This window comes from Mauremys reevesii, linkage group 15 (genome assembly GCF_016161935.1).
Source record: "Mauremys reevesii isolate NIE-2019 linkage group 15, ASM1616193v1, whole genome shotgun sequence".
NCBI lineage: Eukaryota > Metazoa > Chordata > Testudines > Geoemydidae > Mauremys > Mauremys reevesii.
In genome coordinates, this window is record NC_052637.1 from 4,307,771 (window position 1) to 4,412,850 (window position 105,080).

Genomic DNA, 105,080 nt, shown 5'->3' on the forward strand with positions numbered 1-105,080 from the left:
GTCCCGCGGCGGGTCCCCTCTTCCCGCGGCTCCGGCATCCTGGGAGGGCGGCATTTGGCTCGGTGGAGCTCCGCCGGCATGCCTGCGGCAGGTCCACCGAGCCCGGGACGAGCGGACCTGCCGCAGTCATGCCTGCGGGAGCTCAACCGAGCCGCGGGAAGACGGGACCCGGCCGCAGGCATGACTGCGGCAGGTCCGCTCGCCCCGGCTCCGTGACCTGCCGCAGGCATGCCGCGGAGCTCCACCGGGCCAAATGCCGCCCCAGGATGCCGCCCAAGCGGGCGCTGCCGCTGGTGCCTAGAGCCGCCTGGTCCCAGACACCTTGTCTACCTGGGAGCTGTTCTGATCTTCCAGCTGTTTAAACAGCCCATTCATCCCACAAGCATTCCAGGAGGGAGGGGTGGGGCGAAAGCCACTTCACAGGTATTCAAAGAGGGAGAGGAGACACAGCAGGGGGGATGTCATGTAACAGACTTTTTGAGCATACAGGTGTACATAACGCACAGATCACTGCTGCTCCTACAACTCTCTGCCCCTTGATCTATGATCATTACAGTAGTTGTCCTTGTAGGGCACAGGTGATTTGTTGCAAACAAACCAAACAATCATAACCAGGTGAATATAACTAAAACCATTACAATTGACTAAACATCAGATATAAGATAAACATAAATGCAAACAATCATAATCAAGAGTAGAAAAACAATAAAACCATCACCATTACAGTAACTGGGTACACTGAGAAATAAAACGAGGCCCAAGTTTGATGCTGCAATAATCATCAAACAATAAAAGTCAACCCTAGCCCTTAAGTCCACACAACAAATAGGATCTGTAGGAGCACCACAGTTGTCAAGCAAGGTTAAACTGATTTGGACGATACATAGGAACAGAGAACTGGGTGAAATCACTGATACTTAAACTGACATTTAGTTGTACAGGTTATGGGGGCCCAGGAGCTACCCTTCAGGGCTTGGGGAAGTAGAACCAGGGTGCATAGAGGAAAGTGTGGAATTAACAATACAAGAAAATCTAATACAAATGTATCAATAACAAAAATCAACAATAAAAAGAATCTAAGAAAAAATTAAACTTGGGGATCAAAGTCTTTTGGATAGAGGTGGAAGCGATTGATAATTTGGTTGGCAATGGGGGAAGTAGAGAGAGGGGAAAAGGCATTTACCTTGTCTAGTGTAGCATCTCCTCTCTCTGCATCCAGTGCTAGCACAGGACACCCACCAGAGACAGGCACAGAACACAGACTTTGTCGTGACACTATAACCATGGTGTATTATAACTCTTCAGCTGATACCAGCTCTCCTGATGTTCTGGTTCAGAGGCTGGAAGATAGAAGCTTAGAAACAAATTAGCATAGTGCTCCCACCGTGGCGGACCCTGCTCGTTTGAGTTGTCCGCGGTGTACCCATTTTCCCTCCGGGGTTTTATCTATCAGATACACTGTTGCTCCTGCCCTGTTCACCACAGTATAGGGTCCCTCCTACTTCACCTGCAGAGGACGAGCGGTGAATTTACAATACATTACCTGAGTCCCGATGTTCCATGGTTCCACTGCTGACCGCCCCTGGTCCATGTTGACTCTGGCCTTACTCATGGCTTCGTGCAATTGCCGTGCCAGAGCTGGCATTTCTTCAGTGAGAGTTTTATGCCAGAGAATCCAGTCTTCTGGCCGATCTTGTGTGTGTGTGGGGCGGGGTTGTCCCTGGGGCTGATCAAGGAGTACCATGGGGGTTCCGAATAACAGCTGATCCGGGGTAAGGTGGGAATTGAGGCATTCTCAGCTGTGGACAGTGGCCAATACAAGAGTTAATTTCTCCACCCATGACCCGCCTTGATGTTCCAGAACCTTACCTAGTGACTCCTTCATGGTCCTGTTCATACCCCCTACATGTGTTAAATACAATTGCACCAGATGGGCAGTCACCCACTGGTGCCCAGTCTGCCAATCTTCCGCGTGAGCTAATGCCTTCCCAACTGCAATTTACCATTGTTCTCGAGCCCATTGCCATATCCAGTTCCTGGTACCTCCACTTCATATTTTGAGTTACTAAACACCACTCTGGGTCCCAGGTTTTCAGTCCACAGGCTCAGGCACTCAATTATAGCTTTTAACTCTGCTAGCTGAGCTGAACCCGGAACAGCTGCAAACCACACTGCGATCCAGCAGTTTCAGACATACTCTGAATACTCAGCTGTCCTTCTACTCATGACACAGAGCCATCCGTAAACCAGATGTTCCCGGGATGGGTGATCCCCTGTGCCTCGGCCACTGAGGCCACCTGTTTGATTAATTGCTCTGGGGATTGTATCGGGCATTCATGGCTGGCTCCGGTGCATGATAGCAAAGCGGCTGCCCCTTCGGATGCCCCTGGAATGGATTCGTATTGGACCCTGTGGTTCACCCTAATCCGAACTCTATTGCTTGTGCGGGCGTCAACTCGGTCTCTCCCACAGCGTGACCAGTACTTGGGTCTGCTCTGCCCCCTGCAGGCGCAGGCCCATAGTTTCAGACCACCCTCCGGACCACCACAACACGGTGTCTGGGGTCCGGCCATCTGGGGTCCAGATCCGGGGGATCCAGATCACACCAGATATTCCTGTTCCAATCATCATATGGTCCTGCACCCCCCTGGGCTTTCACCCCAACGGCAGCGACCTGGGCTGAATAAGCCCCCCGGGCCCTGTTCTCCTGGGCGGACCTCCTGACCAGATCCTTCAGGCAGGTAACTGCCTGGCTCAGAGCAGTTTTCTCTACTTCCACCCGCTCCCGCCTCTCCTCTGCTGCCGCCACCTGTACTGTGGCTACAGAGAGGGAAGATGCCTGGGCACTAGCAATCAGAGCCTGCACCTTCCACATATCCGTTCCTCCTCCAACTCATTACATAGGCCCTTGAGTGAGTCTATTTCAGTGGGGAGCTGACTCTGATGCCTGCCATTCCCAGCCTGCCACAGCAGCCAGGAGGCTGCAAGATCCAGTCCCGCCTTGTTGGGGCATATATAAGTACATATTTATCCAACATGAGCTTTAGTTCAGGAATTTTACTCCCAGGTGGAACAGGGGGCTGCATCCAGGGGTCTGCCCCTTTCTTTTGGAGCCATTCTAACAACACCCGCAGGGGTAATCTCACTCGGCTGCTTCACCTTTTTCTTCCCTTGCTCCATGGTGGCATACTTAGCAGCGGCGCCCTTTCTCCCTGCAATGGGTCACTAGCCTACCACTTTTTCATGCAGGCTCGAGCCAGACCTGCTTAAGAGAGCACCGGGTGGGCACCAGGATCCCTACTCTTGGTCAAATCCTGCACGCTCCACCATTAATGTTACCCGAAATTGGGCCTGCTAGTAAGCTTAGGGAGGACTAATGACCCACCAGAGTTTGGCAGAAAGCAGCACGTTTATTATACTGACAGCTAAGCTCAAAAGAAGGGTGGGGTCACACTCACACTCACATACTCACACTCCCAGGACAGGCACGGTGCTGGAGATGTCAGGATCCTTTAAGGTAAGTGTCCCACAGCGCAGCGATGGATGGTGTGATGAAGGTAAGTCTTCCCGAGGCACGATGGAATGTAATGCGGCAAAACACTGGCCAGGCGGTCCGGGCGAAAAGCTTTTACGGGAGGTACAAGCTTGTGAGTGCACTGCTGACCATGTGGTCCCTTCCCCTTTTAAGGACCTGCTCCTCATGGCCTGTGACTAGAAATGACTTGGCCGTGTCTGGTTGGTCACACTCCACCTCAGGCAGTGTCCATGCACTGGGTGTGTGAGTGCTGCCTAATTAGAGTCCCAGACACCTTGTCTACCTGGGAGCTCTCCTGATCTTCCAGCTACTCAACCAGCCAATTTATCCCATAAGCATTCCAGGAGGGAGGGACAGGGGAAAGTGTAACAGACCTTTGGAGCATACAGGTTATGCATAGCATAGTCATACAGAGCATACAGATCACTGCTGCTTCTACAACACTCACTCCCCATCACACTCCTTGAGACTGGGCAGGGGTTGGACACCAGGTGAAAGCCACGTCTCCCCTCAGCACAGTGTGGACAGGACCCACATTTCTGCTACTTTCATTTTGTTCAAGTTAACCCTGAGGTTCTCGCCCTGTGAACAAAATGGTGGATTTACCCCTCCTGTGGGAAAGATTATGAACTTGTTACATCCCTCGGGGACTGGCTGCCTGTAGACACTGGGGATGTAATATGGGCCTTTCGCTGCTCGGTCTCTGCTTACCATAAGCACTGGCTTTTATTTTTCCCCAGAGGGCTCCACCCCAGTTCTGCCCCTGAGGCCCCGCCCCCACTATGCCCCTCCCCTGAGGCCTTGCCCTCGCTCCACCTTTTTCCAACCACACTCTGCCTCCTCCCCCAAGGCCGTGCCCTCTGTCTACCTCTTCCCGCCCCTGCGCCAACCCCTCCCTGAAGCCACAGCCAATCTGCAGCTCGCTGCTCTCTGCCCTCGCCCAGGCACCTCCCCTAGCCACCAAACAGCTGATTGGCAGCCCTGCAGAACAGCTGTGGCTGGTGGGTGCTGAGCTCCAGAGCACCCATGGGGTCAGCACCTCTGCTGCTTACAATCATGAGCAATGACCAAGTATAAACAGTGACTTACAATGAGACTTAGCCACATCCTGCTGTTAATGGGCAGGTCGGTAAGGCCTAAATTTACAGCAGTGGCCTAATTGTGGGTGTCTTGGTTTATCTCCTCGACATACAGGAGTTCAGGGCACGTGTTCCACCTGCATTCGCAGCTGCAGCCGGAGTCAGTGGGCGCTGCGGGTGCCCAGCCCCTTGGAGAACCAGCCCTCAGCACTTAGGCCAGTACCCAAATATGGACCCTAAAACAAAAGAGATACTTGAACTTTGGACCCAGCCCATGATTGTGCTCTGGCTCCTGTGCCGGCCAGCACGGCTGTTTGTGCCTCCTCCCAGCAGCTGCAGGCACAGGGAGTGCTCCTGGGAGGGGCGGGAGGCAGTGGGGTTGAGGCATGGACAGACTGGAGGAGGGAGGGGTGGAAAGGGATAGAGGGGTGTGGCCAGGGTGAAGCTGCATCTCTTGTACTCTGCACCCTGGCAAAGCCCCTTAGGACCATTAAACCAGGGACGCGGCTCTGGCTGGAGCTCAGCATTTGCCTGGCTGCTGCTAAGGTCTGCACTGGCCCTTGCAGCCACTGAATAGGAGGCCTATTGAACCAGCCTGTTCCCTGCCTCAGTTTCCACATCTATACAATGCCTGTGTGTCTCTTCGCATTACAGTCTATGGAGGACGAGGGCCTCATGGTGCTGAGCTCTGAGCAGCCGCAAAAATTTGTTTGTGAAAACCCCTGATGGGATGGGAGCCTGGGAGTGGAACAGGAGCCGGACTCAGAGATGCTGCAGCGCGATCCCTTCAGCGCTAGGACCCAGGAGCAGCGAGCGCTGGGCTCCGGCCCGGCCGCAGGAAGTGACTCGCAGCAGCTGCGGTGACTCTGGCTCCCAGGCTCCTGGCGAGATCCCCGAGCCCCGGGGGGCGGCTGGTGCTGGGAGCCCGGAGCTCTGGCTGCAGCCGGGAGAGGGGAATCTCCAGCAGGGCCCTTCCCGCTGCTCCCCCCCAGGAGCCTCTCCCAGGGCAGAGCCCCCAGCCCGGCCCGGCCCCTGCCCCGGGGGTCCCCGCTCGGAGGGAAGGTGAGAGAGACCCGCTCCCCCCCCCCCCCCGGGCTTGGTTTGGCCCCAGGCTGCTCCCAGCGGAGCTGGCTGCGATTCCCGCCCGGGAAAGCTGCCGCCAGCCCCGGTGTGTGCAGAGCGGGGGGAACTCGGGACAGAGACACGTGGGGAGCAGAGAGGGGGGAGAACCGGGGTACAGGTCCCGCCAGGCAGAGCGGAGGGGGAAACCCAGGAATAGGGAGGGGCAGAGGGTATAAAAGTTCCTCCAGATGGGCTGAGCCAGCTGCAGTGGTTGCCAAAAAAAAAAAAAAAGGCGGAGGGGAGGGAGCGGGGCTTTTATTCCCCCGTTCACCAGGATCTAACTCCTATTTCCCAGGGCCGTGTCCTTGAACGTCCAGTGCATGGCAGTGCCCCTCAGGGCCGCTCTCCGCCCCACCCCATAAGATGTTACTGAGCTGCTAGAGAGGACTTGATCCAGTGAACTATTTTTGACTCACACACACACCCACCCACCCACCCACCCCCGCTTTAAGTGTTTAGAACAGGGTAGGCAACCTATGGCGCGGGTGCCAAGGCGGCATGTGAGCTGATTTTCAGTGACACTCACAGTGCCCGGGTCCTGGCCACCAATACGGGGGGCTCTGCATTTTAATTTAATTTTAAATGAAGCTTCTTAAACATTTTAAAAACCTTATTTACTTTACATGCAACAATAGTTTAGTTATATATTATAGACTTATAGAAAGACCGTCTAAAAACATTAACATGTAGTGCTGGCATGCGAATACTTAAATCAGAGTGAATAAATGAAGACTCGGCACAGCACTTCTGAAAGGTACCTTAGAGACTAACACATTTATTTGGGGATAAGCTTTCCTGGACCTAACCAATGAAAAAAGTTTGATAGTCTCTAAATTGCCGCAATGACTACTGTTTTTTTTTGCTGATACAGACTAACATGGCTTATAAAAGAGAAGTCAATTGGGCATAAACTCTTGTCAAGATAACTGTGTATGTGATAAAAGGACGGGAGGGGTGATGAGGAAGCTCTGAGAAATACAATTGCAACAGTTAATCGGAAGGAAGCTGCTAACCGGGGATAAAACACACCTATTTAGGCTAGAAAAACTAAAAATTGCAGGGTTACAGACAAGGAAGCATTAATTAGCAAGTGTGCTCATCTGGATCTTGCTCTAGATCTATATAAGCTTCTGTGTTCTTTTTTTCTTTGTGGAACAGCTCGGAATGTTGCGTCTCCGCTGTCTCTCCTTTCATTCTTGTATTATAATAAAGGAGCTTCAGGCTGTTCTGGTCTAAACACAACGCGTGGTTAATTTCCATGAAAATTTCTTGTGCCATGACTAGGATCCACGGTATACCGCCGAACCGAGGACCGCAGACCGGTCCCCACCAGACCCGGGCAGCATCTGAAAGGTGAGAGACCTTTTAAATCTCTATTTTGGGTTTGCGGTGGAGGACTGGCCACAGGCTCTGGGTTTGGGTGAGCTGCGCGCTGGATCTGGACTCTTTTGCTGCCAGACACGCCTGACACCCTCCTGTATTGCCCCAGGAAGAACCATGGGTGTGGCTAGGTAGGACTTGGTTTCTTCATGTGCCAGTTTGAGTGAGGTTCACAGGAGCTCTTTGCGAAGCCTATAAGCTCGTGGCCGGAGATGTCGCTAAAGCAAATCCTGTGACTGCAACTGGTAGGGCTGAAAAAAGGGCCCTGCCCGAGGCAGGCTGGCTCTGCATGGCCTGACCGGCGAGGGGCCTGCCTGGCTCTAGGATTGTGGGACCTTATCCTTTTCCCCATCCTCGGACCGTCCGTGAACTCTGTTTGATCCTCTGGACAGGAATAAGGCGCATTATCCACTCCAGAACCAAGATCGGGGGAGACCTCCTTTTCCGTAACCTCTTTCCTCCCTTTCCCCTCCCAACCTGAAGGTGGTCTATGAGCCACTGACTAGTCTGACCATCTCACCTGAAGCAGCAGAGTAAGCAGTGCCATTCTCTCTGAGACTAGCCGATGCTCTTTGCTGAAGGGGGTGTAGGAGGGTCGTGGACGTCCTCAACAAGCCTTTCTGTGTGAGTGAAAATTGGAGGCGGTGGGTCCAAAATGATCCCCCTCCCGCCAAAAGGCACACCCGTGTACTACATGCACACAAATTACAGTCCTTTCACTTGCAAGTTTCTGGAGAAATGGAATTGATATACCAGAGATGACCCAAAATTACAGTTTCCCTCAGGGGGAAGTTTTGGCCTTGACAAGATTGTGCACCTCAGAGGCGCACTTCTGGCCAATAAGGTTGGGCAAGGCCAGTTTAAGGCATATTTTGATTGGTATGGAAAAACAGCGCCGTGAATCTCAAATGAGGAGTCTTAAGGACTCTCAAGAGAAACTTAAAATACACTTAAGAGAGGCAAAAGAGACATTGCCTATTCCCAAACCTCTGCCGCCAGCAGCCATCTCTCTACCCTTCGAGACTTCTTCAGAGTACCCCATTGGCTCCATCCAAGATCTTATTGACTTTTATTTGGGTTGCAGACATCTGGCTGCTTCTGCATCACCTCCACAGCCACACCAGAGTCAGACCAGAGTCACTGCTGGTTTTGGCTGGGGGGGGAGTATGGATGGACCAGTGGGATCAGCCTCTGCCTGCCTGGCCCTGGAGGTTGCCAGGAGAGTCCAGGGCAGTTCATTCTTCAGGTGTTGCCACCAGAGGCTCCGACTGTTGCTAAGGGACAGGAGTTTACACTGCAATGGGGGGCAATCCCCCGAAGTGACCCCTTTGATTCTGCTCTTTTTCTAGCATTTGGCTCAGAGATGCTGTTATTGGGAGGGTCTGAAGAGCCTGGGGGGAATCGGGGTGTGACATGGACTGAAGTCCCTTCTGTAACCTCCCCCATCACCCCTCTTGCCCCAACAGGCTGAGGAATCACGTCCACATTTCACTCCAGATCGTCCCGTCTGCCAGGAGAAAGGGAAGGGAAATGACTATGATGGATCCAGCTCAGGTTAGGGATTTTCAGCGAGCTGCTGGGAAGGGGGGGAGAGAAGCAGGGAGGAGACAGGGTGTGATAAACCTGCTGATTTTCTGAGTAGGACCATTGGCAGTGGGGGAGAGGGACATTCACCCATGTGGCAGGGCAGGGGTAAACCCCTTTTGAACTCTGCCAAAATGCTGGCTGTGGCCTGCTTTCTGGCCAGGAGACCAGGGGCAGAGTCGCAGGTATTCAGCAGGGAGCCCAGCTTCAAGCCCTAACGAGGGCTGACTCAGAGGAACATGTTGAGCTGAGTGCTGACAGCTGGGCGGAGGCACCAGGAGGGCTATTAATGCCCTGGGCAAACCTCAATCAGGAGGTTAGCCTGAGAGGCAACAGGAGGGCAGTTTCGCTGTCTCCTTACCAAGTAAGGACGCCTCAAAGGCCAGGAGGATCTGGGGGTCATTATCTGTCGGGGGATCTGGGAACTGCCCGAGCACTGTAAATAAAGATACTTGGGTGAACCAGCAAAAGAAGGCGTGGAGAACTCTTCATTACACCAGGCCAAACACAGGGTGCAGGCACCAGAGGGTGGAAACCTGCGTGGACCCTGTGACACTGGGGGCATGTCTGGGATCTTCCTAGTCACGGCTATTTGTGGCTGCCATGGGAGAGACCTTGAAGTGGTTGGTGCACACCGTGCGGGAGATGCAGCAGGCCCAGCAGGCGGACAGACAGGCGCTGATGACGTGGCAGGCAGACCAACAACGGGCCCTTCAGGAGTTCATCAGGGAGCAGTCGGCAGCCCAGCAGCAGATGCTACAGAGGGTGGTGAGTCCAGCACCCGGGGATGGATCCAGGCTGCCAGGGTAGAGGCTTTGCAAGATGGGCCCCATGGATGACCCCGATGCCTTCCTGGGGACATTCAAATGGGTGGCTACGGCAGCCGGTTGGGAATGGGAAACCTGGTCCCTGTGGCTAGCGCCATACCTGCGGGGAGAGGCCCACACTGCATTCATGGCCTTGGGCGAAACCCAGGCTAGCGACTATGATGCGGTAAAGGCCACAATGCTGGATCGGGTAGGACTCTCAACTGAGACATATCGCCAGTGGTTCCGGGAGCCCCGCTGGACGGAGGGCCTGCGACCCAGGGCATTTGCCCAGAGATTGACCGATTGGGCCACCCGCTCGCTGAGGCCCACAGCCCAAACCAGGGAGGAGGTAATGGATAAAATAATCTTGGAACAATTCCTCCTGGGGGTCCCAGACCTGGTGCGGTTGTCGATTGGAAGACATCAGCCGGCCCAGGTGGCGGATGCTGTCCAGTAACAGAAGAATATTTAGAAGCAGAGGGGTCCAGGCGGGTGGTGAAGCCCAGTAAGGGGGCAGGACCAGGAAGAAGCCTGCTGGACACTGCTCCCAAGAAGGGTCAGACCCAGGGCCCACCCGCAGTCGAGAACTGACTTGTTGGCAGTGCGGACGCCTGGGCCATAAGAAACAGGAATGTCCCCAAATGGAGTGTGGGCTGGCGGACTTTTGTGGGTGGACTGGGGGAGGGAGGCAGGGGGCACCCAATGGAGGCAGCAGAGGGGAGGTGAAGAGAGGGTTGAACCCAAACAATGGCAAGGACCCCCCCCCTCATGTGGTGCTTGGGGAAGGGGGGGGGGAGAAGGGAAAGAAAACTCCTAGAAAAGAAGCCGAGCACCTCAAGGTGGCACCAAAGGACCCTCTGGGCAGGAGTGCCAGGAGTGTGGCTCTCAGGGGCCCGAGGGAGATAAAGATCAGGGGGCCGGGGAACTGAAAGCAGAGGGTGGGAGGGTCCCCGGGCGGGTTTGTGGCTGGGGCAGTAGGTGCTGAGTGGGGGACTCTTGTTGTTTCAGATGCCGGTGACCTTCGAGGAGGTGGCTGTGTATTTCACCCAGGAGCAGGGCTCTCTGCTGGACCCCGCTCAGAGAGCCCTCTACAGGGACGTCATGCAGGAGAATTATGAGACGGTGACCTCGCTGGGTAAGGGATTCCTGTGCCCTCAGCTATTAGAAGCCATGGGGTCTGCATGTCTGACTCTCGTCAGGGTCTTCCCTGGTCAGTTAGATTTGAGGTGAATGGGTTCCATAATGCACAGCTGCCGTGAGAGAGACTTGCATCTCCATGCCTTCTCGAGTGGGATACAGGTGTCAAAAGCTAATGGACATGCTAGCAAATCCTCATCCCTCCAGGTTACAAAGGGACAGAATTCGTTCATTGTCCTGTCTGTGTTGATTCCTAGTCACATACAGAATCCCTGTTCACCTCCCTTCTTGGAAATAGCTCCAGCCATGGGGAGGGCTCTGGGCTCTGCAGGTTTAGAAATAGGCAGAGGTTTAACGCCAGAGCTGGGTGTGCGTCAGCCAGTCCCCCAGAGAGCACAGATCCTGGGAACTCCTAGTGAGGGTATAAAAATTCCCGTCACCTCCCCAGACGCCTGCCTCCCCCAAGGTGGCTCAGTGACCATGTTCCTGTCCTCTTAGGTTCCATATTCCCACCAGCACAGCACGGGGACAGGTTCCGTTCACACAGCGCCTTTGTGACAGACACTCCCAGTGGTCCATGCGCCTGTGCGAAGAGTTCAGTCACAGAGACCCCCTTGGGATTGTAACCTGATGTGCTGAAATAGTCACTGAGCCTCTTTTCCCTGCCAGCTTGGGCCCCCAGTACCCTCTCTTGTTGAACCAGACACGCTAACCTGCTGCAGCAAAGATTCAGGGTCCGGCCCATGCCCCCAAGCTGCACATCTTAACTGAAAACAGCACAGCAAGATACCTGTCTCCAGCACTGAGATACCCATCCCCCATAGGATCTAAACCCCAGATAAATCCGTCTTACTCTGTATACACATTATACAGGGTAACTTCCTAAGTGTTCACCCTCTTCATCACTACAAGAGAGAGATGCAAACTGTTTGCTCTCTCCCCACCAGTAACACTTGCACTGGGTTTATTAATAAGCAAAATGTATTAAGTATAAAAAGTGGTGGTTTTAAGTAATAACAGACAGAACAAAGAAAGTCACTAAGCAAAATAAAACAAACACGCAAGGCTAAGCTAAATACACTAAGAAACTGGTTACAAATAATAGTTTCTCACCTTCACATAAGCTTCTTTCACAGACTAGACTTCTTTCTAATCTGGGCCCAAACCTTTCCCCTGTTCAGTATCTGTTAGTTGCAGCAGACCTCTTGGGTGATAAACAGGGGTCTCCTCACCTAATTTTAAATCTAAGAATGATACATACATGCAAATAGGAAAACCATATTCAGTAGCTTACAGCTTTTCTAATGATACCTTAAATGGGACCTTTTGCATAAAGAATGTTCCAATTGTGTCATATTCATATTGATTAAGCATATTTTCAGTGTATGGAGCACCCCGTAACACCCTGATCTGGTCTGATTTCACTCCTCGCAGGATTTCCCATTCCCAAACCTGAGCTGATCGCACGGCTGGAACGAGGGGAAGAGCCGTGGGTGCCCGATCTCCAGGCCTGCGAGGAAAGAGAGATCCTGAGAGGCACCCACACAGGTGAGGACTGACACAGAAACCATCTGGGGAATGAAGGAAAAAGTTGCAGGAGTTTCCTTTCCAGGCTTCCTTCCCTGTGAGTGTGTTTTGGGTGAGAAGTGGAGGCAGAATCCAATTGCTCAGTCTTTGTGTTGGGTTTTCCCTCTGTGCTAGTCCTCTTTCTCCCCAGCACAATGACTCGTGTCTGGATTGTCTCTCTCCCAGCACATCATGAGAGAGTGAGTGAGAATGAAGAGGAGAATCATGATGCAGAAGTTCCTGGTAAAGTGGAATCACAGGAGACCTTTATGGGAAGTGCTGCATGGAATTTTTCCCACTGCTTGGAAGAGGGAGAAGCCTGGGGAAATTGGCACAGGTCAGAGAGGCTGCTGGGAAACCACCCAGGGCAGAAAGTGGATTGAATCTATTAACGGTGGGAGAGGAGACCAGGATCTCAGAGCTCAGCAGACAAGGAAGACACACCCTGGCACTGCCTGCATGTGGGAAAAGATTCATTCTGAGCTCACAGCTTGTAACACATCAGACAATCCATACTGGAGAGAAATCCTCCCAATGCTTGAACCATGGGGAAAGCTTCAATAACAGCTTAGACCTTGATAACCACGGGAGATGCCACACAGAAGAGAAACCCTCTCAGTGCCTTGAGTGCGGGAAACATTTCATTTGGAAGTCAGAACTAATTACACATCAGAGATTCCACACACAAGAGACCCCATAAGTGTTTCGTCTTTGGGAAAAGTTTTTCATGTGGAGGTCAGATCTTGTTAAACATCAGGGCATCCACACAGGAGAGAGACCCCATAAGTGGTGGTTTGTTTTTTTTTGATAGAATTGCTGCAAAGAAACCAAGATTTTTTTAAAAAATATTTTTATAAATTTTAATTGCTAAATTTTTTTAGCCTTTGTAGAGTTAATTTTTAACTTTTTTTTTTAAAAGTGCTTATTTTTTAGAACAATATTTTAATTAACGTAGATGTTACCATTTTCATTATTGTTTTAGGGATGTAAATGTCCCATGCCTGTAACTGCTGCTTTTTTTTTTTTATTTTTGCCATTTTTTTTTAATTTGTTGCTTGATTGCTTACCTGGGCCCGGTTTTGTTTTTTTTCATTTTGCTGAACCATTTTTTTTTATTATGGCTGCCTGACTTTTTGCCTGGACCCAATTCTGTGTGTGGGTTTTGTTTTTTTTTGCTGAACTGTTCCTTTTTATGGGCACAAGCCTTGTTCCACTACCAATTCAGCAAGGAGGGTGGGCTATTTAACTAGGCCCCACCTCTTCTGGTTTTTTTTAACATTTTTGCTTACAAGGGTTACCTTGGGCGGAGAGAGCTCAGTGGTTTGTGCATTGGCCTGCTAAACCCAGTGTTGTGAGTTCAATCCTTGAGGGGGCCATTTAGGGATCTGGGGCAAAAATCTGTCTGGGGATTGGTCCTGCTTTGAGCAGGGGGTTGGACTAGATGATTTCCTGAGGTCCCTTCCAACCCTGATAATCTATGAGTTATTTCCCATGAGGCTTGCCACCTGGACAGAACACATGGCCAATTGGTGGCTGCATTTCTCCACTGGGTGACCAATCCCAACATAAAAATCCTTTGGGATTCTTGCTGATGAGGTACTATGGAAATGTGTGTGGTTTAGCCCCGGGCTGTATTCTGCTAACCTGAGCTCTGCTTTGCTGTAGGGTTGGAATTGGAGACTCCCTCACTGGTTCCTCTAAAGAAGAACCCCAACGTTGTAGTGGTGTCTGAAAAATACAACCTGATGCCGATGAAGAGACAGAGGTTGGTCTGAGCATCCTGCCCTGCTCTGGGGAAAGCGTCCCTACCTTGCACCTGTGGCTTCCTTTGTCTGCCTCACCTTTACACTCTGTCCCTCAGTCCTGAGAATCACTCTGTGTGGAACTGGGAGGCAGGACTCCTGGGTTCTATCCCTGGCTCTTGGGAGGGGAGTGCGGTCTAGTGGTTAGAGCGATGGGGGCTGGGAGGCTGGACTGAGTGCTGAGGGGATTTTCCCGAGGCCCTGTGTGTGGTACAGGCCCAGCATTGGTAACCTTCCCCAAGCCGCCCCTGCTTGCCCCTTCAGCCCCCTGCAAAGCAGCTCTAGGGTTGTGTGTGCTTCCTGTGTTCTGCATGCTAGATCATCATGTGATCTGGGCTTGCCTGCTCCTTGCTCAGGGCAGTGTCTGATCCCTTTCCTGGGCCATGACCTCAGCGTCTCAGTACCATGTCTGCTTTTCCCTCTCACAGCACGTCCGCCCCCTCTGGAGACAACCCACCAGTAGAGAAGAAATGCAAGCCTCTGAACACCCCCCCAACAGCACCAAGGAAATCAAAGTTAAGATCATCCCCGCGCAATGTGAGTACATTGAGGCCCCGGTAGTCAGGATGCCTGGGTTCAGTCCTCAGCATTGGGCGGGGAGTGGGATCTAGTTGGTGAGAGTAACAGAGTTGCAGGGGTGGGGCTGAGAGTCAGGACTCCTGGGTTCTATCCCTGGTTCTGGGAGGCGACTGGGGCGTAGCGTGGGGGAGGAGCGGGATAACACATGAAGTTGCAGGTGCGTGGAGCTTCAGTTTGTATAACCACTTTCGTTCCCCCCCTCTCTGCAGCAATGGAGGGCTTGGGCTTCCTGGATGCCCAGAACTCTGCCCCCATCCCGGGGATCAAGATAAAAAAGAAAAAGAAAGTCTTGTCTCCTACTGCAGTCAAGGTACAAACACCTCTGGGTGTGGGCTGGTGGGTTAGAATAGGGCAGGGAGGGCTGAGAGGCAGGACCCCTTGGTTCTGTCCCCAGCTTGGGGAGTGGGGGGATCTGGTGGGTTAGAGCAGGGGGCTGGGAGGGAGGACCCCTGGGTTCTGACTTCAGCAATGAGAGGGGAGTGGGGTCTGGTGCAGGGACTGAGAGTCACTGGTTCACTTTCCATTACACTGATCCCACACTTCTGTGTCCCAGGCGAGCCCGTTTGAAGGGAAGCTAGTCCCAGAAGCGAGCGCTGTTAAACCATCCTCTCCAGAACCTGGTACTGCATCCAAGCCCGTGGAGGTGGATCAGCCCAGCACTCCTGTGCCAGCAGTAGAGGTCCCAGAGCTGATGGAGACCGGTAAGGATGGGGAAGGCGTTGGAGCCAATGGGTTCTGTTGTGCTAACCCTGGGCGGGTAATAGGTAATAATTGGAGATATACCAATCTCCTAGAACTGGTGTTGGATCAGACCTGATGTTGCCACCCAGGAGGCCATAAAACCCATAATGCATGTGGCCGGGTGGGCCATGCTAGCTGGGATACAGCTGCCTTGGCGGGGGGGCAGCCCCTGTGTTAGCGTAACTGTGGGGCTGGCAGGGCTGTCTTCACCTGGGGGTCCTGGGTTGGGCTCAGGAGGCATTGGCACCGGTTGTTAGATCCAGGCTCCGTGAGGTTGTGTGTTTGTGTCTGGTCGCTGAGCTGCTCTGTGTCCCATCCCCGCAGCCTCGTCTGAGCAGAACTCGGATGCCAAGCCCTCCGAGAGCACCGCTGACTCCATGTGGCTTACCAAGAAGGGCAAGAAGAAGAAGACAGTGACTTGGCCTGAGGAGAGCAAGCTGCAGGAGTACTTCTACTTCGAGCTGGATGAGACTGAGCTAGGTGAGTACTGGGGCATGGGCCTTTCCCTCTAGGGGGCACTAGCTCCCATCCAGCACTTGGGTTATGGGACATGGGGGGCCTTTCCCTCTAGGTGGTGCCAGCTCTGCTCCAGCACCAGGGGACTACCTGGCTTCTGCAGGTGGGCAAAGGGATACAAGGCCTTTGAACTCCTGTTGTGGAGTGGGGGGAGGGAGAGTGTCACCCTTCCCATCAGCTGGACGGCAGAGGCCTTTCTGTCCCCTGACTAAACCTCTCCCCGTTTCTTCTCCTCCCCTGGCAGTCAATGTGAACAAGATCAAGGACTTTGGCGAGACAGCCAAGCGGGAGATGCTGAAGGACCAGCACGCCTTCAAGACGGCGCGCCGGCTCAGCCACGACGCCATGGGGAAGAAGGTGCCCTGGGTTTACCCCAAGCTCATCGACCTGCCTAGCCCCTTGGTGCAGCCGGGCAGCGGCAGCCACGAGAAGTTCACCCAGGCCGAGAGGGAGAAGGGCATCCTGCAGGAGATCTTCCTCTCTAAGGAGAGGTGGGTGTGGCCCTGACGGGCAGGGCGAGGAGTTGGAAGGATACTGGAGGTGAGGCTGAGGCACCATTTCCCAGTTGCACAATGTAGGCTCTTTAACAGCCAGTATGTCAAATTTAGGGCCACCCACCTGAATCCAGCGTGCCTCTGTCCCTCTCTAGCGGCATATGAGCCGGCTGCTGCCTCTGAGCCTGTCAACTTGGTGGTTTGACTCAGGGACCACAGACCCTGATTTCAGCTCCAGATGTCCCAGCAGATGAGCCCACCAGGGGCCTCTCTAGGTTGCTGGGCACCAGGATCCAGCTCTGACCCTGCTGTCTTTGCTTCCCATGGCGGGTGGATGCTGGGTGGGTGGGTGGACCTGGCCTGTGAGGCTGTGCTGGTAGCATGGGGGTGGGGGGGCATTAGGCTGTGCCGAGAGCCCCACAGTGGGGGGGCTATGACCACATCTCTTGGTGCTGAGATCTGACCAGAATTTCTCCTCTCCACAGCGTTCCAGACAGTCTCCACGAACCCGACCCGGAGTCGTACGAACCCCTGCCGCCCAAACTCATCCCGCTCGACGAGGTACGTCTGGCCCAGGGCCCTGGTTTCTCTATCCTGCTTTGAGGGACAGAAGGAGGGGGCCTGTGGGGTAGAGCAGGGGGATTGGTAGTCAGGACTCCTGGGTTGGCTCCTCACTGTGGAAGGGGTCTAGGGGTTAGAGCAGGGGGTTCATTTCCCAGCTCCCTGGGGGCCCTTCCTCACTCTGTGTCTCTGTCTCCCCTGTATAAACAGGGATGGGCTAGGGAAGGGCAAAGGCCCAGGAACCTGAGCGCCCAGCCATGACCCCCAGCCCCTGAGGCTGGGGCGTCCTCCCCACCCTCAGCCCATCCTGACTCCAGTGTCTCCTCTGTCCCCTCTCTCAGGAATGCACCATGGACGAGGCCGCCTACCAGGAAGGACTCGACTCAGCCGCCGCCTCGCAGTCTCTTGGCGGATCCCAGGCCTCCAAGCTGCCTCCAGTGCTGGCCAACCTGATGCCGGGCCCCGTGTTCCCCAAGAGCCCTCAGGACCCCAACCCCAGCTCCTCCATGAACGTGCAGGAGATCCTCACCTCCATCACGGTAATTGGAGCTGCTGCGTAGCCTGACTGACCCTATAGGCTCCCCATAGTGGGAGGGTCTGGCACCAAAAGGGTAAACTCTGCGCTGCTCTATGGATGGGGCCTCCCTGGCCCATCTTCCCCCAGAGCGGACCATTGCTTCCCCCTGCCACCCCACCACTGCTGGAGCGGACCATTGGCCTGGTCTCCCTGCCTCCAGCCTGGGTGAAGGTCCAGCACTTAGGGGGAAGGGGAAACTTGGGCAGTGCACCAGCTGAGCAATCGTTGGGGTCGGGGGATGCGCGGGGCGGTGGGACTCTTTCCTATCACTCCCTTCTCCCAAAGCGGTTGGGTCAAGCCAGCCCCTGGCCCCAGCTAGAGGGGTTAATGGACTAGCACAGCGCCCTGGAGTTAAAGGTCAGAGAGAGCTCAGACGGTGGTGTGGGGGGCAGGGGAGGGACTCTCTGTCTAACCTCCTGTCTCCCTTCCCTGCACAGGGCGGGCCCAACAGCCACAAGACAGAGGAGCTAATGAAACAGCCGGATTACTCGGACAAGATCAAACACTTGCTTGGCAACCTGCAGACACAGCCCCCGGGGCCCTCAGGAGGTAAGAGACCTGTAGGGTGGAGGCACTGACCCTGTTCTCTCCTCCCGCTGCTAGGAGAAAATCCTGTCCTGCCGGTCGCTTTCTGGCTTTTGTTTCTTTGCCTTCTGTCTGTCTCGATGGGGCGCCTGGGACTTATAACCCATCAGCTCCTACAGTTCTAGGGGCTCTGGCAGGTGGGTAATCCGAAGGACGTGACCTTGCTCGTTCGAGTGGCTGGGGCCAGGGGAGAGCTGGTGCACCCAGCATCCTGATGACATCATGGGTGTGCGAGTGCATGTCTGTGTGATTTCCTGCTCTGGGGGTTCCAGGAGAGGTGGCCATGTAAACATGTCCTTGGTTAGAATGGGAAGTTGCTGTGAAGGGATGGGAAGTGTAACCCCATTGGCTGTATTTGATCCCTTTGCTCTCGTCTTCCAGTGCCCGATGGGCTGCTGGGCCAAGGGCCTCTCGCCAATGGATTCCCACCTGGACCAAAGAACGTGCAGCATTTCCCTCCCGGGGGACCAGGACCCATGCCTGGTAAGCAGGGAGCTACTATCTTCTGTGGGAGGGAGGAAATGGTGGGGGGTGGGGGCGGACTGTCAACCTTCAGCTGGGGTGTGCCAGAGTCAGTAGGGCCTGCTGACCCCAGTGTGGTGCTAAGGGGGGTTGTGCTGCAAGGAGCAGGGTAGAGGCTCAGTAGGGGACACTGCCCTGGCAGTCAGTGCTGGCACCAATGCCCCAGTGCGGTGCTAATGGGGGGCTCAGTAAGAGGTGCTGTGTGGCATGGAGTAGAGTAGGGGTTTGGCAGCAGGTGTCTTTTTGCCCTTGGTGCTCAGACAGGGGGGTCTCTAACCTTTGTGCCTCTCTTCCCTGCTCCTAGGTCCCCATGGTGGCCCTGGGGGTCCTAACATGCTCCCAGGTACCAGCATGCTTGGTGGGCCCAGGATGATGGGCCCTTGCCCTCCCCAGCAAGGCAAGTTCTGGGATCCCCCTGACAGTGAAATGCGAGGAAACCCGCAGGGGGGTATGCAAGGGGGTGGCCCCGGCCCAGTGCCCGGACCAGGCCCTTTCCACCGAGGGCGAGGCGGGGAGCCCCCCTTCTGGGATCATGGTGGAGGCCATGGAAGAGGTAATTGCAGAGGGCTTGGCTTACCCTCTAGGGGGATCAGAGGGCCATGGCTTTGGAATGGCCTTGCCCCTTTGTGGAAGGGGCCTGTGAGTCTCCCCTCCCCCATTTTTATCCAGCAGGTGGCAAGGGCCGATGGGGGTGACCCAGCATGCATTGCACCCATTCGATCCTACAGGCCCTGTTCCTTTGGGGGCGGGGCCTAGAGTGACAGAGAGCCCCCTATAGGCCTGTGAGAACAAGGGAGACAGTTTCAGCTGCAGCATTGCATCCTGGGAGCTGTAGTCTTTTTCCCCAGCCTCCGCCCTGCTCTGCCACCACCCTCTGGCCGTGCCCTGCTGCCATGGCTGACCTGCACCCTGTTTTCTCTCACGCAGACATGTCGCACCGCCCTGTGTGTCGCCACTTCAAGTTGAAAGGCAGCTGCAGGTACGAGAACAACTGTGCCTTCTACCATCCTGGAGTGAATGGGCCGCCCCATTGCAGCACCCAGGGTCCTCCCCCCAGTCTGCCGATGCCCTGTGAAACCGCCCAACACAGCCGCCCCCGCTTCATGGACTCTGGGGTGCCCGCTGTCGGACTTGGGCTGCATCCACCACTTATGGCTTCTGTGAGGCCTTGTAATGCCCGAAAGAGGAAGAAGAAGAAGCAACCCCCCCTGATGGCTGCTGTTACTGAGGAACCACTGCGGGGGGAATTCCCCCCACAACTCAACTCCCTCCTGTATTTTAACATGATGGTGGCGCTGATGAGACATGACTTTGCACCCCCCAGTGACTTTTTGTAATCACTAGAGTTGCCGCCTGTGGGTTGTTACCACTGTGTACATCTCTGTGGAACTAGCAAAGGTGTAAAAGGGGGTGTTGCATGGCTGCCCTACCCGGCTCCGGGCTGTGATCTGTCCACAGGTTCGCCTGCTGCAGACCTAATCTGAAGACATTTTGCCTGGGGAGACTTGACCCTGAGGAGCAGCTGGCCACACTGCTTGGCTCCCCCCAGGGGTGAAAGTAACTTAAAGGACTTGCCGGTACGCCAGAGTCCTGTGGAGGGGGAGGGGCCTCAACCAGAAGAGGCGTGGCCTCTATCAGAAGAGGTGGGGCCTTTAAATCCCAGGGCTTTTAAATCAGGATTTAAAGGGCTTATTGATTCAGCTAAAGCTAGGAGCTGGGCCCTTTAAATCACCCTCGGAGCTACCAGCAGCAGAGGCGGCTGGGAGCCCTGGGGTTTGGGCAGGGGTGAAAGTAATTTACATTTCTGACCCATATGGTCCAATCACAAGCAACCCACCTCTCCTATGTATTTCATGGATCCTTCCCATTGCGTGACATAGTGGCTTTATTTTCTCTATCTATACTACTACCAGTACTGTCTGTAATAAAACTTTACTATTGGAATAAGCCTGAAAAAGTGAAAACTCACTGTCACATTTTTCTCCGGGTCTTCCCTCCTCCTCCAGCCAGGCTGCTGACACTAGGCTCCATGCTTTCTCCCTGCCTGGCACTGAGTAGCAGCTGCAGGGGCTTCCCTCTAGCTTGCAGCAGGGAGCAGGGAGACTGGCTGAGGGAGAGAGAAGCCTGCCTCCTGCATAAGAACAGTTTAATCTCAGCTGTTCCCCGCGCGCTTCAGTAACATTTCAAAGAGGATCTGCAAGCAGTTTGGACATCACAACCATGATCCTCTGCTGGGGAGGGAATGGGATAGTTTTGAACTTGGAAATGGTTCCTGATTTTGATTGTGTTTTTTGTGTCTAGGAGATCCCCTCATCCCGGGGGCAGAAAAGAACTGCGCCTGCCATGGTCACACACTGTTCTTATGCAGGCAGCAGCAGCAGGTATCTCAGCCAGTCTCCCTACTGCAAGCGAGAGCCTAGAGGAGAACCCCTGCTGGGGGTGGGGCAGGAGGAATGCAGAGCCTTGTCTGCAGCCTGGCTGGAGGAGGGGGAGGGAGGAGATGAGAAACCAATGTGACAGTGAGTTTTCCCCTTCCACCTGCTTTGATTAGCTCTGGATTTAAGCGGTGGAGCCAAATGCTTGTATTTGTTGTGTATATTAGTATTGGAGACAAGATCCCCACGTCCCGGGGGCAGACAAGGACTGCCTCTGCCATGGTCAAACACACCCTTGCCCGCTCCCCCCAGCTACTGTGAGTGAAATTAACAAGGATGCCAGAAGCCACTCCTAACTCCCAGGGCTGAACCACTCAGAGAACAGCTGAGTTTAAACTGTTCTTATGCAAGGGGCAGGCTTCTCCCGCTCTCAGCCAGGCTCCTTTTCTTACCAGTCCTCCGTACCGGCCCGTACAGGCTTACTTTCACCTCTGGCTCCCCCAGAAATACTGCCCTCCCTGGGCACGTGGTCAGGAGACTTCTCCCTCCATCTGGCCGCAGCGGGATACCCGATTCTTCAGTTGGGGAGGAGAGGGGTCCCTTAACCACTGCCCCCCACCCACTGAGCAAAGGGGGTGCTTGTTAACTCCACCCCCTTCATGGGGTCGTTGTAGATAAATCTCTGCATTCAGTATCTTCATATGACTTTGTATTATGTCTCTTCATATAACCTTGTATTAAGCCTATCCACCTATAACCTCTTTGTCTCAAGTCCTTTGATATAGGAACTTTGTATCAGATCTGTGGAAGAAAACAAGCCCTTGCTCTGCGTTTGTAAGCAACAAGGTATTTTTGTTGTTACATTTTTTACAACAATAACAACATTTCTAAACTAACCAAAAGCAATAAGTATTAACATTTTTATTGTAATAATATGATGGGGTTGTTTTGGAGCCTTAGTTACATAACACAATACATTATAATTAGTACATAAGGTAGATACTTTATAGGCTGTTTGAAAAGCGTTTTTTTTAATTTGATATATATTTTGAAGCACATGGATTTGATCTTGTAATTTAGAGATTATTTTTGAACCTTTGGTAGGAGTGAAAGTAGGTTTTGGAATTGGTCGGGTATTAAGATGGTTCAATTAAAAGGTATTTGAAACCTAAGGGCTAATTGTAGGACTCTATCCACAGGCCAATAGACAATTTGATTTTTCCGCAGCAGTGTTGAGATTAAAATGTATGTCTTGCAAAGTGGTGGCCTGAACATTTACACAGCTGTTATTAGCTTGAAAGAGCAGGTATTTTGTTAGGGTAGTTTTTTGTTCCATACCCTTCCGACAAATATTGTTATGGACCGTGACAACTTTTTCATGCTTTAGCTTTTGTACTCACTGAAGCTGTGGGGGTTTTAAAGGCCAAAGTGTTAATGGTTTTTTATTTTTATTTAAACATTGGGTGTTATTTTAGGAGCACTGACTATAAATTGGCTAGGCATACCAGGTGGTTTAATTTTTTAAATATTACGGTGAATTATTTAATTTCACATGCATTTTTTTCCCGGACCCGGCAGGATTTGGTATGTGGGAGCCCACACCCCTTCATGTGGCCCGTATGCTTAGAAGGAGCACTGTGAGTGTCTGCACTTTTACCCTGAAAACCTCCATGTATGTCTTCATGGCCGCAAATTAGATGGCACTCCTGAAGCATTAGCAAGGGCAGTGGGCCAAGTCTGATGCTTAAGATTACTCTGAATGGCCATGAACTGGTCATTTAGGAAATTTCGAATCTCTGAACAGGCCTGATCCCACTTCAGTTTCTTTTCTGCCTCAGTGATATTCAGTACCATCTATGTTAGCAGTTCCTGGGTCATCGAACTAAGGGCGGAGATAAACCCAGGTGAAGGCTGAAATTGGTAAATTACATGTTAACTAGGCTCCAGTAATAAGACCTGTGGCTTTTTTTGGCTGCTCGAGGTTTTTATCATGTAATTGGGTAACCAAATAACAATAAGGACCCCTTTTATCGGGAATAATAACCCTGCTATGAAACCCACTAATCTCAATTTTGGATTCTTAAGGCTCATTTGCAGTGATATTATATACTTTACTGACTCATCTGTTTTTCACTTAATTGTTCACTCATATGGGATATTCTGAACCTTAAATAATTTTTTCAAACAATATTTAAATAGATTACTAAGGTGTGAAGGCCTTGGCCATTGGGTTTCATTAGAATATATGGTATTGTCTGTATTTGGGTATGTTACAGGGGTGGTAGTGGAGAAAATGCGGAGGTAGTGGCAGCAAGGTGCCTTTGGTATTTGTTATCTGAAAGCCAATTAGGGAGAGCAATACATGCTGAACGTACTTGGCCAAAAACACAGGGTGCAGCTTGTGGAATAAACCCCAAAGTTCAATTAATACCACATTTCTAAGCATGGGTCCCACAAGTTTCTGCTAGTGTATAATTTTTTTGGTTTTTTCATCAGGACCAGTTTTTAATGTCTTTTGTAGTCAGGTATCAGAGGGGTAGCCGTGTTAGTCTGAATCTGTAAAAGCAGCAAAGAGTCTAGTGGCACCTTATAGACTAACACGTTTGGGAGCATGAGCTTTCGTGGGTGATTACCCACTTCCAACGAAGTGGGTAATCACCCACGAAAGCTCATGCTCCCAAACGTCTGTTAGTCTATAAGGTGCCACTAGACTTTTTGCTGCTTTTGTAGTCAGGAGTCCCTGGATTTTGGTGGTTTCAGTGGCATGAGCATTCCTCCTTTCCTGGAGCAGTTGTGGTTTAGTACCATGCAGGAGAGAGGTTACCAGCACCTCGTCCTGTGGTATTTTGGGGTTTTTAGCAGATGTTGGATGTATGGTGGTTTTGTCAGTGGACAAGGGAGAGGTTACTAGCACTTCACCTTGTTCTTGTCTCCTGCTGTCCAGAAGAAGGAAAAGTACCAGCAGAAGAGAGACTGATCCGTAGTCAGAGTGGTATTATCTCGAGGTGGAGGGGCCTTTTTGCAGTGAGAAGCATGGGTCCAGGCAGTCAGTCCCTGGCACTTCACAGCGGTGTTGGTAGTCAGCAGGACTTGGTAAGGGTCTTTCCAGCCTGGGGCCAGAGCAGTCTTTTGCTGATGGACCTTTATGTAGACCCAGTCTCCTGGTTTTAACGAATGGCAGGGTTGCTTTGGATCCTTGGATAGTGCTTCTTTCACCTGTGACTAAAGAGGCCTAACCCATTGTATTAATGGCTGGCAGTAATTATTATATCACAGTGAAGGATTTTGCAGGCTTAAAGCAGCAAGAGCGGCCCCACCGCTCCTGTTCAGGGTGTCCCTGGGCTCTCGCCATTACTGCCTGTCCAGGTATTTTGCCGGGACCCCTCTGTGACAGTCTAAACCAGCTTTCTGTGGTGTTTTTAAGGTTTCCAAAACAATGCGGTTTCAGGGACACGAAGCTCAGCTCCCCCTTTCACTATTTTATCTGTTTTGTATTTTTGCAGCCCCTAAACTTTTTGTTTTGTTTTTTTTTCTGCTGGCCTTGCTGTTTTGCAGACTTGTGCAGCTGGATTTCTCTTTTTTTATGGCTGTTTGGGCACATTCAAGCCCCCCTCTTCCTTGGCTGTGAGCAGTGCCCTTGAGCGTCTTAGCTTCAGTCTGAGCTTGCTAGCTTCAGTGTTGAGTTAACTCATTCTGATTTTTTTGGCTTCTTGTAACCTACAAAGGAAACTTTCACTTTTCACTTACACACTTTTTTTAAATTTAAGAATTAACACAGACACATTGCCCATTATACAGTGCTTTAGTCTTATTTAATTTACGCCACATACACCCTTCTAGTGAAATGTCTTTATTACAGAACTTTGGAGCAACAAGCCAGGACTAGCACACCCACTTTTGAGGAGTCCACTCGGTACAACCTCTGGTGTTTTTTAATAGCTTTTCTTTCTTCCCAACCCTCTGGCTTGATCCAGGGTACCCAGAAGGATTCCAAGTGTAATACGGGGAGTGGGCTAACTTTTTATGTCGTTGCTTCCAAAGTTTGTTGAGGTGCAATTTTAACAACAATTTTTTTCAATTAAAAGGTCTGGCCAGTTAATTTCTTTTTTTTTTTTACTTTAGCAAGTGTATTAGAACTTTAGTGTGTCATGTTCCCTGATACTATCCAAAACACTGTTCCAAGTTGGATAAAACAAGTATTTGCATTTTGGTTTAATGCTTTCATTTGATTTTGAACTGCGCTGTCCTGTAGAAAAATTAAACACAACAGTTTTTGCCACAAGGCAAAGAACACAAGACATAATTTCTGTTGTGCCAGTAAATTCATGGTGTGTTAGATTGCTCTGGCATCAGCTTTCTCTGAATTTTTTTTTTTTTTGAAAGACAAAAAGAACATATGTCTACCCCTTTGGGGGCGACCAGTCATTGCTTAACTTTTTTTTTTTGTATACAAATACTCTTGCTGATTGCAGTCACAACAGAAGAATTACCCTCATATTCTCTGTTTGTTTTATAGGCAGGTCAGATTTTAGTGGCTTTTACCTTTATCAGTTCAGTAATTTGCATTAACACAAATGTTTCTGGCTTGCTTTTGGATCCAAAGCCATTCACAACTTAAAACTCTTACTTAAAGGGACACAACCGTTACCAGAGTTCTGATTGCCTTTTACTTTTAACTTCCGCTTTCAAAATGCACAGTGATCTGAAAAGGAAAACACCACCTCTTTTATTCCCTTAGAGTCTAATAGGAGTTTAATTAAGTAGCACTGTGTATTTACGTTCCTTTTTTACAATATACACTGCATGTTTTTTCATGCTGAGGGTTTGCAGGGAGGAGGGTGAGAATATGCAGAGGAGTCTGTGCCTGCTAAGACACTCCCTTCCAGGCCTGGAATGGAGCCAAGATCCTGAGTCCTGCTATACTATCAGCAACTAGCTCTGAAACCCACCTGCAAAGTATCTCCTGGCCCTGCTAGCTACTGCTATTAGTTACTCTGGTAAGTTCAAGTGGCAGAGGGCTGGGTGGTGGAGCTAAAGGCTCCAACCTTGCTGGGTGTTAGTATGATGCCACAGCATTAAATTTGTTTTTTCAGTTTGCTTTTTAAAAAGGGGCCCTGTGCAGCAATTGCTCTGAGGGGAAGGGTGGTGAGCACCTCCTGCTGCACTGGTTGCTCTAAGAAATGGGGGAGGGAGGTGTCAGAGTCTGAGGTTTAATCCCCTCCTGCCTGGGCAGCAGGATTCTGTGTGGCTCCTTCCCTGCACCAACCTAGAGGCCAGGGTAGAGAGGCTGACATGAAGTGACCAGAACCGGCACCACACCATGCTGGTGGAATAGTGCCCCTGATTGTCCCCTGCCAGCCCTTTTATGGCTGAAGAGAAGCTTCCCCAGGTGCCTTGGCCCACAACAATTTGTACAATGGCCAACAGCCTGACGCTGTGGTGTTCCCCTCTCCAATCACCTCAGTGATATGTTAACTCTGAAACCTACTGATGGCTGTTGGGCATTCACAGGTGGTCCAAGGAGGACAGCTGCACAGTGCTCAATGAGCCAATCTACTCTACTGGCCAGTCAACTTTCCAGCCATTAACTCTGAAACCTACTGTTGACAGTGCAACTGGTAAATAGGACTTGGGCTGCAGGGGGCGGTAAGATGAACAGCTCAGTCTCCTCACCTTGTTTACATCATGGTGGGTGGGTGGGGGTGAGTCTTAAACTGACCAACAATGACTTGGCCATCATTAACTACCTCATACTGAATCATGTTCATTGATACAGCCTGGATGGTGTCGGGGGGAAACAGACCCAAATACAAGGTCACTTCCAGCCTTGACTCACCCTTGCCATATCTAGCACCTAGAGGGCCTGTTGCAGTCACCTTCAGCTCAGTTTTTCCCCACCCCTGCTGCCGTTGTTGATCCATGAAGCATTTAACAGCTATGCTGAGCCCCACCCCATGCAGCATCAGCTAAATGGGGTGTATTAGAATCAAGTACCCACCACAGCCGCCAAGGGCCACAGCCCAGCCTGTGCTAAAGGAGAGAGGCTGAAGGAACAGACACGCTCCCAACAGATGCAGGATGCAACAAGGGAGGGCTGAATCGGCCTGGCAGAGCTGAACATGGGGGCTACAGCTCCGAGGGCACCAGGCTAACGTGCTGACAGGTGGAAGCAAATAGGGGACAAGGGGTGTCTACACTTGCCCAGCCTGGGTTCAGCTCCTAGGGACTGGTTCACTTAAGGCAGTGGGTCTCAGCCAAGAGGGGACACACCCCTGTAAGTACACACACGTCTTCCAGGGGGTACGTCAACTCATTGAGACGTTGGCCTCGTTTTACAACAGGCTACATCGAAATGCACCAGCCAAGTCAGTACAAACTAACATTTCATACAATGCCTTGTTTATACTGCTCTATACACGGACATGTAAGAACAATAGTTATATTCCAGTCAGTTTATAATTATACGGTAAAAATGAGAGAGCAATTTTTCAGTACTAGGGCTGTGAGACGTCTGATTTTGTGAGCAAGTCATTTTTAAGTGAGATGAAACTTAGGGGTACACAAAACAAATCAGCCTCCTGCAAGAGGTACAGGAGCCTGGAAAGGGAGAGCCACTGATTTAGGGAGCAAGACATAGGGGCCTTTCCACACTGGGGGACTGGGCTCTGCTCCAGCCAGTTGTGAGAATTGGGCCTACGACTTTACCCTAATTGAAGCCCCTCAGGGTTCCCTCCCCACTCTGAACTCTAGGGTACAGATGTGGGGACCTGCATGAAAGACCCCCAATCTTATTTCTACCAGCTTTGGTTAAAAACTCCCCAAGGCACAAATTCTCCCTTGTACCTTGGATTAGGTAATGCTGCCACCACCAAGTGATTAGACAAAACTCAGGGAAAGGACCACTTGGAGTTCCTACACCTCTCTAATATCCCCCCAAGCCCTACACCCCCTTTCCTGGGGAGGCTTGAGAATAAACAAGATGAGCGCAGACCAACCTTGGGGTTTTTTAGGACACTTAAAAAATACCCAGAACTTTATTAGAAAGAAAAAAGGTAAAAAAAGCACCTCTGTGAAATTTGAATGGAAGATAATCTCACAGGGCAATCAGATTCAAAACACAGAGGATTTCTCTCTGGGCAAAACTTTAAAGTTACAAAAAGAAAACCAGGAATACACCTCCCTCTCAGCACAGAGAGAATCACAAGCCAAAATAAAAGTAAGCTAACACATTCCCTTGCTAGTACTTACTAATTCTAATGCAGTCGGATTGCTTGCTTTCTTGATCAGTCTCCAGCAAGCAAACAGAACACAGAGAGAACAGACCAAAAAAAAAAAAAAAAAAGCCTCCCCTGCACCCTGATTTGAAAGTATCTTGTCCCCTTATTGGTCCTTTTGGTCAGGTGCCAGCCAGGTTACCTGAGCTTCTTAACCCTTTCCAGGTGAAAGGATTTTGTGCCTCTGGCCAGGAGAGATTTTATTGTACTGTATACAGGAAGGTTGTTACCCTTCCCTTTATAGTTATGACAGAGCCCCCTGTGAGTAACAAGTTCATTAGCTGACACCATACCAACCCTGTGGACTGGAAAAGGTCTGAAAGGGTGAGAACTCCCCTGGCTTAGCCCAAACACACAGGCCTGGAATTCCAGTAGGAGGCCTGGACTAAGCTCAGGCCAGGTTAGAAACAGCATCAAACCAGAGCTCCAATACCCCATAACAGTGTGTCAGAAACTAGGCCCAAGGGAGTACAAAATGAGGGGGCTGGGCTAGCCTCCCCCTCCCCCCACATTCCTTGTGAGGGTTCTTAAAGAGACTCAAGGGAGAAAAATTGGCAACTGGAGTGGAATTGGCTACTGTCTGGCAGCCTTCCCCGGTGGCTTCTGGGACCCCGGGCCCACACTCAGCCAAATGGACAGAGATGGCCTGAGCAGGGTGGGTCGAAGACGGACCCAGAGACCGCCTCCGCTTGCTGCAGTGAAATCCCAGCCCTTTAAATACTGCCCGCAGTTTCAGTGGCTGGGCTGGGGCCGGGATTTAAACGCCTCGGAGCTCCCGCGCTGCGGGGCCCAGAGCCTTTAAATACTGCCCGCAGCTTTGGTGGCCAGGCTGGGGCAGGCCCTTTAAATCCCAGCTCGAGCCCTTTAAATCCCAGCTGGAACTGCAGTAGGGATTTAAAGGGCCCGAGCTCCATGGCGGCCACTGTCCCGGGCCTTTAATTTGCCCATGAGCCCAGGGGGCTCCCAGCCACCTCTACAGCTGAGAGCCCTGGGTTGATTTAAATGTATACATGTATAATGTATGTGATTTACTTGCGGGGGAGGGCAAGGTGGAAGTTTTGCCTAGGGCACAATATCCTTGCACCGGCCCTGGCCCCAGGCACTTGCAGGTGTCCTGGTAGGGCAGGTTGAAGTTGCGCTGCAGGTACTCGGTCGCTGTCTCCTGCATGTTCAGGCAGCTGGTCGGCGTATTGCTGCCAGGCAAACGTGACCTTCTTGGCTACTGCTCAGGACTTGCTACCACCTGGTCCAGGGGTTGCAAATTAGGAGGGATGGGGGTTTGTGGTTGAAAACACTCACAATTTCCTCCCTCGTTGCTAATGTGCACAGTTGATGTATTTGATGATTGAGGTGTGCTGCTGCATTTTGCATGTGAGTACATAAAAAGGGAGGTGAGACTGGGGGTACGGAGCATGGACGTGAGCCCAACATGATAGCGGAGTAGCCCATTTGGTTTTTCCTCACTGGCTTCCTTCTTGCTTATTTGCAAGGACTTCGCTGCCCATCCATCGGTCACTGGTCCGGGGGTTGCAAATTAGGAGGGATGGGGTTTTGTGGTCGAAAACACTCACAATTCCCTCCCTCCTAGCTGCCTGTATAATTTGCATTATACACATGAACACAAATACAGAGAAGTATTTTTCAAATTTTAAAAACTTTATTATAGCCTGGTATATAAATAAAAAGCTAGCGCTTTGTTCAAAGATGTTTTTAACAACAACTATTTACAGATAATGTCATTTTTCTGATAAATAACTGAACGATGCACATTTTTTGCACTTGTATTCCTGCTTCTTATCAGAGAGGATTTTGTGGTTGGTTCCTTCTGGAATGCAGGGCATATGTGCCCACCTCTTGCAAGAATCACACTGGACCTTTGATAAGTAACAATTGAGAAAATGAAATCACAGAAGTTATAATATTGCACATACTTTCCATTCACTCAGGCTATTCCTTCCACCTGTCAGCATTACCTAAGATATACCTATCACAGGGGTGGGCAAACTTTTTGGCCTGAGAGCCACATCGGGGTTCTGAAACTGGATGAATGGATGGATTGGGAAGGCTGTGCTTCCCCAAACAGCCTGGGCCCTGCCCCCTATCTGCCCCCTCCCACTTCCCATGCCCTGATGTGAACTGTTGTGAGACTTCACGTACACATATAGTGATAAGAGACTCTTTTAAATACTCAAAATGTGACACAGAGTTTGAGGGAATGTAGGTAAATTATTTCACTGCACCAAGTCACCTAAAGCAGTAAAGTAGTGTCGGGGACAGCAGCGAGGGGGTTTGGCATCAGTACCAGGTTTACAATAGCACTGTGGCGCCAGGCCCACACTGGGAAGGGGCCCATTATGGACCCCTCTAACCTATCCACAAAGCCGGATCTGGCCCCTTGCCTCCTATCAGGGCCGGCTATTGTGGATGGAGGGTTCGGATGTGGGAGAGTTGATCTCTAGAGGGCCTGATTGGGTGTGCTGGGCAGTAAGGCGGTGGAAGGTGCTCAGCAGTGGGGAAGGTTTGTGTGTTTTGGGGTGCTGGGGAATGGGTTTTGGGGGGGGAACACTTGGCAGTTCGGGGTGGGGAGATCTGTGTGTGTTGGGGGCTGTGCAGTGGGGGAGATCTATGTGTGTTGGGGCGCTGGGAAGCATGAAGGGCCTGTGGGGGGCACTGGGCAGTGAAGGGATCTGGGTTTGGCTCTGAGTGGGTGGGGGTGTGCTGGGCATAGTGGTCTGTGGGAGGGCACTGGGCATAGGGATTTGTGGGGGTCTCTGGGTGGTTTGGCACTGGGTGTAGGGGGTCAAAGGGGTGCTGGGCGGGGGCAGGGGTGGGGGGTCGCAGAGTGTGTCATGGGCCTGCTCCCAAGGGAAGAAGCACAATGGCAGCAGCACAGGGCCAGGTGGGCCAGTGTGCATCTGGCAGTTGCCAGTTTGTAAACAGTGCCCTTGTCCTGGGCTGGGTGGAGTGGGGCTGTCCCTGCCGTGCCATGACCCATTGCCCCCAGCCAGCCCCTCGCTCTGAGGACTCTGCTCCATATCCCCATTGCCCCCATGGGGACCCACAGAAATGTTTAGCACTGGGCCCACAAAAGGTTAACCTGGCCCTGTTTGGGGGTGCAGGCTCTGGGTGGGAGTTTGGGTGCAGGAGGGTTGCAGGCTATGGGGAGTTTGGGTGAGGGGTGCGGGCTCTGACCTGGGGCAGGGGATTGGGGTACATACAGGAGTGGATGTGGACGTGTGGGCTCTGGAAGGGAGTGAGCAACTCAGCACGTTATATAAGAGAAAGGAGCTGCAGTGATTTCATATAGACATAGATACTGATAGAAGACTCTTTTCCATAGTCAAAACGTGAGAGGCAGAGTTTGAGAGAGGGAGGGGGCGTCTGTACAATATTTCACTGCATTCAGTCTCCTGGCTGGCGCAGTAAGTGCCCTGCAGCACTTGTATAAGACAGAGAGGAGCTGCGGTGTCTAAGCTTTGACAGTCTAGGACAGGGGTAGGCAACCTATGGCACATGTGCCGAAGGCGGCACGTGAGCTGATTTTCAGTGGCACTCACACTACCTAGGTCCTGGCCACCAGTCCTGGGGGCTCTGCATTTTAATTTAATTTTAAATGAAGCTTCTTAAACATTTTAAAAGCCTTATTTACTTTACATACAACAATAGTTTAGTTAGATATTATAGACATATAGAAAAAGACCTTCTAAAAATGTTAACGTATTGCTGGCACGCGAAACCTTAAATTAGACTGAATAAATGAAGATTCGGCACATCCATGGCCGGTGCTTCCATTTAGGCGACCTAGGCAGTCGACTAGGGTGCCAGGCTTTGGGGCGGGGTGTGGCAGGTGGCTCCGGTGGATCTCCCGCAGGCATGCCTGTGGAGGGTCCGCTGGTCCTGCGGCTCCGGTGGAGCATCCACAGGCACACCTGTGCCAGGTCCACTGGAGCCGCGGGACCGGCAGCGAAATGGGTAGAGCCGGCCCTGCGCCTAGGGCGCCAAAAACCCTGGCGTCGCTCCTGGGCACACCACTTCTGAAAAGTTGCCAATCCCTGGTCTAGGAATTGGGCTGCCTGTGCCTTTAAGACCCAGGCCCAGCAACCCGCCCCCTGCTCCAGGGCTGACATGCAGCATCCTGGGAGAAGAACGAAAACAGCCTCTGCACCCCCCCAGACTCCCGACACCCCCACATTTGCGAGCACAGTAGGTGGCTCATCCCAAAGGGCCACTGTTCCCCCCTCTCCCCCTCCCTAAATGACGGTTTTGTCCCCGCACAGGGTCTGGCAGTGTCTCCCCCACTGGGCTTAACCCCAGCTCCACCCCCACCCCGATTTTTCCCCCTTAGCCCCTCTTCTGCCACTACCTAGAGTAGCTTGATCCCCACCCCCAGCCAGTAAATTTCTGCCCCTGCTCAGACCCTGACGCCCCCTCCTCATTGTGATTTGCCCCCTTGATCCTTTTAAACCCCCCCCCCCAAAGAGGAGGCAGCAAATGGCAAGGAGAAGTGAGGGCAGAGAGGGCAGTGGCAACAGCGAAAGTTACTGGGCATGTGCAGTTCTGGTGAGCGTGCTCAGTGCAGCCAAAGTAGGGAATTGGGAGAGGGAGGTTTTTCTGTCTTTACCCTCTAGTCCATTGTCCAACCCCCTCAGCTCCCTCCACCCCTGATTTCTCCAGAGCACTGCTTAGCTCCAGGATGCTGCCTCCTGGGTCCTAGTGCCCATTATCCTCATCTTCTATTTGTGCTGGGTCCTGTTTCTGGACAACTGGCGAGTGCCTAGGGGAGGGAAGCGCAGGGCAAGGGGGTGACAGGGGGAAGAGGCAATGCCAGAGCGCTAGGGTGGGAAGCTTGCACAGAACCTACACACACTCTATCCAGCTCAGGCCAGAACCAGTGCCCCTCCCATGTATAAGGAACGAATTCCCACACATTTGGAGGAAAAACAAAACAAAACAGTATCAGAGGGGGAGCTGTGTTAGTCTGGATCTGTAAAAGCAGCAAAGAGTCCTGTGGCACCTTACAGACTAACAGACGACAAAGTGGGTATTCACCCATGAAAGCTCCTGTTCCAATACGTCTGTTAGTCTATAAGGTGCCACAGGACTCTTTCTGCTGCTAAAACAAAACAGCCCATTCTTGACACCAGCACTTTCACTTTTACAGGACCTTCCATCGAAGAGCTTCAGATTTATGATGTCCTGTGTTCAGTACTGTACCGAACTGTACTGAACATCAAAGAAATCCAATGGTTTTCTTTGATGTATTTTTCTGTACTGGGATGCTCAGGCAACCAAGTTTTTTCCTTTTGCTCAGTCTAGCTCCACAGGCCAATGCATCTTTGTACTTTGAAGGGGTTGCAAAGGGACTGGAGGAAGCTCAACACAGAATCTTGTATGTTTCTCCCTCCTCTTTCCCTCAAGGATTTTAAATCTGTGTCTTAGGAGGCTACAATAGAAAGACTGGCTGAACAGGCTAAGACAGGGCTCTGTCCATTTGCTGGGTCTCTAGCAGTTCAATCCATCAGAAAAGTACCTCGCATTTGATTGCTTTGGAGTTTCATTCCAAAAACTTAAAGCTAAATAACCCTGGAGTTGGTCCTCATTTTTCTGCCTCAAAACAAACTACTTTCTTTCCCAAGTGGAACATGCTGGGTAAGCCTGGGATGAGTGTGATTTGAGATGGGAATGAGAACAAAGGCCAATTCCTGCTCATGGTTACACCTGTGTAGCCTTATTGACTTCCCAGAGAACAGATTTTGCACATGAATAGATTTTGGTCTCTTCTGCTTTTTCACACCTGGTATAAGCAAAATCTCCTCCCCTAAACACTGAGCACTTTAAGGGAAAAAAGAAGCGAGGTCTGCAATCTGCTTGATCCGTCATTCTACAGCAGCCTAGGAAACAACCGCCAGACCTGATGAGTGTCACTACAGCAGCCTTGGTGGACTGTTCTTTTGAAATATCATTAAGATGCTGATTTTCACTGAAGTCTTTTTGTTCTGGGGGGCAGAGAACACAACAGGGACTAGCTCTGTTTTGTCAGCTCCTAGACATTCAAAAGCTGAAAGGCTTTAGATTCAATTTGTTTAATGTTTCAACAGTGATTTTGAAGCGATAACATAGCATGACTGCAACAAGGAGTCCAGTGGCACCTCAAAGACTAACAGATTGGGATGCCATGTATCTGAAGAAGTGAGGTTTTTTACCCACGAAAGCTTATGCCCAAAGAAATCTGTTAGTCTTTAAGGTGCCACCGGACTCCTTGTTGTTTTTGTGGATACAGACTAACACGGCTACCCCCTGATACTTGATGGCATGACTGGGCAGTGGGCAACCATCTAAAGATCTGTGTCACTTCTAGCTGTGACCTTTTTCTTAAAGAATAGAAGCTGGCTGCCTCCCAGACTGAGGTAGGGGATGTGGTGGAGGGATGTGGTGTAGAGTCCATAGTTTGGGGAAAACACCTGCAGCAGGGCTCAGCTTTGCACTGGGCCATGTTGTTGTGTTCCCCCCTCCCCCTCCCCTGCAGCCTCAGCTCGCTGTGCTGCCAGCCTGCCCTGGTGCTCTGGGCTGTGTGGCATGGCTGGCTCTGGCTGGACAGCACACTAATGGGAAGGGGAGCAGGAGGGTTGGATAGGGGGCAGGGGATTCTGGGGGGGGGGGGTCAGTGGGTGGGGTGTGGGTCGGGGCAGTCAGTGGGCTGGGAACAGGGGCCCATAGGGGCAGTGGGCTGGGGGCAGTTAGGGGATAGGGAGAAGGGGGGGTTGGATGGGGTGGGGGTCTGGGGGTCAGGAAGCAGTGGGGATCGGATAGCAGGCAGGGGCCTGGCCACACCCAGCCTCCATATCATTTCGGAACCCTGATGTGGCCCTCGGGTCAAAAGCTTTGCCCACCTCTGACCTAGGAGGAAGGAGGCCTAAGAGGAGGAGAGCGGAGCATCCCTTGTGCTTCCTCTTACTCGGAAGTGTCTGCTGGAAGAATTGAGTGTAGTCAGAATAGAATAAACTTGTTAATTTTACATAAATAAATAATATGTAAATATGTATGTAGAGAAATGTTTGATGACATAATTTTTTTGCAATGTGTAATTCATACTTAGGCCCGTCCCTCGCATTAGCCTTAGGTCCCTCATAACCTTCATCCAGCTCTGTCTCTAGGATAGAGCAGCTGGTGGCTTTAACCATAGATACCTGTGGTCGGTAGCTGGCCGACTCTGCTGCTGGGAACGTGGCCGTCCCAGCCGGGGGAGCAGGGAGATGCAGCAGGGGAGGAGGCAGAAAAGCAGCGAGACAGACGGGAGACCCCAAGGGGACTGTCTGTGACTCCATGTTCAGGCTGTTCTAGTGCTTGAGTGTTCTCACTTGATACATAGGAGATGAAGTCTAAATACAGGACACACGACCAGTGGGAGTCTGTGCCCTGGTTTATAACTGTTTGCCCTGAGGTTGGTATTCACATTCGTGAGCTGCTGCACACAGCTTGGGAGAACTGAGCATGGGTCTCCCACGTGCCAGCTGAGTGCTCTCACCACGGGGCTAAATGTTATAAGGCAGGTGATAGCACCAAAACCACCTCCTTCTCTCCCCCACTCCTGTGGAGCGAGGCAGGTGCTGACCTCATTCCAGCAAGAAACGCCTTAGGTGCCTGAGCCACCTGACTTCAGATGCTGGGTTCCCATCTGTGGGTTGCTAAGCAGACATGGACGCCCCTCTGCAGCCCCGATTTAGGCACCTGTCTGTGAGAGGGGGCAGGGCTTAGGACACCCCTCCCCCCTTGTCACCTCTCGCATTGGCTAGCTGAGATGGCTCCCCGCCTAGTGAGCTGGCTTTTGTGAATCGGACTGTAAGGTGCCTGTGATGCCCATCCATTGTCTAGGGAGTTTAGGCCCCTAACTCAGCTTTGCAGAGTTGCAGACTGTGATTTTCTAGTTACCTACAAATTAAGCCCTGTGATGCCAAGCACTGCAACACCAAGTCATGGATTGCACCCTGTGCAGCTAGTCTCCTCTCTGCAGAGCACAGCTGAGCTATTCCTGATTGATGTGGGTGCGCACAGGACAGAGACAGAGCACAGGCTGGAGAGTGACACATCACAGTAAAACCCAAACTCTCCTCCTAGAGGCACAATATTCCCTGTGGAGGCTGGGGGGATACAACCAGGTCAGAAAGCAAATCCCAGGACTCTGCCCCCAGCAGCTGCAACTGGGACAGTAAAGTGGAACAAACAAGAAGAATTGTTTGTAATGTTTTATTTACAGTAAGTAACTAGAGGTGGTAAGTAAACGGAGCTGAGAAGAAGGCTTAATAACCACAGCATGGAAAGGAGATTCCCCAACCACTGAGAACAATTTTCTTAATGTCAGTAATATAGCACCAATGTCCAGTGATTAATATAGGGAATTAATGAGATACAGTCTCACGTTCAGTAACATGTTTTTTCCATCAATCTGCACCCCTTACCCATCCCCCACCCTGTGTGTTTGTATGTGTGTGTGACCATTACAGTGTTACCACTTGTCCTGAAGTGACTTTGGCCCCTGCGGCAGGAGCTCTGGCTGGGAGACCCCAGTGAGATCTAATCCCACAGATCTGTACAAACCCCTCCCTGCTGCTGCTTCTCCCCAACCACCCAAACTCTAACTGATTCACATTGTGTCCCTGCCACCCCACAGCTGCCTGTCCGCAGCCCGGCTGTTAGTTCTGTCCCCTGCCCAGCCCCCACCTCTCCCCCTCAGGGCCCCTGTGTTCCTCCTGCAGCTCCAGGGGTTCTTCCCCCTCCCCCTCCCATTCCTAGGGCTGCAGGGAGGGGGAGGGGCTTCCACAGGTCATAGAGATGAGGGGCCAGGGGCTGAGTAGACAGGAGTCCTCCAAGGTCATAGAGACTGGGGTGTGTGAGGCTAGAGAGGCTGATTTCAGGTTCCCCCCTCCCCCACATGTCTCAGGGAGACAGTCGGAGCCGGGTGTCACTGTCCCACACCCCAAGCCAGGGTCGGATTCTCTCCCCAGGGATGGAGCCCGGCAGGAAAGTGAAGATCGGGGCCTCGTCACCAGCATCGATAAATGTCACCTGCCCCCGGTCACAGTCCAGACAAACCCGGATCCTGCTGGGGGCCCGGCTCAGGGGCAGAGGGGTCACAGGGGAGGTGAGAGCCAGGAACTGACCCCCCCACCTCTGCACAGCCCAGATCCCCTGCTCAGGGCAAAGGAAGATCCCTCCCTTCCTCCCCACAAACTCTCTGGCCACCCCCACAGCCCAGAATCGCCCATCCCCCACCTCCACCTCCCAGCAATGTCTCCCCGAGGTGAATCCCTCACAGCCCAGCACACAGAGCGCTGTGTCAAATCTCTCAGGGTTGTTGGGCAGATCCTGCCGTGTGTCTCCCCATCTCACACTTTTCCGATCCTCACACAGGATGAGGTCGTGATGAGCCGTGTCTGGATCCAGAGTCACATTCGCTGGGGAGAGAGAATCAGAGCGTTAGGGGCAGAGCTCAGCCCTGGGGGAGGGTTTGATGGCGTCGGTGACATAATCTGCCCCAGCTGGGGAGTGACTCAGGCAATCTCCTTCCTCCAGGATTTACCCATCAGCTCTGAGATCTCAGCATAGGACTGGGGAGAACAGGGCCGCCCACAGGGGGGGCAAGTGGGGCAATTTGCCCCATGCCCCGGGTCCTGTAGGGCCCCCCACAAAAATGTAGTATTCTATAGTACTTCAACTTTTATTGCGGAAGGGGCCCCTGAAATTGCTTTGCCCCAGGCCCCCTGAATCCTCTGAGCGGCCCTGGGGGAGAGTCACTCCTGTGGCAGAGACGGGCCAGTGACAGGTGAAAGTATCAGCTGAGCCAGGCCTGAGACACAGAATCTTTCCCCTCCTGCCCTCACCTCTCCCCAGGGAGGGGACTAGAGACTCTGGGAGCCCCAGCAGATGGTACAACTCAGTGAACATTGACAGAGCTCCCCTCCCCCTCCCCCCTTAAATCTCTCTGTGTCCCAGCTGCCCCTGCTGTGCTGGACTTTGCTCTGGGGCCTCCCCACTGCACCCAGCCTGCTCTGAAATGTCACAGCTGGGACAGCAACAGGACTGAACCTGCCTAGAATGTCACTGCTGACCTGTACTCGCAGCATAAAGATACATTAGCCTGGGACAGGGAGTGAGGGGCTAAACAAGGGAAGCAGGTTCATGGTGGAAGCTACGAGTGTGGGGGGAGCCAGAACAGATTAAGGTTTTGTGGGGCTGCGGGCCACAGCAAGTGAAGGCCCCACCCCACCCCTTCTGCCTGTAGAAACCCCCCCCATACACACTCCTGCTGGGGAATCAGGGCTGGGGCATGGGGGTGTGCCCTGCTCTGCCCACCTGGTGCTCCAGCTGCAGAGCAGGGCAAGACCCCGCAACGTGATGCCTTTCCCTGGCTGGAGTGCTGGGTGGATGGGAGTGTGAGGCAAGCCCCTGAGCCCTGACCCTCTCTGGCAGGAGCAGTGGGCAGGCAGAGCAGGTTGGGGCACAGAGACGCCCATTTTTCCTGAGCCTTTGGGCACAGGCTGCATTGTCCCAGTGGCAAATCCACCACTAGGGAAGAGGTACAGAATAGGTGGCTGGTGGAAAGAGGGAGAGGGTCATGCTAGTGATGGGGAGGCTGACTTAGAATCATAGACTATCAGGGTTGGAAGGGACCTCAGGAGGTCATCTAGTCCAACCCCCTGCTCAGAGCAGGTCCAATTCCCAACTAAATCATCCCAGCCAGGGCTTTGGCAAGCCTGACCTTAAAAACCTCTAAGGAAGGAGATTCCACCAGCTCCCCAGGTAACCCATTCCAGTGCTTCACCACTCTGAGTGAAAAAGTTTTCGCTAATATTCAACCTAAACCTTCCCCACTGCAACTTGAGACCATTACTCCTTGTTCTGTTGTCTGGTACCACTGAGAACAGTCTATATCATCCTCTTTGGAACCCACTTTCAGGTAGTTGAAAGCAGCTATCAAATCCCCCCTCATTCTTCTCTTCTGCAGACTAAACAATCTCAGTTCCCTCAGCCTCTCCTCATAAGTCATGTGCTCCAGTCCCCTCATCATTTTTGTTTTCCTCCACTGGACTCTTTCCAAGTTTTCCACGTCCTTCTTGTAGTGTGGAGCCCAAAACTGGAAAACTTGACATCCTGTTTACCAGAGACAGGAGAATGCTGAGATCATAGTGGATGGAGACAGGAGAAAAGAGACAAGCTCACAGCTCTGATCACAGGAGCTTCCCAGATCTGTATAATGGAGCCAGGGGAGCCCCTGTCTATGATCAAGGTTCTGTTCCTCTGCTTGGGACTGGAGCAAGGGTCGCTTACAGACACAGTCCCTGATCACTCTGTCAGTGTGAGGTAACTGCAGAGCTACTGGCTTTCTTCACAGCGGAAAAGATGAAGGAAAAAACAAAGGGACGCTGCTGAAGATGGGACATCAGCACTGGGAGATAGAACAAACTCCCCCTGGAGAAGTGGCTCTGGAGGTACATGTCCTACTGGTTCTGTATATTAGGTGGCAGCTGCTATGACAGATCTCTGCAGAGTACAGTACATATGCAAGCCGTGAAGAGGTGGGAAGAGTAGATGCAATATGCTATGGATTCATTACGGTGTGGTAGGACATAGGCACAAACCCCACCTCACCTTGTGATGCACCGTGAAATGAAGGGTGCTGGGGAGGTCTGCCCTGAACTATCACCTCCACTCCCATATACAAAGAAAAAGATGCACATTGCCTCATGGGAACAGAGATTTGGACATTGATAAAATATGATCTTTAATTACCTTCTTCTATAGGTGCCACGGATCTTCTCCACCCTAAAACCAGCCACATAATTAGAGAGGAGAACGATCTGAACAAGTATTGCATGATTCAATATTGTACAAACTTGTACACTGAAGGAAAAAGAAAGTTATAAGTTCATCACAACCTCCACTGGACTGCATGTGTGTCTCTCTCCGAGAGTGGATCTTCACTGCAGAGTTAGCTCAGGATCTTATCTGGCTGTTGCCTCAATCTGTTTATTGTGCAAGCACAAAAACTGTGACTCAAGTTTGGTGGTACTTTGCACCCAGGTTAGCTGGCAAAACTTTGGATTTAGGCTGTAGCCCAGGTACCACTTTAATTCAGGTTGGTTACATGACCACTTTGCAGTGTGGAGGGGAGATAATCATCTCAGGTGCTGATAATCCTCCAGTGCCTTCCCCCAATTCCTCCTGGGCCATATTTTTTTTTGGTCATTACCTACTCTATTACTGTATTGCTTATCAATTTTTCAGATAAGCTTTTAGTGTGAAATTCATCCAGTTTAGTCTTTCCTCACATTTTATAAAGTTACATTAACAAACAAACCCCCCAAAGGATGATGATGATAAAAATGATAATGATAAAAAATGATGATGATGATGATAAAAAAGCAAACTAACTAAAAATGTTTCCTATTGAACAATTTTAAAATTTAAATTTCAAAGCAAACAACCCCACCACAATTAAACAAACGGCCACATGAGACTCCAAACTGGTACAAAAAAGTTTCTTTTCAGAGGAAGGACAATGACACTTACTTATCTCGTTATCTCGTTTCTCTGAAAATGAAAGAGAAATAAATAGTATTTTTTAGGCATTTCCCTTTTCTTATGTTTTATTTCTCTTTATTATCAATACAACAGAAAAGGCTGAGAGAAATCAACATCTTCAGGACATCAGACAAGAGGATCCAGTGGTACCTTCTGATCTTAAACGCTGTGACTCTATTGCTTATCAGTTTTTCAAATTAGCTTTTGGTACAAAATCTCTCCACTTTAGTGGTTCCCCACATTTTACACAATTACCCTTCCACAAAAGAATAATAATAAAAAGCAAGTAAACAAAAAGAGAGGTTTCATATTACAACAAATTGTAAAAGTTAAATTTTACAGTGAACTTCACAACATTTAAACAAACTGCCATATTCAGATCCACAGTCTGCAGACCTCTGCACTAGAGAATCCAGTCATCCCTTCTGGTCTTACATATAATACAATAACTGTATTGCTTAGCAATTTTTCAAATTAACTTTTGGTGTGAAATTCATCCAATTTAGTCTTTCCCCACATTTTATAAAGCTATATTAAAGTTGACCCCCCCCACACACACACACATTACCAAAACACTGGTAATAATAACGAGGTAAGCAAACAAAAAGGGTTTCCTACTGCAGGATTTTAAGTTAAATTTAACATCAAGCACCTCCACCACTGCTACACAAACTCCCAAATTAGAATCCAAACTGGTACAAAACGTTTCTTGTCATAGGAAGGAGAATGCCACTTACTTATCTCTTTATCTCGTTTGTCTAAAAATTAAAGAGAAATAGATAGATATTTTTGTTACGTGTTTCCCTTTCCTTATGTTTTATTTCTGTTTACCATCAATGTGACAAAGAAGACTGAGAAAAATCAACCTCCTTTTCAGGACATCAGACAAGAGGTTCCAGGGCTCTCTTCAAGTCTGGAACTCTGTGACTCTATTGCTTATCAGTTTTTCAAATTTAGCACTTCCCCACATTTTATACAATTACATTAAAGCCCACAAGAAAGAATAATAATAAAAAAAAGCAAGTAAACAAACAAGGGGTTTCATATTGCAACAATATTGTAAAAGTTAAATTTAATATTAAACAGCTCCAAACCATTTAAACAAACTCCCACATGAAGATCCACTTAAAAAAAAATCCTTGTCAGAGGAAGGATAATGACACTTACCAATTTCTAAGGCCTGGTCTACACTAGGACTTTAATTCGAATTTAGCAGCGTTAATTCGAACTAACCGCTCAACCGTCCACACCAGGAAGCCATTTAATTCGAACTAGAGGGCTCTTTAGTTCGAATTTGGTACTCCACCTCGACAGGTGGAGTAGCGCTAAATTCGACATGGCTAGCTCGAATTAGGCTAGGTGTGGACGCTAATCGAACTTAGTAGCTCCGGGAGCTATCCCACAGTGCACCACTCTGTTGACGCTCTGGACAGCAGTCTGAGCTTGGATTCTCTGACCAGCCACACAGGAAATGACCCGGGAAAATTTGAATTCCTTTTCCTGTCTGGGCACTTTGAATCTGATGTCCTGGCTGGACATCGGGGCGAGCTCCGCAGCACCTGCAACGATGCAGAGCTCTCCAGCAGAGGAGTACGGCCAATCCAAGAATAGAAAGAGGTCCCCAGCATGGACAGACCGGGAAGTCCTGGATCTGATTGCTGTGTGGGGCGAGGAGTCTGTGCTCTCGGAGCTGCGCTCCAACAAGCGGAATGCAAAGACCTTCGAGAAGGTCTCTAAAGCAATGATAGAGAAAGGATACAGCCGGGATGCGATGCAGTGCCGCGTGAAAGTCAAGGACCTGAGACAAGGTTACCAAAAAGTCAGAGCGGCAAACGGACGCTCCGGAGCACAGCCCCAGACATGCCGCTTCTACGAGGCACTGCATGCCATTCTCGGTGGGTCTGCCACCACTGCCCCACCAGTGACCGTGGACTCTGAGGATGGCATAGTGTACCTGGACAGTTCCTCGGCGATGTTCGCCGATGGGGATGATGAGGAAGGGTTTGTGGAGGACGGCGCAGGCGACAGCGAACACAATACCGCTTGCCCTGACAGCCAGGATCTCTTCATCACCCTCACAGAGATCCCCTACCAACCCTCCCCGCCCGTTAACCTGGACTCAGAATCAGGGGAAGGATCAGGCGGTAAGTGCTATAAACATGGAAACTTTTATTTTTTAAAAAACGGGTATAGAAAAAATAGAAATACTATATACAAAATTTTACATGTCAAACTATATAAATAGTAGGTCCACACATATAGGGATTGAACAATAATCCTCTTGGGACAGTTCAACAAAGCTCTCAGAGAGCAGCTCGAAAAGCCTCCGCAGGAGGTTCCTGGGGAGAGGTGCCTTATTCGGTGCTCCATGGAAGCACACTCTTCCGCGCCAGGAGATCCTAATGTAGAGAGGAATCATCGCCTCCACCAGCATTGCTGCATATGGTCCTGGTCTGTCCAGGGCTTCCAGTAGCATCCGCTCTCTCTGACTGCGAGTGACCCGCCTCAGGGTGATGTCGGTCTGGACAGGCTGCATCTAAGTCGGGCAATTAGTGTATTGTTACTATTGTTAACGGTTTACAATTAGGTTGCATAACAACGACTCTCGCTTAACAGCCACGTGCTGGAGGCCACAGAGAACAAGCAGACATTGATCTTTCCCGTGCACTGGCGGGAGGGGCTGGAAAAGGCTCAGCCTTTCTGCTTTCCAGATTGCCTTTAGCAGGAGAGCACAGCTATCCACTAACTGATAAGCATGATCTACTTTAAGGCTTACCAGGACTGTCTGCAAGACGGATTATGCTGTATCTCCCCGCTTGTCCGCTCTCCTGTGCAATGGCGCCGCCAATGAGAGCGTATTCCGAAATCTCGAACTTGTCCTGAGATCTCGTGAGACTTGGTGCCCTGTATGGTCTTGTTCAGAGAAACTGACTAGACTGTGTTCACTGTTCGCAAACATGTATCTGTTCAAGGAAATCATTTACTGTTTCCCATCACACAGCTTCTGCTCTTTCCCGGACTGCCCCGGCATCCCCCTCGCAGAGGCTGGCTCAGATTAGGCGGCGAAAGAAAAAGACTCGGGAAGAGATGTTCGCGGAACTGATGTCCTGCTCCAGAGCCGAGGCGGCAGAGCAGAGACAGTGGAGGGAGAGCCTATGTCAACAGCATCGCACACACATCGAACGGGAGGATAGGTGGCGGCAGGAAGACCATCAGGCGACTCAAACGCTGCTTGGGTTAAAGAGGGAGCAAACGGACACGCTCCGGCGCCTTGTTGATGTGCTGCAGGACCGCAGGCAGGAGGAGAGAGCCCCCCTACACTGTATCTGCAACCACCCTCCAACGCCAAGAAGTCCTGTCCCCCCCTCACCGAAAATTACAAGACGGAGGGGCGGTAGGGGCCGTGAGAACTGTCACTGCACCACAGCTGAGCGCTAATGTTCCACACAGCTCTGACGCAATAACTGTTTAGAAGCGCTTCCCTTATAGGATCACCCAGACCCAAATCCAAGTTTCATCACCCCACTATGTAGTAGATTAATAAAAGCTGTTTGCTGTTGTTCACTCTTTCCGTCACGTCTTTCGTGTCAGAAGACTATGTATGTGGGGGGGGGGGCAGGGGATTTATAATTGCACGGGATAGCCTACATTAGCAGGGTACAGACTATCGGGGGCAAGATCAACTGCAGGTCACACACAGACTGCATTCAGTAGTCACCAGGGTCCCTCTGTGTGGTGTATGCCGCCCCGGGTCATTCTGTGATGTGTACGCTTGTCCACGGTCCTAGCGCCTGCCACCCCCTAATGTTAAGGCATGCTGCCCTTACCATGCACTTCCACCGTAGGCGCGATCCTCTCCGCTGCCCTGAGCCCCAACAAGAGCCCTCATCCACGGACAGATACTCACCCTTCCCCCACACCCCTCACCCCTTCCTACGCCCAAACCCACAGCCCAGAGCCTGCATCCAAATCCCTATGCAAAGACGGCACCACTCGCCCCTTCCTGCAAACCCACCCCTACATGCACAACCACTTGAAACCGTCCCCCACCCCAGAGACCTATGTAGGAGCAGGAGGCTGTCCATCCTGTATTGTACAAGCGGTCTGTACATCAGTGCACACCGTACCCAGCACAGTATGCGTCCATGTTTCAAACCCTGAACAGAAATACAAAGTAAAGGAAAGATTTATTAAAAATAAGTGTTCCATTTAATTTGTTTAAAAACGTGTTTTGGAAGTGGGGGAAACTTGGGGAACGGGGTATGTAACTGCAGATCTCACTCAACACATAGAGACACAGGCCCAGGATCAGCTTCTCTTAAAATCAAGTGTAGAGTCATCGGTTACCCTGCTCTCCGAGGAAACTTGCTTTCAAAGCCTCCCGGATACACAGCGCTTCCCGCTGGGATAGTTTTTCGGCACGGGTGTCTGGCTGAGCGTAAACAGCAGCCAGGCGTTTTGCCTCAACCTCCCATCCGGCCAAAAAGGTCTCGCCCTTGCTCTCACAGACATTGTGGAGCACACAGCAAGCAGCAATAACTACGGGGATATTCTTTTCGCTGATGTCCGAGCGAGTCAGTAAGCTCCGCCATCTCTCCTTGAGACGTCCGAAAGCACACTCCACCACCATTCTGCACTTGCTCAGCCGGTAGCTGAAGAGTTCCTTCTCACTGTCCAAGGCGCCTGTATAGGGCTTCATGAGCCAGGGCATTAGCGGGTAGGCTGGGTCCCCGAGGATCACTGTAGGCATCTGCACATCCCCAACCGTTATTTTGTGGTCCGGGAAGAAAGTTCCTGCCTGGAAGCGTCTAAACATACCAGAGTTCCTGAACACACGCGCATCATGAACCTTGCCCGCCCACCCGACAAAGATGTTGGTAAAACGTCCCCTATGGTCCACCAGTGCTTGCAGCACCATTGAAAAGTAGCCCTTTCGGTTAATGTACTCGCTGGCCTGGTGGGCTGGTGCCAGGATAGGGATGTGAGTCCCATCTATAGCCCCACCGCAGTTTGGGAATCCCATCGCGGCGAAGCCATCTATGATGTCCTGGACGTTTCCGAGAGTCACTACCTTTGAGAGCAGTTGCTCAACGATTGCGTGGGCTACTTGCATCACAGCAACCCCCACGGTAGATTTGCCCACGCCAAAGTGGTTCGCTACTGACCGGTAGCTGTCTGGCATTGCAAGTTTCCAGAGGGCTATGGCCACTCGCTTCTGCACACTCAGGGCTGCTCGCATCCGTGTGTCCTGGCGCTTCAGGGCAGGGGCCAGCAAGTCACAGAGTTCAAGGAAAGTGCCCTTACGCATCCTGAAGTTTCACAGCCACTGTGATTCATCCCAGACCTGCAGCACTATGCGGTCCCACCAGTCCGTGCTGGTTTCCCGGGCCCAGAATCGCCGTTCTACACCATGAACTTGACCCATTGCCACCATGATCTCCACGGCGCGGCGTACCCTGCTTTGTGAGAGGTCTGCGCCACTCTGTGAATTCCTGTCCTCACCGCGCTGCCGGAGGCTCCTCGCCCGATTTCTCAGCAGCTGACTGTGGAAGAGGTGGACGATAAGGTGCGAGGAGTTGACAACGGCCATAAGTGCAGCGATGATCGCAGCGGGCTCCATGCTCGCAGTGCTGTGGCATACGCGCTGTAACTGACAAGAGAAGGGCGCGAACAGATTTCCCGCCGGCGCTTTCAGGGAGAGAGGGCGGGAGTGACGGTTCAATAATGACAGTTACCCAAAACCACCCTCGGCACATTTTTTCCCCCAGCAGGCATTGGGGGCTCTACCCAGCATTCCAATGGGCAGCGGGGAGTGCGGGAACTGTGGGATAGCTTGCACCGCTTCCAAAGTCGACGCTGGCCCCGTGAATGTGGACTCAGAAATTCGAATTAGTGTATTTAGTATGGATACACAAATTCGACTTCATAAGGTCGAATCCACAAATTCGAACTAAGTTGATTCGAAATAGTCTTGTAGTGTAGACAAGGCCTAAATCTCGTTTGCCTAAAAATTAAACAGAAATACTCATATTGTTTGTTAGAAATAAAACAAGGAAAGAGAAACTCCTCTTTATCGTCAATATGACAGTTAAAACGGAGAGATTATTTCTATTCAAACTGCACTGATCAGACTAGACCAGTGGTGTGCAAACTTTTCCTGTCATGCCCCGCATTTACCAGTAATGGAGTTTGTCTCAGGCCCCCCTCCCCCGTCCAGTACACCACAGTTGGCTGAGTTCAGGAGCTTGGGCTGAAAGCAGAGCCGGGGATAAGGGAGGAGCTGGAAATAGAGGTGGAGCTGGGCTGGGGGTGGTGAGGGATTGAGGGCAGAGTTGGGCTGGAGGCAGGGCAGGCGGGGGAGTGGAGCTGCAATTGGGGTGGGATCTGGGCTGGGGGAAAGTAGAGCTGTGTCTGGGGCAGAGCAGGGGATGGAGTGGAGCTCTGCCTGGGGCAGGAGCTGGGCTAGTGGGTCGAGCATGTCATGGGCTGGGGCAGAGCAGGGAGTGGAGTGGAGATGCAGCTGGGCCAGACCTGGGCTGGGGGTGGAGCAGGGGACCGAGTGAAGCTTGGGTGGGGTCGGAGCTGGAGTTGGGGCAGAGAGGGGCTGGGTGGCACTACCTCTCTATGCCCCATGGGGGCTGGCTAGGGCCCTGCCATGGACCCCGTCCCCCAAACAGTCCTTCGTGCACTCCTAGCAGGGCGCACCCCACAGTTTTTTGGAATACTGGACAAGAGGATCCAGTCATTCTTTCTGGTCTTAAATTCTGTGATTCTATTATTATATTGCTTATCAATTCTTCAAATTAGCTTTTAGTGTGAAATTCATCCAGTTTGGTCTCTCCCCAATTCATGAAGTTTCATTTAAAAAACCCCCACACACAATGAAAAGAATGATAATAACTATAATCAAAAGCATGAAGCAAACAAATGAAAAATGTTCTCTATTGCAACAATTTTAAAACTTAAATTTAAAAGCAAACATCCACCACAATTAAACAAACTCCCACATGAGGATTCAATGTGGAATTAAAAATTTCTTGTCAGAGGAAGGATAATGACACTTACCAATTTCTGTATCTCTTTTGCCTAAAAATTAAACAGAAATACACATATTGTTTGTTATGCGTTTCCCTTGTCTTATGTTTCATTTCCCTTTATCATCAATACAATTACATCTGAGAGATTATTATTTCTATTCAACCTCCTCTTAAGGAGGTCACAGTAGATGATCCAGTCATCTCTTCTAGTCTTAAACTCTGTGACTCTATGACTCTATTGCCATCAATTTTTCACATTAGCTTTTGCTGTGAAATGCATCCATTTTAATCTTTCCCCAAGTTTTATAAAGTTACATTACAAAACAGACCCCTATAAACTCTAACAATAATTATAGTAATAATAAAAAAGTAAACAAATGTAAAAGATTTCATATTGCAACAATTTTAAAAGTTACATTTGAAAATAAAAACACCTCCACCACAATTAAACAAACTCCCACATGAGGATCCAAGTTGGTACAAAAATGTCTTATCAGAGGAAGGACAAAGACACTTATTTCTTTATCTCATTTCTCTAAAAAATGTAAGAGAAATAAATATATATTTTGTTAGGCATTTACATTTTCTTATGTTTTATTTCTCTTTATCATCAATATGACAGTAAAGGGTGAGAGAAATCAACCGCCTCTTCCAGACATCAGACAAGAGGATCAGTGGGCCCTTCTGGTCTTAAACTCTGTGACTCTATTGCTTATCAGTTTTTCATATTAAATTTTGGACTGTAATCTATCCAATTTAGTGCTTGCCCACATTTTATCACGTTACTGTAACCTCCCCCAACCAAAGAGAAACAATAATTAAAAAAAGCAAACATGCAAACAAACAAAATCAGACTAAATGTTGCAACAGAAGTGTAAAAGTTAAATTGAAAAGGGAACAATTCCACAACAATTAAACAAACTCCCACATGTCAGAAGAAGGATAATGACACTTACCAACTTCTATATCTCGTTTGCCTAAAAATTAAACAGAAAGACACATATTGTATGTTAGGAGTTTCCTTTTTCTTTTGTTTTATTTCTCATTATCATCAATATGATAATTAAGGGTTAGAAACTATTTCTATTCATTTTCCTCTAAGGAGGTCAGATGAGATGATCTGGTCATCTCTTCTGGTCTTAAACTCTGTGATTCTATTACACTCAAAGAATCATTAGACTGAAAGTCTAATCCTCTGCACTTGTGGCAGGACTAAGTATTATCTATTCTAGACTACCCTGATAGTTATCTGTCTAACCTGCTCTTAAAAAACTCCAGTGAAGGAGATTCTACATCCTCCTTTATTCCATTTATTCCCTACTCTGCCTGTTAGGAAGTTTTTCCTAATGTCCAGCCTAAACCTCCCTCACTGCAATTTAAGCCCCTTGCTTCTTGTCCTATCCTCAGAGGTTAATGAGAACAATTTACTTCCCACCTTCTTGTAACAATTTTTCATATATTTGAAAACTGTTATCATGTCCCCCCTCAGTCCTCTCTTCTCCAGACTAAACAAACCCACCTCCCTGCCCCTCTGATTAAAAGAGGACCAGAACTGAAAGACTTGCCACTGGGAGGAGACACTAAGGGCTTGGCTACACTTACAAGTTGCAGCGCTGGTGGAGGCTTTCCAGCGCTGCAATTACACCCCGTCCACACTTGCAGGGCACAACCAGCACTGCAACTCCCTGGTTGCAGCGCTGGCTGAAAACCCGTCAGGGTTGGGGTATAAGGAGTGCAGCGCTGGTGATCCAGCGCTGCTCAGCAGGTGTGGACACTCACCAGCGCTTTAATTGTCCTCCAGGGAATAAGGAGTTATCCCAGAATTCCTGTTCAGCCACTCTGCTCATCAGTTTGCACTCTACTGCTCTTGCCTCAGGTGACCCGCCCTTTAAATGCCCCGGGAATTTTAAAAATCTCCTTCCTGTTTGCTGCAGCCAGGTGTGTGTGGAGTGCAATCAGTTAATCTTTACAGGTGACCATGCCTCCACGCAGCAAACGAGCCCCAGCATGGAGCACTGACGAATTGCAGGATCTCATTAGTGTTTGGGGGAGGAAGCTGTGCAGTCCCAACTGCGCTCCAGCTGTAGGAATTACGATATCTTTGAGCAGGTATCAAGGTCCATGCTGGATAGGGGCCATGATCGGGACACACTACAAGGCAGGGTGAAAGTTAAAGAGCTGCGGAGTGCCTATTACAAAGCCCGCGAGGGGAATCGCCGATCCGGAGCTGCCCCCACGACCTGCCGTTTTTACAGGGAGATGGACGCGATACTTGGGGGTGACCCCACTGCCAATCCCAGGACAACGATGGACACTTCTGAGCAGGCTGGGGGACAGGAGGAGGAGGCAGATGCGGAGGTGGAGGCGGCGGGGGGGGGGAGGAAAACGCGAGTGAAGCTACTGGGATGGGGGAAGACATCCCAGAGTGGGCATGCAGCCAGGAGCTCTTCTCAAGCCAGGAGGAAAGTACCCAATCGCAGCAGCCAGCAGTTGCAGAAGGACAAGCAGAGGAGCGGGTTACCGGTAAGCGGCTTTTATTTTCTGGGTGGAAATGTTTCTGGAGAGGAAGGGGGGTTATGGCTGCATGCATGCCAGCCTAGATGTGGAATAGCCCATTGATGTGGTCTATCACGTCGCGGTAATCGGCTGCAGTGATCTCAGCAAAAGTTTCAGCCAGAGCATGGGCAATATGCCTGCGCAGGTTTATAGGGAGAGCCACTGTGTTCCTTGTCCCAGTCACGCTGACGCGTCCGCGCCACTGTGCCGCGAGGGGTGGGGGGACCATTTCTGAACACAGGCAAGCCGCATAGGGTCCCGGGCGGAATCCACATTGCTGTAGAAGAACCTCCCGCTGTTCCCTAGTGACTCGCAGCAGGGAGATATCTTCCAGGATTAACTCCTGTGAAAAATGTTGGGACACTCTTTAGTGAAGCTAGGGTACGTCTACACTACGGGACTATTCCGAATTTGCATAAACCGGTTTTGTAAAACAGATTTTATAAAATCGAGTGTGAGTGGCCACACTAAACACATTAAATCGGTGGTGTGCGTCCACGGTCCGAGGCTAGCGTCGATTTCTGGAGCGTTGCACTGTGGGTAGCTACTCCGTAGCTATCCCATAGTTCCCGCAGCCTCCCCCGCCCCTTGGCATTTCCGGGTTGAGATCCCAGTGCCTGATGGGGCAAAAATCATTTTCGCGGGTGGTTCTGGGTACAGCCTCAACCCTCCCTCCCGTTTCGCGCCCTTTTTGCTTGGTGAACCGTGCAGACGCCATAGCACAGCAAGCATGGACCCTGCTCAGCTCCATACCGCAATCGTGGATGTTTTAAACACCTCGCGCACTCTCGTGCAGTATATGCTGAACCAGGACCTTCAAACTGAGGCGAGTAAGAGGCGGATACGGCAGCGCGGCGATGACAGTGATGAGGACGTGGACACAGAATTATCTCAAACCGCGGGCCCTGGCGCTTTGGAGATCCTGATGGTAATGGGGCAGATTCTATCCATTGAACGCCCGATTTTGGGCCGGAAACAAGCACTGACTGGTGGGACCGCATTGTGTTGCAGGTGTGGGACGATTCCCAGTGGCTGCGAAACTTTCGCATGCGTAAGGGCACTTTCATGGAACTTTGTGACTTGCTTGCCCCTGCCCTGAAACGCCATAATACCAAGATGAGAGCAGCCCTCACAGTAGAGAAGCGAGTGGCGATAGCCCTGTGGAAGCTTGCAACGCCAGACAGCTACCGGTCAGTCGGGAATCAATTTGGAGTTGGAAAATCTACTGTGGGGGCTGCTGTGATGCAAGTAGCCAAAGCAATCACTAAGCTGCTGCTACGAAGGTTGTGACTCTGGGAAACGTGCAGGCCATAGTGGATGGCTTTGCTGCAATGGGATTCCCTAACTGTGGGGCGATAGATGGAACCCATATCCCTATCTTGGCACCGCAGCACCAGGGCACCCAGTACGTAAACCGGAAGGGTACTTTTCAATGGTGCTGCAAGCACTGGTGGATCACAAGGGACGTTTCACAAACATCCATGCGGGATGGCCAGGGAGGGTTCATGGCCTCGCGTATTCAGAAGCACTACTCTGTTTAAACGGCTGCAGCAAGGGAATTACTTCCCAGACCAGAAAATAACAGTTGGGGATGTTGAAATGCCTGTCGTTATCCTTGGGGACCCAGCCTACCCCTTGATGCCATGGCTCATGAAGCCATACACAGGCAGCCTGGACAGTGGTCAGGATCTGTTCAATTACAGGCTGAGCAAGTGCAGAATGGTGGTGGAATGTGCATTTGGCCGTTTAAAGGCTCGCTGGCGCACATTACTGACTCGCTCAGACCTCAGCCAAACCAATGTCCCCTATGTTATTGCTGCTTGCTGTATTCTCCACAATCTCTGTGAGAGTAAGGGGAGACCTTTATGGCGGGGTGGGAGGCTGAGGCAAATCACCTGGCCGCTGATTACGTGCAGCCAGACACCAGGAGATTAGAAGAGCACACCAGGAAGCGGTGCGCATCAGAGAAGCTTTGAAAACGAGCTTCATCAATGGCCAGGGTACAGTGTGACTGCTGTGTTTGTTGATGAACACCCAACCCCTTGATTGACTCAGTCCCTGTAAGCAACTCCCCTCCCCTTCGAGTACAGCTTACTTATGCAAATAAAGTCACTCTCATTTAAAAGCATGAATTCTTTATTTTTCATTATAAAAAGAGGAGAGAAGTAAGGGTGTGCTTTGGGAGGAGGAAAGGAGGGATGGAGAAGGCCATTAAAAAAATTCAGAGTAACGGCATCCTTCTGGTTGGGCTGTCCACGGGGTGGAGTGGGCGGGTGCAGGCCTCCCCACGCGTTCTTACACGTCTGGGTGAGGAGGCTAAGGAACATGGTGAGGGGGGAGGGTGGTTATACAGGGGCTGCAGCGGCACTCTGTGATCCTGCTGCCGTTCCTGAAGCTCCACAAGACGCCGGAGCATGTCAGTTTGATCACGCAGCAGCCCCAGAGTTGCATCCCGCCACCGCTGATCTTCCTGCCGCCACCGCTGATTTTCCTGCCGGTCTTCCTGCTGCCACCTCTCATCTCGGTTGTCCCTCCTGTCCTCACGTTCACTGGCCTCTTTCCTGTAATTTGAAACCACGTCCTTCCACTCATTCAGATGAGCTCTTTCATTGCGTGTAACTTCCATAATATCTGAGAACATCTCATCTCGCGTCTTCTTTTTCCTCCGCCTTATCTGTGCTAGCCTTTGGGATGGAGGAGGGACGCTTGAAAAATTTGCAGCTGCATGAGGGAGATAAATATTTAGAAAGATACATTTTACAGAACAATGGTTATACTCTTTCACAGTGAAAAGCACTATTCACCTTACATAGCACATGTGATTTCCCTACAAGGTCGCATTTTTCATCTTAATAGTGACTGCTTGCATCTCTGGGGTTACAGATCTCACAGACACAGGTCCAGGCATCAGGATTCAGCTTGCATGCGGCCATGGTAAGCCACTGTCTCAGTGATTTACCCCTCCCCCCCCAACGCATGGCTAATACCACGCTAGCTCCCTGCTAATCAACAACCTTCCCCCTCCCCCCCACCCACTGCTTGTCCGGTAGCTTGGGGAAGATCGCCTCGCCGGTGACCAAACAGAAAAGATCATCGGCATTTCACCCCTCCCCTCCCCCCGCTTCGCTACGTGCAGGAAAGTGTTTTTTTTAAGCTGCTGCATTCCACGAACCCAGTAGAAAAATGGCCACCCCCCTTACTTAAATTCCTGATTTTTAACCAGGTTATCCTGAACGATATCACTTTGCTGAGGATAACAGAACAAGATAAAGAGCGGATGCTTCTTGAATGCCAGCAGTCCCCGGGACCATACGCTGCGATGCTTTGCCACGCAATGATACCTGATTACTTGCTACATGCATGGCATGGTAAAGTGTCCTACCATGGTGGGCGGAACAAGGATGCCTTGCCCAGAAACCTTCTGCAAAGGCTTCTGGAGTACCTACAGGAGCGCTTCATCGAGATGTCCCTGGAGGATTTCCTCTCAATCCCCGGACATGTTAACAAACTTTTCTAAGTAACTATACTGTCTGCGAATGCATCCCAAGTCCTCAGGGCAAATCAATCATTAAAAAAGGCTTGCTTAAAAAACACTGTTTGCTATTTGCAAAGGTACACTCACCAGAGCTCCCTTCCAGGGCGTCATTCTCTGGAATAGTTGCTTGTGAGGGCTGGGAGCAGGGTAATTCCGTCAGGGTGATAAAAAGCTCCTGGCTGCTGGGGGTCACGGAGTGCTGTGTGCTCTCTGCGAGGTCTTCCTCTTCTTCTTCCTCTTCATCTTCCCCGTCTGCATAATCCTCAGACATGGCAGAGATTACAACCCCCACCTCGGAATCCACGGTCAGGGGTGGGGTACTTGTGGCGCAGCCCCCTAAAATTGCATGCAGCTCATCATAGAAGCGGCATGTTTTTCGACCTGCCCCGGACCTTCCATTTGCTTCTTTGGTTTTCTGGTAGGCTTGTCTGAGCTCCTTAACTTTCACTCTGCACTGCACGGAGTCCCTGCTGTGGCCTTTAGCAGTCATAGCCTTAGAAATTCTTTCAAATACTTTTTCATTTCGTCTTTTGGAACGCAGTTCTGTTAGCACTGAATCCTCTCCCCATATAGCGATCAGATCCAGTACCTCCCGAGCGGTCCATGCTGGGGCTCTTTTTCGATTCTCAGGAGACTGCATTGTTAACTGTGCTGATGAGCTGTGCGTGGTCACCTGTGATGATGAGCTCTCCACGCTGGGGAAGCAGGAAATGAATTTCAAAAGTTCGCGGGGCTTTTCCTGTCTACCTGGCCAGTGCATCCGAGTTGAGAATGCTGTCCAGAGCGGTCACAGTGGTGCACTGTGGGATACCGCCCGGAGGCCAATACCGTCGATTTGCGGCCACACTAACCCTATTCCAATATGGTAATCCCGATATTAGCGCTACTCCTCTCATCGGGGAGGAGTACAGAAACCGGTTTAAAGAGCCCTTTATATCGATATAACGGGCCTCGTAGTGTGGACGGGTGTGGCGTTAAATCGGTTTTACGCTCGTAAAACCGATTTAAACGCCTAGTGTAGACCAGGCCCTAGTGATAGAGATAGGGAGATAGTGAAGATCACCCCTGCAGCTGCATCTTCACTCAACCCCTCTATCACTGCAGCTTACCCGAAGCAACCAGCACCCCTCTATCACTCAAGCCCCACTTCTCCCTCTATAAGCACCCCTCACTCACCATTTCTTGGCTTCTGTTGTGTTATGTGTGTGGTAAAAGAATGCTAAAGTGAGGATTAAGAACTCCTTCAGGGTGTGGGAATTTAAGTCTGGAGATAATGAACACAATGCTTCCCTGGGAAATGTTGTCATTTCTGGCTTTCTACAGTGACCTTGACTGCTGGACTGAGCAGATGTACCACAGCACAGAGGCTGCACAATTTGAGGAAAAATCCCCGAAAGAGCAAGGAGGACATGTTGAAAACTGTTCTTCATCACTCTGCTAGAGAGAGTAAAACCTTGCAGGAGTGGAGAGCAAAGAAAAGCATGATCCGCCAGAGACATTGGCGTAGAAACGCAGTGGCAAAGAGGAAAAGCACAAACCAGCTGCTAGACATCCTGTCGCGCCAAGCGGACTCTCTCCAGGCTATCGTAGCCATGCAGGCAGAGCAGTCCCGTGCTGCCCCACAGCCCCCCCCCGTCCCAAAGCTTTTTGCCTTGTGCCCCAATGTCAGCTCAAACCCCCTTTCCCCAGCATCCAGGTTCTTACCACCACCAGCTGCCTCCACCACCTGTACGTTCACCAACCAGCCCTGATACCTACCACCCTTACCCTCTGCACTCAACCCCCATCACCATGCAGTATATGCACCCTGAAGTGCAGGATTAATTAAACAGCACTCCAGACAGGACATATGCAAACTTGTAACTGTACAGTTCACCAACCCACACCCCTGCCCTCTTGTGTTCATGAAATGTTGTGTGTCTGTCTGTCTGTCAAGGAAGTTTTTTTCTTTTCAATAAAACAATTCTTGGCTTTGAAAACAGTCTTTATTATAGCAGATAGTGAAAGATACCTTAGCCCAGTAAAGAAACAGGCACTGCAAATCATTTTAGGGATAATAGAATAACTGTGTAAACAGTGCACTTCACTCCCATGCAAGACAGCCAACATTACTGTTGGCTTTCAGCCTCAAATTCTTCCCTCAAGGCATCCCTAATCCTTGAAGCCCTGTGCTGGGCCTCTCTATTAGCCCTGCTCTCTGGCTGTGCATATTCAGCCTCCAGGACTTGAACCTCGGTGGTCCATGCCTGACTGAATGTTTCACCCTTCCCTTCACAAATATTATGGAGGGTACAGCAAGCGGATATAACCGCGGGGATGCTGCTTTCCCCCAAGTCTAGCTTCCCATACAAGGACCTCCAGCGGGCTTTTAAACGCCCAAAAGCACACTCCACAGTCATTCGGCACTGGCTCAGCCTGTAGTTGAACCGGTCCTTGCTCCTGTCAAGCTTCCCTGTATAGGGTTTCATGAGCCAAGGCAGTAACGGGTAAGCGGGGTCTCCAAGGATCACAATGGGCATTTCGATGTCCCCTACTGTGATCTTCCTGTCTGGGAAAAAAGTCCCTGCCTGCATCTTCCTGAACAGGCCACTGTTCCGAAAGATGCGTGCATCCTGCACCTTTCCAGGCCAGCCTGTGTAAATGTCAATAAAACGCCCACGGTGATCCACAAGCGCCTGGAGAACCATAGAGAAATACCCCTTACGATTAACGTACTCTGATGCCAGGTGGGGGGGGCCAGAATAGGAATATGCGTCCCATCTATCGCCCCTCCACAGTTAGGAAAACCCATTTGTGCAAAGCCATCCACAATGTCCTGCACGTTCCCCAGAGTCACGGTCTTTCTTAGCAGGATGCGATTAATTGCCTTGCAAACTTGCATCAAAACGATTCCAACGGTCGACTTTCCCACTCCAAACTGGTTCCTGACCGACCGGTAGCTGTCTGGAGTTGCCAGCTTCCAGATTGCAATAGCCACCCGCTTTTCCACCGTCAGGGCAGCTCTCAATCTTGTGTCCTTGCGCCGCAGAGTGGGGGCGAGCTCAGCACACAGTCCCATGAAAGTGGCTTTTCTCATACGAAAGTTCTGCAGCCACTGCTCGTCATCCCAGACTTCCATGACGATGTGATCCCACCACTCAGTGCTTGTTTCCCAAGCCCAAAAGCGGCATTCAACGGTGCTGAGCATTTCCGTGAATGCCACAAGCACTGTAGTGTCACACGCGGCAGGAGAATCGATATCGATATCATCGTCAGACTCCTCACTGTCACTTTGGAGCTGAAGGAATAGCTCGACTGCCAAACGTGTTGTGCTGGCGACACTCATCAGCACAGTCCTCAGCAGCTCGGGCTCCATTTGCCACAGAAATCGTGATTCACACACAGAGAGTAAAACAGAAAGACACTCACAATGGCGCCAAACGTTGTTGGAAAGACTGAATGCTGGGATGTGAAGCGATGCACCACGGGGCATTGCCACAGGAAGCGGAATGACCCGCACACTTCCTTCCCCTTCCCACAATACTCAGCGCCAAAATGGGACGAGGTGCTCTGTGGGATAGCTGCCCACAATGCGCCTCTCAATACAGCGCTGGAAAGTGCTGCAAGTGTGGCCACACTGCAGCGCTGGTAGCTGTCAGTGTGGCCACACTCCAGCGCTGGCCCTACACAGCTGCATGACCAGCGCTGTAACTCCCAGCGCTGCAACTTGTAAGTGTAGCCAAGCCCTAAGTGTGTTAACCACTAGGCCACCTAACTCATCAATGACTCTATTACACTCCTACAGGGGAATCCAATTGTTTATAAACATTTCTTCTGAAGGAAGAAAATGACACATCAATTTCTAGATCTCATTTCACTAAAACATAAACAGAAATAGATATCAAAATTGTTATGAGCTTTCCTTCCCTTATATGTTATTTCTCTTTATCATCAATACAAAGTTAAGGCTGGGTGATTATTTTTATTCAACTTCCTTTTTTCTATTGCTTCCCCACAAACACCCCCCCATAACATTTTGGTGTGAAGTTTATCTAGTTTAGACTTAATCTAGTTTTATAAACTTTGGGGTAACACACCCTGTCCTGGGGCCCAGCCCCTTCCCATTCAGGAAGAGACAAAAACTCCTCTGGGCTCAAGTGACCTCATTCCTACAGGGCCTGCTCCACTTGGAAGAAATGATCTTCAAAGGGAGAGGCTGTCACAGGAGGGGGCAGCGACCAGGAGGGAGGCTGCTGGAACTCATGGGAGCTGATTCTTGCAACGGAGCCACTCGGAGGAAGACAACTTACCTAGGCTATTCCGTGGGGCTGGAGAGGGGAAGCTACGACCTTTGTTGGAAAAATTCCAAGCCCTAGTGGGCTGCCCTGTCCCTTCCACAAAGAAGCAGGTGCCAACAGGCGCCAGGTCCCCTCCCCTGCTAATCCCCTGGGGCGCCCTGAGCCCCGCGGGGCCCCCCAAAGCTGGAGCCTGGGGCACATGCCCCTCTGCTCCCCCCTCCATCAGCTGACGGAGGGGAAAAAGTCAGCTGTGTGCAGTCTGGTCCAACATCCGGCTCTTACCAGAACGTTGCACTGGCGCGCATCGGCCCACTTTCACCTCTGTCTCCACTGATATGGGGACTAAGGCCCAGAGAGCTAAGCAACACCCATAGTTATGTTGCCTCGCCTGCCCAGAGAGCAAACAGTCCTTTCCCCTCCACTGAGTAACAATACCCATATATCAGAGGGGTAGCCGTGTTAGTCTGGATCTGTAAAAGCAGCAAAGAGTCTTGTGGCACCTTATAGACTAACAGACGTTTGGGAGCATGAGCTTTCGTGGGTGAATACCCACTTCGACGGATGAACAAAACTGAAGTACACACAGGTTTCATAAAAATAGTGCAGAAAATTCCCCACTTCATCACCCCTTCCTGAACTAGCCAGACTTCTATAGAGTCTTTTGAAAGACTCTGAGGCCACGTCTATACTTACCCGCCGGGTCGACGCGGCGAGTTCGACTTCTCGGAGTTCGAACTATCGCGTCTGATCTAGACGCGATAGTTCGAACTCCGGAAGCGCCGCGGTCGACTCCGGTACTCCACCGCGGCAGGAGGAGTTGCCGGAGTCGACCTTGGAGCCGCGGAGTTCGCTTCCGCGGCGTCTGGACGGTAAGTCATTCGAACTAGGGTAGTTCGAATTCAGCTACGTTATTCACGTAGCTGAATTCGCGTACCCTAGTTCGAACCAGGGGCTGTGTGTAGACCAGGGCTGAGACTGAGGGCTCATCTGCACTGAAAACTTACACCCCTCAGACATGTAGCTATGTCAACCCAAACCCAGTTGGAAAGACTTTTAAGGGGAATGGGTCTCTGAAAACATCGAAACAGGCCCTAAAATGGTCCAACCTATTACATCAACCCTCCTCAGCCTGACAAACACAGAGAAGTAAAAATAAATTGATACACAGTTGTGTGACTGGTCAACAATTGTAATTGTGGGAAAAGGGATATTGAAACTTACCAACTTCTTCAGTAAGTTTCCCTTAAAAATACAGAAATAAATATAAATTATTTTCCTCTTGTGCTTCATGAAACAGAGTTAAAAGACAACACCCTATAGGTGCAAAATTCATTAGGAGCATGGAAGGACAAGCCCAATTTATTTGGAAATTGGGCAGATATTTTTTATAGATGAAGTGAATCTGGAGCATGGACAGCTGTGTCTGAGTTATGTGACGGCCGATATGATTTTTTTTCCTAACTGAAGAAGAAATGTGTTTATTTACTGATTTATCACTGGGGCATTTCTGTTGGACCTATCACTGTAACACTGAGGTGCAATACATTTTGTTAGCAAAAAAGAGATGGAATACAAATCTGAGAACCTTCTCTCACGTGGAACCAGAAATAGACAGTGATAACTGCCTGAGAACTAGGAAGAGAGGGGTAGGAAGGACCAAGCAGAACACAGATGTATCTGCTCTGATCAGATTCTCTGGTTCAGTTCTATTGTCTGAGACTCTCCTCCCTTCTGTCTCTCCGAGAAGCTCATAGACAATTGTGTAGCCATGGTCTAAAATTGTATTTGTGGAAAAAGGGAAACTGAAACTTACCAACGTCTTCAGTAAGTTTCCCTGAAAAGTACACAAATAAATATAATTTATTCTCATTGCCTTGCTTCATGAAGCAGAGTTAAAAGGCTACATCCTATCGGTACAAAATTCATTAGGAGCATGGAGGGAAAAGTCCGATTTATTGGGAAATTGGGCTGGTATTTATGGATGAGGTTCAGCAGGGCATGGACAGCTGTGTCTGAGTTATGTGATCATGCGTATGGTTTTTTTTCTAACTGAGGAACAAATGTGTTTACTTACTGATTTACGACAGGGGCACGTCTATACGGCCCATCACTGTAATGTCAAGGTGCATTACACTTTATTAGCAATGAAAAAAAAAAGAGAGAGAGAGAGAGAGGGATGAGGTGAAATAGGAGAGGCTAGGCTTTGCAGAACCTTCTCTCAAATGGGACCAGAGACAAAAAGCAATAGCTGCCCGAGAACTGGGAAGAGAGGGAGGTGGAGGACCAAGCAGAAAAGAGATGTATCTTCTATGATCCGATTCAGTTCTATTGTCTGAGACTCTCCTCCTTTCTATTCTCTCCTCTGTACCTCTGCCCCCACCCTCTATCAATAAATTCACATGCATTCTTCTTCTTTATTTAGGACCAGATCAGCAGATCACATGTTCTTTTCGTGCTAAATCCCTAAATTGCCCTTATTTATTTATTAGAAAAAAACTCTTTATTTACAGTATATTTCTCCCTCTGATATTTACCTTTCATTTTAAACAGATAAACAGTGAGGCCAATGAAACAAAACAAAACCACCAGGATCACACTCAGAGCCACCATCCAGGGATTCACCCTTGGGAAAAAGGAATCTGAAAAACAAAACACCCAGGGCTTGCCTTAGTTTGGAAGTGGTGACTAAATGCAGAATTTTTTTCATACAAATACACAAATAGTGCCCAGCAGGATTTGTGTGAGGAAAGAGTGAAAGAATGGCCATGTCTACACTACACAAAACACCAGAAACTGTTTTTAAATACGGCTCCAATCAACACAACTTTACCAGTGATTTATCCTTGAAAACACAGCCCTGATTTGTTTCATTTCTATTCAGAGGGCCACAGAGATCAGAGGCAAATTCTCTACTCATAAAACCCCATTGACTCTAATAGGGTTATAACAGAAAAGAATCTGGCCTTTAGCAGTAAGCAATATTCAGAAACTGCCAGATTAATTAGCATATTTTTGAAAAATCCACAGTTACCCCCTAATATTGGGAAAAAACATAATCACAATTTGTCCAAACACTTGTGCAGCAAATTAACTAATTTCCATTTGCTCTTCTCGTGTTCACAGTGATTCGGTCATCTAAACAGGATGGGATTTTCAAATGTGCCTAAGGTCTTTTCCACACATGGCTTGTGCTCTGATTTAGTGAACCTGGGAAAACCCTCTTACGGGGTCATTCTTAAATTGGTTCAAGAGTTGACAACATAGGAGGGTTGCACCAATTTAAATAAATTGATGCACAAAACCTTAAATCATAAGTCAGCTTCATAGTGCTCTATCTCCATTTAGCTGAAGTCGATAAGGAATTGATTGAAGCTAAATCTATTTAGGGCACTCTGAAACTGATACAAGAAGTGTTCACACAAGCAGATGTCATCCATTAACTAATCAGTACATCTTCTGTGTGTAGAGAAGAGGTAAAATGAGTCCTTTTGTGGATCCGGATCAAAGTAAATTAAGGAATGCAAGTCCCATTGAATGTCAGTAAAAACAAGATCACATGACTGAGGTGACATTTCACAAAGGTAATGAAGTTGGTGAAGTGACCAGATCACTAGAGCCCTGTGTGGATACAGAATTGGTATCCGCATCCAATCTGCAATCCCCCAAAATGATGAGGCTATCTGTGGCTATAAAGCAGATATTTGTGGGTTTACAGGACTCTACCGATCACAATCAAGCCAGAGTACAAAATTTGCCACATTCAAAAAAATCATTAAGGTGAATTTAAGGTTACAGGAGCCTAGTGCATCAGTGGATTGAGTGAAAGTTCCTTCTCAAAAAGGTTGGAAGGTGTGTGTGTGTGCGTGCACGTGCACACATACTAGAATATCAGGAAAGTCGAACTTAAAATTAAATTTACTTGAAATTCAAAATGTTGATAGTCTGAATACTCACAATTAAGGGAATCAAATTGCTTAAAATGTAACCTGTAAAGACACTATCTTCTGTGTTTGTGCATGGATTATGAAATATCCAACATAGATGTTTCAGTTCTTTTCTTCCTATGTTTTGTTTCGTTTCTAGTGGTGGTGAGTTCAGTGTAGGATTTGGATGGTAACTGACCTGCTATATAAACTGCTGATTCCTTTTCTTGATTGAGAACGGTGTTCCTGATGCAACACAACAAGTTTTGGTTTGAATGCTCTACTACAATGAGAGCAGTTTCTGTTTCAAACAGGCTGTTATCTCTTTGGGATGTTGTTTCAGAGAGTGATGGTAAATGTCGCCCACTGAGATCTTTCCACAGAACTTCAGGCTCTGGGTACCAACCAGCTGACTGACAAACCACCCGAATCCCTCCATCCTGGTGACCCTCCACAGAGATGAGAGGAGCAGAGCCCAGACCTAAGGGGAAATACATAAAGGTGTCAATTCCATATGTTAATAAAACAGAAGGGACAGTTTGTGGATCCCTTACTCACACTAGAAAGCACTAATTCATGCGGGTAGTCAGTAGAAGGGATAAATGAATACTAGAATGTCTGAAATCCCAAGACTTATGGACACAAAAATTTGAACAAATATTTAAAATAGTTTCACTGAGTCAGTGGGAGATATTGTCATCTCAACACAGGAGCAACTGAGTGCTGACACCTTTGGAGATATGACAGTGTAGATAACTGAATAGGATCTGAACTTTAGAAAATCTGATCATTAGTGCACTGGATAGATCTAGTTATTTAAACAAAAAAATCTTATTGGTTCATGGTGAAAGTGTTAAAGCAGCAGGAGGAAAATGCTCAGTCTTGTCTAAGAGTGATAAATGCATAATTTCCCCTTCCCACTAGGACACTCTGCACTCCATATCCACCATAGTAATATGATTATGGTATGATTATGATATAATTATGTTGCATCTTGTACAAGATGTATCAAGTAAGGTATCAATGGAAAAAGTTATGATTGGCTGAATAATTATCCTATTTGTATGCATGTATCATTTTTGTATCTGGAGTTGTGAATATTGACTATGCATCTGTATTTCAAATGTGCTTGTTCTGGATAACACCCACAACTAGCCTTTCAGGTGCAACAGTGAAGAAGCTAGACAGTGCTAATGGCCCATCAGCAAAAACAATGGGCCATGGAAAAGTCTTGTCCTCATCACCAATTGGCCTCACTTTCCCCACAACCCAACATCTGGATATACCTCTGGAAGAGCACAGACTTTGAACCGGTGAAGTGCTGGTCCCAGTTGGGAAAGATGGAAACCCTGCCTGTGTATGAAACATCTATAAATTGATTGTACTATCTAATACACTTTTTGATTCAAATCCTCTGTGGCATATTAGGCTTAGATTGGGTTTTTGTTTATTTGCTTAATAATCAACTTTGATCTCTTTGCTATCACTTATAATCACTTAAAATCTATCTTTCTGTAGTTCATCAATCTTATATTTATATAAGATTTATATATATACCTAAAATAGTGTGATTTGAGTGGAGTCAGCTCAGTTAACAAAATTTTTTGTGTATATTCCTCTCCACATCGAGGGAGGGGCGAAGTGGGTAATTGTAATAATCTTTACTGGTCAGGCTTTTGACCAGGGCAGGATGATACAGATCCAGGGTCCTAGGTTGGGGAGCTGGGGGGTCTTTTGGCTGAAGCTTCGCTATTGTTGGTTCATGAGTGCCTGGCCAGATGCATTCATGCACAAAGATGGGTGTGGTCCCTGCCTGTGGATGTTGATGTGAGTGCAAGTGTGGAGGGTTTTGCAGCTTGTCACAACATCACGGTGCAAGAGGGAACCCAGACTGGTGAGACAGGGGGCTCAGCTTTACCCCAGTTCCAAATGGTACCCCAGGGGAACCCATCACACCCACCACCACCATCACCATTATACAGTCTTAGCAAATAAGAATACTGCATTTGATTTTAACTACACCTGTGAAGAACAACCAACAGTGAACCAATATGACAGTCATAAAAGTCTGTCAGTCCCATCTTAGCCACACATCCTAGAAATGACTGCAGAGCAACTGGAAGACCATGTGTGTCCAGAAGTCTTTCCCCTCTTGACTAAAGCCCGTTTTGGGGTCAGTCAAGATTGGGTGAGAAAGTGCCTTGGCCATTCTGAAAATGTTTTTAACAACATGTTGGGAAAGTTTCCAACATATTTTCCTCATAGGAAAGTGGCTGTTTGCTGAAAGTTAGATACACTGGGTTATTGTGAAATATTTTACAAGCAGGGAGTCACGGTTGTAACAGGAAAAAATAAAGCCTGCAGACCACACACAGCTAAAACTGATGGGAGCTACTGACCTGCTACCCGCAGTTCCAATACAGTTTCTCCATAAAAAGTATCATCTTGAACAAAACAGAGGTATCGTCCTTCATCAGCAAGTCTGATATCGAGAATCCTCAGGGGAACAATCCCATCTGTGAGTCCGGCTTTCAAAAGCTCTGTCCTTCCCCAATAGTCTGGCATCTGCCCATCATACTGATCCTTCCCATCACGATACAGGTGCACAAAAGATGCAAAATCAGATCGGAACCATCTCACCTCCATGTTTGCAGCACTCATGCTGGGGGACAGGTGACAGGGTAACACAGTTTCCTGACCCCGGATGGCAGAGACAGGGTCAGAAGGTCCAATCACTGTGAACTTTGCTGGAAAATGCACCATGAAAGTAACAACAACAAAAAGCGGGTCAGAGGAAAGAGGGAATTTGATATGAAGGACACAGCCAAGAGGTTCCATTTCAGACAAACTTTCCAAACTTCAGCCAGGGACAGACACCAGCATGGAACATTTCAGCCTGAATGTTTAAGAGAGGGCAGCACTCATGGGCAGTGGGACTGGGGCTCTGTTATAAGAACACTCAGCCTCAGTGTATGGCACAGGCACTCAGCACTGAGATGGGGCGTGCAGTTGATAATAGGCAAACTTGGCACATGATACAGACACAGTTCATGGTACAGAAAGTGGGGAGCTAAGAATTGGTAGGTTCAGTGCATGACAGAGGCACACAGTGCTGACACGGGATGGGAAGCTGAAGACAGGAGTATTCAGTCCATGTCACAGTCACACATGAGAGAAACTGAGGCAGAGAAATGGTAATGGACATTTTTGGTGTATAGTTGAGACAAGCTTTCTATTTAACAGCCTATTTTCCTGAGTGTTCTCAAATTGACACGCTTACTGACGTTGCCATGACATTTTCTGGGCCACAGCAGGAATAAGGGTAGGGTTGATGGGCCATATTTGCTGTTCTTTCACCAAGGTGTTCCTGAGACATGGCCATATTGCTAGAACTAATTTTTGGTCAAGTGTGGTTCAATGCTTCACATGCTCAAGAGACCAAATAACTAAACTTAGTGAACATTATTGTATAAAGACAAAACAGTGCACTACATAAAGGAGACATATAAATCCTCCTCCCAGGAAGCGAGTCTTATCTTTCAGCATACTCACTTTACACAAAAGGTGTGCTACAAAAATCCACTTACACCACAGCTGTTTACAAATGAAAAAGCACTTTAACCGTCATGTAAGATCCAACCCACCATTTTTGGATACCACACTCCAAACATGATGGGTGTTGAGGTACATCCCAAACAGTGCTAGGATACACCTTTCATGGCTTTGGTAGGCTTCCTATTTTCTATTGTGAACGCTAACTTCAGATTTGTAAAGAGTTGTGGGATATTAGATATTGGTGAACAGAATTGTGGGAAAAGCATCATACATTCAGTTAACTCAACTTCCCAACTCTCTCTCTCGCTCTCTGTCTCTAATGTATATTATAGGACTACCATACATATAATGCCTAATAATATGATGTATACTACACCTAACATATATGTATTAGCGAAAAGGTCCAATTTAAAGTCACATGACATCAATATATTCTGGTTCATCTTATGTTTTTGTGCACATTACTCTCAAACTAGGGGTCTGATCTTTTTTACACCTGAAACCCACTAAGTTATTTTTTTTTATTTATTATTGTGATTATTAAACACTTCAGTAAGTGTCCACCCAATGCTTTGGGCATCTTTGACAATCTTCTAAAAATACTTGTGTGAAGAAACAGACCTGAGCACTATCCCAGGAGCAAATAAAATAACCCGGCAGCAGCACAATCAGAGCAAAGATTGAATAATGATGGCGGTGATCTTGCTGTTTGATTAAATTGACACACTGTGAGTAGTTCCATTGACTTTGAGTGCAGCATGTTGTTAAGATACTTCAGGGCAGGGGCGGCTCTAGGCACCAGCAAACCAAGCTGGTGCCTGGGGCGGCCAAATCTAGGGGGCGGCAGGCTGGGCCGGTGGACCTGCCGCGGACGACCGGACCTGCCGCAGGCATGACTGCGGAGGGGGCGCTCGTCCCGCGGCTCGGCTGGACCTCCCGCAGGTATGACTGCGGCAGCTCAAGCGGAGCCGCCGGAGCCGCGAACCGTCCGCAGCCGTGCCCGCGGGAGGTCCGCTGTTCCCGTGGCTCGGGTGGAGCTCCCGCAGTCATGTCATGCCTGCGGCAGGTCCGCTCGTCCCGGGGCTCCGGTGGACCTGCCGCGGGAGCTCAACCGGAGCCGCGGGAAGAGGGGACCCGCCGCGGGACCGAGGAAGGGCGGCGCTGCACACCGCGCTGCCTGGGGCAGCCTATTTTCTAGAGCCGCCCCTGCTTCAGGGGCCTAAATAAATCCTTTAAGGAACAGCAGACACAGGGCAGATTCCTACCTGATTCCATCCTGTGAACATAACAAGTAAAGAAGAAAATAATAAACCCAGGGAAAGGGAAGCAGTCTCTGGAGCTGTGGCAGAATGAGAGAACCTTCATCTTCACTGTAACTTGATCTAGAAAACAGGAAGGAGGAAAAAAATGATCATCGTGAGTATAATACTGAAAAACATTAAATCATTAAAGTCAAACATTAAAGAGGGCACAGTAAATAAATACATTGTTACGTGAACTCTTTCATATTATGAAGTTAGAACAGCCATTCAATTAAAGTTGAAAATGTGATTTCTTTACAAGTCTGATTTTTTCCCATCCCTACAAAATCCATATTAAAAAAAAAAAAGTCAGATCGGTGTAAAAGTTGCTAGAAATTCTACCAATGGAGAAAAAAGATTTAAGGAATTAGAAAGCGTGCGTGTCAGAAAGAGAGAGTCCAATATGTATTTTTTTACCAATTTATTTTCTTTCGACATATCAGAGGCAAAATGATTCAGTCCCATAAACAAAGTTATAAGTAACATGGAACACAGAGAAAGACGCTTCATAAAATTAGATTTAAAGAGCTTGTAACTTACTTTACAAAACAGAAATGTACAGGAAGTTAATCCATAGCAAATCTCCCTTTGAAGGCATTCAGAGCAAGATCAGGTCCAGTTTTCTTGAATAAAACATCAGAGCAAAGAAATAGATTCTTAAATCAAATAACCGGAATAGTCTGGAGTTACATTACAATGAAAGGAGAGGGGGAAATAGCTCATGTATCATTCTGAATATATCATTCAAATGCAAAGTTTATATTCAGAGTCAGACACATCTATCCTAGGATTATTAGATCATTTTGCAGTTAATAATTCACGCAGGGAATAAATGTCTACTAGGAGATATCAAAGGACAAGGGAGATGATATTCAAGTGACAGAAGCTCACCTACCTGATACATCCTGGAAATAAGCTTTGGAACAGTTTTGAGCTCTCTCTGGTGTTCCAAGGTTTTCTAAAAGCCTCATACATTCTCCTCTGGTTAGTTTACATTATCAGTGACTATTTCAGTGATGAGATTGAAAAAATAATTCTTACTAAGATATTACAGAGACAACGAGTTGAATCCTGGTCTTTCCTTCCATTTTTCTGCCAAAATGGTGTTTATTTTTTGTTGGAAACTGAAGTGTCTCTCTCGATGCCTTCCAAAAGCAAAAGTAGAAAAGGAACTGGAATGCTATGGTGATTTCAGTCCCTACCACACTCTTGTTCCGGTTTAGAGATAAGGATCCTCTCCCAAAGAAGTCCTCCTAGGGTGCCAGTGTTGGTGACAGCAGAGTCAAATATCCAAGTGCCTTCAATCTGGCTGAAGGCAATGAGAATTTCAAAGGAGGCTCAGCTTCTTACTCCTGGAGAACTGCTAAATTCTGTCATAATAAACATTATATTTTTCATCTCATGCTCCAAATGGAAACTCTCTTTTAATTACTTCAGTAATAAACAGCCTTTGTCGGGCTACACTGGAGTTTATGGTGAAGGGAGTGTCTTTATTGCTCTAAGGTTGAAGGTTAAAGCTCAACCCATCTCTGTTCTCAGGTAGGAGTTAAACAGGGTTCAAACTGTGTTAGTTGATTCTAAGTTCTGACTGGTCAGCAGACCTGGTGCTCTCTTTGTGATGGGATCCCTGGGGCACAATCTGGAACTGGGGTACTGCTGTGCCCCCTTAACTCTCCAGCCTAGGGTATCTGTCACAATGCTTTGCTAGTGAAAAGAAACAACCCCCTCCAGGTGCTGTTATCACTCAGCAGAACAGCAGGGGGAGCCCCACACCCAGCTAGATTGTCTAAATGCTCCCAGAGCCACTCATGAATCACACAGAGAAAGGAACCAGCCAATTCACCCCAGGTCCCAGCCTTACTCCCCAGAGTTGTACCATCTTGTCCTGGCCAGAAGCCTGACCAGTGTACGTTTATTACCCAGCCCTCCACCCCTCCCCCTTCAATGTGAAGAGGACGTGCATCAGCTTTTGTAAACTGAGCTGAGACTTCCCAGGCACGTCCGTCAAAACACACTGTTTTGGGTAAAATATAAAATGGATTTATTATCTACAGAAAGATCGATTTTAAGCGGTTATAAGCGCTAGGCATAAAAGGTCAGAGATTTTTACAAAAGAAAATAAAAGGTAAATGTACAATCTAAATCCTGCACCCTACACTTCCCAAGATTGCAGCTGAGTTTTCTCTAGCAGCAGCAGGATTGGCTGCTTTAAATGCTATATTTACAATACCCCCACTACCACCACCACCGCCTCAGAGATTGTACCCTGGACCTGTAGCCCTACAAGTACCAACCCCCTTGAGCCAAGGGAACTACCTCATTGGCTACTTTGGAGTAAGTGGAACCAGCCACTAGGGGGCACCGCACTCCCACATCCTACCCAATGGTCAGATGAGTGAATCTGACTCCCCCCACCACCCCTTCACTAAAAATACATCCAGGATCAACCCCCTCCCCCATGCCGGCACAGAAGATGGCCTGGTCCCCACTGAATCCCTCTCACATATCATGCAGTCCCCCTGCATATCTGGGTTGGTGGCACCAATCGCAGATATGCAAATACCCAGCACCCATCGCCACAGGTTCTTTTATGCACAATGTAGGCTCCTGCAATAAAACCCAGACACCTAATTTGAGCTCTCAGGCATCTCATTTGCCTCTCTGCACTAAGCCTTCAGCCACTTGGAATTGCTCACTGCCTTCCCGAATGGGTTTCTAGTTGATATTCTGGGCGTGTCACTGGTAATACCTTTGTCTGATCTTTTGAAGACATTTTGCTGCAGTAACTGGAACTTGGGAGGCTTTTTTTAAAAGTTTTTTTGTTTTGTTTGTTTTTTGACTGAATGGCACACTGGAGAGAGGTGATGGATTGATGGCTCTGGTACCTAGAGTCACCACCTGTCACTAGGCATAACCCTAGGTAACTCGGGAGGATGGAAGACCATGAGTGTCGATAAAGCCCTCCTGCTCTAGGCCTAAGTGAACCAATGTTCCTCTATGTTAAACTTTGTGTAACCTAATGTGCTGATAGCTGCAAAACTGTGGTGTAAGCAGTTAACTATTAGTTGTAACAGGCTGAAAGCAGCTCAAGGCCGCTTCAGATAAAGTGTACATGTCTGCAACGGAAAGGTGGAGGAAGGGGGAAGAAAAGATATTGAGCAAGTAAAACATTGCAGCTGGAAGGAATAGAGAGGGGGAACGGGGACATGAGCTAGTCAGCAAAAGAAAAAGTTTTGTAGTAAACAACTGGAGTATAAAAGAAGGGAGACTGCTTGCGTTGGGTGTGCTTGATTTGAGATGTGTCAGTCTCCTTGCACTGCTTTGAGATCTCAAATAAACTTGGTTTGCTTCTCCACCCTGGTTTATTCATTGGCGTGACACACACTGGGCAACAAACCCCGCTGTTGCCCCCCTTGGGCACTCTGTGCCGGCAACACCGCGGTTCCTGTTGAACAGGAGAGCAGCAGGGCCAGCCAGCCCCCCTCTTCCCCCCCGCCCTCCCATGATTCCCCAATGATGGGCTTCTGTAGATAAATCTCTGATAATTTTCAAATGACTTTACATTGTGCCTCTTCATATAACCTTGTAGTGGATCTACCCACGTGTGACCTCTGTTTTCATGAAACTTTGTATCAAAGTCTCATGTAGAAACCTTGTACTGATGAGCCTTGGTATATGGAAACTTTGTATCAGAGCCTCATGTAGAAACTTTGCATTGCCCTTGTTATAATGTTGTAGCCCCTAAGGATAGAATGAGCTAGAAGAAAAATGTCTCTTGGCTAAGAATAGATTAAGATTCCCTCTCCCCCTAATTAATTGCCCTGTTGAATGAACAAGGTGTGAATGAAGAAGGTGTGGAAGGCAGCTGCAACAGTTGGAGAGGAGATGGAAGCCAGACCCAAGGACAATAAAACTTGTCAAGTGGGGTCACGTACTTGTAAAACAATATCATTCTTGTGTTTGTATTTTAAGTACAAAATAAATATGTATAACAAATTTAAAAGTTTGTAATTAGTAATTTGATATGTTGGGTGGCACCTTTTTTTATGTGTTCACTCCCCCTGATGTTAGAACCTGGCTATGCCACTGGTGGCCACCAGGATTATGGCTACAGGAGTGGCCATGCTCCAGGTTTCTGGCTCTCCTAGGAGGTACAGAGAACCACTAAGGACCTTCCCTTCAAGGGTGAGACTCTCTTCTCAGAGAAAAATAACAAAAGGCTAAACAGCCTTAAAGACTCTAGAGCCAACCTCAGGTCACTGGTCCTCTACACTCTATCAGCTCAGAGGAGACACTTCTGCCCATGGCCCCAGCAGCGGTTTGGTCAGCAGAGCCATCAGGATGGCTCCAGAAGGAAAAATCATAGCAGCAGGAGGAGGCCGCAGCAACCCTCTGGCCAGAGTTCAGGTCACCCTAAGCCATATTTGGGGGCCAAACCAGCCTTGTGAAGGCAGTCGAGGATGGTGTCTCACACCACAGTCTGGATCCACCCCACCTTACCTTCTCGTCCCAACTATCCCTTTTCTACCATGCATGGTCCCATATCACCTCGGACCGTTGGGTACTCTGCACAGTAGAGAGGGGATGCTCCATCCAGTTCTGTGCCTTCCTGCCCTTCCACCCTCCTTCCCTGTCCCTCTTCAGGGACCTTTCTCACAAGCAACTCCTTATCCAGGAGGTGCAGTCAGTCCTCTCTCTAGGGCCAGTGGAGAAGGTCCCTCAGAAGCACAGGGGTGAGGGCTTTTATTCATGGTATTTCCTAATTCCGGATTTATTTGGGCATAAGCTTTTGTGGTAAAAAACCCACTACTTCAGATGCATGGAGTGAAAGTTATAGATGCAGGCATTATATACTGGCACATGAAGAGAAGGGAAGTTACCTCACAAGTGAAGAACCAGTGTTGACAGGGCCAATTTGATCAGGGTGGATGCAGGTGAAAGCTGCTTCTGTAGTGAGCCAGCCACTCCCAGTCCCTATTCAAGCTCAAATTAATGGGGTTAAATTTGCAAATGAATTTTAGTTCTGCTGTTTCTCTTGGAAGTCTGTTTCTGAAGTTTTTTTGTTCACGAACAGTGACTTTTACATCTGTTATAGAATGTCCAGGGAGATTGAAGTGTTCACCTACTGGCTTTTGTACGTTACCATTCCTGATGTCCGATTTGCGTCCATTTATTCTTTTATGTAGGGACTGTCCAGTTTGGCCAATGTACCTGGCAGAGGGGCATTGCTGGCACATGATGGCACATATCACATTAGTAGATGTGCAGGTGAATGAGCCCTTGATGGTGTGGCTGATGTGGTTGGGTCCTCTGATGGTGTCGCTAAAGTAGATCTGGGGACAGAGAAAAGGCAAGGAGGTTTGCTACAGGGATTGGTTCCTGGGTTAGTGTTTCTGTGGTGTGGTGTGTAGTTGCTGGCAGATTCCTTGTTGTTTTTTGTGGATACCCCCTGATACCTGACACCATGCCAGGCTTTAATTTTATAAATGTTATTAATAACAAAAATTGGATATTATAAAGGTAGAATAAAATGTAGTAGACTTTGATATGAAAGAATGAAGGAAGGAAGTGACAGTGTATTGTGTATAATGTATGTGGTTTATTTTAAGATCCATGCTATGTTGTGCAAAGTGAAAACAATAACAATGTCAACACTGTCCGGTTATTCATTTATTTTTATTAAATATGTAATCTAAATAATGAAATTAATAAATTGTCAAGCCGAACGTGTATTAATTCTAATGAACAATGCCACATTATGCACTATTCATTTTTGAAAGTTTATAGTAAGCGATGCTCCAGGGGGGAGAGGAGGAGGGAGGGGGGCACAAGGTGGAAGTTTCACCTATGGCACAAAATATCCTGGCACCGGCCCTGCATTTCACACACAGAGAGACTCGTTGCACACGTCCAACACACCATTGGTCTTTCATAAAGCACAAGAGAGTTCAAATCACGTAGCACAGAATGAGCAACCTAACTGCAGTGCCCCTCACTAGCTCCCCCTTCCCTTGGGAGTCCTGGGGGCCATCTGGGCTCAGGAAAAGCAGGCAGGGCCCCCGGCTTCATGAACCTGCTGCATGCTGGGGGACTTTGCTCTCTCCTTCTGAGTTGGAGAGAGAGAGCAGGTTCCATGAAGGGACTCAGGTATTACAAAGCTGAATGTCACTGGGTTTAAATAGTAGCTGCCTAGAAAATCACTGAAATGACACTGTGAGCCACAAAGCCTGAGTGTTGGGGAGACGTAAGTGCCTTAGAATGGGTGACACAGAAGGCAGCGTGCTAGGCAGGGAGCTGCCTAAGCCAGCCAATGGGAGATGCCGACCAGAGGGATGTTGTATAGGGAGTCTAGGCCCCTCACTCAGCTTTGTGGATTTCAGGGCTGTTCCTGTGACTCACTGGAGCCCATTGGCTCTTGATAAATGTTGTCCCTGATGTCAGAGCCAGCCTTAGGGGTGGGTGGATGGGCGACCACCCAGGGGCACTGTTCTATGAGGGGAAACCTCCGGCACAGGGTGCCCCTTCTCCCCCTGCTGCTCTGCTCCCGTCTGCAACCACCACTGCTCCTGCAACCCCACCCCCTGCCTTCAAGCCACCCCTGACCACCCTGGTCCTGGGAACCTCCTGTCTACTGTGCAGAGCACGTGGGGCAGGGGACTGATGTTGGGGTGTCCCCCTCCCCCACCCATGTACCCTGTCTCTGCTGAGCTGGGGTGTGGGGACAGGAGTCTCTGCTGCTGCTTCTGGGTGAGGAGTGGGAGGTGATGCCATCTGAACAAGCCTTCAGACTAGTGCAGAGGTGGGCAAACTATGGCCCATGGGCCACATCCAGTCTGCAGGTCCATCCTGCCCGGCCCTTGAGCTCCCAGCAGCCAGGGAGGGTAGCCCCTGGGCCCTCCCCTGCTGTCCCTCTTCCCCCACAGCCTCAGCTCACCATGCCGCCAGCGCAGGAGGGGGCTGCACTGCGGGGGCAGGGGAGAGCAGGGAAGGAGGTTCACCTGCTTCAAGGGGAAACCACCATTTCTCTCTGACTGTGCGGCTGCCCCTGCTCCTCCTGAGTCCTCCACCCAAGTTCGCAGGGCTGCATTGTGAAAGGGGCTGGATGTGGGGGGGTCCAGGGGGAGCCTGACAGGGCTGGGGGTGTGGATAGAGGTTGGGGCAGTCAGGGAGCAGGGGGATTGGATGGGGCTGTGAGGTCCTGGGAGGGGGCGGTTGGGGGACAAGGAGCAGGGGGGATTGGATGGTTCAGGGGCATTGAGGGGAGCAGTCAGGGAGCAGGAAGTGAGAGGGGGCAGATAGGGTTAGGGAGGCTCTCCCTACCCGACCCTCCATACAGTTTTGGAACCCTCAGGCCAAAAAGTTTGTCCACCCTGGACTAGTGAGTGCTGGGCTTCAGTGACAGCGGTCGGTCGGTCGCTCTCTCTCTCATTCACTCACACACACTGTCTCTCACTCCCCGAATACACACACTCTCCCCACAACACACTCGTGTATTATTGTTGTTACTTCCAGTTGAAATGAGCAAGGCACCTATGTTCTCTGTCATTTTATTCTTTCAGAGCTGGTGAAGGATTGCAGTGCTGTTATTTTGGGGGGTGGGAGGTGGGGGGCGGGGTTGACTGGTCTGTGCATTTCATAATTTTATTTCTCTCTTATGCTTAAATTTAATTCTTTGAGTAGTGAGTTCTAAAATGCCTAACCTGTCCTGGCTGGGGTAATTCTCATTATTACTTGTATTAGCATATTGTGCTTTGTCATTCATTCATTACTTAAAGTGGTATAATCCACTAATAGTATCCCCCTAGAATGTAAATTTAGCTTCTACCCACCTGAGCAGTGCCAGTTTTCTTTTTTTAAAATAGCTAAACACATAACTTTAGACCCTGTGCAGATGCAGGTTGCTTATTTACAAAGAATATTTTATCTGTAAAATAACTTAAAATTCATAAAAAAATTAAAGTTCAGAGTCTGATACTAATAGCAATGGTGGAGTCAAAAGTTAGTGAGTCATGTACATGACTGATCACTAAACATAAATGCCAAAATAATTAGAGAAATAAATTCCCGTTCCTAATAAAAGAGAAAAAAATACCTTAATCATTTATGTTAAAATGAAGTAAATACATTTTTAGTGCCGTGAAAAACAATTCACTAAACCAGAGTAGATAATGGCAGTAACACAGAATGTGTCTGTTAGAGAAATTAAGCAGATTTTATTTATCTCTACTAAAGATAGCGTATAAAGTATCAAACGTGTGTTTCTGATACCTGTGTAAAGCTCCAGAATTGATACCTCAAGTCTTGGGATTGGGAATATTTTGCTGTATTATCTCCTGATTGTTCTAAATTTACATAAAAACTCAAAATGTGGCTTTAATTGCATATATATATATTCTTCCTTTATATAGGAATTAGATACAGTGCTCCTGTCAGCTAATTCCTAACTTATCTGCAAAAAACCTAGAGTTTTCAGGTGCCTACGTAGTTCATGGAATCAGAGGTGAAAGTGGGCTGGCGCGGGCCGGTACAGCATACCAGTAAGAACTAGCTGCCGGTACCAGCCCGTATATGTCAATGTCAAAGCAGTGCCTGCGCTTTTAACATCGCTGCCCCTTTTGCTCGCCCCCATTGGCGGCCCTACTGGTAGGGTCCAGTAGCTGCCAGACCCTACCGGTGGAGCCGCCGATTGTAGGAAGCAAAAGGGGGAGATACCCAGGGGGCACCCTGGCAATTTAAAAGGGCTCGGGGCTCCCAATCGCTGCGGCAGTGGCGGCCATGAAGGGCTGACTGCTAGTCTGTTCCTCAGTCCCGCCCCTTCCATCCAAGGCTTTTCCCCTTTGGGGGAGCCAGAGCCACCCCCCACCTTATGCTGGAGAGACCCAGTGTACTGGTAAGTCCCTCTACTTACTTTCACCCCTGCCTGGAATCATGGTTAAAGTTGTCCCCCGCCGCCTGAAAAAATTCTGAAATGGTGCTGTGGAAGCCAGTAAATAATTAACAAGGATTTGAAGAGATCTTAATGAATGTTAGTTAGCATGAGTTAGGCTAGCTGTGACCCTAATGACGTAAGATTTGTAGAAGCAAGATAATGTAAGACAGAGTGAACTGTGTGAAAGTTATTACGACCTTGCAATATGCAGTCTTGTTTTTTTCTAGTAAGATAGCAGAAAAGCTTATGTATAAACAAAATGTATTTGTTGCTTTTTACTGTCTCCATGATTGCTAGAAATTGTCTGTAACAAAGGTATAAAGGCTTGATGTAATTGTTTACCAGTTGAGAGACCTGTCCAGGACCCTGTGTCATATGGCACTCTCTCCCTCCATTGTAATTACTGGAGAAATAAATAAAGTATTTGATTTTGCTGCACCCAAACAAAAAGCGAGAACTAAGTTTTTCTTCGACAGTGCCTTGGTGAGCCAGGAGTGGTCAGGGGGCTGTGGGAGGGCCATGGGCTCTGGCAAGATGCAGTCCCCATGTGACAGCATGAAACTCTCAAATTAATCTCCTATCCCCTCATCTTGGAGTCACAGCTCTCCCAAGCTGCTCCAACTAATTTCTCCATCATTTGGTCTAGCTACACCCCACACCAGGAATCCAGCTGGGGTGCATCCAGATCATTTCCCAGTGACTTGTGACAGCCCCATGGGGGCAGGGTTAAGGTTGCACTGGCCTGTACCTTAACTCTGTATTTCTTGGTTTTCAGAAGTTTGAGTTTTGATTAACTTAGACCAGGTGGGGGAGATAAAATCTTTTATGGGACCAACTCCTGTTGTTGAGAGAGACGAGCTTTGGAGCTGCACCAAGCTCATCTTTAGGGCTGTGTTGCTGGGAAGCTCATCTCTGTTCCCAACAGAAGTTGATCCAATAAAAGATCTCACATCACCCACCTTGTCTCTCTAATATACTGGGTCCAACATGGCTGCAACAGCACAGCCAATCACTTCTGATGAACTGGATGTTTTGGAAGGTCACGATCTTCAGTGGGAAACCGGAACTTCCTTTTTGAATTCATGACTGATTCAGAGTCAGTTGTTCATGTGTCCTTGTTACCTGAATCCAGCCATGATTTCAAAGAGAATCTGCTTCCTCCTTTTGCTGAATCTAATAAACTAAATGGCAACGTGCCCCGCCCCCCCCCAACAACACCAAAGCCCCTTTTGTTAACATAAAGTTCCTGTTTCCCACAAGCTTGAGGTGCAGCAGGACCGGGGCTGTTTCTTTAAGAGAAGACTCGACCCTCCCCACGTGACAGGGTTTGCAATGAGGCAATGGACAGTGTTACTTTCACTTCCCCCGGGCGAACGCTGCGAGCCGAGCGCAGGTTTGTCGATTCGGAACAAACTCACGTTTCTTGTAACAACATTCTACGGAAAAGTCACGAGACAGAACTGCGGCTCTTTGATCGCCAGAATTAGCTGAGCAACATGCGTGAGAAACGGGACCAGTCAATGACCATGTAATTGTCCCAGCCAAAGGGGTGAAGTCTGGCCACACCCGGGAGATTTTAAACTTCCCTGAAGACCCAACTAGGTGGGTGAATTTTGCTTACGAGGGGCCTGTTTGTAATGCCTGATACCCGATATTTATTGCGGGGACAGATTGTTCAAAACACAAGGAGTAAATAATCCCGTGATCATTTGTTTCTCTCTTTGTGGAAACTTTACAGTACAGCTACATTCAAAGTGATTTACCGTCAAATTCGTTGTAGTTTGATTTCATAGCAATGTAACATGAGACTTTTACAGCTTGTGGAATTAGGAATGTCTTTGTTTTGCTGAATTTTACTCAAGAACAGGGGGCCTTTATAGTTGCAGAGGAAAGTATAAGACTGAGTGTACCCTCAAGGCTCAGAAACCAAATGGCAAAAAATGTATATTTAAAATATTGATTTTTTTAAGTCAATCACATACTTTTTTTGACCCAGTTTGTGATTTTTTTAATCACATGTGTGTGCATTGGGGGGGGGAGTTTTTGTATTGATTTTCATAAAGCAACAAATATTCTAAAGCACAAAAAAAAACACCCCACAAAAATGTACAGCTTGTATATGTTCCCATAATTATGCAGTTTTGTAGCTAATCAAAGCTACAAGACCAGACAATCATAGGCGTGGGAAGTAGGGGTGTGTAGGGGGGGTGCAGTGTCCCCAGGTTTTATGTGGGGCTCCACTCCTGGTCCCAGGGCTTCGATCCTGGCCCTGCACGTGGGGATCCACTCCTGCCCACCACTAGCTGTGGCCCCAGCTTCAGTCCCTTTACCCCTGTCTGTGCCTCACCCTTCTGGAGATACAGCCCTGCTCCCAGCCCCAGCTCTGAGGGGAGGGCGTGAACAGGGGTAAAGGGCATGAGGTAAAAAATTTGGGGGCACTTTCACTGGCTTTCAGCATCCCCATTGTAAAAAAATGTTCAAGTGCCACTGCAGACAACACAAGACCATACAATACCACACACACCTAACACATTAGGGTTGGGGTTATACTGACTTTTGAATCCTGGGTTTGGCAGTGCTGCTGCTCTGTTTTTGAAAGGCACGAACAAATTTCAGTTTTCTGCAATAATTCATCCAGTCTACACAAACCAGTGTATTACACCTATTAATTTAATTCTTCAAAGTGCTGTAGTTCTTTGGCAATAAGGGTCTGAAGGAAATGTTAGACACTCAGGGTGGATGAACATTGATCTTTAAAAAATGATTTAAAAAAAATCAGAGGCTTTTCTTTCACTTGGATTTTTTTAATTTACATTAAATACTGGTTTATCTTTCAGATTAAAATTATGACAGCTGAGGCTAAGGCATATATATATAACATTCAAGCTGTATATGTTTGCTTCAAAAGTTCTAAAGAAAATCAGATCAATGAAGTGGTGCCAGTCACTGTCTAAGCATCTGGAAGCAGAATTTGTTGAAGGGCTCACCCAGCTTTTGACAGCAATAGCCTGTTCTACAGGTACAGAGAAAATATTTTATTCATTTCAATGTACCCAACTAGCTCACATCAATGACTCGGCCATTCAAAGTTGAGAAACCAGTTGGGAGTTGAAAAATCAGGAAAGTTTGTTTTCCGCTCTGAGGGTTTGGCTACACTTGCAGCTGTACAGCGCTGGGAGTTAAAGCTGTCTTCATACAGCTGTGTAGGGAAAGTGCTGCAGTGTGGCCACACTGACAGCTACCAGAGCTGCAGTGTGGCCACATTTGCAGCGGTGTTGGGAGTGGTGCATTATGGGCAGCTATCCCAGCATTGAAGTGGCTGCAACGTGCTTTTCAAAAGAGCGGGGTGGGGTGGAGTGTGACAGGGAGCGTGGGGGAGAGAGAGAGAGAGAGTGGATTTTTGGAGCCGGCACTGTCTCAGCTCCCTGCCTTGCAAATTCCGACCACTTCCCCCACTCCTCATTCACTCTTAAATGCAAATAGCCTGCAGACCAGATAAGCAGCTGCTCCGAGGGACTCTCTTCCCTCTCCTCCCCCCCCCCCCCCGCCGTGCTGTTTCTCTCCTCAAGCAAACACTAGCTGTGGACATTCATCCCCCTGCCTGCCTCATTCGCAGCAAGCAGTAGCTGTATTTGTTTTTTAGATAAACAGCTCCGGGAGCCCCGAGTTCACGACAAAACAAAGAGAGGCATCATAACAAAACAAAGAGAGTTCTTTAGTTTAAAGCATTATGGGAATATTCCGGAGGTCAGTTACAGCGTAGTAAGATAAATCACTGTTTACACTGGCACCCCAGCGCTGCAGTCATTATTCCCCAGACCGAGGTGGAGTACAGCCAGCGCTGTAGCCAAGGAGATACAGCGCTGTATGTGCCTTGCCAGTGTGGACGGGGAGTAAGTTGCAGTGCTGTAAAGCCACTACCTGCGCTGCAACTCTCCAGTGTAGCCAAGGCCTGAAATTGTCATTAACAACAAGGTGTGGGAGGATGAGATCTACCAGCTCTAAAATCTTGAAGGACACGGTGACCAGCAACAATCAGTTCAATTCACTAACTACAGATAATAGTTCCTTTTTCTAACACATCAGATTTGAATGCAAGACATGTTTTAGTAAAGTATTTTTCTCATCCCTATCCTGTTGTCCAGATCAAGTTACAGTGAAGATGAAGGTTCTTTCATTCTGTCCTAGCTCTGCAGTGAGCGCTTCTCTGCCTAATTTGATAATTTTCTTCATTATTTATCACATTCACAAGCTGGAATCAGGTAGGAATCCCACTGGTCCTGCTGCTGCTTGTAGGATTTGTTTCATTGTAGTGATTTGTAAATCATGCCTATTCCACTCCTTTGTACCAAACTGAAAAAAACTCAAACCAAAACCAACCAACCAAAAAAAAAAAAAAAACAATCCCAAACCCACCCCTACAACAAATTTCAGATTGGCTCAATATCAGTAAATATGTCTCCACTTCCTCCCCAACCCCTTCCGGAGGAGTAATTCTCCATTGGGGCATATGAGGCAACTCGGTTTCTCTATCCATCTAGGTACTTATATCATCATAGTATCTGAGTGTGAGGCTGTAAGGAATATGGGTGACCATTTATAATGGCATTGATACCAATATTACAAAATCACAATAAATCTTATACAGGATATGCCACGGGAAGTAATTATGCCGCTCTACCCTGTGCTGATTAGGCCTCAACTGGAGTCTTGTGCCCAGTTCTGGGTGCCACATTTCAGAAAAGATATGGACAAATTGGAGAGAGTCCAGAGAAGAGGAAAAAGGATGATTAGGGGTCTGGAAAACATGTCTTATGAGGGAAGATTGAAAGAACTGGGTTTGTTTAGTCTGGAAAGGAGAAGACTGGGGGGGGGCATAACTGTTTTCAAATACCTAAAAGTTTGTTATAAGGAGGAGGGAGAAAACTTGTTCTCCTTAACCTCTGATGGTAGGACAGGAAGTAATGGGCTTAAACTGCAGCAAGAGAGGTTTAGGTTGGACATTAGGAAATACCACCCTGACAGTTGGGAAGTTAGACATTGGAATAAATTGCTTAGGGAGGTTGTGGAATCTCCATCATTGGAGACTGTCTCACCTGCTCTTAAAAATCACCTGTCAGGGGTGGTCTAGATAGTGCTGGTCCTGCCATGAGTGCAGGGGGCTGGACTTGATTACCCCTCGAAGTCCCTTCCAGGTCTATGATTCTATGTAAGGTACCAGTGGAAAAGGCTTGATTTGCTAAATATAAGCTTGTTTATAGTCTGTATCATCTTTGTATGGTGAGATATAAATATGTGTGGTATATTTGTGTCTCAAACTTGTGCTGTGACACCCCCAGACAGACCAGCATCAGCACTATCCAGCCTGCTGTAGAATGAGCCATTGCGAGAAACCTGGGGCTATGAATCAACAGGACATGTAGACAAATATCAGGGGATGGCTGTGTTAGTCTGTATCCACAAAAACAATGAGGAGTCCGGTGGCACCTTAAAGACTCCTTGTTGTTTTTCAGGACATGTAGGGACATGCATAGGTGCTGACTTCTACTGGTGCCGGTGAGTGCTTGATTTCCCCCTCTGCCCCTCCCCCATCCCCACCCCGCTCCCATTCCGACACCTTCCCCAAATCCCCACCCCAGACCCGCCTCTTCCCTGCCTCCTCCCCTGAGCATGCCACCCTCCTTCCCTCTCCCTCCGAGAGCTTGCTATGGCTGTGTGGCAGCGGCAAGTGCTGGGAGGTAGGCGGAGGAGGAAGTGTTGTGGGACGGGGAGTTCGGCTGCCTATGGGGTCATGCCGATGGACAGGGGACTCCAAGTACCTTTTCATGCCCATGTGCTGTGAGTTTGTGTTTGGGGCAAAGGATGTACATGGCAAAGGATATAAAAAGGCAGCTTCATCTTCTCCATTTTGTCTTCAATCCTGCTTCTCACCTCTGGAGTAACTTCCATACAAACTGAAGCTTTGAACAAAGGACTGATAGACCCATCCAAGCTTTGGATGTGTTCCAGAGGGACTTTGCAAGCTAACAAATTCACCAGTGCTGCTAAGAACCTGATATATGTATTCTGAAGTCTCTCTCTATCTCTGTATACATGTGTATATATATGCAAGTATCTGACTGCTTTGACCATTTAGCAACTCTTCTTTTTCATTCCTTTTCTTTTCTAATAAAACCTTTAGATTTAGATACTAAAGGATTGGCTGGCAGCATGGTATTTTGGGTAAGATTCAAACTGGTATTGATCTGGTAATGTGTCTGGTCCTTTGGAGAATTAAAAAAACATTTTATAAAGTGAATAGAGTTTTTAGGTAACTTCTCACTGTACTGAACCTATTTGCCAATTGGGAGCCAGAGACTGGAATGCAGTAAAGGGGGCTGTGTGATTTCTTTTCTTGATAACCAGTGTGGAGGATCAGGAGCACAGTTTGTGACTGGTTGGTGAATCTAACTATAGTGTAAACCACCAGTTTTGGGAGAATCTTCTCTCCTTTTTGCAGCCTTCCCTGATATTGGTATTTCCACTGTGGGCTGCCCTACACACCTCTGGTCACGCTGAGCCTCCTATTTCACATGCTTGCACCCTCTGTGACCCAGTCCTTTCTCAAACACCAAGGCAACCTGGCCTAAAGCTGAAGTGATTTGGGGTCAGTGAGGCCAAGGCAAGTGAGTCCCAGAGTTGAAGACCCTGTACTGAAAATGTCCTGGCAATGACCCCGTCTCACTGAAAACAGGTGGAGGGGGGGCAAAGGAGGAAAACTCAAGAACCTCAGCTCATCTCAATGAAAATTGTGTCCTCAGACGAGGTGAGAGGTGGTGGTCTCCAAAGAAGCTGGGTCACAAAACATTAGGGTGAAATTCTAGGTGATCTCTGTTGATTTCAGAGGAGTCAGGATTTCATCTTTTCACCCTTCTCATATTAAAACCAACGGTGAGAATCACATCAGAAATATAGTGAAGGCTGGAACAGATCAGAGCTCAGGTATACAGTGTATATACTCGGGTCACCCTGCCCATGCACGGGCCACTGAAGTGGCTCTATTGCATATCAAATTAATATAAGGGGCGTTATCAGTGACACCTATACCTGAGCTGGCCTGTCACTTTCTACTATAAATGTCTTTTTCAGTTGCTTGTAACTTTTCCAAATTTCAAATATTCAAGTTAAAAATTTGCATGCCAGGTGTCTGCCCCAGGCTGAATTTTTGGAAAGTTTGAACCTACTGTCTTTTTTGTTTCTAGCATGTTTTCCCCCTGAGTTTGTTCTCTTTTTGTTTTGGTGTATTTCACAGCCCAGTTCAGAGTGATGGGTCCTGGTCACTCTGTCACTGCCACTGTAGGTGAGGCCATTGTGTTACCCTGTCACCTGTCCCCCAGGATGAGCGCTGAGAACATGGAGGTGAGATGGTTCCGATCTGAGTTCACTTCAGTTGTTCACCAGTATCATGAAGGAAAGGATCAGTATGGAGAGCAGATGCCAGACTATCATGGAAGGACAGAGCTTTTGAAAGCTGGCATCACGGATGGGAATGTTTCCTTGCAGATTCTTAATATCAGACGCTCAGATGAAGGACAATGCAGCTGCTTTGTTCAAGAGGGTCCTTTTTATGAAGAAGCCCTATTGGAACTGAAGATAGCAGGTCAGCTGCTCTTGTCTGTATTATCTTAGTCTGGGCTGCAGTTTTTGTTCTTTTCTACTGCAACAACTGTGACTAGCAACTTGTGAATTATTTTGGAGTAACACAGCGTGACTAGATTTCAGCACATGACCACGCTCATACACTTTGGAAAATATGCTGAAAACTTTCCCAACGTTTTATTAAAGACCTTTTCAGAATGGTCAAGAGATTTCCTTGCCCAAAAGATGTTTTTGGCTGACTTCAAAAGGAGGGAAAAGACATCTAGACAAATATGGGCCTGGTTTATACTAGAAAAATAGGTCAGTTTAACTGTCTCTCGGGTGTGAAAAATAGACACCCCATGAATGACAAAACTAAGCTGACCTAAGTCCCCATGTCGGCAGCGCTGGGTCAACAGAAGAATTCTTCTGTCAACCCAGCTACTGCCTCTCAGAGCCGTGTATTACCTATGACACTAGGAGAAGTCCTGCCTTTGGTGTAAGCAGTGTCTCCACTGAAGCACCACAGCGGTGAAGCTGTGCTGCTGTAGCCTTTCAAGTGTGGACGGCCTGTGGTCTTCCAATTCCTCTGCAGTCATTCTGAGGCGTGGCTAAGGTGGGACTGCCAGGTTTATAGGGCCTTCTGACGTGGTCACTACAGGTAGTTAGTTGGGGTGCAGTCAAAATCAGTTGTAGCTTTCTGATTGGCTGAGGCCACATAAAGATGGTGGTGAGGGAGGGAGACATTGTGTATTTACCGCTAGTGGATGAGGCTGAGCGTTTGTCCCCTGCTGCTCTGACACAGGAACCATGGAGCCAGTTAGATTTATGTATTTAAAAGAGAACAAACAAAATGTTCATCCAATAGACTAAAAACTGGCTTTCTGAAAAATTCATATCCCACTAGGTATTTAAATGAAGTGACCAGATTTCCAAATTTGTTCAGTGCTCCATTGCTCTTAGGTGGAGAGGACAATATCCCTCACTTATTCAGTGACATTATTTTAAATATTTGTTCACATCTTTTCCTGTGTCCCTGCATATTGGGAATTCAGAAATTCCAGTGTTCATTGATCCCTTCTACATGATCAAGTGATCTCTAGTGGGAGTAAGGGATCCACAATCTCTCACTCATCCTTTTAGCTAAATTACCCCATTGATTTATCACACTTATGTAATTTTCTTCTAGCTTTGGGCTCCAATCCTCTCATCTCTGTGGAGAGCCACCAGGATGGAGGGATCCGGGTGGTTTGTCAATCGTCTGGGTGGTACCCAGAGCCCAAGGTGCTATGGAGAGATCTCCGTGGACAAGAATTACCATCACTGTCTGAAGCAAAATCCCTAGGGGATAGTGGCCTGTTTGAAACAGAAAATTCTATTATTATAAAAGAATATTCAAACCAGAACCTGTCCTGTTGGGTCAGGAACACCTTTCTCAATCAAGAAAAGGAATCAACAGTTTATATAGCAGGTCAGTTACCAGCTAAACCCACATGCTTAAATCACCTTCAGCAGAAACAAAACAAAACAAAGAACTGAAGCATCTGTTGTGCATATTTTACAACGACCTAAAAACAAAAGTTCAGAAACTGGTACCTTAACAGGTCACAACTCAGGCAATCTGCCTTAATTTTGAATATTCAGAATTATCAGAGTTTTGGGTTTCATGTAAATTTAATCTTAACTCTGATACTCCAGAAACTCCTACTTTAAAAAAAAAAGTATGATTTTGAGAAGAAATATTCACGAAACCTTGAAAGAGTTTGTTCCTAAAAACTTAACTTCACCACAGTGATTTTGTGACTGTAGCAATTTTTACACTATGGTTTGTTTGCTACCTTTTCAATAAGTGAAATGTCACCAAATGATGTGGGCTTGTTTCCGAATGGGAGCTGTGCTCATAACTCACTTTGCTTTTGTTTACACACACAAGCTGCACTGATTATCTACTGAGTTATTGATGAAACACCTTGTTTGAATGCTCTTATTTCAGTTTCAGAGTGTCCTATGTTTTTAGTTTGTCAGTTCCTTACTGATTGATACTAAATGGATAAAGGACACTATTCAGCTGATTTACAATTTAAAGTTTTGTCAACCAGTTTAGTTAAATTGGGGCAGTCCTGTTACGTGGTCAGCTGTGGAATCAGTGTAACAACGACTGCATGAGTGTTACACCAATTTCCTTAAACCAGTGCACAAATCCTGTGTGGAGAAGGCCTTAGGCATGTTTGAAATGCCCACCCCGGCTAGATGATTTTGATGCTGTAAACACAAGAACCGCAAAAGAAGATGAATCAATTTTCAGCACTTAATGTTTGGATTAATTGCGATTATAATTAATTGAAATAATTGGGGAAATTATTAGTGACTCATCAAAATAATCTTGCAATTTCTGAATGCTGCTGAACAGTGAGGAGCAAATTGTTTGCTGGCATAACTGACATCAATGTTGTTTTGTGAGCAGAGAATTTGCCCCTGAACTCATGAATACCATGAATCAAACTAGGCCTGTTCATTCACAGGTTAATCAGTGCTAAAGCTGTGTTGGTTGGAGTAATTTTTACAATCAGGTTTTGGTCTTTTGTGTAGCATAGAGGGGGTCATGTTTTCACTCTTAGCTCACATAATGTCCTGCCAGGGACTAATTATGTAGTTACGTGCAATAGAGAAAAAATTGATGATGTTCCTGCTTCCAAACTAATGCAAATCCTGTGGGGTTTATTTTTCAGATTTCTTTTTCCCGAGGGTGAATCCATGGATGGTGGCTCTGAGTGTGATTCTCCTGGTTTTGTTTGGTTTCATTGGCCTCACTGTTTATCTATTTAACATGAAAGGTAAATGTCACAGGGGAAAATGTTAGTGAAATTAACAAGAATTTTCTTCTAATAAATGAAAAAAGGGAAGAATGACATTTTACACTAGGCCAAGCAGGGGAAGCACAGACCTGCACTGCGCTCCCCTCAGCAGCACAGGGAAGGAAACATTACTAAGGTTTTCATTTGCTCCAGGAGGCAGTGATCTGCACCAGCCCTTTACAGGCACAGAATATTTCTCCCCCAGAACTGCCTCAGTTAAGCCGAATGGAGCATTTGGGGAAGGGGTTGAGGGAAGATTGAGCCAAAACCTTCTCCATTCCTCACTCTTTTCTCACCACTTCCCACCCAGCTGTGCAGTTATTCTCTCCTCAGTCCCCATGGACTTTGGGAATTAGTTAATGTCTCTTTCCCTCCTCTGATAAGTAAATATTTTGTACAGAGTTGGGTCCCCATAACGATTGTGTGTGATTTTATTTTGGAAGCAGTTGTCTGTGATTTCATTTACTGTTACAAAGAAATTGGAATGAGACAAAGCCTAGCAAATTTCACCCCAATAGGTAATATTAAAAATATATACACAGAAAAGAAAAGAGGGGTCTGAATAGACATGAGCTCTGAGCCTGAACATGAGTTCTGACAACGGTGAGGAACAATAAGTCAGAGATGGAGAAGGGAAAACTTTTTCTCCTGGTGTTGAGAATATGAAACCCATCAAAGGCTCCTGAATTGTATAATCACTGGGCAACTTTCACGAAATGCAGACAACTGTATAACCAAGGCAAAAATTCTCCGAATAAGAATTTATATTTATTTCTGTTTATTTTTAATGAAAGGTGATATAGAAATCTGTAAATGTCGTGCTCTTTCCTCCAACAAGGAAAACTTTTCTACAAATTTGTCTCCTCATAAGGGTATTTCTTTGTTTATTTATGAATATTTTGGGTGGAGTTTTTTAACCAGAAAAAGATGAAAGCCAAGATACTGCATCACTAATAACAGTTAGAGCTTTGCCATCGACTTCAATGAGTATAGGATCAAGCACTGAATGCACAAGTCATATCGCTAAAACAATCCTGCTGATAATTTGAGGGACAGAAATTCAAGTCTGCACCCCCAGAGCTCCAAGCAAAGCAAATGGGAATGTGAGAGACAATACAAGGAAGCAGGATTGGGCTCTAATGTCTAGATTTTTAAAGGTATGTGGTCAGCTAACTTTCACTGAAATTAGTGGGAGTTAGGCTCGTAAATGCCTTGAAAAATCAGACCCTAATTCCATAAGGAATTCAAAACTTTCAGAATTGTAAATCCTTGAAAACAGTCAGTTACTGTCAGACACTTAACTCTAGTGTGGCCACATGGTTAGTAAAACATGAATGAAATGTTTGGTATTTAGGGGCCAGGCGTTCATATCATGAAAACCTGCCTTTAAATCTCCATTAACGGAAAATATTCTTAAATAACTTGTATTTACATCTGTTTGCTTTATTTCATTTCTTTAGGGAAACATCTTGGACAAATCAGTAAGTTCAAATTTTCTCTACATAGAACCTTTTCCATTAAGTTGTTTGCTGTTTTATTATTTATAGTGATTATTATTAAAGAGAGATCAATTTGAAAATCACATGAAATATCAGTGATAATGTATTGATAATGATTCAGTGTGTGGGTAAGAGGAAATCAGAAAAAAAAATGTTCTTTGAAATGTATCTTCTCTGATGGTGAAATCCACATGGTGCTGGAGGCACCATGACATGGGGAACCAGGCGGACTCTGTGCCCTCAAATGTCCTCTTGCCTCATTTGACAAGTAAATAATTTGGTCCAACATGGATCTTGTTTGTAATTATATCTGAGGAGGAGTTGTTCATTTTTTCATTTAATGTTAAAAGGAAATTGGGATGAGATTAACCCTGATAAATTTCACTCCAATAGGTAATATGAAAAGTTATATACCATATTCAACTCACAAAACTCAGACAACTGTATAGCCAAGAGAAAAATGCTCCTAATAATAATTTATGATTTATTTCTGTTTTTAGGGAAACATGATACAGAAATCAGTAAGTGTTGTGCCCTTTTCTCCAACAAGGAAAACTTTGTATAAATTTGTCTCCTCATGTTTTATTTTTTAAATGAGAAAAACATGAATGCCATGATGCTGCACCACTACCATTAATTAGAGCTGTGCCTTTGATTTCAACATGTGTAGGATCCAACACTAAATGTACAAGTGGCATCACTAAAAGAAGGATGTTGATAATTTTAGGGCCCGATATTACATTCCGTGCACACCGAACGCTCACAGCAAAGTGAATGGGAACATGTAATATACAAGGAAGCAGGAATGGGCTCTAAGGGCAACTTTTTAAAGGTATTTGGAAACCTAATGCCAATTGAAATCAATGGGAGTTAGCAACCTAAATACCTTTAAAAATCTGGCCGTAATTCCCTAGGGAACTGAAAACTTTTAGAACTAAGTCCATGCAGATAATCAGTTATTTTTTGATACTTCGGTGTAGACACAAAATGAGCCCAAATGTCTACACTACAATTTTGCAGGCCCCCAGCCCATGTCTTGTGAGCCTAGTTAGCTGACATGGGTCAATTGGGGGTGTTCAGTTGCTGTGTAGCCACATCCTATGGGACTTCGCAGGTGCTCTGTGCCCTGCCTGTGGGTTGGAAAGAGACTTTTCTCCCCAGACCTCAGTGGTTTCCCTGCCCATAGTCTGGATCAATGGGTTTGTGAGGGACAGGCTGCATGATGGGAGGTTGATTCCATCCTAGAAGAGAAGCAGTTAATTAGTGTGTTTGTTTCTGATTCTGTGTTACCTAGTTAATCTTCAACGAGAACTTGGTAAGTGTTTCTGTTTCTGGAATGCAGCCTTTTCCGTGGTGTTGAAACTGTCTTTGGATCTATCGATCTCTCACCCTTCTGCCAGGTGGAGTTGGCAGCAACACGGGCTGGGTTCAATATCAAGGGTTCCTCTTAGCAACACAAATCAGAAAACACTTGAGATCCCACTCAATAATCTGGGGAAATTTAACTCCTGGGCCTTTTTAAGACTATATAGTGGCCCTTTCAAGGTTTATAGTGGCACAGCTGTACCTGCAATCGGGTCTCCCGTGTAGCTGCTTTGTGCCGACCTCCCACCGGCATAATTCAACCACCCCCAATGAGCAGCAGTAGAGTGTCTCCCGCCGACACAGCACTGTCCACACCGGTGCTTTTGTCAGTGAAATTTATGTAGTTCAGAGCCATGCTCTTTTCACACCCCGACTGACAAAAGTTTTACTGACAAAAGTGCTGGTGTAGACACAGGATAAGAGACAAAACTTCCCACTCACCCGCCCTGAGTCTGGGTGTAACAAAAGAAAAATTTTATTGCAAGGCAAAGGGCCCCTAGCATTGTTTTGGGAAAACACCACGGCCATGATTCAAAAGCATTTAACCCAGAGCAACCCCCCACCCCACAGTACATTGGGAAATGTCCTTTGCCTCAGTCTCCCACCTTGCCCTGTGATAATCCGATGAGCGAATGAGCAGTAACACACCACTCCCCTCTCCCGCCACTGCAGCCCACTCACAGTTGGTTGTTCTTAATCAGCCAAGACCCAGAGTTCAGAGGTGCCCTCACATGGCTTCACCTCCCACCCCTGAAAGGCATTGGTGGGGGGGGAGGCATTAAGCAATGCGTCCACTGCTGCCTCCACCTCTGCAACTGGCTTGCTGCTGCTACTGTCACCACTGGCCCTAAGTGCCAACTGCCCCAGAGCACCCACGGGGAAAAATTAGCAGGTGCTCTGCACCCACCCCCAGCTAAGCTCCCCCGTCCCCCCAGTGCATCTCTCCCACTGGCAGCCTCACTGACCAGCTCTTCCCCCTCCCTCCCAGTGCCTCCTGCCTGCCTCAAAACAGCTGTTTCATGGTACTCAGGGTGCTCTGGGAAGGAGGGGGAGGAACGGGATTGCGGCATGCTTGGAGGAGGAGGCAGGGTGGGGCCGGGGCCTTGGGGAAGGGGGTGGAATGAGGTGGGGCACGGACTTGGGGGAGGGGGTGGAATGGGAGGAGGGCCTGGGGTGCAGCAGGGGGTTGAGCATGCACCGGCCAGAGAGGAAGTCGGCACCTCTGCCACGGGTTGCTCACTGCCTCCCATCCCTGAAAAAGGGTGAGGGACATCGAGCGATGCCTCTGCTGCTTCTGGAACTGGCTCACTGCGGCTGCTGTCTCTGCCACTGCTGGCTGATGCCTCTGCTGCTGGTTCTGCTGTTTTTTCTGGTGCTGTTACCTCTGCCACCGCTCAGCTCCACTGCTGTTCTCACGGCTGCTGCTGGCCCCCCACTGCCACTTCTGCAATGGTGCGTTCTGAGGTTCCACGACCTACCCAGAGATTCCAGCAGGCCGTGACTGCTGCTGCTGCGTCTCCATGTTTACTGCAGCCCTGTCCCCACACTAGGTCTACGACCTGGGCCCTAGACCTGCTCATCAGTGGTTTCAGCTTTTGCAATCACTGAACTGAAACAAGGGCTCTCCATGGGGTCTAATCACCTCTGGCTTTAAACACAGGAGAGGGGAGGGTCAAATGGTACCTAGGGCTCTCGAAGGGGAATTCATAGCATCAGGCAGGAACCCCTGTCCCCTCCCGCTCTGATTTTCACTGGGTTTTGGCATCTCTATCCCCTGCTTAGCCAGTGAGCTTTACTTTAGGGTGTCACTGTGACATACCCAGGGTACAATCCAGACTAAGGGGTGGCTGTGTCACCCCCGCCCTGCAACCTGGGTGCCCCCTACAATGTTCTGCCTCTGTAGCTTCCTACCTTGATGTCTCACAACAGCCTCCACTGGGGCTGGATTCTTTAACTGATTTGCAGATTAAAACCAAGGCCTTAAACTGGCCTCAGAAGGGGACTGAGAGCCAGTGAAGGGACTGGAACATGGGCCTGATGTGTCACTGTGGCCTAAGCCCTGGAGAAGGCCGGCAGCTGCATTAGGTGCCAGCTGGAGCCTTTACACTCAGCTGTGGATTCAGTGATCTACAGTAACCCAGGCTGGCGGTGGCAGAGGCAGGGATCACTGTGGCCAGACCCTTGCCCACAGGAAGATGCAGTTTCCTAGTGAGTTGAGATGTTTAGACACTGATGCTACCTGGTCACCTAGGCCTAGAGAAGGGTCACATAGGACCTGAGTCTTTGCACCTCAACTATGGTGAATGGGGCTGTACAAATTCAATGGAACGAAGGGAAGAGTCTCATCTAGTTCTTCAAAATGTGTCCCTGCTTCTGACTCACTTTGCTCTTGCCTGGGTTCAGCTTAAGCCAGCTGCTCTTCATCCCAGAGCCCTGGTGTTTCTGCAGTTGCTCAGCTGAGTTCTCATCCCTCTCTGTGTGTTTGGTTTCAGACTGGAGAAGAAACATCGTCTGCCCAGGTAACTACAGCTCCTATTGCATCAATATCCAAAGCTCAATTGCCCTGAGATTTCCCGTCCCTTTTTCTCATACAGTTAACTTTTTGCAGTAGCTCTTTGGGGCAGGGACAGCTCTGGACTAAGGTGAAAAGACTCAAAGGTTTGTGTGGCCAATGTTGTGATTTTGGGTGTCTGAGTTTGCTTGTGCACACTGGGAGCTCAGAGGATTCTCAGTGAGATGCTGTTAGAGTCCCTGATGGGGCTGGAGGCTCTGGGAGGGCAGGTGGACAAAGGGCTGGACCAGGCCAGGTTAATGTCTAGGCTGCTCATTTCAATTTTCAGAAGCCCTAACAGGGCTGCATGTGCCTAGACAGCTGCTACTGCTGCTGCTACTCTAGCCGTGGCACAGGTACATGGCAGCTAGCAGGGATTAGCACATTCACTGCACAGACAGACCAATTGGTCACACACAGGGATACAGACACCTCATCACACACTGACTGCAACCCCCAAACACACGGCAGGTTCCAAGCTGCATGAGAAGCCAGTAAGGGCCCAGAGAGAGCCAGTATGGGCTCTGGAATTCCTTGGGGAAGATGGGGCAGGAGAGGAGAGGTATGGGGAGGGGTAAGGTTAGGAAGTAGGAGAGGAATAGAGGGATGCACAGGGGATTGTGGGAGTGGTCACCATGGGGAATAATTCTTCTTCCAGGGGGCCACAGCTGAGGTTGGCTAGTGAAGTCCAGTGGAAAACTCTCACGGGGCTTGGGCCCCCGAGCGAGTGAAGGACTTGTGGCCGAAGACCCGAAGCTTCTTTTGCTTCGAGTCTTCGGTGACAATTTGGCAGCCACTGAAGACCCCAGGGCCCCTGAATCCTCTGGGCGGCCCTGCAGGGGGCCAAAGTTGAGGTTGGCTAGTCAAGTCCCATGAAGATTGTGATGTGGTTCCAGAGGGACCTTCCCCCCAGCTGTGTGAAAGGGAAACATGCTGGGATATGAAGTTCACTGGTGATAAATGAACATACCATGGAGGGAAAAAATTGAACATCTCCTTCACCTAACAGGGTTTGAAAATAAGTGCATCAGCAGCTCAGTAATGCAACCGGGAATTCACTGTGGCCAGCTTGACAAAACCCTCTGCTCACTGCGCAGCTCTGGGCAAAAGATCAAACAAAATGTGAGAACCCATAAAAATGGGATGGTGAATGACATGGAAATATTATACAGCCATTATGTAAATCAGTGGTTTGCCTCATCTAGAGCACGGTGTTGGGTACCACTCACCCCATCTCAGAAAGGGTAGCGAAGAAGAAAAGGGGGCTCAGGAAGGCAATGAGAATCAGCATGAGGAGAGATTGGAAAAAATTGGGACATTTTACCTTTAAAAGAGAGGAGCACAACCCCGCTGAACAGAATATGATTTAGGCTGCAATGTTGAAATGCCAGGTTTCTGCTTTCCTGTACGTCCTTAATTCTCACCCCTTGTTCCTCCATCCTGGCCAGTGAAAGAATGAGGCAGGGGTCCTGTGGCAAAAACAGTGTGTGATCATGTAACTGGCGATTGTATGATAACACACACACAGAGCGAGGGCACTGACTAATGGTCCAACTCCAGGGACACAATATGTTGCCAGAGAACACAATAGAAGGGTAGCAAGAGTGGAGAAAGGAGCTTTACCAGCAATAACAGGTACAGACTGGGAAGCGGTGGGAATAATTTCAATTATTCCAGCTCCTCATGTGCCTGTGGTCTTTGCAGTCTGTGTGTGATGGGGCTGATACAGCATTGGGCTGAACGTACGTGTGTGTGTGTGTGTGTGTGTGTGTGTGTGTGTACACCATCCAGCTTTGGAAATTAACAAGACAGCAGAGGGATGTGAGCCAAAGAAATGGACACACGTTATTTGCATTTGCTCATTTTTGCACCACAACCCCCATGTTTGCCAGAGAGTTTTCTTTATCTTTTGTGTCTGGTAAGAATCAGTGCACTAAGAGAGACATCTACGCTGGCCACCAACCCAACTCCTAAACTGAACGGCACAGACTGGGTGGGACAGATTGGTCAGTGAAGGAGGCAGAAGCCTGAGAAGTAGGTCAGGGTCAGTAGACTGGGGAAGGGTAACACGGGCATGAGTTTGGTGGTGGGGAGAGAAGACTGGACTTCAACTCCCAGGATCGTTTGGAAAATGGGGCCTAGGCACTTTGTGGATTTTGAAAATTGTACCCAAATCCAAGAAGTTCATGCTCATTGTCTATCTTTAGTTAAGGAGGGCGACCCCTGACCTCAGCAGACTGTCTGCTGGGACAAAAACCTGCTACAATGGACAACTCGGAAGGGGAAATATCAAATCTTCTCCTATGCCCCAGCTGCCCTCTGGCCCATGGGCGCTGACTTATATGGGCTCTTGGAGCTAAAACCCCAGGAATATTCATAATCAGGGGCTCTGCTCCACCAATATTTGGAAATATTAGATTTTTCCCCCCCCCAGAGTTTTCCTGCCTGAATGTACAGAGAGCCCACAGCACGTCTCTCTCACTCTCCTTTGCTGCTGCTGCTGGTAGCCTAAGGGCTGCAGCATTAGCATAAGAGGAATGTGCTAACGACCGATTGAAAGGGAGTCGGGTTCAGATCCCCGAATCCGGAGTGGCGGAGACGGGGTAAGAGGAATGTGCTAACGACTGCTGAAGCACTCAGGAGGGGGAGGGGAGTGGAGGCGAGTGGAGGGGGCCTCCCCTCCCCTCACCTGGAGGAGACACAAACGGGCCAGGAGACAGACAGACATTCACCTTAGCAGCTGTTGCCTGTTGGGGCTTCTGTGAGTGTTTGACCCTATGATTTTTTATTATGTTTGAGTGTTTGACCCTATGATTCCCCCCCTGCCCCAGCCCCAGTCCCAGTCCCAGCCCCCCAGTGAGGCACAGCAGGCTGCACAGGGGAGGCAGGAAGCCACATGTGAAGGCAATGCCCCCTCCCCCAGCACCCACCAACCCACCCGCCACAGGAGGGATGGGAGAGGGAGGCTTCCTAGACCTGAGCAGCTGGGGCTTGGGTGAATTTTATGACACCCTGCTCCCCCACCCCATAGCCAGCCACCACCCTGCCTACCCCACTTCTGCCCCATGCTGGGCAAGGGGCAGCCCCATCACCCATCCACAGTGAAGTTATGGTGAGGGGCAGCAGCATGGAAGGCCACCTGTGCCCCCCCCAGTACCCATCATAGGGGAGGGGAGTGAGCTTTCTGGACCTGAGAGGGGCCCTAGGAGCATGTGCAGTGACTGTGGTGCAGAGTGAGTGTGCTGGGGGGTTAGGGAGGGAGAGGAGGGGTCCCTCCCCTGGAGCTTGCTGCTGCCAGTGGTGGTGATGGGGAGTCCTCTCTGGCCCTAGCCCTGGGGCAGCCTGTCTGCACCCCAAGTTCCTCATCCTCAGCCCTGCCCCACCCCAAAGCCTGCACCCCCAGCATCGAGCACACTCCTGCACTGTGAACCCCTCATCCCCAGCCCCACCCCAGAACCCTCACCTGAGGGGAAAAACATGCAACTTAAATTTGGTGGTCAGTTTGGAGTATCATTGTATTTAGCACAATATTTGATTATTTTACACCCTTCAAAGTATGTAACTGGTCGTATACAGGTGTTTTCTCTGAATTCTGTCTGTGTGCCTCAGTTTCCCCAATGCATTTCTTAAGGCTCTAGATGGTGGGATAAGGGGGTGTGATTGTTGTAAAGCCCTAGAGGGCCAGTGTGATGCTGTCTGCACAGAGAATGGCTGACACCCTGTCTCCAGGCAACTGATGGCCTGGGCCACTCTCCTGCAAGGTGCCAACTGAAGGTGTTGGAGAACAAAGAGATCAGGTGGCCTCCTAATGCTTGGAAAAGAGACAAAGGCCAGAGGAGGGAGTGTCAGTGCCTGTGCAGACTTCCGGGAAGCGCATGGTGTGGAAGGGGATGCTGGGATGCTTTGGAACAACTCCATACAAAGTCAGTCAGGACTCTGGGGGAGCCTCCTCTCTGAGCATACTGTCTCCAGGGCAAGAAGCTTACACCTTCCTGGGTCTGACCTCGGAGCATTCAGCCCTCCCACACTGTGCACTTTCCGCAGCGAGTCTGCCCAGGCAGGTCCTGGGGCAACCAGAGGTCCCTGCACCCCAACTCCGCAGTCAGATGTGACTCTCAGCCAGACAGTAAAACAGAAGGTTTATTAGATGACAGGGATACAGTCTAAAACAGAGCTTGTAAGTACAGAAAACAGGACCCCTCAGTCAGGTCCATCTTGGGGGGTGGGGAGCCCAGACCCAAGTTCTGGGCCTCTCCCGATTTCCCCAGCCAGCTCCAAACTGACACTCCCTCATCTGGCCTTTGTGTCTCTTCCGGACAAGGAGGCCACCTGATCTCTTTGTCCCCAACACCGTCAGTTGGCACTTTGCAGGGGAAACTGAGGCACCCACACAGTATTCAGAGAAAACATTAAGAACATTCCCACTTTGTCACAACAGGTGCAACAAAATTTAATACCGTATATTAGGTATTAATAGGCAAGTGCTGCTTCTGACTTTCCACTTTTAATTGACCCTTGTAATCTTGTGGTGCTGACGCATTGTAGCTTCATTTTATATCAGCTTACAGGGTGAGAGCTGGGGGGGGACCACCATTTTGGGCCCCACCAAAAATTATACGAACCTGCCGCCTATGCTCTGGCCTTTATATCATATTCACAGGAGCCAAAAGAAAACCCTTTTCTCCCACTCAGGGCTGCCGACGAGGGGGGAGGAGAGGAGAGGCAAAAGGGGCAACTGCCCTGGGGCCCTGGCCACCATGGTTGTGGCCAGAGTCCCAGGCCCTTTACGTCACCGCCAGAGCCCTGGGCCGCGGGCTGGTCAGCACTGCAGGGTTGGGTGAGGGAAACTATCCCTCAATTCTGTTTTTCTGAATTATTCTCAGTTCACCCCTGCTCCCATCCCTTTCCAAATTCCCCTCCATGCCTCAGGCCTCCCATTGCATTCCAGGGGAGAGTGGCCAGCGATATGAATGGCAGCCAGACCAGGTCTTCGGTAGCAGGCTGGCAATGTCACTTCAGAGTGTCAGGAGGGAAAGTCTAATTCACAATTATTAATAATTATAAAAGTGATAGAAATTCTGCTAAGGAAAAAAAGTCTGTTAAAATTGTAGCCGCTGACAGAAATGCTCGCACGTGTATTTGGGGATTGTTTACTTTATGCTGAACTCTAGAACGTATCTTTTTCCCAGTGTAACATTTTATAGGCATAAGGAGCCACTCAGTCACTCCCAGAAGGCTGGACATTTCCAGACTGTTGGGATTGGTTTGGGGCCCCCCCAGTGCCACCTCATCCTCCTTGGCATGATGGTGCGTGTGAGGTTATGCCACATGGGGGATGCCATTTTTCAGAGATGGAGGGGGCAGAGTGATGTCCCCCATCCAACACTGGACAAAATCACATCCATTTTAGACCCCGTGCTGGACAGCGGACAAACCTCTCAAACAGAGGCCTGTCCATTTAAATCCCGGGCGAGTGGCCTCCCTCTCTACAACACTAATTTCTGTTAATGTGCTTGTTCAGATGAGCTCTCATCTCTGATTCTGTGTTTCCAGGGCTGGGAAGTTCTGCGCCACCTGTACAAGAAGGTAACTGAAGTTCAGATTCTATCAATGTCCCAATCTCAGCTGCTGTTAGAACATTTTGCTTCTTTCTCCTGACTGTGGCCATGGGAGGGGAGTTTGTTGCTCAGGGCAGAGTTCACAAGCATCCTGCATTTCCCAGCACATCGGGGGTGGGGGAAGGTTGTGTAGCCATGGCCTGATGTACAGCAGTAAATCCAGACACTATTGTGTCTACTCCTCCTGCCCCTCCTCTGCCTTCATGTGCAGTGCGACCTGCAGAGCTTCCTGGGCCCACCGCCCAGCCTGGCTGCACAGCCACTGACATGTGCCAGCCCCTAGCACAGGGCCAAAGACACAGCTCCTTCTCCCCCCAGCTCCCCAGGGCTGTCCCTGCTGACAGCCCCCTCCCTGCCTGAGGCCCTGGGGGCCAGAGCCATGGGCTGTGGAACAGGAGCAAACTGAATTCTGGGTCTGTTCTTAAATGCCCAGTAACTCAGGATTAAATATTCAGAGTTTGGAAACCGAGGAAATGATGTGTAAATGCTAAAATTCAGAGATTAGAGAGAGAAACAAAGATATTTCAAGTGACAAAACAGGGAGGTGAGGAAATAAAATACGCCTGGTGACGAGAACCCTGGTGCTAGAGTACAGGGAGAGCACAGGGGGAAAGTCATGAGAGTGCAAAGAGGGGGACACATCCGGATTGGGAAGGGCCCAGAAGGCTGAGGGATGGGGCAGCGTTTGGAAGGGGCTGGAGGGCCGGCAGTGCCTGGCAGGTACAGGAGGGTGGGGAGAGCAGCAGGCCCACAGCTGAATGGGGCTGGTGCGGAGGCAGTAGGAGTGGGGGCAGGTGGAAGCGCCTGGAGGTTTGGTGACGGTGGCTGCTTGGAGGGAACAGGCAGGTGAGTTGCTGTTTTCACACTCTCAGCAAATTCTCTGTAACCTTTCACGTCCTGCTGCCCTGGGCCTCCCCTGCCCCATCTCCTCCTCATCCAATATGGTTTTCTCTCCCCTCTGGGATCCCTTCCTTCATGTCTCCATTCATCTCTCTGCTCTCCCTCCTTCCCCTCCCGCTCCTTCTCCCCCAACACTCCCCTTGCTCTCACGTAGGCTGAGGGTGCAGGGATGGGATGTATCTGTTCTCCCCTCCCAGCGATGATCTCTCTCATCTGGAAATGTGGGGTTTAAGATGGGAAACTGCAGGGAGAGGTGAGGCGGGTCAGTGAGCACTGAGGAGAGGGAGCTCAGTTTCTCACCACTGTTGCCCCCCAATCCGCCTGAGATGTGGGTCTCTAGTCCCCTCCCTGGAGAGATGTGCAGCAGCACAGGAAAGAGCCTGAGTCCCAGACCTGGCTCAAGTGACCCTTTTGCTGCAGGGCCCATCTCTGCCAGGGGCGTGACTCTCCCCTGCACTGTGCTGACATCTCAGAGCTGCTCCCCATTCCGAGCTGAGTGGTAAATCCTGAAGGAAGGAGATTCAGAGTCACTCCCTAGCTGGGGCAGATTTTGTCACTGACCCCATCAAACCCTCCCCCAGGGCTGAGCTCTGCCCCTAACGCCCTGATTCTCTCTCTCCCCAGCAAATGTGACTCTGGATCCAGACACGGCTCATCCCTGGTTCCTCCTGTCTGAGGATGGGAAAAGTGTTACATGGGGAGACACACGACAGGATCTGTCTGACACCCCTGAGAGATTTGACACTGAGCCCTGTGTGCTGGGCTGTGAGGGATTCACCTCGGGGAGACATTGCTGGGAGGTGGAGGTGGGGGATGGGTGATACTGGGCCGTGGGGGTGGCCAGAGAGTCTGTGGGGAGAAAGGGATGGCTCAGCCGTAGCCCTGAGGGGGGGATCTGGGCTGTGGAGCAGTGGGAAGGTCAGTGCCAGGCTCTCACCTTCCCTGTGACCCCCCTGCCCCTGAGCCGGGCCCCCAGCAGGATCCAGGTTTGTCTGGACTGTGACCGGGGGCAGGTGACATTTATCAATGCTGGTGACGAGGCCCCGATCTTCACTTTCCCACCGGGCTCCGTCGCTGGGGGAAGAATCCGACCCTGGTTCCGAGTGTGGATGGGATCCCCACTCAGACTGTGTCAGCCTCTCTAGCCTCATGGACCCGAGTCTCTATGATCTTGGAGGACTCCCATCTATGCAGCCCCTGGCCCCTCATCTCTATGGCTGCTGGAAGCACCTCCCCCTGCCTCACTGTCTGCAGCCTCAGGGGTGGGGGGAGGAGGGGGAAGACCCCTGGAGCTGCAGGAGGGGCAGAGGGGCAGAGGTGGGGGCTGGGCAGGGGGTGGCACTAACAGCCTGGCAGGGGGCAGGCAGAGGTGGGTGTGGCAGGGACACAGAATTGATCAATCAGGGTTGGGGAGAAGCAGCAGCTGCAGGGAGCGTTTTGTACAGATCTGTGTCCTTAGCTCTCATTGGGGGCTCCCAGCCTGGGATCAGCACAAGGGAAAGGGATAAGATCAGGGAAGGAAGAGAGCAGCTGAGGGGGATGATCTGTGACAGGGGGGAGAGACACAGGGAAATAAAGAGGGATGGAAAGTGAGGCTAGAACAATAATGACTAGAAAAGGACAATATGGAAGGAAAGGGAACGTGAGCAGGATGGAGAGATTTATTACATGTTACTTAAAGTGAGACTGTAACTCGTTAATTCCCTATATTAATCCCTGGCCACTGGAGCTATTTTAGTGCCATAAAGAAAACTGTTCTCAGTAGCTGGGGATCTCCTTGCCCTGCTGTGGTTATTAAAGCTCCTTCTTAGCTCGTTTTACTTTGCTACTTTCCAGCTACTTACTGTAAATAAAACATTACAAACAATTCTTCTTGTTTGTTCCACTTTAATGTCCCAGCTGCAGGTGCCGGGGGCAGCGTCATGGGATTTGCTTCCCAACTTGGTTGTGTCCCCCCAAGCTCCCACAGGGAATATTGCACCCAGGGCCAGCTCCAGGCACCAGCAAACGAAGCAGGTGCCTGGGGTGGCCAATAGAAAGGGGTGGCAGTGCATCAGTTGTTGGGGCAGCACGGGATCAGCGGTGGCAGCACTTCGGTGGCAGCAGCTCAATCTACCCACTTCAGTGTCTGGCGGAAATTCGGCAGCGGGTCCTTCACTTGCTGTCTTCCTCTTCAGCGGCAGCTCAGTCGAGTTCTTCCTTTTTTCTTTTCTTTTTCCACCGCTTGGGGTGGCAAAAAAGCTGGAGCCAGCATTGATTGCACCTCTAGGAAGAGAGTTTGGACTTTACTGTGTGATGTGCACTAAGCAGCCTGTGCTCTGCCTCTGTCCTGTGCACACCCATGTCAATCAGGAATTGCTCAGCTGTGCTCTGTGGAGAGGTGACTGGTTACACAGGGTGTGATCCATGCAGGGACTAACAGTGAGTAATTTTTAGGCAGTGAAAAAATCACAGGGACAGCAGCACTGTGACCCTCAGAGCTGAGTCAGGTGCCTGAACTCCCTAGACAATGACAGGGCAGGGCCGCCCAGAGGGGCGGGGGCAAAGGGGTCAATTTGCCCCGGGCTCCGCAGGGGCCCCCAAGAGAACAGCTGAGGCTCCCGCCTCCGCCCCTCTCCTGGAGCCCTAGCACATCAAGCGGCGTCCTCAGACAGCGCCGCAGTGTGTCTCCGCCGGGGCCCCTGAGCCCCACCCCGCTCAGAGCCGCGTGGTCAGGGGGCAGGGCTGCAAGCTCCGGGCTGAGCTCAGCTCCCTCCGCTCGGCGTGGAGCTCCCTGCCCCGTCCCCTCACCACACGGCTCGGAGCGGGACGGAGCTCAGGCCCCGCCGGAGACACGCTGCAGCTGTTCAGCGACGCGCTGAGACTCCGGGTGAGGAGGGAGCTGGGGGTAAGAGGCTGGGGCCGGGGGGCTTGGCTAAGGGGCAGGGAGTCCTGGGGACAGTCAGGGCACAGGGAGGGGGCAGAGGTTGGGGGAGCGGTCGGGGGCAGGGAATGGTGGGGTTGGATACTGGGTGTTCTGGGGGGGGGGTGGATAGGGACAGGGCCGCCCAGAGGGGGGGGCAAGTGGGGCAATTTGCCCCGGGCCCCACAGGGGCCCCCACGAGAGTTTTTCAGGGCCCCTGGAGCGGGGTCCTTCACTTGCTCTGGGGGGCCCGGAAAACTCTCGCGGGGCAGGGCGCAGGAGCTTCTTCCGCTCCCGGTCTTCGCCCGTGGGGGGTCCTGCCGCTCGGGGGCGGAAGGACCCCCCCCCACTGGCTAATTACCGCCGAAGCAGGACCCGCCGCCGACGTGCAGCCTGGACGGCAGCGGTACTTCGGCAGCGGGGGGCCCTTCCGTTCGGGGACCCGCCGCCGAAGTGTCCCGAAGACCCGCAGCGGGGACCCCCCCCCCGCCCCGCTGCTGAATTACCACCGAAGACCGGGCTGCACTTCGGCAGCGGGTCCCACTTCGGCGGTAATTCGGCGGGGGGGGGTTCCTGCCGCGGGTCTTCGGGGCACTTCAGCGGCGGGTCCCAGAACGGAAGGGCCCCCCGCCGCCGAAGACCCCGGGCCCCTGGAATCCTCTGGGCGGCCCTGTGCCAGGGCACACACAGGTACCTTACAATGCAATTCACAAAAGCGCCTCAGTAGGCGGGGAGCCATGTAAACTGGCGAATGGAAGATGCTGCCAAGTGGGGAAGGGGTGTCCAAAGTCACACCCCTCTCACGGATAGGTGCCTAAATCTGGGCTGCACAGGGGTGTGTGTCTCTGCTTAGCAACCCACAGACAGGAATCCACCACCTGATGTCTGGGGCCTCCAGTTGTGGCAGCTGCCAGTGCCGGGTAGTGGTGGCAGCAGCTGGGAGCCCCAGGCCCTTTGAAATCGCCGCAGCAGGTTGCAGGGCTCCTAGGTGCACATGCTGGATGGGTGCAGTGACACATTAGGAGAAGGAAAGATCCTAGATCCCGGCAGGAGCTGCACTGAGCAGGGATGGGGAGAAGCAGCCCTGGACACTGGCTGCTGGGTGGGGGGCAGGAGAAGTCCTGGACTGTGACAAAAGCCATGCAGGGTGGGTGGGAGAAGCCCTGGATCACAGCAGGAGCCACACTGGGTGGGGTGGGGGGGAAAGAAGAATCCCATGACCCCATCAGAAGATGTGGGGCTGAAGCCCCCCCCGCCCCATGGAGCTGGCCTGTGCCCCTCCGTCTCCTGTGCCCCCTGCGTGGAGCCCAAACTACTCACCTTGGTATCTCCATTTCCCCCATCACCACACAGCCATGAAGAGATTCAGCCTAGGAGGCAGGGTCAGCATTAGCCCCATTTGGCAGGTGGGATCCAGGGTACACAGAGGTGAAGCGACTTTCCCAAGACTAAGCAGGGAGTCAGTGACAGAGCAGAAAACCAAACCCAGGACACCTGAGCCCCAGGCCTGTGCCTGAACCACTGGGTCACCTTTCCTACCCTTGGAAGTGGATTCTCCTCTGCAGGCACTAGACAGAGCCCCCAGGAGGTGGGGAGCAGAGAGAGATGAGAAAAAGGACATGGCTGGGAAGCAAGAAAGGGAAACATCAGGAAGGTGGGGAGCAAGGACTTAGAAAAGAAACAAGAGGGAGGGAAAGGGGCAGGGAGCGGAGAAAAGAGGAAGGGAGCGGGGAAAGACTCCCCATTGCTTGTGAGTCCCATCCACCTTCTTCCCACAGCCAACAGTGGCCCTCAGCTCCCAAACAGGCGCTAAGCCGGGGTGAGGCAGAGTGAACACAGTGTCTTTACACAGGGGTGTTAGTGAAGACAGTTTGTAACTGAGTGTAATGATTTTAATAAACTATAATTCATGGTAATGTAATGCTGTAGTTCATTGCTATTTTAATAATGACATTGCTGTGATACCAGTGATAGACACACATTCAATAACTAGAATATGAAGGAAGTGTGTGTACAAATATGCTGAAAATTGCCATTTCAGATGAGGCGACTGAGCCAAACACACACACCTCATCCCTAAGGCAGGAGGGGCAGAAAGGAGTTGGCAGTGGGCAGGAGGCACTTGGGGGAGGGGACCTAGGGGGCAGAGCGGGGGAGGAAGAGGTGGAGTGTGGTGAAGTGGGAGCTTGGCCTTCGGGAAGGGGGTGGAGCCAAGAGGGGGCACCCACCGGCAAAACCAAAATTCAGCACCTATAGCGGATGGGGTGATATCAGCGGTGGCGGTGAAGGCAGCCGGGTGGGCATGTGGAAGCCCGGGCTATGCCAGAAGAGCGCCCCAAAATGTCAGGCGGATGGAGTCCACATGTGTGTGGCTTGTGCATGCAGTGGGAGCCCATTAACTGTTCTTCCCTGGGCACTGGAATTGCTGTTGGCAGGGCCTGGGGGGACTGTGCTCATGTCCTGCTTGGGGCCCACAGCCCAGCTCTACGCGCTCCCATAGCTTGTCCTCTGTGTCCGTTCCCCTTTCTGTTCACTGTGCTGGTTTAGATCAACGATGACACTCATTTAGGGGCTTCCCTTGGGTAACAGAGAGATTTACACTCTGAATTCTCACTGGCATGGTGCTTTACAAATCTTAAGCAGGCCAGCCCCCCAAAATCATGAGGTTTAATAAGAACAATATAATAAGTATTAGTATTATTTTATTTGCCTTTTGGTGTCTCAGATCTTTAGACTGCACTGGGGTGAACTTTTTTAGTGTTTCTCTGCAACAAAGAGAACTAGATACTTCCTTTGTTTAGAAAACAAAAGTCAAGAGTCTCTCCTCACATGTTTCCAGGAGCTGGGGCTTCATCAAACACACCAAATATCACAAGACTCATGATAAAATCATGAAAGTTGGTGACGCTGCAGCCCCTTTCCACTGAGCCAAGCAGTGTTAGTGTAAACGAGAATCAGGTCTTGAAAACACTTATTCCAGCTTAACCAAACTTTTAGCTCTGAGAGTTTATCATCACAAGGCTTGGAAGAATTAGCTTCTATTCATAAGTTTTGGCAACCGTTGCTTTTGCTGTCTACACACAGACCAATGACAAAATATTTCAATTGATAATAAATGAAAATTACAGATATGCAAAGTAAGAACAAGGCTGCTTGAGAACTTGTTCAAGTTTGATTGAAGGACAGTGACTCTGCATCTTTTGACAGGTGATGTGACCATCTGTGTTTTGATGTTTATAAAGCTTCAGCTTTTTGAATCTCAGTGTCTAGTGACATTAAATCATTGGGGTCTGACTCGCTATTGACATATCCCCCCATAATTTCCCACAACTGTTAAAACTGAAATTGAGAACATTTGGAAGGAAATGCTAAAACCCAGAGTTTTGTGCAATTGTGAAAATTTAACACAATGAATATTGAAAAAAATGCTTAAAACTAGCTGCAGTACAATCTGTTAATATATATTGTGACAAAGTTCTGTCCCTGACTCCATGGGTCCTGCATTTCCTGGCAGATTTTGCTAGCCTCAGAGGTTCACTGTGATCCTCCACGTAGCCCTTCTCTCTCTGTGGGCAAGGGTCACAGCTTACTGAGCCATTTTCATCATAAGCCAACAACAGAGGTGAGGAGAAGCAACCTTCCCTCGCACAGTCTCTGTTGGCCCCATCTCAGTGGTGAATCAGGGAGAAGAGGGAGGTGCCCAGGCCCACCCTCTACTCCAGGCTCCAGCCCAGGGACCCTAAAATTAGCAGCTATGGTAGCTGACTTTTTGGAAATAGGACATGTACAATTCCCTGGGCCACTTCTTCACAGCAGCCCCCACTCAATATCTCCTTCACAGTT

At 49.3% G+C, this 105,080-nt stretch overlaps 1 protein-coding gene and 2 pseudogenes across 1 annotated transcript; 2 read left to right on the plus strand and 1 right to left on the minus strand.

Annotated features, from left to right (window-relative positions):
- The first annotated feature begins 12,242 nt into the window (after positions 1-12,242).
- On the plus strand, positions 12,243-20,184 carry LOC120383887 (annotated as a pseudogene).
- Positions 20,185-32,948: 12,764 nt separating this feature from the next.
- On the minus strand, positions 32,949-67,962 carry LOC120383509 (myelin-oligodendrocyte glycoprotein-like). Its single transcript, XM_039501680.1, has 10 exons — positions 67,897-67,962; positions 66,966-67,082; positions 64,545-64,892; positions 60,757-60,861; positions 60,036-60,056; positions 59,444-59,464; positions 48,811-48,831; positions 40,806-40,826; positions 34,150-34,234; positions 32,949-33,012 (listed from the first exon to the last, which is right to left on the minus strand). Exons 2-10 carry the CDS (start codon positions 67,063-67,065, stop codon positions 32,949-32,951), a joined length of 786 nt encoding a protein of 261 aa, XP_039357614.1. The 5' UTR covers positions 67,066-67,082; positions 67,897-67,962.
- A 9,323-nt stretch (positions 67,963-77,285) lies between these two features.
- On the plus strand, positions 77,286-99,565 carry LOC120383896 (annotated as a pseudogene).
- Positions 99,566-105,080: the final 5,515 nt, after the last annotated feature.

Excerpts from the sequence above, each read along its gene's own strand:
- LOC120383509 (XM_039501680.1), bottom strand. The coding sequence starts at position 67,065 with ATGAAGGTTCTCTCATTCTGCCACAGCTCCAGAGACTGCTTCCCTTTC. Across the intron at positions 64,893-66,965 it reads TGTTCACAGGATGGAATCAG|CAAAGTTCACAGTGATTGGA; the intron begins GTAGGAATCTGC and ends TGCATTTTCCAG. Across the intron at positions 59,465-60,035 it reads GAAACTTACTGAAGACGTTG|GGAAACTTACTGAAGAAGTT; the intron begins GTAAGTTTCAGT and ends TGTATTTTTAAG.